The sequence below is a fragment of the Gobius niger genome, assembly GCF_951799975.1.
Source record: "Gobius niger genome assembly, chromosome: 1".
NCBI lineage: Eukaryota > Metazoa > Chordata > Actinopteri > Gobiiformes > Gobiidae > Gobius > Gobius niger.
The window spans coordinates 26,818,252-26,920,964 of record NC_136852.1 but is presented as its reverse complement, the minus strand read 5'-3'; the positions used below and the strand labels follow the sequence as shown (position 1 = coordinate 26,920,964).

Here is a 102,713-nt window from a genome sequence, read left to right as displayed (position 1 = left end):
CAATGACAAGTAAAGCACTTACTTACTTACTTACTTATATTATTTAGATAGGACCTTCTCACAGGCTGAGGTTTAGCTCATCTGGATCTGAGGCCGCTTCTGCTTGGTTACTTTCTTTGCTTTTCTTTTGAGGCTGCCACATGTGCAATCTTTGCATAACCTATATCTTATTTTCCACTTTTTGCACATTAATTGATAAATGAAGGTTTCTTGCCTGAGACAAACACATTTGTCGGTGTGGCCCTTTTGGAACCCCCATGATCCACTTTTCTTGCACTCAGAGTCAGTGTCGACTACATAAAAGCACTTGAAATACTTGAGACCATTACAAAAACAAGAGCCTCCCATTATATTATATAATAATGATTAAAGTCAGGGCCATTAAAATGGAATCCGATTTGAAACAAAAGATATTTTTCTGCTTTTTGTTTGATGTAGAACATTTCTGTGAAAGCTCTATTATCCGGATGTTATCATTGCTGTAAAAGTTTTCATCGGTTCATGGTCGTTTTACAAACCAGTAACAGACATTTTACCTTCATCCGCAAAGTTTTCCCTGGTTTTAAATCTGAATTTATCATCCCCTGTGAGGAGGATCCGGGCTATAGCCATCTGAATACCCCAAAGTCATGACACATGCATGAGTCAGTCAATCATGAAGATGTGATTGGTCAAAGAGTGGCTTGGCTTGTGCATATGTGTCTGTATTTGGGCGCGTGCTTGGCGTGTGCGCTGCTGGGATTAGGAATTGATTAAGAGGAAATTGGACAGTGGGGGGCAGAGGAGGAGACGGGCCAGGGGGAATGGGGGGGGGGGGGGGGGGGGGGGGGGGGGGTGTTCAGGGACTGGACACTGACTGCCACCATGATTACAGAGTATGCCTCCGAAACGGGCCGTCCAGCAGCTTGTTGTAGAGGATTAAAGCCAGGCCAAAGAAATGAATCATATTTGTAAGTCCTGTGTGTGTGCCTCGGTGCTTCAGGGCCCATATGCTGCAGCCTGGGATTACAGAGAGAGAGGGAGAGAGATGGGAGAAGTCTGTCTGTCTGTCCAACAATGAGGAGACACTGATGAGGCTCTAACACTGAGGCGTTTGGTGCTGGACAAACCTGGAGTTCCAAATCATGTGAATTAGACACAACAATGTACTTGAGGAGTTACATAACGTTCCTGAAACAGAGATACTTTCTGTAATAATCCAAAAGGCTGCGTGGGTCCAAGGCCGAGGGAAAACCAAACAGATTAGACCTTTATAGTCCCAGTGCTGCAGACTGAAAGACTGACAGTAGCAGATGATTGAGAATATTTCTGTCCGTTCCTCTCACGGAGAGGGCAGAGGTCACCTCCACGGGGACTGAATGTGGACTGAATAAAGGGTTTATATGAGCTCTTGCCATCGCAACATGCAAAGGCATTCTGATTAATGCAATCTACTTTGCAGCACAGTGGAGGAGCAAACTATATGAGTTTGCTTAAAACAGTCAAAATACTGAGTTGAGTTATTTTCAGCTTGTGATGCATGTTTCGAAAAGTGTTGTACTGCAACATTTCAGCAAATTTGAATTGACTGGGACCACAGGTCAGCCTTAACTTGTGTATGACTAGTGCAGAGCTCTTCCCTCCTTGAGCCACTTTTGGAATTTTTGACCAAAAAGCTTTATCAGAACAGTTCAGAGTGAAAGGGGTGGGCAGGGAGAGACATTCTGCAAATTGGCAGAACCATGTCTTCAGGCAGCTGAGGACAGAACAGTGTTCTGCCAAATGTGCAGCCGCCTCAAATAGGCAACTGGCTGAACACTTCCTTGAACCCCTTTTGATGGATCTAGACTTCTGAACATGCTCCTGCCCAGTTCTTAACCATGAAATGTTGACATTTTCTCTGACATCCTTCCCCGTGATTTATTTTATGTAACAGGATGAGCATCTTTAAATTGTGCACATCTGCAACTGTTTTGATTTTGAAAACATTTTTAATAGAGTGTATGTCTTAGTCTTTTGACAAAAATGTCATTTAGTTTAGGTCAAGATTGAGCTGATTCTTTTAAGCTTATGTCAGGTTTTAGACCTGTTCCTTTGGCCAGGAATTTAATGAATAAAGGTTGTCATGAAATAAAATAAAATGTAATCAAATTAAAAGTTAATGGTGGAGGCATAACAGCTAGAGCTGTTGGCTTATTACTAACATTTCAGATTCTTGAAGTTGTTCTGTTTAAGTCTTTCTATCGTTGGTACTGTATCTGGCTTAGGCATAATAAGTCTTCACTTCAGCCTATACCCTTTCAGTCAGGCAGCATTAAGCACTTAAAATACATACATTATTGTTATACCAAATCACTGAAAATATGTGACTTGTATTTTAATGTTTATAATGGCCAAAGAATAAACTACTACTTTAGTGGTACTAAAATATGAGGCTCTTTCAAACTGTGTCACTGACGTGTGTGTTATTATTATTTTCATTTTTTTTAGGAATTGTGGGACAATGAGGAGATCTATACATTTAGTCTCATTACTTGACTGATTACTTTGACCGATATAATGCTAAAGCTTGATCTGCTGTATTGAATAATGCAATGCATTACTTTATTTTCCAACATTAGCATCACCATGTCTTGTTGCTACAGTAACCGTTAATGTGATTTTAAGACTCCACAAGTCTAGAGCAACTGTTGCAAATCCATCCTTTGCTCAACTAACTGCTGTGATTCTTTTCAATAACCACAAACCATGGTCACACAAAGAAACAATGGTAGTATTTTCTTCTTTTTAATGTCCTTGAACGTACCTAACATAGTTGTAATGGACATACACAGAAAAAACAAAAAATATATACAAAAAGCAAAACAAGACATCACAAAAGCCGTAATGCATGAGATGAAGAGTAATTTTCAGACCATGTTTAAGAAGCAGTGGACTCTGTACACGGCCACTTTCATCAGTGAAACCCCTGAGATCGGACAAGAAGCAGAAAACCAGAAACTTACAGTAGAAACAGACACAAAGTTGGCATGTTTTCTTAGAGATTTTTTTTTTTAAAGAAAAACAGATCAGCATAAACCAGATGTGATTGCATTTTCATGTTGATTATTTACAAAAGAACAACAAAAATATGAGCAACATTCATCTGGAAACAAAGAGAATACTGATAAGAACTTAATGGAAATAACAACATTTTTTACTTTAACAAATTCACAATTTTTAAAGAATTGTTAAAAGTCTAATACAAAAAAATCCAAACATTACATACAACATATTTGTACCGTCACGTGATATTAAAAGGTTGGAGATAGGCACCCAACTGTCTGTGCAAAGGGGGGCGCCATAGAGCCCGGTCCCTTCCCTTTCTCTGGTTCTCACCCATCAAACATCTCACCTAAAACACTGTATACATATTATTGTGTTCCAGTTAGTAACCGAGTGCTGTTAGATGTGGTTGTCTGGTCAATAACCACAAAGCATTGTAGGCCAAATGCAGTGGATATGATTAAACTAATGATGTGTGAGCCGCTCTGCGCGTTATTACAACCAAAAGGCAACAGGTTCTTAGTACTGCAGTCTCCTCTGTGGGAACTATCCAAATGCTGTCTGCAGGGGATATGATACAAGGTTAAAACAAATCCACAAAACTAAGTCAACGGCTACTCAAAAAGATACTGTAAGGATTGATCTTTTGGCTCAAGCTCTTTAGACTGTTCACTGATGAAAAGCAGCTTCATAAAAGGTACCTCACAGTCAATAGAAGACATAAAGATGCCCATATGAGATTAAAAGCACTGTTTTCAAATGAGTCTGAATTAACAACAATAATTCAGTCTTAATCAAACATCTCATTGTTGAATGAGCAAAGAACGATTTGATTTTCAGAATTGATGCAAACATTATAATTTAAGGTTGTGAGCTGATTCCTTTGTCTTCTTTCAGATCACTAATGTGATTTGTCCACGTCATCTCTGACTCCTTTTATTCTCTCTTATGCTTATTTTTTACAAGACCTGGAACTTCCAGGAGTTCTGGTCCTTGTAGTCCAAACAGTCAGTGGCATTGAAGTTGAGTTTCCAGGCAGACTGGTCTTTGTAGTCCAGGCAGTCCACTGCCCCGAAGCCCAGCGAGGCAGCAGTGTACCCCTGTGAGGACAGAGAGGGGGACTGACTCAGCCCGCCCATGGAGGAGGTGATGGGACTGAGCGCCCCTCCAGTGCCCGATAGCTGCGGGTGCATGGGCGACAGGTAGGAGCTGCAGTCCAGACCAGTGAAGTAGGACGAGGAGCCCCCATAGCTCTGACTGTAGGCTGGAGCCTGGCTGTAGGTCATGGGGTAGGCGCTGGCCCGCTGCATGCAGGGTGTGGTGGAGGCCGACAGGGGGTCGGGCAGAGGAGAGATGGAGGCTGGACTCCAGATGGAGACTGTAGCTGCAGCACTGGAGCTGGGTGGGATGGCAGTGCCCGGGGGTGGAGGAGGGGGGCTGTATGCTCCATTAGCCACACTGGCACTGGCCTCAGCGCTGGCATCTCGAGCTGGAGACGACTTCTTCTTTGGAGGCCGAGGTTTGGCCTGTCCTGTGCTCTGCTGCTGCTGCTGGCGGCATTTGGCACGACGATTTTTGAACCAGACCTGAGAGGCAACACAGGACCATATCAATATCTGCATTTGTTTAAAAAGACTGTTTCCATGTGGTTAATACATAAAATGTACATTATATGATTATAGGACTGATTTATCATCAGCCCAATAAACATAAAACGTATTAAATGCAATTATGTTAGCAATGTACCAAGTGGATTGTTGTGTTTTCTTTACTTTTTCATTCAAATCCAGTGCACTGTACAAAATGTTACTGTACATTAAAGTCCAATACAGTAAAGCAGTCTTTCAGTAGCCTCATTGATTTGTCATACCTCATACAAAAGTAATAATAAAATGTATATTCCAGAAAGCTAGTGTGAATGTTACCTGTACTCTGGACTCGGGCAGGTTGATCTTGAGGGCCACCTCCTCCCTCATGAAGATATCTGGATACCGCGTTTTGGCAAACAGAGCCTCCAGGATGTCCAGCTGTGCGCGCGTAAAGGTAGTGCGCTCCCGACGCTGTTTCCGTGGAGTGTCTGGAGAGAAATGGACACAATGTATCGTTATTTATGTTATTGTCGATTAAAGTCGAGTTAGCAAGACATTTTAGAAATAAAGCGTTTATTTCATATGTTTGTCCGAAAACGAGTTCATGAAGCATTAACTTTTCTTTCTTTCTTTCTTTCTTTCTTTCTTTCTTTCTTTCTTTCTTTCTTATTTATTTAAAAAGATTCTTATTCCGCTTAAATTAACTTTGCGCATAATAAAAGTTGACCTTTTATGTCATCATTAAATGTATCTTTGAGGCAAACATTAAACATTTGTCATAACATAATAAAATCAGTGATATATTGTCCAGACATCTTTAGTTTTCCAGATGAAAGTGCACAGAAGGCCACGCTTCTACGGCATCATATTCTGTCCCCGACAAAGGACACTTTGACGGAGTAAACGCTTTTTTGACAGATGGAGGCCCGCGCTCCGCTTTATTCTTCAATAAAGAGCAGTAAATAAACAGTATCTGTTGTAAATGGGTTAAACAGAGAGCAACAGATTGGCTCTGTGGTTAAATCTGTGTGAGAACAGGCTGCATTAGCATTCACACACTTTTCTTTTTGTTTGATGATTTTGTAATCCACAGGGTCAAGTATGGCTAAAAAAATCATTACAGATTATTATTAACATTACTATTTTTAACTAAAAAACCCTTCTGTTGAAATGTTTAAAATCGAAGCGCCTCACTGTTAATGACTATAGGCTATAATTCACATTTACGCACAGGCTTCGCCTCAGATCGAAAAGGACAAGACTCTATCGAGCAAACAAATACAAAAAAGGACAATTTAACTGTTGAATAAACAAGATAATTGAAAAGTTCTGATGTCACTTACTTGGGTATCCAACTGCGGCGGAGTGGAGCAGATCCATGCCCGGGCCGGACAACGTTAACCCGTTCACGGCGTAATGGGGTTGCTTAATGTAAGACATCATGCCTCCTGCCTGCTTTAAACGCTTGTCCCTCACTCACTCTCTCTCCTCTCTGCTCGGGGGCTTGTCTCCGGGGGTGTCTCTCTGGACCTATCTCGCTCCCTCTCTTACGTTTTATGTCACACCCTCTGCGTATTTTTCTGCTACGCTGCGTGTTGTTGTTTTGTTTTGTCCTCTGTCTTCTTGTTTTTGCCCGTGCTGCTGTGTCTTTACACACAGGCCTCAATACTGACAATCTGTTCAAAAACAAAATCACAACTGAATTTCAAAAATGAAAAAAGGACCTGCTTTCGGAAAAAAGAACTCGTAAATTCTGCGACCCGTTAAACGCAGTCGTACGTTCAGGTCGTGCGTAATTGCGTTACGCACAAGCAGAACCGGCTAAAAGTAGCAGAAGCACTTGTCTAACTCAAAGTAAAAGATGCGGAGATGAGTTGTAAAGATGCTCGGGCTCCTGCAGAGGCCGGTCCCTGAGGAGACGGTGAGGATCGGAGCGAACAAGTGAGCAGTGCGCACAGAGTCTGGCTAATTAGAAGTAACTTCTTACTCAAGTGACACCCACCTCCCTCCTCCCTCTCACTCCACCAGCGCCTCTCTCTCTCTCTCTCTCTCTCTCTCTCTCTCTCTCTCTCTCTCTCTCTCTCTCTCTCTCTCTCTCTCTCTCTCTGAGACACACGCCCTCACAAACTTTGTCACTTACTGTTATAGGACGGACATACTGCACAATTAATGAATCATCAGAATATGTGAGAATGAGAATGAACAAATGCGTAAAATGTTTTGCTTTGCGCAGAACATTGTTTTTCTACATATGTCGGCTACATGCTGACAAACACAAACCACAGTGCACTTCAGTGGACTTATATATTATAGCCTTCGGAAGTAGAGTAGTACATAATGTGTGTTGTACCCTGGAGAACAAACGATTTACTCATAGTGTGTTCATCATAGAAGGGACTGCAAGTACTGCATAATAATATCTCCAATGCCGGAGTTTCCATTGAACGTTAGCTCCAAAATAAATAAAAAACGGTGTCTAAAAACAAAAAGCCAAAAAAAAAAAAAAAATGGTGTTTGATTTTGATTGATCTTGACATTGGATTTTTTTTTTTATCAGTAAAACATCTCCATGTAATCTCTAAAGAGAGACAAATTTGAGAAAAAGTAACATTATTGAATAATCTTAACAAAGACATTTTGCTGTGGTCAGAATTGGCCACGGGATAATTGGGCGAGCTACAGAGACCAGAGAGAGAGAGAGATGTGGGCAAAGGGGTACACGCAGTCCGGATTAAAGCCAGCACAAAGACCGCGTTGTTCTGTGTTTAAATCCCCTATGATCCCCAACATGCTCCCTCCGGCCTCCATACTCCTCCTCCTCCTCCTCCTCCTCATAATAATAATAATAATAATAATAATAACAATAATAATAATAATAATAATAATAATAATAATAATAATAATAATAATAATAATAATAATAATAATAATAATAATAATCGTTTTACACAGTTAGCCTTATTTATTGTGTAAAAAAAAAAAAATCTGTTGTTTTTTACGCGCGTTTTGATTTTGCGACGCCTGCAAAAACAATATGCGACGTGCACGTATATGCCTATAGCTACGTATAGACAACCAGTAACAAGTTGCAATGTTGGCTATATTTTTTCCATGTAGATTCGTTGGGACTTTGGTTTCATTACGCGCAACAACGCACAATTCCACATAGGACGACAGCGCTTTATAGGTCCAACATGTTAAAAAACAATCAAGTCTGCAACCTCTTAACCCGCACCTCAACCGGGCACATTTTCTCCAGTTTGGCTTTACTCACATCTAAAATCTTCTTGGGGGAAAAAAAAAGGTCATATAGCAACACATTTAAGCCGAGAAAGAGAATCAAAGCGCAACGAAAGCGCATAAAAAAAACCTGACGACAAAGTGACCAAAACGCAAGACAAAAAGCAACCAAAGAAAAACAGAAAAGTGACAGAAATGTGTAACGTTAAGGCAACAAAAATGCCACAAAAGAGAAACAAAAAAACAATGAGGCAAAGGTTGCGACAAAATGCGAGGAAACAAAAGATTCGTTTCAATGAGCTTTGTAGGTCAGTTTTCAAATGAGGCGTTACACTGGCCTATAGGCTGTGACCTTTTGGATTTGGGTAAAGCTGAACGGGAGAAAATGTGCTCGGTTAAGGCGGGGGGTAAGAGGTTAACAGTACAGATTGAATGCGCATTAGCGTATCTCGATCAGGGGAAAAGGAATTTAAAACAAAACCTGCAAATGGGCTCTGACTACTGATAGGCAAAATGCAGCTATAAGTCCTGCAGAGACGCGTTTCAACCTGAGTGCTTAAGATTTTTTTTTTCTTCATTTGTTGGCCATTTTTTCTATTCAATTATTGTACCTTTCAATATAATTATAAACCCTGCAAACGCTGTTAAAATATCCAGTATGTCCAATGTGGCTTATGTGGAACAGGATCGTGGAAAGGCCTTTTGGGTGGGGTGTCCGGTTCCGGCGCGCTCCGGCCCGGTCCAGCCCATGATCCACCCCCTGCAGCCCGCGCGGTGGACACAGGCCTGTGTGTGCCATCCATCCCTCCATGATCGCGGCGAGACAATTTCACAGTGTCCAAAGCCGATTCTCTGCGCTTGTTAATTGAATCGGATTTCTTATAGTTTAAAATCCAACACACACGTACGCGCACACACAGACCCATGTAGCCCAAACTGTATAAGGGGTTTATCTGGCTGTGTAAAGCCAAAGCAGGAGATATAAAGACACACAGTGCGCTGCAGGGGACACTTTACCGGCGTGTTTGAACGTTTGTAAAACCTCAAACAAAGGTTATTTTCCCCCCACTGAGGTAGATGCGCGCAGGTACCAGAGCTGGATGTTCAGTGGCGAAGGCCCCGCTGTCTTTGGATACCTCTGTCTGCGCTGGACACGCACCAGCAGGTACAGCAGCTGCTTTGCTTTTGTTTGTTTGTCCTTTGGCGCGCAGTATAGTGCGTGAAATGTTTACGCGTGAAATGTTTACCACTTAGGTATATCCAATGTAGCGCTTCTCCTCACATTATCGCCAGACAGAAAATAGAGAGGGGAGGAAAAAAACAACAACCTCAGATGTTTTGGGCACGCGCAAGTGTTCTGTGCGCGCGCAGAGGGCACTTGCTCCCCCTCTTTCTCCTCGTCAGCTTCTTCCATTACGCACTGACCGAGTCCAACTACAGTGCGCTATTGCCTGTCTGTTGCTTTACTATCTCGACAAACTTTACTATCTGTGTTGTTGCAATTTCACATGAAAGATGAAGCTCCTGCTGAAAAGTTCTGCAAGGGGAGGGGGGGGAACAGTGATTGACTTCCTTATTCAGTGATGATTCAGTTAATATCCATTCTCCAAGTTTCTCAGAATATGCACGCAAATGAAACTGTTCTGATTTATCGTCTCAAGTCTGTCCCACTTGGCCCACTTTGATGACTTCTCGGTCACAGTCACAAGTGGAGGTGAAGCATGATCCCACTTGGGAAAGACACTCTTTTTTTTTTGTTATTCAGACCTAGTGCTGCAGCTTTGTAATATATAATTTATTGGACAGGGACCATGTACTGGAGCATTAATCAGTGTATGAAAAGATGCTTTGAACCAGGTCGTAACTCCAATCTGCAGTCCCCGAGACAGACAACACTGTACACAAAGCAGAAAACAATACAGTTCATAACGCTTACAGACAGTGCTATTAAACATGCTCCTCTAAACCCACACCCCGCCCTTCTTATATATAAAGTTTAGTCATTGTTGTTTTATTGTTTGTTTTCTTTATTGGGTATTACTTTATTTTACACTACCTTGATACATTGTACCTAACTTAATTTAGTACAATGCAATGTGATCTGTCTGTATTAACCTGTATCTATGGGCTTGATACACAATGGAATAACTTGCATTAGTGCTTTGTTGGTACATAATGTAATAGGACACGAGACACTCAGGGCTTAGGTTAGGGTTAGAGTTAGAATTATGTCTTATTACATATTATTCCAATGTGTATCTAACCCATAGGTACAGGTTATGACAGATTTTTACAGACCATATTACATTGTACTGAATTGTGTAAGGTACAACGTATCAAAGGTGCTGTAAAATTAAGTGTTACCCTTTATTGTTTCACATCCAGACTGAATCTTTTGAAGTCTTTGCATAGCATTAGTGCAGTTGGAAGTTTGTTCCATTCTGAGATTGTTTAAAAGGAAAACACGGTTTGTCCTAATGCTGTTTTTGGTTTTGGTACATTGACCATTGACTGTTGACCTTGTTGTTCTGACCATCTGATCAGAGGTTCATTGGACAAACCTTTTCAGTGGTGGACGTGCCAATAATCTTCAGTAGTAACTTTAGATTGGCTGACTTCATTATATATTCAAAGTTGAGCAGTTTCCTGTCTCAAATCCAAAGCTTGCTTATATGAAAGTTCTGGATGTAATGGCTCAAAGATAATAACAAAGACTTATATGTTTCATTTTTCTCTTCATAAATTCATTGTCATTCGTATTTCTTTTAATGTGAGATGTGTGGAATAGTCAACAGTGGTGAATGTGTCTGGTACTGGAAGTGAAGTGAATTCCGCCTCAAAATATCCTGCACGGGTCAGGTATTCACCAAGTGCTTTGAGATGTAAACATGTTTGTATTCTTTGCAACTCCGGGAAAATGAAACATCAGCTCCATTATCGTGACGTTTGCCTTGGAGTTGGCTCGGTGTTTTTGTTCCCGTGTGAGTGTTTTGTAGGTTGTTGGCTCGGATGCACCGTGGACGCACTAGGACCCGGGGCCGAAGCAAATTAAGGACAAACCAGCTCGTAAGAGGCTTAGCGCATCTAATCTACCTCACAAATACAAGCTACACACACACACACACACACACACACACACACCACACACAGTATTTCATAAACAGCCCGTTGCAAAACAGGCACGCACACATGCCCCAAAGACGCGCACTGCCTGCCTTTGTTTTGTTTTGTTTTTTCATTTAGTTTCCATTTTATCCAAACTCCATTTATTCCCGGTTGTTGACCTTCCATCTTCCTCATCGGAGTAAAATTACCCACCATCCAATTTCATTTTCAAAACTCTCTTGTTCAATCATGAAAAATCAGAAGGTCATGTCTATTCATATAAAAAAACAAACAAACAAATTGACGGGCCTCACAGCTGAGGATTTGACTCTGGATTTTGGGCACAAAGGGTCATTGTCAGTGTATCTGGAAGTAATCCTTCAACAATCAATATGGGATTGTTGAGAGATGTTGTCGGCCCCAAACCTGGATAAATGGAGAGTTTAGTGTCCGAGTCCGGCGTAAAATAAAGTAATCGTTCATTAGAAAGTATTTGAACACGGTTTAGGCTCATTTACCGTGATCATTTTGTGTGAAAGTTCTAGTCCTTTAACCCCCACCTGAACCGAGCACATTTTCTCTTTTCTGTTTGGCATTACCCAAATCTGAGGAAAAAAAAGCATCAAAATAGTGTTGAAAATGAGGATGAAAATGCAAAACAAAAAACAAACAATAGAGCAACAAAAACATGCCGGAAAAGTGGCAAAAAAGTGACACAAATGAGACAAAAACACGACAAAAGAGCCATGAAAAAGCAACAAAAAGTAACAAAATTGAGACAAACACACGTCCAAAAAAAAGCAGCAAAAATAGACAAGAAAGTGACGAAAACGCTTCAAAACCGCTTCACAAATGTGACAATAAGTTCACTTTTGTCGAGCGTAGCTTTCAAATGAGGCGTTACACTGTTGCTCTCCGGCCGATGAGCTTTTAGATTTGGGTAAAGCTGAACTGGACATCATTTAGTCATGAGAAACGTCTTCATCATTATAAATGTACACTAATGGTCCTAGTATGTCATGGGCGATGTCCATACTACCTCACTATACATTTTAAATAATGAACCACCTGAACCAAGCATATTATCTCCAGTTTGGCTTTACCCAAGTCTAAAAGTAAAAACGAAAAAAAAAATTAAAATGTGACAAAAACACAATAAATAATAAAAAAGCAACATAAAAGTGACAGAATGAGATGACAAACACTGACCTAAAGTCTCCAAGAAACATTTAGATTTGGGCAAAGCTGAACTGTAGAAAAAGCTCATGGTAAAGGTGGGGGGTAAGAGGTTAAAAGTCTGGTCTATAAACTGTCTGATGAAACCGTGCAGCAACTCCATCCATTTTGAACGTGCCACTTATTTTGCCGTTGCTAAGCGCCCCTGACACCGTGTAGTTCGATTCACGGCTGTATTTTTGCATATCTCTGCTACACACCACACTGTGCTCTGTGTGTGTGTGTGTGTGTGTGTGTGACAGTTACACCCATGGGCCCTCCACATACACACCCACGGCCGAGCCAGTTCAGCCGATTTATCATAATATGCTTTATCTGAAAAGTAAGTATCTTACCTCGGGATAAAGGGCGGAAAGAGGGGTTTGTGGCCAGATTGACAGAGGAAGGGTTGATGTGAGAACCGAGCGCCGGCGTTGCAGCGGCCGGATCCTGCCGGCGTTTTGGACCGGCCATTTGGGCTGGATTGGCTGGCATTGATAAGGTAACTTGGCTTTGCGGGACGGATCGAGTCGGGATAGCGAGGGGCCTAAGTAGTGCATGTGTGTATGTGTGCGTGTGTGTCTGAGTGTGAGTGTGTGTGTGTAAATGCAGGATCGACAGGTTAAGGAGACTGAACTGTGTGTTTCTTAATGACTAGAGGAGTTGTACTGGAGGAGACTGGGTGTAAAGTTGCTGAAAGGGGGTGGGCATCGGGCCATGGCAGAGGATCGTGGTCATATAACTGTAACTGTGGAGGTGTGCAGAAGATGAAGAGAGAGAGACAGATGGATGGAGGGGCGAGAGGGAGGGGCTATGGGAGACTGGCGGCCATCCACTTCTCAGGGTCCTGTTAATGCTCTTGTAAACTGCATTTTATTGAATATTCTGTACCGAGACATGTGTGTTTGTATGTTTGTATGTTTGTATGTATGGACACCATTAGATTAGACAGGCCTTGTCTGTGCTTTTCAACTACAATCTGTATATTATCACCTTTATCACTTCATGTTTGGTTGCTTTTTGTAAAATGATATTTACGGTATATTTGGAATTTTATAATTTTCATTATTTATTTAAACTTATTAGCTTGCTTTTTTCCCCCTGTTTACTTTGTCCAGACAACAACTAAGACATATCTGATGTCCCTATAAGGAAAAGTCCATGGACAACTTTATTCAATGTTGTTTTTTTATGGTGCTAAATACCAACCCAACAAAATCCATGGATTTTCTTTCCCCAAAATCAACTTTACAAAGTTAATTTCAATTACAACTCCATGTCTTTCATGATAAGTTCGTCAAAGGAATTTGTATGAGCTAGAAATATATATATATGTGTGGTTGTTTTTTTTTACCAAAGCTTTATTATTTATTCATTTACAATTACAAAGTTATCTCCAATTAAAACTCCACATGTCTTTTCTTCCCCCCCAAAAAATAAAAAAATAAATACATAAATAAAAAAAATAAAAAATAAAAAAATAAAAAATTACCATGAATTCCCTTTTCTACCCCAAAAAAAAACATTTTATAGTTCTTACAGTGTAGCAACATCATCATTATAAACTTGTGATACATTTCCACAGATGTAATTTGGATTTTGTTAAAACAAGCAGGGCTAATGTTGACACTTAAACCATGCAATAAAATACATAAACATTCCAAACTAACTACAACTATAGTGCATGAGTTCCCCCGACTGTGCCGCATTCACCGGTGTATGTGCCTGTCTGCCTGTACTTGTTTGGTGGGGGTCGGGCTGGGCATCTGTCTGTGTATCTTACGTCAGTATTGAGGTCGCTCAGTGTTAACTCCTCATTAAATTGATGTGGGGATTACGCTGCGTGAGACCAGTCCTGACCATGTGTCCCTCGGCCCTCCATCTATATATACGGCTGGTGGGTGGGCGGGCGGGCGGGCGGCGGGGTCGAGTAAATGGGACCGCCGCTGCTATTACATGCCATTACTGAAGCTTGTGTCTAAGTGCGTCAAGTAATGCTGCGGTTCCGAGGATTTGCGTTTCCTGTGGGTCATGTTAAAGGTTAAGGATATATGACTGAGGTGGTTTACGTCGAGTATGTTGTCTTTGTACAGTTCAGGGGCAGGCTACAGGAGCCACATGCGGCTCTTTAAAGCCTCCAGTGCGGCTCTTTTGAGCTTTGAGTGTATTTAAATGGGTGATGATCATGGGTATAGTGTAGAACCTATAGATTTAGGTATCTGAGCCAGAATGAAGGCAGTGACAACATATTATTTACATATTCCAGGAAAGAACCACACAGACCCCCCTACATTTCCTTCAAATTGAGATATGTTCTTTCCTGAGCTTAGATGAGTTGATGCGTACCTGTCTGGTCTTTATGCCTGCCCTCAGTCACGCAAAAAGACCAATGATGTTGTTAGCATTCAGGTAAGAACATATCTCAGTATGGAAAAACAGTGGCCTGTTCCTTTAATTCATTTATTTATCACCACACTATTAAAAATACTGCGGCGGTCTGAAACTTTCTTATGGTTTGAAATGGCCCGAAGAGGCACTTTTGATGCTGAAGGTTGCAAAACCCTGGTTTAGCTACTGGTGTGTCTTGTGGTATAAACATACTGTATTTGATTGTCGATCATACTATTTATCCATCATCCATCTATTCTTTATATTTGCTGTATTGGAGATAGACAAAGTCCTTTTCTCTGACTAAGGTAAGTTAGTTAGCTATATGCGGATTATATCCATGCAGTGGCACAAGTAACGGCCGCGACACAACCATCTTTCACCAAAGAAAAAAAAGAGTGGTGCGCACTGAATGGGTGCTGCTGCCGGATGCTCTCTCATCGAATGCAATTTCTCCATCTGTGAGATCAATAAAGTATCATCTTATCTTATCTTATATTTTATTGTTCCTATACATTTGCCCTCTGCATTTGACCCATCCTTCGATGCCAATGGTGGGTGACTGCATGGCAGCGCCCAGGGACCCATCTGCAGATGTGGAGCCAGGCTGATGTACATGTTTTTAGTGGTAGGGGAAACCTATACGCAGACACAGGGAGAACATGGAAACTCCACCCAGGGTGGACTTGTCCCAGCAGGAATTTACCCCAGGACCTTCTTGCTGTGAAGCACGAGCACTAACCACCGCGTCACTGTGTCGACTAATAGGCAGTACATGTCAAGTGCCTTGCCCAAGGGCACGATGGCTGACAAATGGAACAGTCTAGTGGACAAACTGCTAAACATCTTGAAACGCCTTTTCTCCCACCGTGTCTAATCAATTTAACATCACAAGTGCCTAAGCTGTTTATAGATCAACTCCAATATGTTCTCCACGCTCGGACCGTACACTGACCAACCTAAAACACGCGCAATAGGGTAAACCCTAGCTGAAAATCACTGGTGCAGATGTAATGGCGTAATTAGCTGAATATAGATTTAAGATTACACAGGTTGTGGTCAGGTCAGGAGGTGGCTGGAGTTCGTCTCCTGTGGTTTTGTTGAGACATTGCCCCCCCATTGTGGGACGAGGTGCCCACCGTGCCCCCCTCCCCGCCCGTGTTTGTCCCGTTTGAGGACGAGTTCCATGGAAAAGGGCCGGGGCCGCTGTCGGGACATGTGTGCGTCCTGCTGCTCCCGGGATAATCCTTACAGCGGGGGGCTGCTGTCATCATTTAGACCCCCTCAGCTCCTGTCTGTGGCTTAACCACATCACACCTGTTCAACCACGGGGAAGACACTGTAGATGTGGCGCTCATCACTGCAGAATATCGGATCAATCACAGCGTGTAATAAAAAAAATCAATACACCACAACAGGTCTGATCTGAGTCACTTGACTTCTTTTTTTAGGGAATCATTCTTTTTTTGACCCATAAAAGTATATGGTAAAAGAAAATCAAATCAAATGTATTTATTTTATTTAAATAACACATTTAAAACAACTGTTGTTGACCAAAGTGCTTCACAAAAGGTCTACAGTACAGAAAAATATTATATATATTATATATATATATATAATAATAAGAAACAAAACACAATATACAAAACAGCAAAGCACTAACAGCTTAGATTTGGCCAGGTATGTGCTAGACAGTGTTAAAAGCTTTTGCATAAAAGTGTGTCTTAAGCAACGATTTAAAATGGTCAAGTGTCTGTGCAGCTCTGATGTGGAGAGGCAGTTCATTCCAAGTATATGGTAAAAGAAAGGAAAAAAACAATCAGCCTAATGCAGAAAGTTTTGCATTATATTATGATTTGTTGATATGTGACGGAAAGGAGTTTACCTTTGTCGTCACTTAAAGGTTAAAATAATGTCTTTAACATGATGGATAGTAAACAAATAAATAAACACTATACACTACGATTTCCTTTACATTATACTCTAACACTCACAGCAGAGTAGGGTTGGGACATTAGATCGTTTTTGCTGCGATACAAAATGGAAAATGTACTGTGGATGTAATGTGGAAAATACTTATGTTCAACCTGTATTTTGCTGTGTTAGTATGACGCTATTTTCAGACTTTCATAAATGCCAAATGAAACTTTCGACACTTGACTCATAAGTATCGTATATCAGCCCTTAAGTGTTGATATATGTATCGCATCGTCCCGGCCCTGTTGGAAATATTACCATCACAAATGATTCCATTCTGATTGTATTCAAGTGAAACTCGAGAGCATTGGGATTTTGGACTTGCCTGGGACATGTGGGCTTCTGCCTTGGGACTTGACTGTCTTTAATTTGATACTTGAGGCCGATGGCTTGATACTGACTTGTGCCTCGCAAAGCCAAAGCCTGAGTTGCTCAAATCTCTGCTACATAATCAAATAATCATAATCGCGATACATTCTTGAATAATGCGGGGCTTCTTCTTCCAGCTATTTACACAAAGCCCCAGATAATAACTCGACATAATTCAATTACTTCTCAGCCCCCACAGTCGCCTTGGCCCGAGTTTGTCTTGTGACTGTGTCTTTCGCTCGCGCCTGGTTGCACCGTTTTGAGGCCATTATCTCGGGTCAGCTCGATCAAGCGGGTCGGGGGGGGGGCATGTGAATGAATGGTGGCGTGCGTGTGGCGTGGTTACAGTGGCTTGTGCCTGTGTGTCCCACCACCTCACCCCCGCCCCCCCCCTCTCCTGTCTCTTTCTGGCCTGTCCCATATGGCGCAGGACAGCAGTAGTAATCATGGAAGTGGAGCAACAGGCCTGAGCCGCACTAATCCGCGGCTGCACTCCGACACGTGCCACTCTGATGGACCGGGCCCCCCATAACCCCCACACACAGACCCCCCCCTATACCACCGCTACACTTGGGCAGAGGGACAGGAAGACAAGGGAGGGATTAGGAGTGTCCCAGTAATGATGATGAATATGAATTGTATTGTATCAGATGCAGAGATATGTGTGCATTTCCCAAACGGACCACATACTTTTATTTTATATTTGAATGAAAAACAGGCATAACTTCCACATGGGACCGTGAGCTCAAGTAGTTGATATGTATAGGTTTGCCATGAGCTGGTTTGAGTTAAATTAGTAATGTGGAAAACAACTTTAAAAGTTGCACCTTACTTTCAAAAACATATTCAACTAGAAATGCAATGGCTGCGCCATTGCGATTGACTGCGGAATTGCGGGAAGCGAATGCAGAAATTGCATAAACTGTTCAAATTGCATAAATTGCTTAATTTGCATAATCTAATTTGCATAAACTGGTAAAATGCATAAAATGTCATGTTGCATAAACTGTATAAACTGCATAAAGTGGTAAAATGCATGAATGGGTTAATTTGCATACATTATGTAAATTGCATAAACTCTTTAAAATTCATAAATCCTAAATGGCATAAACTATATATATATATATATATATATATATATACTATATATATATATATATATGCATAAACGGTTTAAAATGCATAAAGTGGTTAATTTGCATAAATTGTTAATATTGCATAAACTTTTATATTCCATAAACTGGTCAAACTGTTGAAATGGCCTCAGTGCTTGATTGGCAGAAGCACAAATGGCTGAAAGTCCTGGAGTCTCCTGATTGGCTGGATTCCCCCATACACACCAATGCAAAAATTTCAAACTCTCGTATAAAAAAACTGGAAAACTGCAGAAGGCCAATTTTTTCTCAAAACCCACAAGTTGCAGAAGCTGAACATGCACAAAGTGCAGAAATTGCAGAAAATGCAGAAAAAAGTGCAGAAAAGCATGGATTTGCGGCAGCCCCATTCAATGGGAAAAATCTCCGACATTTCGGCCGATTGCGGAAAAACCGTAAGTTGCAGAAGTCCCAAAAGTAATAGCACCCTTCTCCTCAACATGCGGAACGTTTTGATGCATAACTTGCATGAATCGCACAAAGGATGAAGGTGCTGAAAGCTCTAGAAAATCGGGAAAAAGATGGAAGAGGAATAATAATAAAGAACATGAAAACCAATAATTGACTGCGGAAGAATTCCGCAGTCAATCAATGATTGAGTAACCCTCTTCAGAAAGTCTTTGTGATCGGCAAGTTACTGCATTTGCTATTGTGGCACCAGGGCCAGCCAAGTCTTCAACTGAATATGTACATTACACAAAACCACAACTTAAATTACTTAACTCTTAACCCCACCTGAACCAAGCACATTTTCCCCAGTTTGGCTTTACCCAAATCTAAAACCTTCTTGAAAAAACTGTGTCAAATTGGCCAAAATCGAGAAGGTTTCGAGGATGTAAGCGTAACAAAAAAAGGTAAAAAGGTGACAACAAAAGCACAACAAAAAAGTGACAAAAAAGTGACAAAAAAGCCACAAAGGAGAAAAGTGATGATAACACAGCAACAACACTAGCCTGGCTATCGCCAGACAAAATATCACACGTTATATTTAGTCTGGGGACCACCAATTCATTTTCTGGTGGGAGAGGTGTGGTTTAGGATTTATTGGGCGCTACGAATGTCTATCATGTGTCTGCACGTTGCCATAGCCAATGGTGTCCGATGACATATGAGGTACCCGCTATAAAACTTTCGAGCTAAACTATTTAGAACACGGTCTAAAGCTTGATCAAAATGATTCAAGTGCACACAGCAGCATGGGTTTTCCCAGGCTACAACAACACAAGGAAATAAATCAGTTTAGATCAGTTTTGTAGGTCTTCCAAATGAGGCGCTACTCTGGCCTATAGGCTACAAACTCCGGCCGAGAAGGTTATAGATTTGAGCAAAGCCGAACTGGAGAAAATGCACTCGGTTAAGGCAGGGGGTGAGAGGTTATAAATGCTCCTCCATGGTTAGACAGATATGAGTCTGTTGCCTCAAGACCTGTGTTCTGTTAAGGTCAACGCCACTTCCCAACCTGGTGGGCATCCTCCGAACTGTGGGTTCAGGATCAATCCTGAAATGTCAGCCATTTTGTGCCAAGGCATGTCCAGCTGATCCACTGAGGAACACGACCCACGCTAAAACTGTTTCACTTCCCGTCAGTGACTCAGAGGGAAGTTCAAACATTTGCAGAGTTTGCTGAGTTTGAGCTAAGTTGTTGTGTAAGGAATAAGTTTGGACCACAAGCAACAGTTTAAACTTTACTCCCACCCGCTTTTATGGTTTGTAAAATGTGAAATAAAGATGCCAAGGCCCACAAAATTAAAATAGAACATGCTATGTACGATAGGATCTGCTTTGTATGAAGGAGTAACTGGTAAAAAAAAAATCCTTTCTATCTTCAGACAAACAAAATAAATGCTTCTTAAAAACTAAGTTATTCTTCACAAATAAGCAAACTAAATATTGTCTTACTGATGTGGCCCACACAGGACTCTGCGCACCCAGCCCAAACCCTTTAAGTGTGACGCAGTGGAGCCAGGGCCACAATGCCTCTCTCTTTGTTAATTGGCCGTTTAATCCCGAGGAATGCGAGTGATTAGGCCTCTCCGGTGGGTCAGGATCTTGCCCAACACCAGCCTCACAATGGAGCGCTGTGACAGAGATCTGCCCCACGCTCACACATGTACAGAGGGAATGAGCCGGTCACAATGCACCGGTACATGTGTTTCTCTGGCCTCACATAGCCCCGACATAAGACCCTCCAACAATAGAGAAGTGAGCCTGGACAAGGTGCACAGTGGGGGGTGAATGCAAATACTTCAGTGTTGGGTATAAGATTAGGTAAGAATGTGCAACTGATGTGCAGCTAATTATGATTATTGCAATCAGTTATGAATATAATACAAATATATATAAATACGACCGCAGTGCAGTGCCTGGTGACCCATCTCCAGATCTTAGTCTTTTAGGCATGTATATGGGTAAGAGTTAAACCAGAGCCCATCCAGACAGAACATATAATCTGCACATCTATTGGCCTTAATAGAAAGTCAGTTCCAGTGATATTTCAGAATCTCGTGAAGAAAACCTGTTGACATGGGAAGTATACGTATATACTGCACAAATGAAGCTGGCTGTACCTGATCTGGGAATTGAACCCATGATCTTCTTCCTATGAGAGCACTTAACTGATAATAATAATAAGTATGCATTTGATTTTTTTATTGCGCTTTAAGTTTCTTTACAATTTAATGTATTATTCATTCACTCTATACGTGGTGATAGTAAGCCACCTATGTAGCCATAGCTTCCCAGGGGTAAACTGATGGAAGTGAGGCTGCCCATGTGCGCCATTGGCCCCTCTGACCACCACCAACCACTCACTCATACACTACAGTCACCCAGGCTTCCTGGTGTTCCCAAACAGTCTCCCATCCAAGTACCAACCAGGTCCTTCCTGCTTAGCTTCCGAGGTCTGACGAGACCAGGCAGAGCAAAGGCGGGATGGCCTTATGTGCACCTAATGAATGAATGATTCAACTATTGAGGGCTATTTCGATTCACCAATGCACCTGCAAGATAGTATTTTCAGTATTGCGTTCCCAAATCCAAATGTTTCAAAGATGGAAATGCATCTTTCCTTGGGGGCAAACATTGATTTGAAAGCTTTGATATAAATGTTGTTCCATGTAGCACGGTAGCACAGTGGTTAGCACTTGCGCTTCACAGCTAGAAGGTCCCAGGTTCAGTTCCCAGCTGGACAGGGCCTTTCTGTGTGGAGTTTGCATGTTCTCCCCGTGTCTGCATAGGTTTTCACCGGGTACTCCGGTTTCCCCTACCACTAAAAACATGAGATCTGTCAGGGGGACTAATGAAAACTAGCCTTTTGGCTAATTGGTTTACATTGTCCTAATGCTGATAGATGTACATTGTCCCGCTTAAAACTAAATAAATTCATGTACATGAATGAGAGTGTGTTTGAGAGGGTGCATGGGGGACGACGGATGGAAATTAGGCCCGGCTACAATCCAGTGTGGCTTGTTTACATGCATGAGACTCATGTATGTTCATTAACATGCACTGTCCCGACCAAATAAACCAATAAATAAATGTGCCCATGGTAATAGTCAGTTATGAAAGCTCTTAATGTTATTTAACAATATTTATACACATATCCAACTATGTTTGAATAGAATGCTTAAGCTTGTTCAGTTTTTTTTTTGATAAATTCTGCAATGCACTGTGACAGTCTTACCACTTAGTAATATAGAAACATGTATGTCTAATTTGTAAGTAGTGAAATATTTATGCCGTAAGTCAAAACTGTACAAAGTGCTCCTCCAGACGCAGGTTCTCAGATACAGATATAGAAATAGGTGGGGTCAGGGTTCACAGCGGTGACTGTGTGTGTGTATGAGGTCTGCGCAGGCTGCATGGCTGCTGCTGACACACTGCTGCTGGTAAATCCAGATTAGCGAGTCTAAAACAGGCCTACCAAATCTGCCGCAGGGCCCCTAAAGCTGGGCCCCTGTCACCCTCAATCACTCACACAGGCCTAATCCCTGCGCCGACCCATACAGGCGCATAGACACGCACGCGTAAACGCGCACATGCCAGCTCTGCGATGGTACCAGGAGTCACCAGGCCCAGGGTCAATGTCCCCGAGAGAGGGGGAGGAGAGGGGCATCTGTGGGCAGCATCGATTCTGTCAGTCTACCCCAGGGCAGCTATGGCTTCAATAGCACTTTGGTTGAAACTTTTTGAGAGGGAACAGGGTGGACCGAAATATTGCTACAATATATCAATTTAAATACAATTGGCTTTATTGTCAAATCTGCCGGACGCAAAGCACAAGCTGAGAATCCAAAGTGTGTCACTCTCAAACCTTTGGTGCACAAAGACAACAGTCAGCGCTATACACAGGGCAATATCAAATACACAAGGGGCCAGCAGAGGGAGGGAAGGGGAGAGTCAAGCTTCCTGGTGGATGAAGCTGTCCTTCAGTCAGTTGGACCTGTCACTGATGGAGACTCTGCAGTCGAAAGGGCCCTGTCCAGATCATTGTTGCTGTGCTAAAGACACAACAGTTTTCCTCTGTCCGTTCAGGATATCTCCTCCGTTTCCGACATGTTGGTGAGATCTGGGGCAGGTCACATCCTCATAACGTCATCCGATATTATATTTTTAAAAAGTATATAGATGTTTTGCTACTTTACTCTCCATAGGTTAATTATTATTATTATTATTATTATTTTTTTTTTTGTCTTTTGTATTTTTCCAGATTGTCCTGAAGATGAATCTACAGCGGTGAAACGACTGCAGAGGAATTCATCCAGCAAGAACTGAAGGAATCATATTTTCTGTATGATTGCAAGATACCGGGCCGTGCCTTAGCAGAGGTCCAGTCCGTAAATGGGACTACGCTGCATCGTAGTAAAGGAAGACTGGCATTAAGTTAAGCAGATATCAGTGGAACTTTAGCGCCTTTAACTTGTGAGTCTAAGTCTTCTCAGTCTGTGATACGGGACCGCATCTTAAATCCAATTGCTTTTGTAAACAAAGCGAGGGTATATCTGCTCTGAACCTGTAAGCAAATCATGAATATGTAAACAGGCCATTATGTCAGCTTAACCTTTAGTAGCTGCTTTTCCTTTGTTATGTTAATATTAATTGTTTTCAATGGAGTATCTTAACTTGTTAGTTTACATATACAGTACTAAGAAGTGAAAAAAAGAAAGAAAAAAACGTCATAGATGTGAGAAAGTAGCGGAATTATACAAAAACCCGAAGACTGGTGTCAATTCCTGTCTGCAGTTGCCTTTGCCCTTGCCCTTGCCTATGTGAATGTGGTGGTGGTCGATGGATTAAGTTATAGACAAAAAAAGAAAAAAAAATCTACATAACATTATTAGAAGTTGCATTTCCGATGACAAAAATAAATGCTATAAAGGTAAGAAAACAGGCAAATCTATTTCTGTAATTTTCAGCTGTAAATTCATATTATGAGTCTAGTAAAATGTGTTTCCTGCTGTTATTGTATCAAAAATGTCCTACCAACAAATAAAATATAGGAAAATACACTGCTGTTATATTATTCTTCAAAATACATTTATCCAAACAAGGTTGTGCACCAGCCCTTATAATTGCCATTGTTATATCTTTTGTTTCCCATTTTCATACTAATGTTTGCATAATAAGTTGAGCAGTGGGTCGGACACGTACACCCAAACACCCACACACGCACCCACACACGCACCCACCCCACGCACAGGTGAACTTGTTTTCCTCGAGTCAAAATAGATTTCCGTGAATAGAATAGTACAACGAGGTGGACAATGTTATAAAATACATAAGTCCTAAAGAGACACACCACTGCCCCCTAGAGGACAAATAATGTAGTGTTTTTGAATGCACTGCTTTACGTGTGCGAGCTGTAGGTAAACGACGCCACCTGCTGGCCAAAAAAAAGGATGTGACTCCCTGCTTTAATTTCTCATTTCTATATGTTTATCATTCCATTCCATAGGCCTATTTGTAGTTATACAGTATTAATTACTACTACATGACTCTACTAAGTGTAAGTTATAACATTTTAGGTTAGACCCCACAGGTGAATGGGGAGAAACACATTTGGTGTGTGGATTACTGACTTATCACTATCAGAAAAGTAAACTGTTTTCTTTCACTCAGTGTTTTCATATGTAATGTATTCGTATAGATTGCAAAATGATTAGTCGTATAAATCTACAGGAAAAAAGTTGAATCAGTGCAAAAGCCAGGGCGTGAGAGCAAACTGACCCCAAACCTTTGAATAGGGAACAAAGAAGCATCTCTCTACAACAGAGCAACATTTCTTTCCCCCACATTTATTTAGTATTTGGAGTATTCTCACATCACACAGCACTTCCAGTGAAACACTTGACCCTTTTAAAGTGGCTATAGCTACTCCCGCTCAGCGATGGCCATCAGATGAGCCTCTATCTCTGCCTCGGTGAGTGTCCTGTTGGAAGGGAAGATTCATTAAAGCACAAGCAAAACCAAAAGTCCTAAACAACGAGCCACCCGCTGTGCATATACCTGAACTTTGGTTTGTCCTTGGTGACCACTCCGATCTCCAGTTCAGTGGCCTTAAAATCCAGAGACAAGATTGACGACAGACAGGAGATGGCCAACTGCAAATGGAGAGGTGAGTCAAGTGTTTGGAAATGAGAATGAATGAATAAGTTACAGTGATTTCTCCAAGCAACGAAATACACATTTTTGAAAGGCGGTGGGAGCGACACTTAACAAAAGACATGGCATCATAAAGAAAGAGCATGAAATTCACTGAGCCAGCATTATATCAGACACTCAAGGGTTGCTTCACAAAGACAATGACCCAAAGGACACATCCAAATAAGAATAATAATCCTGAATAATTAAGGACTTTAAAAATTGGCTTGTGGCTCATTATTATAGATTGAAAGTCATATTTTTCATGGGGTCTCTTGGCCTATTGGGGTGTCCTGACGCTAAACCATATTATCTCATATTTTACGCCGTTATGTGTAGTGTTTTGACTCTACGCAGGCCTCCATCCTAATGTTGTCCACACCTGCACAGTTCGGTCGTGGGTCAGCTCCGGTTTCTTCTTGAGTTTCTTCTCCAGGTAAGTGTTGGCCTCTATCTGCTTCGCTCCGACCGCTGTAGCCCTGAAGCCGCAGTAATAACCTGCCGGGTCACACTTGTACAGTACCGGGCCCTGCTGCGGGTCAATGGCGACCAGTATCATACCTAAGGAACATAACATCAATGTTGACAATAATAAGGACATTTATGGAGTTATATGCCAGCATCATCCCAAACAAATCGAGCAGCCAAATTTGACTTTCTTTTGACGAGCATGTGACCGTCTACAGGTTTTTTCAATGTACCGTCTCTGCTGAGAAACTATGTGAACGTCCATTTACTTGTAGGTTGGGATCCTCACGGTCAGTCCACCATCAGAGGGCCGTTGGCTTGACGCCACTCCCTAAGCAACGACACTCAAAGGGGCAAACAACGGAGTCGAACTGATTGAAACACGTGCAACTGCTGCACCTCGATCCACATTTCAACCAATTCATTCATTCATCAATTCAACTCGTGATGTAGTTTGTCTCTTTGTTGCTGACAGTCGTGGCCATGGATTTCTCAGATGTCTGACCGTGAGGATACGAAGCATTTACTTAATAACATTCACTTACGCAAGTGCTCAACATGCAGCGTTGGCATAATCTATAGGCCAATGGACAATAAAAATAATATATGAAAAGTGACGTTTCGGGCCACAAATCAACCCTTCGTCAGACATAAAGCAGGAGGAGAAAACACCTGTATTTGTAGTGCCCCTAATGAGGTCACATGACTGAAAAATACAATTTACAAAATATTTTTTTCCTCAAAACAAAAGGTACCCTTGTGCAGTTCAAGTTGTACACAACCAATATACAAGCCATGCAAAGCATCAGAAATAGACCGTCATATGGTACAGTTTCTTTAAGATGTTCCAATACCTTTAATACCTTTATCTTTATTAAAAGTTATGGAAACTTCTACTTAACACTACAAATACCGGTGTTTTCTCCTCCTGCTTTTTGTCTGATAAGGGGCTGATTTGTGGCCTGAAACGTCACTTTTGTGGTGCACTTAATAAAACAATTGATTGATTCAAGCTGTGTGGATCTTTTTGCTTTCACAACTTACAGTTCTTTGGATCCTGCACACTTTTAATTTTTTGAAAGCGTGAAGGTCTGCCTAGCCTTCATAAGTAGAATGAACTCATTATATGGCTGTCCTAGTTCAACAGTAGCTCCAATGGAGTACCATTGCACTGTACCGTAAGTTTTATTATGTGGTTGGACTACTTTGGCATGAATGTATTTAAGTAGTTGTGGAGCTGTAAGTGATAAAACAGCTCTTCATTAAAATGTATGGATCGTTTTCCCCCATGGAGACTCCCATTGTGACCATTTGTGGCCGTGCCCAAGAATATCATCAGGTAACGTCTTTCGGCATCACCTGCCTTTACATACTAATCAGAAAAATGAACACCATAATGTTACATCATACATGTTTTACTTATCCCCAGTCTCATACTCACAGCAGCCCAGAGGCCTCATCTCAGCGTTCTGAGTGTAAACCTGGGAGATATCGGCGAGCCTCCGACACAACACGTCGGCGTTAATGTCATATCCAAACTTATATTTCCACTCTCCCGCCTCCACCCGAGCCCTGTGCACCTGGGACCGGCTGTCCCCTGTAACACACACACACACATAAAACAATACACTGTGAAGGTTTTACTTATTTGATTATATTTACACTGGAGATGATGTGTTCGTTTGTTAAGGACATGTGAACAAATGAAGAAGTCATGGAAGCTGCAGTAGTAGTAGTTGTATCAGTATTAGCTTTAGTAGTAAATGCAGTAGTACTCAAGTATGAGCAATAGGATTAGTCTTGTTCATTCTAAAAAGACACCAAGTGCTGGCCGTGACTTACCAATGTGTCCCGTCATCACACAGCCGATCCGCGGAGTGAGTCTGAACATGTTGGTCACAGTGGTCGAATCCAGCAGCTTGTCCTGTACATGAGGCAGAGTCATTTTACACTGAAAAACCAAGCTATTTTCTGCTGATAATGCTTCTGTTCATTCTTTTTTTTTTCACATTTGTCCGTAACATCATTTGGTTTGAGAGTTGTGTCTGGGTTTTCTTACTGGTACTTTCTTCTGTGTGACCACCACTACAGAGTCAGAGCCCCGCACTCCCACTGATGTCAGCCCACTGTGAGCGATGGCTTTGAAGGCATACTCTGCAAAAGAACACACGTTTTTCTATGAACGCAGCGCTACACAATATGTCATGCAGGGCAAAAAGAAAATATCAGGAGGGTGGAGAACATGCGGCGTGTGTGAGCACTGTGAGTGTGTAACGTGATTTAAAATAACTGCATCTGCACAAACTGTCATATTTGTGGACATTTTCTACAAATGTGCGTAAAAGGTCTGACAGTCTATTAAATGTTTCCTAGAATGGCCAAATACTGAGCAATGGAAGCTATCAATGGGCAAGATGAATAGCATCCATTTACCAGTAATTAGCCTTGTGCATTGTCAAAGCTACGTGCGCAACAATACACACAAAACGCTGGTCAAAACGCTTTTCACCTCATTCAAGCTACCACGAAATGGTGAAGCACGAAAGCCATGGATAAGTAGTTGGCTAGTTTGTGACCAACACTCTCTTACCGACTTGGTAGAGGCGGCCCTCCGGTGAGAAAATGGTGATGTGTCGGTCAAAACCTGCGTTCGAACCGCGGGACATGGTGACCTCAGATGAACCTTTACGCACAGCTCTACAGAAAACTTCCAAACGCTACTCGTTAATAAACAAAGACTTCTTTCCTTATCACACAGAATGCTTTTCAACAAGGAACACCATTCCCCTGCAACGATCGCGAACACCCAGCCACTTCCTCGACGAATTCTTTTTTTTTTACTTTCTCTTTCATTATTTGATGCGTAAAGAGCGCTCCCTAGTTGCATTTTTATTGGACGGCTGTATCAAGGAAGTGCTTTCGGGCGTTAAGAACAGGAATGACTGTCAGGGAGGCCATGTGTGTGTGCGCTGGGTGTCAAACGGGGGGTGGGGAGGGATGAGTGTGCGCTCGTGCTGCTGTTAAAGTTAAACTTCGCCGGTACCGCGGCCGCAGAGGAGAAAGACGGCGCACAGCGAGGATGTCCGGGCGCCGCGTGGGCTTCTACCTGAGCGATAAGAAGAGACGGAGGATGAACCTGGATGCGTTTGGCCAGCTCTGTGCGTAAGTTGACGTGACTTTTTGGATGAAGTAGATGATCGTTTTATAAGTTTACAGAACATGTTGAATAGTAGTTAGTTTTAGTAATATATTTGGTCAAAATAAAAGTAGCACAAAACACAACACAAAACATAAAACAAAAATGTTGTAGACTATAATTTATTACTGTTATTATTACTGTTATTATTATTATTATTATTATTATTATTATTATTGTTATTATTATTATTATTATTATTATTATTGTTATTGTTATTATTATTAATGTACATCTTTTCAACAGGGGGCATGGAATACAAGTAGTGGAGGTAAGTGTGCGTGGACATAAAATGAAATAATTATTACATGAAATAAGTTGTTGCTCAAATTTCAACTTCGGCTGCCTCCCTTCGTTGTGTCCTTGGGCAAGACAACTCGCCTCCTTGCCCATGAAAAAATGTGGGGAGTGGTCGGTGGTGATGGGTGTCGATGGCGCAGACTTTAAGGTTTTGTTGCTTGTATTCAAACGCCTTAATGGACTCGTCCCCGTCTGTTTTTGCCCCGGTCAGATCAGGGAATCAGCTGCTCTTAAATGTGCCCAGATTAACCTCTTCTACCTGAACATTTTCTCCAGTTCGGCTTCACCCAAATCTAAAAGCTTCTTGAGTGGAGTTTACAGCCTATAGGCCAGCATAATACCTCACTTGAAAGCTAAGACCTACAAAACTGATTCAAGATTTTTCCTCATTGCGTTTTTCTCGCATTTGCCTCGTTGTTTACATTTCTTTTTCGCTGCTATTTTGACGCTCTGTTCAAGAAGCTTTTACATTTGGGCAATGCCTGGATACCTGGATAATAACTGGAGAAAATGTGCTCGGTGAAGGTGGGGGTGAAGAGGTTAAAGACGCGAGGAGATCAGGCTTTTATCGTGGCTGCTCCCAAATTCTGGAACAGCCTCCCCCAAAAACATTCGAGCCGCTCCAACCGTAGCAACTTTTTAGAACCGCACTGAAAACACATCAGGTTGAGCTGCATTTTGACTCTATTATGTGTTTTTTTACGCTCTATTTTCATATTGTTTATGTTGTGTCTTTTTGCCTTGCATGTGAAGCACGTTGGGCACCGAGCGCTGTTGTGAATGTGCTCTACAAATAAAGTTTATACATTGACATTGGCAGCCAGCTTGACACTCAAATAGTGTTAAATAGTGGTCATTCATTTTAAAACTCTCAGGAAATAGCTCTCCATAAATATGTCAACGGCAGGTGCCTTTGCCCTCCATGTCAGAGCCACCTGCAGCCACCTCCCGCTTGTACGTGGCGAATGTGTGTGTCATCTTGGTGAATAAATCTGATGACTCAAGTGACATCTTGACAAAAGGCATGTTGAAAGAACAGGTTTCAGAGTGACTGTACTTTTTTGTTTATTTTTTTTCCAGATAAACCTGAGCCAGCCGCTGGAGCCTCAGGGGCCTTTTGACATTATCGTCCACAAACTGTCGGACGTGATCGTGGAGGCCGAGCATGACAACCAATCACAGCAGCTCCTCGCCAACTTCCAGGTTAAAAAAAACAACAAGATACCACAATACTAGACACAATATGTAGATGTAGTAATTGTCATTGCAGTAAGGCAGGGAAACTTTAATTATACGGCGCATTCTGTACACAAGGCAACTCAATGCGCCTCACAAAAGAAGATATGCGAAATAACAATCAGGTTAAAGTTAAGGCAAAGCACATACATAAAAACATGGGAAATACACAGTACACGAGGTCACATGTTGGAATTTTTTGTGGGGTAGGGGAGGGGTGCCCCCGCCTATCGACTGGAGGATTTAGAAAAGGTCATGAATGCAGACGCCGAAGGATTGGGGCGTGGCAAGGAAGGGGATGTGTGTGCAGTGATTTGCATGTTCCTTGAAATTAATGTGTTTATAATTGTGGTCACACAGGCTCAGTCCTTATCTGGTTTAGCTCTGTGACTTGGCCTTGAATGGGGAATGTTGATTGTGTAGGAGAGATAACAGGTCCAGCTTCTTTGACCTCCTCCCAGGAGGAAAAGAATAATTCCAGTAGTTCATGAATGTATAATTAATTAGCTTTTACTTGGTCACAGCATTAGTTCAGTTCTCCAGAGCAAGCAGTTCCCTCCACAGTTCATCCCTTTTCCTGCCAAAATATAGTCCACCTTCATCATTATACTAATTATAGTAATTATAGTTTCAGTCTCTCTTCTACTACTCTTTCAGAAGTACACATCAGCCCACCCCGGCACAATGATCCTGGACCCTCTCCCCGCCATGACGCAACTCCTGGACCGCTTTGCCTCCTATCGCATCATGAGCAAACTGCACAACTCTCTTCGAGGTTTGTATTGTTTCTGCCGCTTTGTTAAGACTCTCTGTAAGCAGCGTCGTCAGTTCTTTTGGTGTTGCCTTACAGACTGGCACATCTGCAGCCCTCCGTATCTCGAGGTCCCCAGTGAGTCTGACCTATCGTCAATCCATCGGGCGGTGAAGGAGCACGACCTCAGCTTCCCTCTCCGTCAGTTGTTGTCTCTGTCCATGTCTTAGTCATTTGTGCATTTGCAGTAGTTTATTTATTTTTACCTGTTTCCATGTATAGTTTGCAAAACCAGAGTGGCCCATGGCTCCCTTTCTCATGAAGTAAGTGGTGTCCCTAAAAAGAGTGCACTATTGCACTATTACAGAATTATTTCAAATTTTTACTTCTAAAATATGTCTAGTGTTTAGGTTAAGATAAGAGTTCAGTCTAAATCAGTGGTTTCCAAAGTAGGACACTGAAGTGGGGGTCACAAGATGATTTCGAGACAATATTTTTTTTACAATTCTGACATTGAATTTAATGCATTTGAAAAAAGTTGAAAACAGCATAATTTGGTGAAATTAAGCCAAATATCAAAATACAGTCTCCAAACATGCATCATTTTTCATCTAAGTTTCTTGACTGTAGAGCTATAGGCCAGAGTAATGTCTCATCTGAAAGCTAAGACCTACAAGACTGATCTAAACAAATCTTTTTCCTTGCTTTGTTGCAGTGTTGTCATCACTTTTCTAGAAAAAAAAACTGTTTTGCTCTATTGCTTTTTTATCACTTTTTTGCTGCTCTTTTGAGGCTTTTTTGTTGGTCTTCTGTGGCTTTCTGTTGCTTTTTTGATGTTTGTTGTGTCTTTCATCCTCGTTTTTGTCTCGTTTTGTGTCGCTATTTTGATGTTTTTTTTAAGAGGCGTTTAGATTTGGGTCAAGCCAAAATGTGCTTGCTTCACATGTGGGTTAAGAGGTTAAACCTGACCATAAATGTTTTTCTCTTGGCTGGATGTCGGCAATATTTGCTGACTGTAAATATCCATTCTTTCATATTTCATATAAGTGGTTCTGGATCATCAAAGAACCTCTATTTAAGCAGGAAAGTCCAGCTGAGGTTTTTAAATAGTTCCGCTGTAACATGTATCTGTGTCCAATGAGATGTCCCTGATCTTCGGTGAGAGCTGCCTGGCCGATGTGCGTCCTCCCTGTATCCTGCAGAGCTTTGTGAACCACGGAGCCGTTCTGCACAAAATCTTTGTCGTCGGAGACAAGCACTTCTGTGTGGAGAGACCTTCGCTCAAGAACTTCCCCGCTGGGCCCTGTGGTCTGTATACTCTCATTTTTATTGTTTATTTATTGGAGTGCACTAACCCAAAAGTTTAGGATAAGATTTATGCGAATGGCCGTGCAATTGGTGAGACACATCGGCATTGTCTTCGCTCTAATACTTAAAACTGTCATAACATGGGCGTTTAATACATGCTTAGTTGTTTCATGCTAAGTTTCTAAATGACAACACTAATGTTGAAGCTTGTCAAAGTTGTAAAGTGTAATATGAATCTGTTTTTATCTCCAGACAGAAAGACCATATTCTTTAACAGTCATCAAGTGTCCAAACCAGAGTCCAGCTCCGACCTGAATGCAGTAAGTGCACTCAATAATAGCTGTCCATTGGTATATTCGGTGTATTATCAAATTCAAAAACCTCTTTTCACAACACTGGTAGTATTGCTGCAAAATAAAACCATTAAGTGCCTTTTAAACAGGTAAAAACCTGAACTGAACCAATAATAATAATAATACCTTTAATTTGTAAAGCACTTTACATGGAAATCTCAAAGTGCTACAGCACAAGTAAAAACCGACAATAATAAAAGCACACAAAAGTTGAAGTTAAAAATGTTAGTAAGGGAACAGAAAAGTCTTGAGTCCTCTTATAAAAGTCTCCAGAGACTGTGGGGCCCTCAGGTGTGGTGGTAGGGCGTTCCACAGTTTAGGAGCAGCCGCCTGGAACGCTCTGTCACCAATTGTCCGGAGTTTTGTTCTGGGGACGGAGAGAAGGTTGGTGTCTGTGGACCTGAGTGTTCTGGTTATGGGCGGAGGGAGTTCAGTGAGATAGTCCGGGGCGTGTCCATGGATGCATTGATAGGTGAGCAGGCAGATTTTGTATTTGATGCGTTGACCGATCGGGAGCCAGTGGAGGTCACGGAGGGCTGGGGTGATGTGCTGGTGCTTAGGTGTCCTCGTCAGGATCCTGGCCGCGGCGTTCTGAATATACTGAAGTTTTTGAAGACTTTTTGCCGGGATCCCGACGAGGGCATTGCAGTAGTCCAGCCTGGAGGAGACAAAGGCATGAACTAGTGTTTCAGCGTCAGAGGGGGAGAGATTGGGGCGGAGTTTGGGAATGTTTTTGAGATGGAAAAGGAGATTCTGCAGAGATTTTGTATGTGGCGTTCAAATGACAAAAAAGGGTACAGTGTACGTACAGTGGAGGAAAGGGGAGGGGGATTCCAGAGAATTAAATATCAGAGATAGGGGAGGATTTGAGTTGGTGGGGGGTCCCGATAAGAATGGCTTCAGTTTTGGAGTTGTTTAATTAAATCGTTTGTTTCAGGGACATGGAAAAGACACGCACACTTTAATTCTAATCCCATCTAACTTGTTTGTTGAACATCGTTTGCAGCTGGATGAGAAAGTGCCGTGCCTGCCCACTCCCAACTCCGAGGCCTTGGCCGCCCTGGTGAAGGAGCTCCGGGCCCAGCTGGAGATGGCTCTGTTCGGAGTGGACGTCATCGTGAACATGAACACTCACACCATGACTGTCATCGACCTCAACATATTCCCAGGTCCGGAAAAAACAAACACATAAAACGACATTATTGTCTGTGAAAGATCTTTTTATGAGGAGACCTATCATGCAAAATCAACTTTTTTTTTAACCTGTAATCCCGTTTCTTCTTCTACCGCTGAAGTGCACGATTGACACTTTCCAGTAAATATTGCGTCATAGCTGAAACACAAAACTGTCTTTCCTATTTTTATAATCCATAATCTATCACTGAATACATCTTGAGCAGTTCTGCACATAAAGTGATTTTCTGCACTTGCTGCTGGTAACACTGACAGTTTGTATTCAGTTTGTCATTCCCACTGCTGCAAAATCCACACCATCCCGGCCCTCTGAGTCTCAGTCTTGTTATGTTGTTGTTACAAAGACATTATTTAATTTTAAACAATATTTATAGCAATATGTTAATGCTGAGGTTCTCAAAAGAATGTTGCAAAGCCTCCATGATGCGTATGTTTGCTTTAAAGTACATTTACACGTGTCAGCATTGATATTTCAAGTGTTACTAACATATATACGTATGGTAAACAATACAATTAAAGGCCCTATACCTGGTTTTATTCTATTTACAAACAATGTAAGAAGGAATGTGCCAATTTTTAACTGTTTATTGTTTCAGGGAGCAATACTGTATTATATTTAGAAGCACAGACATATTTTTTTTTTCACTAATATTTGCTTTAACAATATTCAGAAGAAAGAGTTTAATCAAGTACTAGGGGGAAAAAAATGTATTCTTTATTTTGACAACCATGTTTGAAACAAGTAGCTCATTATTACCATTCAGTTGCAGATACAGTTTGCTGTGGCTCTGTCTCTGTCTTATATAATATATTGTGTTCACAGGGTACGAGGGAGTGCCCCAGTTCTTCTCGTCTCTGTTGGACCACATCAGGGTTTTGCTGGACAGTGGAGCCGCCAGCCCTCAGGGGCCCCCCTCCTGTGATCCCTCTAGCGGCAGCAGCGTTTAACAAATAACACACACGAGTATCTGCAATGGGCGTTACAATTAGTATTTTGACAGTGTTGAAAATGTCAAACTGGGCTCGAACAAAGCTAGCTGTATATACGTCTCTCTGATTGGCCAGTGTTTTTGTTTGTGTTGTCAAATGTCCTGTCATTTTCTACTTCTTTAAAGTGATTTGGATTTGTGATTTCTTTGTTTTCCCCTTTCCAAGTTGTGTAAGTTTGTATAATTTCCGATGAATCAGAACCTCACATTTGGGCTGGCATTAATTCTACTGCACGTGTTACGTTACAGTATAACTTTTGAGATCTTGGCTGCGTATTTGAGAGATGAGCACTATTTGATGCACTTTATATAAACCCAACGAGCATTTTCTTAATAAAAATGTCTCATGCTGTTTCTTTGCATTTGTAATTCAATTTTTTCTCCACATGAGGGCGCTGTTGCCTCATCTTTTACTCTGGCAGGAGATTAAGCTTCATAGGAAATAACTCCAATGCTACAACTGTATGTTTTACTTACATAATCGCAACATGACTGACAAAGTGATTATATGGCTGGAGGGAGAACGAGAGACCTAAGAGTGCATTTTCTTTTATAGTTAGACAGTGAAAGAGAAGTGGATGCCAAGGAAGAGGGTGAGATTGACGACTCTTGACAAGACAACCCAATGGGAGGACATAAAAAAGAGAGAAACTCTGTGAATTACAGAGTAGGCTTGATTGCTTTGACCTCTTCACAATACAAGACAGGTCTATTTTCAGGCCTGGACACAGCAGGTTTCTGCAGCAACAAACGTCCACTTTCACCACATGGATGGACCACCACTCCTACATTTGTTTTTATTCGTCGGTTTAGGTTTTTATTATCAATCAATCAAACTTTATTTATAAAGCGCTTTTCATAACGAAAGGTATCGCATATTACAGATTACATGAGTCTTTTTGTTGACTTTAGGTTAACCAGGAGACCCCTGCTGGAGGAGCGAAGGGGCCGTGAAGGTTCAGGTAAAAGCAGTTCTATAAGATAAGAAGGCCCAGACCATTAAGACATTTAAAAACCATTAAAATAACTTTAAAATCAATCCTGAAACACACGGGGAGCCAATGCAGCGATTCTAAAACCGGTGTAATGTGGTCCCGCCACCTGGTCTTCGTCAGGACATGAGCTGCTGAATTTTGTAAAAGTTGTAAACCTGAGATTCTCTTTTTGGGAAGACCAGAGAGCAGGGCATTACTGTAGTCGATAGGACGGGTGATAAAAGCATGCATGAGCGTCTCCGTGTTGGCCCGAGAGAGAATAGGGCGGACTCTGGCTATGTTCTTTAGATGGTAAAAACCTATCTTTGTGATATTTTTAATGTGTGGAATAAACACCAGCTCAGAGACAAAAATCACACCCAGGTTTTTCACCTGTGGATTATAAGACAGTGACTGTAGTTTGCGTGAAAAGCCTCTCTCTCTGGGCCTCAGGACCGATGACTAAAACTTCAGTTTTGTCCTGGTTAAGCTGGAGGAAGTTTTCTGCCATCCAGGATTTGATATCTAAAAGTGCATCCATTGGCCTGGCGTCATCAGGAGACATGGAGATGTATATCTGTGTATCATCAGCATAACTGTGAAAGTTGACTCCATGTCTCCTGATGACATCACCAAGAGGGAGCATATACAGGTTAAAAAGCACTGGGACTAAAATCGAACCCTGGGGCACACCACATGTGATTTTATGGACCTTAGAGGAGCAGGTATCTACACTTACCATAAATGTCCTGTCTGTGAGGTAGGATGTAAATCATATAAGGCATATTTAGATATGCATTTCAGTGCGTGAAAGATTTTATGTTATGTATTTGAAATGTTGCGTGGCAAGTATTATCAGTTTTACACCAGCGAAGTGGTAATTTTATGGACAAAACAAAAAGACAGTTGAAGTACATAGTATACTTTCACCTCTGTAGTGGGGCTTCCTAAGTATTTTTCCTGAACTAAACTACAGCTCAAGTGGGTACGACGTTCTTTTCTTATTACGCTCCCCACAAATGGAAGGAAGTACAAAGACTTCAACTCTTTAGTGCCTCTCTCACATCTAAAACCGTTAGACTTGGAGATGTGTATATAAGCATATTTGAACTTTATGAGCTTTAATTGAAGATGTAAAATCTTCTCATAAATATTGTATTGTTATGCTCAGCCATCAAACAGGGCCCTAATGAAAAGGAGAGTGTTGTACTCACATTGGGCCTTCCCTGTATAAATAAAGGTGAAATAAAAAATAAAATAAAATGTACGCTCAAATGCGGCCTGGCATTAATTAACACATTAACACATAAACGCACTCCAGTAGCACTGCAGATCACGGCACATCACATGACACACGTGTGCACATGTGTTTGCATGAACTGTGAGTAACGACTTTAACATCTTTATCTGTTGAAGGAGAGACGGATCATTGGTTATTAAAAGTCAAGCACTACAGAGCTAACATCTTTCCTGTTCTTTTTGATCTTTTCGTTATTGTTAATTAAGTGATGATAAGAGTGATGTCATCATTGAGAGATGTGAGCTCAAGTTTGAAATTCTTTATTTAAAAGATGATCCTGCAATCATTATCAAAGGTGCAGCTGTCAGTGTTTTCAGTTCTCTTTAGCTGCGCATATGGCAACGAAAACTATTGTGTCCTATTTTTACTGTTTACGTCTTATTTAGTGGTGGGACTAGGTTATAGTGTTTAATTGACAATTAATCACATTCAAACATTTATATAGGGGATTTGTATTTCTTTTTCAGACGTATATATATGCTACATTGTATTTTCCCCCTTTTGAACTTATTTGAGGAGGAGATACAGGGAAAAGGAAACTGAGGCAGAGATGTCCAGACTTCCCGATCCCCGCACACCTCCAGACCCTGAGGCAACACCAGGCTAGCTCAGAGACATAGTTCCTCCTTTTTTCAATCAATTCCTTTAATTAATTAAGGGGAGACACTACAGGCAAAACTCAATTTTTTCAGGTTTTGGGCCAAATTGGTCTCTGAACATACAAGCTTTCACCCGGAAACAGAAAATATGCCTAATCTTCACAGTAACATGTTTAAATATTGCGCTGATTCAATGTTCCCCCATAGACTTATATGGGACGATGCAATTTCAAGGGCCTTTTTCTCAAAACACATTTTTCTGTCATTGTGGCGACACTATGTCCACGTCAGTCGGACCTAAAGACTTCACATTTTCCAGCCTTGGACTGAACAATATTTGGAAGATTTTTTCAGAGGGATTTTTGATTATCTAATCCCTAAGCCCCATTTATTGAGTTTTGAATGTCAAAAAATGAGGCGAAAATTACATTTTTACAAAATGTTCCACTAAAAAAACAGCTTATTTTAAAACTAAACAAGATATCCAAAATCCCCTCTGAGAAAGTCTTGGTAACTCATTCATCAATAAATGAAACCATACATTTGAATGTAGCTCTATCCATTATTCAGATTTCGTCGCCGAAAAGATGGGAAATTTGGTGCATTTTTAGGCATAAAACACCTTGTTCTTATATGAAAAGATAAAATAACAGAAAACTTGCCATGTATTTGTTTCTCACATTTATGCCAGTGATTGACAGCAAAAGCTTCAAATTGATATCTGTAAATATACATTTTTTCCCTATTCACCTGCAGTGTCTCGCCTTAATTAATCCAAATTAAAAAGTCCCAGCCCCACTAAAGTTCCTTTGTTTTGGAACCTGCTTTGATACTTTTTCAACATTTCCTTTTAGATACCACACTGGTGTCATTTAACGGTACCCGGTCTTAATCCTGTCCCTGTGTCTTTAATGAAGTAAAATAATGAACATGCTCGCCCATACTACCATTAAACAGATCTTTTTTCATCTCCTAATTCCCTCTTCTCGCGTCACTTGACTTCACACAGCATACCTTGTTGTTTTTGTCTTACTGAGAGGCGTCGCTGTGAGTCATTTTTTCCTGAATGAGTCTAACAGCGGAGCGGAGCACATGCAAAAGTGGCAGATGGCTCTCGCTTTGAACAACAGTTTGTCCTGCTGCTGCCTTTGTGATGTGGGCTTCCATCAAAGGCACGCTCTTGTGTCATGAATGAGCTTAATGAACTGTGCTAATAGGGATGCATTTTTCAAGACTTATGGTTAAATGAACTTTCGGGACAACTTGTTAGGAGCAATTATGTAGCAGCCGTAGGGGCCTTTCTCCATGTCTGGAATCTTGGTCAAATGTATAAGATTTGTCTGTCCGCTTTACTGATACTATTGTATATTGCATAAATATAAAAGGAGAAGCCGGGGGAATTTTCAGAAGAATTTACTGGATTTTGGAGGTGTTTAACCTCTTAACTCCCGCCTGAACCGAGAGGATCTTTTTCCTCACGTTATCAGATTTTTCATAATTTTTTTTCGTTGGGTATTCAACTCATTTTTGTAACTTTTTTGTCATTTTTTTGTCATTTTTTCTCACTTTTTTTTTTTTGTCAAATTTTGTCACATTTTTGTCCTTTTTTGTCACACTTTTGTCATTTTTCATCATTTTTTTATCACATTTTTGTCATTTTTTTCTCACATTTTTTTTGGTCAAATTTTGTCACATTTTTGTAAATTTTTTTGTCATTTTTTCGTCAATTTTTTAATCAATTTTTTGTCATTTTATGTCACATTTTTGTCCTTTTTTTGTCCTTTTTTTGTCACATTTTTGTAATTTTTTTGTCCTTTTTTGTCACACTTTTGTCATTTTTTGTCAATTTTTTATCACATTTTTGTCATTTTTTTCACATTTTTAGTCATTTTTTTGTCAATTTTTAAATCATTTTTTTGTATTTTTTTTGGTCATTTTTTGTCATTTTTTGTCACATTTTTATCACATTTTTGTATTTTTTTTGTCCATTTTGTGTCAATTTCTTGTGACATTTTTGCCATTTTTTCATCCATTTTTTTGTCAATGTTTTCTCACTTTTTTGTCACATTTCCATCATTGTTTTCGTCTCAGTTTTGTCGCTTTTTCACAGCTTTTTTCCAGAAGCTTTTGGACTGGGGTGAAGCCAAACTGGAGAAAATGTGCTCGGTGGGAGTTAAGGGGTTAAATATCGTCTTAGGTTTGCCAGATCCGAACATCACACACAGGTGCCATGAAGAGTTTACTTTATGCCGTTTATGGTTTCGGTATCAAATATGCAAGGCCATGCTGCACTGTCCAATGTTTACAGTCTGATAAAAGAAGCATTACTTCTAATTATACCTCCAGCTATTAAAGCATCTGTGAGCCATAAATACAAAATGACTACTTGGTAACTTCTAAATAATAAACCTAATCATTCCCCAGGGTGTCACATCTTTCATCTAATTTGCGTTTTTGAACAACACGTCCCCTATTATTAGTTCCTTGTGTTCCCTTCTCTCATTCTGTTCATTAAAATCCCATCAGTTTAATCAGTGACATCAGCTGTTGAGTAACTGTGATTGTTGGACGAGGACACGCACACACACGAGGCACATCTACCGTCTTCACATGGAGGAGGCGGAGGAGGTGCTTGAGAAATCACAAGAGCAGATGTCAGGTGTTGATACAAATGGATTTTTAGAAATTCTATGTAACCAGGTAGAACCTTAGCCCACAGTACTTTTCTTTAAAGGGGGGGTATTATGCATATGTCATTCCCTCATTAAAAACATGCCTGAAGTGTATTTTTGAGTAATCTGTAAAAACTCTGATGGCAGCCATTTTAGGGATAGGTTTGCCTGAGTCCTCCTAGGAACGCCCCCATCTCCTGGAGACGCCTCCGAGCTTTCGTCACCAGCCGAGTAAGCAGAGCCCCCTCCCCACTGATGCCACAGACAGCGTGTGGAGGGGGCGTGTCGGAAAGGGTCAGAGGTTCTTAAAGAAATAGAGGCCTATTTCAAGACATTCACTACAGCCATTTTGAAAGAGCAATTTTATACAAGGCAGTTATTCTAATTTACTGCATTTACAGACCAACAGAAGGTTTGGTCATCATTGTAGTGTGATATAGACTGGTGCTATGTGATTGAAAAAAGCATAATACCCCCTCTTTAGGATCCTAGCCCAGAGTAGCCTAGAGAGAGAGAAAAAAAAACATAGCCTCACAGATGTGGTTTGCCAGAGGATCCCGCCTCACTGACCCAGGCCTGTTCAGATGGCACTGCAGGGTCTTGGCCGAAGTATGTTAAATTGGCCTCACCTGCAAAAAAAAAGTCTTTGTAGTGGGCCTAGAGTGATGCCTCAAGAAACGTAATCCAATCGTCCTTTGACATATTCTTCAGATGTTTCAGAAACACATTTTGGCCTTTGGCGTTTCCTTCGTTGCCCACCTTTCTGTTTCTTCCATTCTAAAAAAATCCGGGAATCCTCCATGTGACTAATCCTTCACCAATAGTTCATTCTCTTTGCAATTACACTCCGGACTTTGGGGCACTGCCATTTCTGTCTTAGTTCTTCAGACGTCACATAATCCTTTAATGGGACACCTGCATCCAATTACTGCTACTACTACTACTACTACTACTACTACTACTACTACTTTTGCAACTTCTGCAATACCTTCTGATACGCTGCTGTACACTTCTACTCAAGTCAACATAAAACAAATATTAATTTTTGCCCATAAAATGACCCAAGTTCATTTTATGGAGCAATGATACACAATGAAATAGACAATGTTGTGCAAACAAGATGATACAAGACTATTTAATGCACAATAGGAGTGGGAGAAGTCGAAATGTGTACTCCTAAACCCTTTTTCCTTATGAATAAATACATATTTTGATGATTCCAGATGAATTGAATCTTCTCAGAGAACATGGAGAGCCAATGGCTCTTGTAGTACAAAGAATCATTCCCCAACTGTCTCCTCTGTTACATAATGCTCCAGCGTCTGATTATCTGACTGATACAAACACTTTATGATTGGCTTTCTCTGGTCTCCCCTTGAGCTTTACCCCTGACTGTAAACAACACTAAAAATACTTCAACAATTAATTCAACGTTTAGAGTTATTTGCATGTGAGTTTCACCACCCACATGGAGGGTATATTGGTGTCACTAAGTTGGGTTATTTTAATGTCATACATATTACTTTGACGCTTTTCAGTCAGTTTTTCCATTCCATATCACGAGTCCACCGATCGCCCGCATTTATGACCTGCTGTTAAAGATAATTGAGAGATATGAAGCCACTGGAAACATATTATTGAGGGATCTGCAGGCCAGTTGCCTTTGCCTTTCTGCCCGGACATGGCGTGGACAAGGAGAGCTGCCGCTTTGTCCGCTTTGCTTCTGCTCCTTTTGGGGTCATCAACCGCCAAAGGTAAGGAAACATAACTTTGTGAACCAGTTTCTGTCTTACTTTTGAACAAAGACCCGTTGTTTGTGTCTGTTTGTGTACTTGAAAGCATCTCGTCTTGCTTTGGGGCGTCTTTTCTCAGCGTAATAACTCAACACAATGAAGTTTCTTTTTCAAAGTCTGTCTCACTCTGACAGATAAAAATGCAAGGCTGCTCTATTGGCAATTGGACTTTATATTTTGACGTTTTTTTTCAAAAGATGCTACGGAAAAGTAAAGTTCTAGAAGTAAAATAGTGAGTAAAATATTTAAGGTATTGAAATAAAAAGGGGTACAATTGTTACTAAAAGTTTATTAAAGTGATAGTCTGTAAGTTTGCTGTAAGTGAGGAGAGATGGCGTGAAATTCCAAAGTAAACAATAAAATTCCTCCCTTTTTAACCAGAAAGCCCTTCTTAGTTTGCAGAATGAGGAGAGCAGGAAGAGAACTTTCCAAAGTAAACGATCAAGCTCCACCCCCTCACCCCTGATTGGACCTGACAGGCTGGTTCAAAGGAAAATCTTGTCTCATTGGTCAACGCTGGAGGATGCTATACTCTGATTAGTCGCCGGGAAGGAGGGACTTTATAAAAAATGATATATATTACAACTTTCTTTACATCAAAATGCAAGACCAGGTGGTCGATTTTGCACATTTTATAACATGTGTAAAACATTTCAACTTACAGACTGTCACTTTAAAGGGGCTAGATGCAAATTAGCCATTTCGTTTTCTGCCACCTCAGGTCTTATGTGTAACTGCACCTTCTATATTAAGCTCGTGCAAGATGGCACTTCGGACCCGAATTAACACCTTTCTGAGTGACAGTGCAGGATTTTAGAGGCAGTTGTGGTGAACAGGTCTGAGCTCATTCTAAACATTAGGACATGGCTGGAACATGTAGGGGAAGGGAAATACATCATTTTAACATATTGTAAAAGTGTGTAGTTCTGATATAGAGGGTGCAGTTACACCTATGACCTGAGGTGGCAGTAGTGAAATGGCCAACTTGCATCTAGCCCCTTTAAGTGAAAGATTATAGAGTTTAGAGAAAATACAGGGCTTATGCAGGTAATATCAGATACATGTAATGCTTTACAATGTCACAAACACAAACAAAGCTTTTTTTTTTTAGCTGCTGAAGCCAAACAGGAAATGAAGGCAGGCTCCAAAAGTCCCTTGCAATCATGGACTTTACACTGAAGCATTGCATTTTTCATGGCATTTTTTAATCTTTAAGTCATTATTGAACACAGGCTTGCCATTCTTACCTCAACCTGTTAGTCATAACATACACTACAGCTTCCTGTTTTTTTAATTTCAGTATTTTTATTTTAGTCATCCTCACTTAGTCCATCGCTTTCCTACAGTCTATGGTTCTATCAAACAGAGGAATTAGGGCAAGATTGAATGCCACTTCTTAAACCTGGGGTACCTGATTTTTCTTGTTTGGGTCACGTTTTTAGTTGTGGCTCAAAATCTATCCTGCACATCCCAATTGTTCAAGCAAATTAATGATATGCCCGTGAACACCGTTGGCGAAGTGAAAAAGTGTGGACCGCCCCCAAATTAAATTGCACTAATTTAGACCCTACTGCTATCTTTCATCACTCAACAAACAATGCAAAGTTGTCTGTTTTTTTGCTGGGTTTACAACATACTCTGAGGTGGCAAAAATAAATTAACTCAACAACGTCAGGTACCCCGGCTTTAAGCAAAATGGATACATATCAAAAGTTATAATAGTGCCTTAACTAGACGACATCTCCCAATAACGCTTCGTCTACTTCTCCAACTACTACCTCTTCAATACATCGAGCTGTATTTTAACACTTCTAAATCCTTGAAGTTGCTCGGGGGCATGTTGTAAGAGATTAAAGATGTGACAGATGCTGCTACAAACAAACTCAGCTCCTCGGGCGTAAAACACAACCCAACTTTTTATTCTCTCGCTCAGATAAGAAAAGAGGAGGAGGCGGAGGAGGAGTAGAGGGCGAGTGATTCAAGTGTTTTTTTCAAAGACACCACTGCAGTAAAAGGGCCTTTTACTTCTGAAACTGCGAATTAGATCCCCAACAAAAAAACTGTTATATCATCCAACATCTGGGCTCCTGTCCTTGTACCCACGCATCAACAAAACCGGCAAATGATGACAAATATGTGACACAGGACTTCACATTACAGCTTTTACACAGTAGCTATCAAACGCTGGTCTCTACAACGCTCCAGGATCAATAGTTTTGTAGGTTTTCTGGTGAGAAGGTCTGTAAGCATTGAATACCTTCTAGACAATCACTCCTGGAACGTTGTAGAGACCACTGTGATGGAAAATTAAGACTCTATGTCTACAAGGTCAAATATAACCTTTGATATTCCACATAAAAAAGTTAAGATAAACAAATCTAATCTATAACTCACATTTCTCTGACCAAAATAAAGTTGCTTCCCCCCCAAAAAAAAGGTTCTAATATTTTGTTAGACTGTCTTGAAGTCTCGTCCTCCCCGAACAACACTTTCACAATGTGAGCCTGGCATTGTCATCATGGAACATGTCTGTACCATCCGGGAATAAGAAATCCATTAACAGAATAACCCGGTCATTCAAGATGTTCATTGCTGAACCTAGATCTGGCCAACAGCAGCAGCCCCATATCAGTACAGATAGTTAAATCCAGAAAGCACCTTTTTTGGTCAGGGAGTGTATTTATGCAAGGTTTCGATCATACAGTGGTTTTGGCATTCGTCGTTTTGGTGCTTAAAGGGGGGGTATTATGCAAAATCGACTTTTTCAAGCTTTACATCATGTTGTTATGTCATTCCCTCATTAAAAACATGCCTGAAGTGTTGCCTTGGCACATTCACGTATTTTTGAGTAATCTGTAAAAACTCTGATGGCAGCCATTTTAGGGATAAGTTTACCTGAGTCCTCCTAGGAACGCCCCCACCTCCTGGAGACGCCTCCGAGCTTTCGTCACCAGCCGAGTAACCAACCACTGCTCCTCAGCAGAACCCCCTCCCCACTGATGCCACAGACAGCGTGTGGAGGGGGCGTGTCGGAAAGGGTCAGAAGTTCTTAAAGAGACAGAGGCCTATTTCAAGACATTCACTACAGCCATTTTGAGAGAGCAATTTTATACAAGGCAGTTATTCTAATTTACTGCATTTACAGACCAACAGAAGGTTTCGTCATCATTGTAGAGTGATATAGACTGGTGCTATGTGATTGAAAAAAGCATAATACCCCCTCTTTAACGATATGACATCACGGCCCTGAACTCTATTCACATACTTGTGCTTAACAACTTTCTATCTGTCTTCCTATCTCTTTCCTTGCGGTCAGTGGAGGAAGAGGACCCCGAGTACTGGAGATCCCAGGCTCGACAGACTCTAAAAACCGCCCTGAGCCACAAACCCAACACCAACGTGGCCAAGAACGTCATCCTGTTCGTGGGCGATGGTATTTCCACATAGTACATACAGTACATTGTGACAGCAGGTGGCAGCTTTGGCATGAATAAAACATCCTCCTTGTCCAACAGGAATGAGCATCACCACAATAACGGCGGCTCGAATACTGAAGGGACAGCTGCAGAACCAGTCAGGGGAGGACTACGTGATGACCATGGACACCTTTCAAGATGTCGGGCTCATCAAGGTACATGCACATTTATGAATATGAAAATCCAATCGCCCGCGGGTGCGTTTAGGATATGAAGCGGAGTCGGGCTACATTCATTTCTCCAGGCAGAGTGAGTCTCAATAGGTGTCTCTTCGGATTGACAATAGTGGTGATGAAAATGAGAAATGACGTGTGGCTTGACAGCCGCCGTATGATGAATAGTAATAGGTTTTACAAAGCACTTTACCATACAGTATTTATTACCTCTTCCATCAAGGCGTGCAGTAGGTGAATCTGAAAGCTGCTGTAAAGGAGTTCAGAAATGATAATGTAAGAAAAGACCTGTGGCACATTGGCTCGCCTCTGTTCAATGGCACATTATATATTTTTATGCAAACAATAAAACTTGATATTTGTGCGCAATTGTCCTTTGTCGCGTCTTGTGTTGAAGGTTTATAGGTCCGTCTGCCTGTGTTTTTGGGAGGTTTGGCAGATGTTTTTTGTCCTTATAAGCCATGAAGGACCCATCTTTTTAAGAGTAAACAAACAGCTGGCTCCTGAGCTAAAAACATTTGAGACCTACACATGTTCGTCTTCTGAAACAATGAAGAAGCACCAAGAGCCCCCCACACCTACAGCACAGTCACAAGAGGAGCTACAGCAAACAAAAAGGGACAAATGAGAAGATGGTGAAAGGCTGTTGTGGAGCGGAGGAAGCTGCGCAGGGGCAAGAGGAAGGAGGAGGTAGAGGAGCTGACCAGTGCAGGACACCACGCTCTGAAACAGTATCAAACCCAGGACGCAATGCTCCATTTCAGAGGATCACTCAAGGCAGTGCTCCGATTTCCACGATCTCCAAAAACGTGCAGGTTGTTGGTGTTGGCCCAAAATGGCGGCGTGTTCAGTCACAGCGGCTCAGTCAAGACTAACCTAACCTTGTTCAATGACAAATAAAGTACTTATTTACTTGCTTACTTAAAAATAGGTCTTGGATGGTCAGCAATGTAATGATTTAGGAGTCCGAGTCTTGTACAAAGATCTCACAGCACGTATAGAAAGATTAGGATTATTCATCTACTGTATGTTCCATGTGTTGCAGACCTACAGCGTGGACTTCCAGATCCCGGACAGCGCCGCCACAGCCACGGCGTATCTGTGCGGAGTCAAGACCAACCTGAACACGCTGGGGGTGAACGCCGCCGCCCGCAACGGAATCTGCAAGAGCCAGAAAGGCAACGAGGTCACGTCCATCCTCAAGTGGGCCAAAGACACAGGTCAGACCCCGCTTCAAATGAACGGAATCCTGGCACGGATTGCTCCAAAAATATTTAATACCACTTTCATTTTCCTCTCCAGGTAAATCCGTTGGCATTGTGACGACGACCAGAGTGCAGCACGCCACCCCCGCCACGGCCTACGCCCACACGGCCAGCAGGAAGTGGTACAGCGACGCCGACATGCCCGCCGCAGCCAAACAGGAAGGGTGCACGGACATCGCCTTCCAGCTCGTCAACAACACTGACATCGATGTAAGGGCGCGTTTCGTGTTTGTGTCTGATCCAGTCGACTGGTCCTACTACCTGTTGATCCTTTTGCTTTTGTATCGTGCAGGTGATCATTGGAGGCGGCAGGAAGTACATGACCCCCAAAGGAACCAAGGACCCGGAGTACCCTCGGGATTTCACCGCCAGGGGCAAGAGGCAAGACGGACTCAACCTCATCGATGAGTGGCAGAAGAAGAAAGTCGGAAAGGTGACAAATGTTTTAGGCGGAATTTCACTCAACAAAATAAGGGTTTCAATTGGAGAGACATAGAAGATGAGATTCCTACATGATTTTCAAGCTCCCGACCCGTACCTACTTTTAAGTTTCTGTGAAAACTGCTGCTTTTACATAAATTGGCAACTTCAATATCTGATCCAAATGTGCTTTTTTCTTAAGTGCTCGGAGTCACTGGTTTGTTGTGAGTGTTTCCCCTGCACCTGCTCTTTCCGCTCCACCACAATTGGCACAAAGGGCTGACCTCAGAAAAGCCTGGTCTGTCAACAACACGTCTCCTCGACTTTTGTGCCTGAACCCACCTGCAGCCAAACGGATGCAAAAGAGGGACAAGATTTTAACACGTGAGGGCAGTGTCTAAATGCTTGTCTGCCATGATACTTTATTGAGCAGTCTAGTATTAGTGAGATGATTTCTAAAAGGGTCAAGAAAGACGGCGATCAAGCTAAAAGCATTCCAAAATGGTACGCTCAAAGGTATGACCAATGTCCCAGTAAATGCCCATGTGAGTCTGTGACACCTGAAAAACTAAATCAAAGATTAGTCAGATTCCAAAATGTTATATACAGTCCCGATCAAAAGTTTAAGACCACTATAGAAAAATGGCAAAAATTCACATTTTAACAAGGCTCCAAGCAGAACTTCAGTGTGCAACAAGAAGAAATAAGAGGGGAACAAAAAATATTGTGCAAATCTTTTATTGAAAACAACAAACTGAACCATTGCACCATTGCTGCTGAGGCAGGACGCTGTAAAACAGTCATTTTGAATTTCTTAATAGATCTTGAGGGTTATGGAACAAAAAGTGAAGTGGAAAACCCAAACAAAAGTTAAAAAAATTGGGTCGAGGACAGTCCTGTGTCTTGACGGTCAGCCTATCAGATCCTCGTTCATGCTGGTGACAGTTTTTTGGGTCTTCCACCCTCAGGATCTTCTGAGAAATGAGTAGAAAGGACGTTATGAAAGTGTGAAAACCGAAGTAGAGTAGAACCAGAACCAGTAGAACCAGTAGAACCAGAAAATAACACCAAAACCACATTTTTGCACAGATTTGGCATTTTAACCACGTGTGGTGCTAAACTTTTGATCAGCTGCAAAACAGACTATTTCAGTTTGATGGTTGTTTACAATTAAAGCTTAACTCAAAACTTCACTCAAAAGTTTTAACTTTTTGAGCCTTACTTTTTAAAGCTTTACAAATGATTTACTCAAAAAAAAAAAAAAAAAAATGTTTCATCTCACTCCCTTTTCTTCTTGTTGCATATTTAAGTTTTACTTCGAACCTTGTTTAGATCCAACCATGCAAAATGTGAATTTTTTGCCATTTTTAAACTGGTCTTTGGATCAGGACTGTATTAGAATGGAAAGAAAAAGCAAAGAAGCTGAAATGTGCAAGTCGGAAGCAGCAACTCCACTGGGCCGCTCCTTTCTTTCTGGTAGTAGTAGCAATAGTAGTAGTAGTAATAGCTGTAGCAGTAGTGGCAGCAGCAGCATAATTTGTAGCAGAAGTGGCAGCAGTAGTAGCAGTAGTAGTAATAGTAGTAATAGTATTAGTAGCAATAGCAGTAGCAGTAGTGGCAGCAGCAGCATCATTTGTAGTATCAGTAGCAGCAGTAGTAGTAGTAATAGTAGTAGTAATAGTATTAGTAGTAAAAGCAGTAGCAGTAGTGGCAGCAGCAGCATCATTTGTAGTAGTTGTAGCAGTTGTAGTAGTAGTAGCCGCAGCTTCATTTGTAGCAGAAGTAGCAGCAGTAGTATATCCCCGTCCTTCCTCCCACTCACCTGGAGTTACTGTGCTTCTAGGTCGCCCGCTATGTGTGGAACAGAACAGACTTTGATGCAGTTGACCCTGAAACCACGGACTATCTCATGGGTGAGGGTTTTTTTTTTTCTTCTTTTGAAAAAAAATGAACGCATTCCAACTGAGCCATTGTCCAACTCTGATTCAAAATGCTGAGTTTGGCCTCGGAGGGATCCGCACATACTTGTTATTAACCTTAACCCAGTTCCCTGTCCGCCTTTGAGTGACAATAGTTTATGAGTCACAGACAATAAAACACTTTTTTTTATCAATCACGAATGGGCAGTAAGATTTTTATTTTTTTCAAGAAATACAGTATTCAAGCTAGCATGATCTGGAGAGATAGTGGCTGTCTTTATTGCATAATGAGAAAAGATTTATGTGAGGTTTTAACTGACCTACTTATAAATATGATATAAAAAAACACCAAAATTCATAATTCAACTGTTGATCAGCGCGTGAGTGAAGCTCGAACAACAATTTGTTGTTAAATGAGTATGTTGTCGTGGCAGGTATGATTTTACCCAACTTATATCATAAACTCAGGCATAGAGAAAGCCCAAAGACCATATTTATGCTTGTACTAAAGAGAATTGGTGAGAGAGAAGAGGGTGCAGATGAGAGAGTTTGGTGAAGGCAGATGAGGGATAAGGGAATATGGCTGAAGGATGGAGGAAGAGGTATAAGGATCCCAAAGAGGTGTTTTGTGGAAACCTTTGCTGGTTTGAGGAGGGAAGTGGATACAGAGGAAAGGGTTGGATGAAGTCAGATGATTCACGGTGTGACGCCAATACAGTCCTGTCGTGGGCTTCCTTCATCGTTTTGAGAAACCTCACTGTAGTTTAAATTTAGTTTTTTTTCGGAGGTGGTGAGGGCTGCTGTCTTAGTGTCTTCTCTTCATCATCTCTGATAATAGCACTGGTATCCTGCTGCCCTCCCACTTCATGGGTAAGTTCAGGCTCTGCGCAGTATGTGCTTCTTAGCTGTTCCTTTCCTCCGTCCCACGCAGCTCTGTTCGAACCTGGAGATCTGCGCTTCGAGGCGGAAAGGGATCCCAAAATGGACCCTTCAATAGTGGAGACGACGGAGAAGGCCATCCGCATCCTGCAGAAGAACAAGAATGGCTTCTTCCTGCTGGTGGAAGGTGAGGACCAACTTTTGTTTTCTATAATGGGGGTTATAACTGAAAGACTTCCAAGTTTTCATCTGTGATACATCTGTAGCTGACAGTCTCTTGCATGACACAATGATGAGATCCGGCTCCAGCCTATTCTTCTGCATGAGATCCCCCATCCCCCGTCCCCACACAGTACTGAGACATTATGGGACATGCAGTTTTAGCCATAAAACACTGTATATAGATCAGAAAAGATCTCCTCAAGATGGTATCCTAAGTGCATGAGTTACCCAGATTCAGCACTGGGAACAACACAAAGCAGGATAATGGTTCTTGTCCTTGTTCCAACTACTTTGTGCCACCCACTGACCCGGCACTGATTTGACTAGTGGCCATTCTGGTACACTTCAGGAAAAGTGTCCCCTATGTCCAGATAGGATTTATTTTCCTCATAGAACGCCAGGCATACACGTTTTCATACTCGACCTTCAAAACCTATCCGTTTTACCATCAAGTCCTGTTTCTCTCTTCAAAATTTGTGTATGCCCCCTAAAAAAACAACAACGATTCGCTTTTCCCAATAACTTATGGGTAGTTGTTGTTTGCAATATGTCCAGTCAGTGACGCTGCATATTGTGTATCCAAGACCACCACATTGTGTAATTGAAAACCTTGGAGACGCAGGGCTAAAAATAGAGGAAAAAAACCTGTGAACAAGGAGTTCAGATCAATCCAATCAGTGAAGCCCTTAAGGCAATTAAAATGTACATTACGGTAATTGCACTAACATCAATACATCTCTGTTAATAATATGTCCATCTTTTGTATTGGTTTGTCCTGGTGTGTTGGTGAGCACGAGCCCTACAGCAGAACACTGTGTGAGAGAAGAGACTGTTCTTGCGGAGAAGTGACATTGATTGCACATACACAGATCACAGTGTGACCGCCTGGCGCCTTCCTTTACTGCACAGGATACAAACTCTCCCTCGATTTAGCTGAGTGCATTTTGAGGTAATAAAATCATGCTCTGTTTAAATGAGTAGAAGTGTTTTGGACATCAATGTAAAAAAAAATATGAATATAAAAAACATCCTGTTACATTAGGATCACTGTATAGAGGCACAGGCATCTGTAAGCTCTGGGTTTTGTCACGCTCTTGTAGCTCTGTGAAAGGTGATTGTGACCTGGTTTGGAATCAAGTACTGGTTTTGCACTGGTTTAGTCTTGTTTCAGAAAACAGTTAGCTCTAAACCTTCACATTAACCGAGCACATTATCTCCAGCTCAGCTTTACTCAAATCTAAGACTTCATCTAAAAAAACTCGAAGTTTCTTCCTCGCTAAGATTGTCACACTTCCATCCTTTTTAGTTGTGTTTTCATCAGGTTTTTGTTGCTTTTTTCAAATGTTTTGGTCCCATTTTTGTGGCTTGACCACAGTTACAATACATTACACACGCAAACATGTCATAAAAGCATTGAAAAGGTGACAAAAACCAGACAATAATGCCACAAAAAGCAGTGAAAACGTAATGTGGCAAGAAAGCATAAAAAAAGCTACAAAAATGTGATAAAAAACGAAAAAAAAAAAAAAAACTTGACAAAATTGCCACAATAAAGGAATAAAAACGTGACAAAACTGTATCAAAAAAGCAACAAAAATGTGGCGAAGATGCAACAAAAGAGTAATGGAAACGGGATTAAAAAAAGCAACAAAAATGACTAAAACGTTCTAACAAAAACAAGGATGAAGCTTACATGAGTTTTGCAAGTCTTTCAAATGAGGCGTCACACTGGCTTTGGGTAAAACAGGAGAAAATGTGCGCGGTTAAGGAGTTAAAAAGTACAATCAAGTGTTTTTGGGTTGGGAGAAGAACTGACTCTTTTAAGAATTACCTTTTTGGTCTACCTTGTCACTGAAATGTGTCGCTCTGCATTTGAACATGCAAACTCCACACTGAAAGGGCCGAGAATCGAACTTGGGACTGTTTTGCTCCATGGCAAAAGCAAATTGCCCCAGATGCCCAAAGCCACTTTACTGTACAATGTCAGGTGTTATCCATTCCGTCTGGGGCTCTGGGGCAGACTGACAACCCCCTCTCAGACCATTATTACTGTACCAATCACTCACACATTCATGCATACAGTTATTTGCCTAGAAGCAGAGTCTAAGGAATGGGGTTTACCGTGGGCCAGACACTTTCCTATAGTTTCTTTGTTTGGATGTTGACATGTTTACCTGTTTTGTCAGCAGCTTTTTCCTCCTCAAATGAATAGATGTCAGGCATAATGCAGACAGCTCACCCGGTGCACTTGTTAACCTCAGCCTACCTCCGCTTTCCTGCAGAGGTGGAGAAGACAGGTGCGATAACGGAAGCGCTGAAAGAAAAAGTTGATGTCTTTGAATTACACCATTGAGTTTTTTTTTTGGTACTTTTTTATCCCTGTTATCAGTGTTGAGACCGGTATGAACAGGAAAGAAACAGCCTGTCCTGACAATAACGCAGGGCTTGGAGAAACTTCTGAAAAGTTGAGTGTAAAAGCTTTGGGGGATGTCATCTATTTGGCATTTGCAATGAACTTTTTTGGAGCTTTTAGCCATGCAATTATGTCACAAACCTACATGGAGCAGGGACGGACTGGCCATATGTCCATTCTGGAAGAGCACAGAAGGGCCACTGGCTCTAGGGCCACCCGTCCCACCTCCACCGAGCTTTACCCAAATCTAAAAGCTAAAAAGAAATAATAGCGAGAAAAAGAGGATGAAAAGTCAACAAAAACATGAGGAAAACACAGCAAAAAATGATAGAAAAAATTATCAAAAAAAGAACAAAGATATGACAAAAATGTGGCGACGTGACGAAGAATTTCCATCACTTTTGTAGGTCTTAGCTTTCAAATGAGGTGTTGCATTGCTGCTCTCCAATCAAGAAGCTTTTATTATAAAAAAAAAAACATGAATCTAAAAGGAATTCCGTGGAGTATGGTGTACCACAAGGTTCAATTTTGGGACCATTATTATTTATTTATATTAATGATTTTGCTTCTGTCTCTACGACCACCTTTCCCGTTCTTTTTGCTGATGATACCGATCAAAAAAATAATAGTAAAAAGCCGAACTGGGGAAAATGCACTCGTTAAAGGGGCTGGAAGCAAGTTCGCCATTTTATACTCACTACTGCCACCTCTGGCCATATATGTAACTGCACCTTCTATATTAAGCTCGTGCATGACGGCAATTCGGGCCGAAGTGATACATTTTTGAGTGACCGTACAGGATTTTAGAGGCAGTTGTGGTGAACAGGTCTGAGCTCATTCTACACATTAGGACATGGCTGGAACATGTAGGTGGAGGAAAATACTTAATTTTAACATTTTTAAACTCCTTATAGTCCCTTTAATGTTATGGCGGGTGGTAAGAGGTTAAAATATGTAATTTGGGCCAGGCTGGTCAGAGTCCTGGGCTGTTTTTCAGTCCCAGTCCGCCCCTGACATGGAGGGTGTTTTGTGTTCACAGCACGTAGGGTTTGATTCCTGAATACTTATAGGGCCTTTTTTTGTGCCAAACACACACGTTTCCCACGTTTCCCGCATTGATCCTCGTGTTTCCTTTGTGATGAGGCGGGAGGATCGACCAGGCGCACCACGACGGCCGCGGCTCCATGGCGCTCCATGAAACGGTCGCCTTTGACAGCGCCATCGCCAAAGCGCTGGAGCTGACCAAAGAGGAGGAGACTCTGACTGTGGTGACCGCTGACCACGCTCAGCCATTCATCTTCAACGGATACCCCTTCCGAGGACAAAGCATTCTGGGTAAGTGGGAATCAATGCAATGATAAATATTCATCTACGATTTCTGACCTGAAGAGGTCCCTCCCACCGGTCCCCCCCCCAAGCTGGACAAAGATGTTGATACATTACCGGCCAAATGAGCCGATAGGTCAACGGGGTCCAGTGTCTATTCAGCCCGGTGACCACATCTCTCTCTATTCCCTGTGGTCCCGGTGTGATGAATGTTCTAGAACAGCCCCTGAGCTCTACATTAGAGGGAGACTGACAGACTAATGGTTTATCTGAGAGACTCTCGACGCACTTTAGACCTTGGGCCCCTGGGATCCTCCTCTGCACATACTGCAGTGCGTATGTTTGACTGTCGAATGCACAAAACAATTACCAGTGGAAGTAAATCGATTCTAGTTGTAGTGGAGCTAAATTGTATAATAGCGAAAAGAAGTAGTTTTGATTTTACAATGGGCATTTGAAGCAGACCAGGATCAGGTTTGTCCTTGAGATGTTTCTACAATTTACCAGGAATCTTCCTGTCGTAAATGAAACGGATTGGACTTGATTTGGAAAGACACACACCTCACGAAGATCCCACAGCTGACAGGGAACGTCAGAGCAGAAACTTCGCCCTGAAGTCAAAGGAACTGTCTGTAGATCTCTAACACAGGGTTGTATCGAGGCACAGATCTGGGGAAGGGGACAGAAAAATAGTTGAGGCACTGAAGGTCCTGAAAAGCACAGTGGCCTCCATTATTTGTAAATGGAAGAAGTTCAGAACCACCAGTGTTGTATACTACGAAGCTGGATTAAAGGGTTAGTGGGTAAGTTTAGCGTTAACCCTGGTTTTGGTGTATTACAAAGCTGGATAACTTCAGGGTGGATCTCCATGGAAACATGCCATTAGTCCATAACCTGCTTTATGGGCTAATGGCAGGTTTAGTTCCCAGTGTAGATAAGAAGACGGCTCTTTGAGAGAGAATCCTCTGCTTTGTCACCCAAAATCGGTGGTGTACAGAGTGAGCACCTTCAGCAGCAGCGACAGAAGTCTTTTATATCAAAGCGCGCATGGATTTTATAAAGTAGTGACATCGTTCTAGCTTTTTCTACACATGTGGCTAATGCAGAGTGATTGTAGATTACTACATGAAAAAGGCTTATCTCGTTGCATTTAAAGCAGTACCAAGTAACTCATGCCCCTAGTGGGAATAATCACCACTGCGATTAATCAACAGTTTGCTCTGAAAAGCATCAAACATGAGGTCTATTTTAGGGCAATACACAACTTTAATAGTTTCCATCATACTTTATTTGTTCAGATCTAAAGTGTTGCCCTGAGGAGAGAGGAGGGGGTCAGAGCCCAGCGAGGAGCACGTTTCTGATCACAGCAGACTTATATCCAATCACCTTTGCATGAGCCTCTGACAGGTGGGCGTTTTCCCATCATGCACGGGGCAATTGAGCCACTGAAGCTCTTGGGGAGATACAGACCTCGTTGTGGTTTCATAAGCTTTCCATGTCCCACGTGCTTGTGACAACAGAGCGAGTCTGGAGAAAGTCTAACGAAAATCTAACCAGCATGCATTCGTAGTATAGCCCAGGACTCTTCCCAGAGGTGGAAGCCCGACCAAAGTGAGCAATCAGGGGAGAAGGGCATTGGTCAGGGGGTTGACCAAGAACCCATGGTCAATCTGACATGAGCTCCAGAATTATTCTGAGGAATACACTGTGGGACCTCAGAGGTGTGTGTTTTTCCAACTCAATTCCAATCCTTTTAATTTAGCACATTGCCATTATGGGGCATTATGTGTTCATTGATTAAAATAAATAAATAAATAGAATCAATTTTGGAATCAGGCTGTAACATAAGAAAATGTTGGAAAAGTGTGCGGTGTGAATACTTTCCGGAGGCACTGCATAGACAACAAAGAAAACAATACTGTTTCATTGTCCCTCAGGTAAATCTCCACTGTGGGCTTCGGACGTCCTGCCCTACACCATGCTGATGTACGGGAACGGACCGGGACATAAGAAAATCAACGGATCTCGCCCCGACCTCCGAGATGTGGACACAAGTAAGAAAACATCCACCGAGGAAACTGAGAGATTCTTTTTCTAAACTCAGAACGAGAAAATCCTTTATAGATAAGATGAGCATTCAGATCGGTCAGGGGGATGGATCAGACAGCAAATATCTGAATGTCTTTTTAAGTTTCTGTTATGTAGAAGGAAGATTGGGCAGATTTGAAAACAAGAGTTCCTTAGTGTGGGTTTACAAAATAAACAGGGCCAATAAGCTGTGACAGATGCATGGATTTACATATGATGACACAGGACGTCAAACATGATGTTGGCTGAATGAAAACTAAAGATAACAAGAGCTCGTCGTCTGATTTAGTTTATTCCATTTCAGAAACCAACAAATACGTGCAATACGCGGCCGTGCCCACCCAGTCGTCCACTCACAGCGGGGAGGACGTGGCCATTTTTGCTCGCGGCCCCATGTCTCACCTGTTCCAGGGCGTCCAGGAGCAGAACTATGTGGCTCATGCCATGGCTTACGCCGCCTGTGTGGGAGAGGACCAGAGCCACTGTGTGTCCACTGTCCTGCCCACACGAGACATCGACGACGACGACAACAACCACGCTCCGGCCACAGGGGGCGCTCTCCTCAGCTGCCTGCTCAGTGTGATGCTAGTGTTTACAATCTTTATGTAAACTGTGGAGTTCCTTGGCCAAGTCCTAGTTAGTCCTGGTTCAAAAGACTTGAGACCAGATTGTGCAATAGTTCAGACTTCAAACCAATTTTAACCTTGATTGGTCCTGGTTTAGTCCATTTTTAGACCTGGTTTAGTCTTACTTCAGTCTTTTTTTTAAGCTCGTGCATGACGGCACTTCGAACCCAAAGTAATAACTTTTTGAGTGACAGTGCAGGATTTTAGAGGCAGTTGTGGTGAACAGGTCTGGGCTCATGCTAGAACATGTAGGGGAGGAATATACTTAAACTCTGTATAGTCCCTATAGATAGAATCTATAATTGTCCTCATGACACTATTGATTAGTTTGCATCCAAATTATGACCTTTTAAGCATTTTTTGTAGTTGACAAACATGTTTTGGCTACATGAAATGATGAGTTGTTTTTCTCAACATTGTTCGAAGCTGGTCATAATGATCACATGTAAAACGGGTCCTAATGACACTAATTAGGGTTTCCATTTTTTCACCTAGAAAGTTGGCTTTGTATGGCAACTTCGACTTGAAACCTGAGCACTGTTTGAATTGCCTTTTGTTTCTCTGAAATGTACCTGAAAAGCCACGCAGCTGAGCATTCCACTAAATAAATGGAACACAGCACAAGAACACTCCTTTTGTCACGAGTATTTTTATTGCTGAAAACTAAGTGGGGGGAAAAAAAGAAGATTTGTCTTTACTCTGAGCGGACTCGCCTCTCCTGAAACCCGTAAAGGTATACACACCAAACCGGACGAATCACGCTACCGCTTCTATTCATTCTTCAGTCAATCGCTCACATTCAGGAGGAGACACTGTTTCTGAGTGATTCTGGCAAAAGAAGAACCTCTGCAATGTTTAGAAGATTAAGTTGTGAATTACAATTGTTTCCCGATCCTTTGCTTGTGCTTTGGTGACAGTGGAATAGTTTTACTTCCTTTCTCTGACACTCTCAGTATGTGTGGGTTTGCAGTGTGCAGTATGGAGTGCGTTCTTTATCGCCTCCACGTCTGTGTTTTCATCAGTTCAGTGATACCATGTGTTCACCTTATTTCGACAAAAGACTATTTTCACATTTGTACTATTTTTAAGGCCACTATATTAGCGAGATTTGAAATATTCATACACTAAACTAAATTTTGCGAAGCGAAAATGATACTTTTCCCCGCTGAATGAACTCTCATTTCCGCGGTGCTAATTGAGGTGTGATGCCATTACTACAGCGGCCCATCAATAATGCACTACATTTAAATACGCCCTATTTTTATCCGAGGTGACTGATCGCACGGCTGATTTGGGGGCTTCTTCCGGGGAAACGAACTTTATTAAACCTGGCTTTGGACTCTCCTGCTGCTCATTTCGACCAGCCCGGGGACATTATTTTGGATTTCACAAAATGAGCTAATCTTTTACACACATCCAGGCGGACTCATTTGAAAGAAAGTGTTATCTGCCTTTTATCCTGGAGGGGGCCGTGATTGGAGGTTTTTTTGTTTTTCCTTTTTTTCCTGTGCAAATGTTGGCTCCTTTTGGAAATGCATTGATCGTATCTGCTAAAACAAATTATAAGGCCTAATTCTCAGTGACACGGGAAGTTGCAAACAATTAGGCCTCGCCGGATCAGAGCCAGGATCTTGCAGAGGGCAAGACACAACATTCTTATTCTGAACGCTCAACATCCGGGACTGGAGCGTTTAAGGGGAGACACTACAGGCAAAACTCAATTTTTTCAGTTTTCAGGTTTTGGGCCAAATTGGTCTCTGAACATATAAGCTTTCACCCGGAAACAGAAAATATGCCTAATCTTCACAATAACATGTTTAAATGTTGCGCTGATTCAATGTTCCCCCATAGACTTATATGGGACAATGCAATTTCAAGGGCCTTTTTCTCAAAACACATTTCTCTGTCATTGTGGCGACACTATGTCCACGTCAGTCAGACCTAAAGACTTGAAATTTTCCAGCCTTGGACTGAACAATATTTGGACAATTTTTTCAGAGGGATTTTTTATTATTTAATCCCTAGCCCCATTTATTGAGTTTTGAATGTCAAAAAATGAGGCAAAAATTACATTTTTACAATTTTTTCCACTAAAAAACAGCTTATTTTAAAACTAAACAAGAAATCCAAAATCCCCTCTGAAAAAAGTCTTGGTAACTCATTCATCAATAAAATGAAACCATAAATTTGAATGTCGCTCTATCCATTATTCAGATTTCGTTGCCGAAAAGATGGGAAATTTTAGGCATAAAACACCTTGTTCTTATATGAAAAGATAAAATGACAGAAAACTTGCAATATATTTTTTTCTCACATTTATGCCAGTGATCTACAGCAAACGTTTCAAATTGATATCTGTAAATATAATTGTTTTCCCTATTCACCTGTGTCTCGCCTTAAAATAGATTTGAACACATTTCCTCAACTCATTTCTTCTGTCAGTCTGTTACCACCATATGCTCTTTAGAATGCTGTGACGTCGCATGAACAGCAGGTGTAGGAGCTTGTTAGATTTGCATGGTCTGTCATACTGTCCATGGTTATTGTGTTTATTAGAAATCCACAATAGCCCTGTCCTTATGATGTTATGAAGTGTGACACAGATGAGCTGGCTTTACTGCGAGCCTTGGCCTGCTTTTATTTCATTAGCTCCCTCGTCTGAAGGTCCACCTTTTCTCCCCTACCTCTGTGTTACTTTGTTGCGCATCCTATTTCAGGGTTATATAGTTCTTTTTCATGGTAAAAAAAAAAAAAATCACAAAGATGGAACAAGGTGACTCACATATTACAGAAACTGAAACGACAGAACTGTAAAATACGAAAGAAAAGAATGACATTTTTAGTTTAGTTTTTAGTACATGAGCATTAATCAGCATATGAAAAGATGCTCTGACTTTAACTTCAATCTGCAGTCCCCGAGACAATTAGAAAACATTGTTCAAAAAGCTTAAAACAATACAGTTCATAATATTTACAAACAGTATTTACATTTTATTTCTTTAAAAAAAAAAGTACATTTCATCATTTCTTTTTTTTTGCTTTAATGCTGACATGTCTGAGTTCCCAGAAAATGTTGTTTCGCACCCAGGCAAAATTGTTCTAAATCTAGTGCAGTTAGAAGTTTGTTCCATTCTGAGATAGTTTTAAAGGAAAATGACAATTGTCCTAATGCTGTTTTTCGTTTTGGTACATTGACCATTGGTTGACTGTTGTTCTGACCATCTGATTAATTGGACAAACCTTTTTTGGGTGGAGGTGCCACATTATTAATAATTTTGAATAGTAACTTGAGATTAGCTGACTTAACTATATATTCAAAATAGAGCATTTTATATTTGGTTAATATTTGACAGCGAAGACGCCGTAGTGATTTCCTATCCAGAATCCTAAGCGCTTAAAGGAATAGTTCACCAGTTTTCCATACTGAGATATGTTCTTACCTGAGCTTAGACGAGTTGATGCGTACCTGTCTGGTCTTTGTGCGTGCCCTCAGCAAAACGACGCAAGATGTGGTTAGCAACTGGCCTCTCCCAATGTATTCCTATAGCTCCAAACGGGGTTAAGTTAGAAGCTACCACGCTCTTCCACGGGCACAAACAGAAACCAGACAGGTACGTATCAACTCGTCTAAACTCAGGTAAGAACATATCTCAGCATGGAAAAACGGTGAACTATTCCTTTAAAGGAATAGTTGTGCATATTTGACCTTGTAGTGTGACCCAGCGGCTGGATGAGTGGTCAGCATGGCACTTTTGCTTTCCGTCACAGTGGTCTCTGGGACGCTCCAGGATCAATTGTTTGGAAGATTTTCACTGCTGACGGACCCTCCCACCAGAATACCAACAAAACAAGTGAACCTGGAGCGTTGTAGAGACCATAGTGATGGAAAGTAAAGGTGTCATGCTGACCACAAGGTCAAATACGCAAAAAATATACTTTTTTTCACCTAAAAAGTTGCATAGTGCAGCTTTTAGAGATTCTAAAGGTTTCATTGTGGATGTGTTGGCTTGTGACCAGCCACACCCCAGAGTAAGTGAGGTAATATCATTGCATTGCAGTAGAGGTTTTTTTTTGCAGTAGCTCTTTGTATTGTCAATGAATTTCTTATAGATTTAAATGTAAACATGATATTTTATTGTATTGTATTTTAATTGTTTTCTTTTCATAAGCGGCTTTATCGAATCACACATTAAACCCCTCTTAAACCCCAACACAACCAAGCGCATTTTCTCCGGTTCAGCTTTACCCAAATCTAAAACTGTTGCTCTTTTTCACTTTTTGTTGTTTTTTCATCCTCGTTCTCGTCGCTATTTTTGATGCTTTTTTTTCCCCCAAGAAGCTTTTAGATTTGGGAAAAGCCAAACTAGAGAAAATGTGCTCGGTTATGGCGGGGGTTAAGAGGTTAAAACAGCAACTATAGGAAAAACTAAGAGAGTGACACTTGAAGATTTTCAGATTTTAGAGACTTTGGGTAATTTTGCAGCATAATCTGGAATAACTGATTGGGCTCCTACTAGTATCATCAGTCACTTTTTCCAGCAGGGTTTTTCCTGTATGGTCCGGATACTGATGATGGGGGGGGGGGGGGGTTGCAGCCTTAAACTTTTGCATCTCCATTTCCATCTTCCTTCCTCCTCCTCGTCCTCCTCCTCCTCCTCCTCCTTTATGTGCACCGTTTCCCTCTTTCATTCACGCCGCGCTCAGCAACAGGCTCCTACTCCCCGCTGCTGCTGTTCAAAACACGTCCTGTCGGGGGCGCTAGAACTCCAGACACTGAACCGCTTCTTGAACGAGACCTCGGCGACGCAGTATGTTGGGGCCGCTCCTTCTCCGCATGTTGCCGCAACTTTGAGGGGGTTATGAAATGGAAGTTGTGGGCGCACTGCAGAAGAAGAAAATGCATATGGATGTTATTACTGTATAATCATTATGAATAACTGGACTTTAGATATTGATTTGTTTTTGCTCTTCTCCCTGCATGAGTGTATAGTCTGTTATGTTGACCTGTTAGGCAAATGCATTTTAATTAGCCTGTACTGCAGCTTTCAGAAATCCCACAGCTTTAACAATGGTTCGGAGCCAGTAATGCTCTGTTTGTGCATTAAAACAAATGGCGAGCAATAAAATTAAGCTTGTGTTTCCATGCCAACGATCAGTTAAATGACCCAAGGAAACAATTGCGACTTAATTATATTCAGAGTGTTCTGAAAGCCTCGTCTTGTGCAAACAGAAAAAAAAAGAAGAAAAACAACAACACACAAGCGCATTAGCAGAGCGCGCACAAATACAGTCTGCAGTTGTTGATTGTGCGGCACCTGATCTGCTTCTGGTGCTGTTCCTAAGCCCGGACAAATGAAGAGGTTGGATACTATTCCCAGTCACTTCAAAGAAAGGTGAGGCAATGAGCTAAAAACACTGCTGCGGCTTCCCAAACTGTGGTGTGTCTTTGTTCAAGTTCATTTGCGTCGGCTCTGAGTTGTCCAGGAATTTTCCATCAGAGTAGAGATTTCCAAATATTGTCAAATTGTAAGTAATTTCAGGCTAATTTCATTTCTGTTTTTAGGCCTCTAATAATTTCATATTGTGCTGTGTTATGGGAGATTTGTGTCAAAAACTTAATTGCCAAATTTGTACCAAATAAGATTTCAAGTAGCCTATACAAAAACCAACATTTAAACCATTTCAAATCACATTTATGTTCAAAACAGCCTTCAACATCATTTAGCTATGTTTGGGTCGACTCTTTCTTTTTGGAAGTGCTTTGAGTGTCTTGAATAGCACTGTACAAATTGAAGATATTTATTTACTTGGTTTTCACACAGGCTCTAGCTAGGTCGCCCGAAAGGGGCTCTCGATCCGTTGGCTCCGAGACCACCTGTTTCAGTTGGACTTTTTCAGCGGCTTCACTCGCTCTCTGGATCAGAGTGTGATGTGACTGCGGCCGAACTACTCTTTGACACCTCTTTTCTGTGTGAAGAAAGAATGAATACGTGCTGCCTGACTCCTCTGGCAAGGCAAAGTTGATCAACTTTAAATCATGAAGGCAGCCTATATGTCTCTATTCTGCCCCTCTGTCCTTTCCTGCTGCAGTAAAACGTTCCTCTTCAAGTGCATTTCTCCTCGCTTCACATACCAGCCTCATAGTAGTAAACCACGTGGGAGAGGAGTGACCGCCGAGGAACATCGTGTGTGTCGGCGCACTGACGGGTTGATGCCCGTTGTCTTGGGCATAAGTTCAGCAAACAGCTGATCGTTGTTTCGTGTGTGACATGGACTGAACTAACTTTGAAGTTCTGTTGGAATTAGGGCGGTCTCGACTCGACCCACAAGGCCCTCCAACCTGTGTGAAGACGCCCTAAGGTCTGCACAAAGCAAGACACTGATGCAACGGAGAGAAGAAAAAACGGTTTTGCAGTGAACACAGACAGTTCTCTGGTCTGACAGACAGAGACACCACACTGCAAAAAGGACCCTACTAAAAACAAGGTAAAAAAAATCTTAAAATAAGACATTTTGTCTTGTTTGAAGGAAAAAATTCTGCCAATGGGGTAAGCATTATTTTCTTGCTAAGAATTCTTGTTTCAAGAATAGTTTTCTCATCATAAAACAAGAAAGAAACACTAAATTTAAGCAAATAAATAGCTAGAATTAAGCAAAATCTCCTCAGAAAATGGAATAATTTAAGGAAAACATTCTTATTTAGTGAAAAATTGTGGTTATTTTACTTAAATGTTACTTGATTTAAGTAAAATGTTCTAAATTACACACATTTTTGAGCAAAATGTTCTTAATAAATAGTAATATTTAAGGAAAATATTGCCCACGCCCGGGGACCCATCTCCATGATGTGGAGCCAGATGGTCAGAATCACCTGGCCGGGGGATTCACCTATTGCGCATGTTTTTAGTGGTAGATATGGGGAGAACATGCAAACTCCACACAGAAAGGCCCTGTCTTGGTGGGAATCGAACCCAGGACCTTCCAGCTGTGAAGCTGAGGCTCTAACCACTGTGCCACCGTGTCGCCCACTTTAAAGAATGGAATGTATTATCTATCTGTGAGAATCAGTTCTTAGATCAACAGTTGTTGTGATCTTATTTTTTCTTAAAATAAGAAAAAATATTCTTTGTCTAAAGCTGAAGAAGATTCAAAAAGTTTGTCTTTCAAGAAAAATTAGCATGTTTTTAGCAAATATATCTGGACAAGAAATGGCTATATTTTATTTCCAAAAACAAGATTTTTTTTCTCAAGAAAACTTTGCTCGGCAAGACATTATTACTTTTTAGGGAAAAAATAAGAACTTATTTCTTAAAGTAAGACATTTTTTACTTGCTTAGAATCCACTTTTTGCAGTGCACTGCAAACTTAGTTGGAAGACACGAGAGCTGCAGCAGAGGTAGAGAAAACATCATCGGAACTGCTTCAGTGTGTGAAGGTAAACTCCTGTCTGTCTCTAACTCTGACCCACATCGTGTCTTATTTAACACAGATACGGTGGAAACATCTATGATGGGAACAAGTCTTTCCAGAACACTCTCCGGCCACAAATATCGTCTGTGTATCACACTGTTTTCCATATATGGTTTATGCCAGGTGCCCTTCCTGATATGATGCACCCCTTAATCCTACATTAAGTTCCCCCCTAATTGGACTGAGCCTGTGACATAAATTCTATAAATACTGAAATAAAGTGTCAAATCTAACAAAAAGCATTTTCCTCGTCCATATAATGATTCTTTTACTACTTGCAGAGAATGTAAATAGACCTGGCACATGTGCAGGGGCTATTTTGACTCACGGTCCATTCATTCTTGGTCTGGTGCTTTATTCAATTGCGGGGGCGGACCTGCTCTCTGTGACCCTGGGCCTGTTTGTCTTTATGAGAACACAGCGATGTCTTTTCTCCGTCTGCGGGCAAATGTTTCGAGATGAGGTGGGCGTGCACACACAGTGGACTACAACAGGACCCTAACAACAGGCTTCAATGGAATCCCGCTTTCATTGGATGCAATTTGTTATTCTTGAAAACGCATACATCTATGTATTTTCAAAAATAAATAGATGTATGCATTACGATGACCAAAGACACTCTTGCATAATACTCCACTATGGAATGAATAAGTCCTTCAAGTCCTTCTTTTTCTTGATGTAATTGGTAATTCCTGAAAATCCACGAAGGGAAAATGTCACACTTTATTTTCAGAGGTGTTACCTGCCCTGTGCTGTGTGGGTGTTGTAAGGTCATAAGCCTGGAGCAAGGTAAGGAAGAGGGACATCTGTCTGAATCTTGTGTGAAAAATCTCGCCTCGGTTACACATGTGTTTTTGGCTATAATTGGAACCACTGGACAGATCCTGTTGCGACCCTATAAGGGCTTTACACCTTTAACACAGTGGACAACAGGTTGTGCCAGACTAAAACAATCATCTATAGATGCAGGCAGTGACTTAAAGTGCAGATGACACATTAGACACAATTTGTGCTAGCAAGAAAAAGGTTACCACTATTATAGTGACATCATTTCCTGTGGAAAACTGGAGCTCCACCAATCATGTGCCCCTCCATCTATAGCGTTCAGACCCTTTTCACATTTTTTGGGATGTTTATTGTTTTTACTTCCTTTTTGGACACTGACAGGAAGTGACATACATAGAGGTAAACATTTTTAACCTCTTAGCCCCTGCCTTAACCGTTTAGACCAGGGGTGGGCAATTAATTTTCATAAGGGGCCACATGAGAAGCCTGAATTGAGTCGGAGGGCTGCACCAACAATACCTCGAACTTGTTCTGCTCAACTCTTATTTAGTTGGACAACTATTTTCTGTAAATATAATAATAGTCCTACTCCATATCAAGCCACGGACATGCATGTGTGTGCATCGTTATTTCAGTTATTCAACTCCTCATCCTCATTAACTTCTGCCGTCACACTGAAAGCACCTCTGCACGGAGCGTGTGGGAAATGAAGTGATGCACTAAAGCAGGGGTCTCCAAGTACATTCCCCTGGGGGCCAAAATATATCAGGAGTGAATTGCCATAAACAAAATCTCCAAAATGAAACGACATTTTGACCGGGAAAATACTATTGAGGAAACTTTTTCAAATAAATGAATAGTAATGAGTCTGACAGGACTGTGGCCTCATTAAAACGGCTTACACTTGTATTGCCTGTCACAAGTTTCTGCTACACTACAGTCATTATTCATTCACTCCACACATTTCCCACAGAGCTACAATGTGTTGTTTATATCCTGATCTCTCATTATATCAGTGCCCTCTACTGGACACGTGTGGAATTCTTTCATTTTATATTTATTTAAGCTGCCCCCTAGTGGCTTGAGCGATCATTCTGGTCATTTCTTTAAAACATACTCTGCATATAGGAATGGGCTGGAGACTTACTTTTCATACATACATCCAGGCCAAATGTGGCCCGCGGGCCGGGATTTGCCCAGGTCTGATATAAGTCATTTTACAAAAGGATCATATGTACTTTAAAGCATAAAGGGATTAATTATGGTATATTTTCAGTGAGATCAGGGACCAACCAATCCGCCTTCCCCTGGTCTTGTAATTCTTCTCAGTTCCTGTATTTCATTTGTTATTTGCGAAAGTCTGCCATGTCATCAAAGGTCCACTTTCATGTTTCTGTCATACATTGACAAACTGCCCCCTGCTGGCGGTTGCTGTTAATGCGCTGTGAATGCGATTCAAACCAGTGACTGATGCAGATTAAAGCATTATGTAGAAGAATAGAAGAACGGGACCTACATACATTCAAATTAATTTTGCTTGTCCCAAAAACTATGCTTTTTTGGTTGTACATCCCATCTGCCTTCATCTGTCCCTCTCGCACCACATTCAAATCTTATTGTCCCACTTTTAACGACTTTTAAAGATGGTCACCTGACTCACAACTCATTTCACAATCAAAACGAGTGATGGTGAGGATCAAAGAAAATCACAACGTTCTCCGGCGGAATCCTCCCTTGCCCGTACACCACCGGTTGCACGTAGCTCCTACAGTAGCAGAAGCGCATCTCTCTCCCCCTCAAAACCCCGCCTCATCTCGCGCTTGTAAGGTGACACCAGCCAATCCGCGCTCTTTCCGCTCCTACCTCGCGAACAGGCAGGATTGTGGGGTTGGGGGGGGAGGCGGAAACGACTCGTGGGTCCGTATAAAAACCCTGCTTTTGGCGTGGGGATTTCATGCAGCTCTTGCGCCCATGTGCTGCGTGCGTGCACCTGCGTTCCCAGGAGCGGAAAGAAAGAGAGACAGACGGACGGGTGCGCGGGCGAGCGAGCGAGCGAGCGAGCGAGCGAGCGCTCCCTGGGAATTAGTTACAGAAGAACGTGTTCTGAATGAAAACGAGACAAACGGAAGAAAACATTGCGGACATGCTGCTGAGGTGATGTGTGGAAAGGCTCTCTCTCTCCCCGCCCTCCGCACGGCGTCACTTCGGTGGTCTGAGTGAGACGAGAAACCAGCTACCCATCTGCGAGGTACCACACGTATTCATTTCTCCTTACAAAAAAAAAAAATAAGAGAGAGAATTTAGGGACTTTACAAATGCAGCCGAAAACATGGGGTGTATCAGCTCCAAAGCGCCAGTTGGTAAGATTTTAAACGCTATTTGCAATTATGCCTGATTTATTCTGTCTTCTTTTCTTTTCTTTTTTTTACGCATTGTATTCCCTCCTCCTCCTCCTTCTTCTCCTTCTCCTCCTTGGCGACCCTGTTTCGCCCAATTTGGCTAAATCCGCACACCATCCCAACGTTTGCGCACCTCAATGGTTTCGCACGTCTCGAGGTTAAACGCCGTGAGACGGAGAGGTGACAGATGAGGTTGGTCGGTTACATGCGCTCTAAACATCGCGATGCTACGAGAGAGTTGCAAGAAGAAGAAGACAGAAAGGGGAGAGAGGGAAGGGGAAGGAAAAAAAAAAAAGGAAAAAAAAGAAAAAGCTTTTTGGTTGAACGGCAGTCGCCACGCAGACTGACAGCGCGCATCTGCACACCCCTCTCTGCACGCTTGGCTCTGCCTTGGCTTGCGCACAGAAAAGGATGCCCTGCTAGAAGACGGCTTGCCTTGAATCATTTTTGAGTTGTTTTTTTTCTTTTTTTCTTTTTTTTTTGCTAACCTGAAGAATATCGGCGGCGGACGCGATGGTTCTGACCGCGCTGACCCAATTTAGCTGCAAGGTAGGACACGGTTTTTACGCATCGCGACGAGACGCGCAATCTCGCAGTGACTTGGACCGTCGCTCGGTGTAAACGCTGCGGTTATTCCACATAGTTTTCATGCGCCAAGAAAGTCTCCTGTTGCCGTCGCGCGCACGCTTGTTTGCACCCCCCCTCTCCGGCTTTTGGCGTCTGGATAAACGTCGCCAAAAAAAAATAAAAAATAAAGGACGGTGTCGTTTCCTCCGTGGCATACGCGGATCTCTGGCACTCCAGGGGCTCCTAAATACATTCCCCCACCTGGATACTACACAGCAGCAGGCACTAATGTCCCCCCGTAGAGGCTACATCAAACATGCCCTACATCCATTCACACACCCGTTTGACATTCGTGTCGTTAAGTAACCCGCCGCTGTGCGTAACAGGCTATACGACTTCTTCTAGGTTCCCCCAGCTCGTGAACGCGACATGACACGAGCACGGGCTTATGCACCTGTTACCTCGACCCATGACTGCAGTGATTTTTTTTTTAGTCTCTTAGCGATTTCATCATCATGCATCCTGTGTTGATGAGCTCTGAGTAAGAAATGAAATGCCTGCGAGGTGTCGTTTGATGCTTTTGTGTGTGGATTGGATTTGGCGTTGGTGCATATGGCGACCCCTTGTCTTCTCGTATCAAGGACGTGCTCTGTACTATTATTATTATTATTATTATTATTATTATTATTATTATTATTATTATTATTATTATTATTATTATTATTATTATTATTAATGTCCACAATTCAGCGGGAGCCACCTGTTCCGTTCATCTGCTGTGTGCAGGGGATATCGGTAGAACTTCGCCGTGCGGTTTTTCCTTGACCTAAATTGCCTTTACGTTGCGCTGTGCCCCTTGATTCCCACGAGGCTGTAATCGGTGGGGAGACAGAAAGAGAAAAGGGGGTGGTGGTAGGGGGGGGGGGGGGGGGGGGGGGGGGGGGGGGAGAAGAGGAAAAACACGGAGCTAAAAAAGACGAGGTCTCTCCGTCTGCAGTTTCCACGACAACGGCGACCGAAGAGACAGCGGGCGATTGTGCGTGCGTCGTGTGCGTCAGTCATATTTGCAATAGGAAAAATAAATACGCATAAAAAAAAAAAAATGAAAGGGGGGGTGGGGGGGCACGTGCTGTAAATTTGAGAGGAGATGTTTACACGTTTCTGGTGATGTCAATGCTCCGCAACAGTGGGTTGTTTTGTAAGTGTTTTTTTTTTTACAACACCCTCAGTCGTTCAAGCGTATGATTATTCTTTACTCTGCTGCCTAGTTATCGGGTCAGAAACCATCTCTGTGTTTGAAACGAATCATGAACTTCATATGAGCTTCATATCAATATCAATATCTCAAGCTTTTTTTCCTAACTTTTGAGATTGTTCTCCGCCAGTGTCAAGGGCGTGCTGAGTAGTCGGGAGAGTCGGGAAGTTTCCTGGTGGGCCACGGTATTTTGGGGCCGGCGGAAGAAGAAAAAAAAAGCTATCAATAATGTACTCTCAGTCTTTCACACTTGTACTATATTACAGGCTCAAAGGCTTTAACAGTGCTGCAGCAGGAGCCTGGGCTGCTGTTTTAGACATAGGCTAGGTGTTATAGGTGTTAAAGTGAAGTTAGTGGAGAGAACGTAGTGTCTGTGTGAGTTAATGAGTGAAAAGGCGGGTGAGGCAAAAAAAAGAAAGAATGTAAAGCAGTAGTGACCAATGTATAACAAGTGCATGAACAATATATTTGTCGTTTGTCAGTGGTTATGTGCCAGGCCCAGATTAAGTGTGTAGAGGCCGATTTGAAAAGAGGTAGAATCAATCCAACAGACTACTGTGCTCTAGGCTGGCGCTCTACGAGGTGAGCTATAAGTCTAGAGTGATTTGGGCTGGTTTAAGTAATAAAACTCCCGCGCCGGAATGATATTCCAGCGCACCCCTCGCTATAGTGTAGAGTCTAGTTTTCTACAATAGTCTATAGCGGTGCAAATGAAGTGATGACAAATTAAGAATGGTGTGTCTGAAACTACAGAACTTATTCAACGAGTTATGTGCGCACACCTCATTGTAGGAGCTTTAATCCCCTCCACTAAAAGTGATGGGTGTAATGTATAATGCATTTGCTTCAGTAGTTCTTAAAGTGCATTAAAGTGCCTTGTCATTAGTGTCTTCTCCACCCCTCATCATGAAATATTCCCGATAATATTTCTTTAAAACCCTCCAAGTAGCACTTCCATCAACATCAGGGCTGAAAATGATCTGTAATAGACCTTAATTCTGTCTATTTAAACCATGTCTAATCCAGAAAAAACAACGAATCTTTCGCCACTTGCTCAGTTTTGCAGGCAGCTCTTACTGTACAACTTCAAGTGCAAGACATTTTCTACTTCACTATTTACCCAAAAAATCCCAATTCAGACGCGCCTTCCTGTTGCATTATTAAGCAGATTTATAATGAAAGCCATGAACGTGTCCGGGTCAGCTGTGTTTTCCTCGAGCCTTTTTTTTTTTTTTGCCACTTCATTCGCCTCCCTCTGCTGACTAAGGGCCCACTGCTGCAGAAACCGTTGGATTAAAGGCTTGTGTAGAGCCGAGCCAAAGGGAAAGCGAGCTTGTGGTGGAGAGTACGGGAGGGAGCGCAGTGCAGAAATCTATTAGCCAGTGCCGCATTAACAACAATACGTCTTCAGTATTCAGGGCCTATGCACAGAGGGGTTGATACAGAGTTGTGGAGCGGTTATTCTTAAAAAGTTTGCGGCAGGATACGTTTAGAAACTTTTGGCTTTTCAAGTTGAAACTCAATCCACAGGTAATGTTATCAACTGTAGTAGCGTTATTGGTTATTTGTTGAAATATATCGGATAACCCAGAGTCTCTTTCTCACGCTGATTAGGATATTTCCTGTAAGTTTTGTAGTTGCTCTCTTGCCCTGGAGAGAGGGAATGCAACCTCTACTCTTTGTTTGTTTGTTTGTTTTCTAAAATCTGGCTATTAAACAGTAGCTACTATTAGCTAGCTATCGAACATGTCTATACTGAGTAATGTTGTCATTACTTTCGCTTGTAATTGTTTGTTGGCTAAAGCAGTCAGGAAGCTGTTTGAGATGGGAGGGCTCTGGGTCCTCACTCACATTAGAGGCGGTTCTTTAGCTTTTATTTGCATTTCCAGTGACAATTCTCACCTCGGACACACTACCCGCTCTTTAATTCTGTTCCGTTGCCTCTGCATTGCCCTCAAAAGTTCTCACACCGAGAATCCGTTCTCATTCAGTCCTACTTGCTCCATCGAGTTTTCCCAAAGCGTTGCCGCAGGGAAAACTGCAGCCATAGACATAACATTATACTATACCTCTAGACCTCACTCTGAATCCATTGCAGCAGTGTCGGCACCGCGCCTCAAGGACCAAAGAGAAGGGCTTTCCTCGCCCACTGGCTGTAGCACAAAGTCTTATTTACACACCGCCTCTCTCCAAAAGATCACTGATCTGTAGCGTTAAATGATGTGAATAAATGTGCCGAAACGGTTGATGTGTTCGATGCCGCCTTCCATTTAAGAAGGTGGGATCGTGGGTAGTCTGCATGATGTTTTTATGTGGAATTCCTTTTGGCGCAGACTAACAGGCTGATGCTCAGTGTTCGTGCTCTTGCATTTATTGAGTCTGAAAGAATCTTTGCGAGAGGCCTAGATATATAGTGCACAACAATTGGGGCTTAAATACCTATTTGGCTACCCGAGCATTGATATCTTTTGCATTTTATGATTGGAAATAAGGTAAAGTAAGGTTACTGAGAAACAGGAGCCATGGTTTGTTAGGATTTTGCCTGGAGCGCCCTCTGCAGGCAGCAGTGGGACAGTCAAAACAAAACTTTCAGTTTCTGAAAAGTAGTTAGCAGCTCCATGAAGCAATGATGAACTGAACCGTCCAATGTTTTATTATGGGCTTTCAAAATGCAGAGGGTTTTGTTGCATTATAGTTGTAAGCAAGTCAGTGCTTTATTTGTCATTGTACAACACAATAGTGTTCAGGTGTTAGTCCTGAGCCGCGCCACCACTGTGGGCTAACCTGACCAGCATGTTTATGGAGGTCTGGGAAATCGTAGCACCCAGAGGAAACCTGGCTGGCTGCCTTCAGTGCTCCTCCACCCCCTCCTTCCTCCTGCGCAGCTCCCTCCGCTCCACAACAGTCTATCACCATCTTCTGGGAAGAGCTTTGCAGTGAATCTGTTTTATTCTCCAGTGAACATCCATTAGCCCGAACAAATAAGGACAGAAGGTATGTGTGGCATTACAATTGAGTCTTGCCCGGATACCTCCTCCTTTGTCTCTCTCCTGTAGCTCCTCTGTGATGCAGATGTGAGGGGCTCTTGGTGCCTCTTCAGTGTTTCAGTAGAAGAAATTTGTAGGTCTCAAAAACAACCCCAAAAAACAGGAAGAACAGATCGGAGCACTTCAGCAGTAAATGGCATTTATCTAAATTGCATGAATAAAGTGAAATGCTACTCCAGGTGTGTTTTTGACTTTGGGGGGGGAATCATGGTTGCATCCGTTGAGGTATGCAACACCTGTGTGTTTTGCGCCTTATTGAAAACATCTACTCCACACTGTCAGGCAGCTCGCCACACTCTTAAAACCCAATTCCCAGAGAAAAGATGAAGCTGTGTGTTTGCCCCTCTAAATGTCATTGCCTGTCTCCTCTTTCCCTCCTTCTCTCTCTCCACACACTCAAACACACTCACTCACGCACAAACCGCAGGGACCCGGTTCCAGTTACTGTCCGTGAAAAGAACAAGTCGCTCGATTAGGCCGCGGCACCCATCTCAAATAGTCCAATATCGAGAGCGATCACTCACCCCCCCGGTGGGTCAAAGCAGAGGCGTTTAGCGCGCCCAGCTCAAGTTGCCCACCAGTAGAATTCAATACGGGCACTTTAATTGGGCGTGATGAGATCGGATGCGCTGGAGGAGGGGAGGGGGGGGGGGGGATGGGGCGGCGGCATTGTATCTGCACATGTAGGCCACGCCACGGGGGTCATCGAAAGTATGGGAAAAGTGTCACGAGCAATACTGCGGCGTACAGGATGTGGTGTCTCTTGAAACATAATAGGTAGGATTCACTTTCTGATAACGTGTGTCGCTTCCTGTGGCCCGAGGATCAGCTATAAACATCACAAAACATGTACAACCAGGGGGGAAAAACAAGGTCCTTTCCTTGCTGGGATAGAGGTTTTACATGCATGACCTATGAAGTCTGAGGCTGTGTTGGTGTCTTTCTAAATTGATGTCAAACTGATGGAACCGTGTCTGTGCCACTCTTTATTTTTTTTATTTTTTTTAGGGCAATTCAAGGTGAATCAAGGTTTCAATCCTCATCCTAGCTCACTGAAGGTGGTTCTTCTCGGTGCACCCTGACTTTCTGTGGCGATATTTGAAGTAAAATGAATAGCTAGCATGTGGGGAGCTGTCCGTGGTGCTGAAATGCTTTGTCGTCTGGTTTAACCTCTTAGCCCCCGCCTTAACCGAGTGCATTTTCTCCAGTTCAGCTTTACCAAAATCGATAAGGTCACACACAGACTATAGGCCAGTGTAACGCCTCATTTGAAAGCCAAGACCTACCACACTCGTCTAAATGGATCTTTTCCTCTGTTCCCCCTTGTTGCTTTTTTTTCACACTCTCGTTGCACTTTCTTCCCTGTTTTCATCTCATTTTTGTTTCCATTTTTTGACACTTTTTTTTTCAAGAAGCTTTTAGATTTGGCTAAAGCCGAACTGGAGAAAAAGTGCTTGGTTAAGGCGGGCGTTAAGAGGTTCTAAAGCCTGTAGGTTTAACACCGGAGCCATGCGGACACACGAAGCGCGATGTCACTGCCCTTCATGTGTCGGCGGGCAGTGACATTTACAGACTGTCTGTTTGTTGTCAGTGACGCGTCCCGATGATGTGTCAGGAAAAGTGCTTTAGGTAACAACTGTTGTTTTGCTGCATCGGGTCGCGGCGATACACGAGAACTTATTTGTTTACTTTGAGTGACTATTCTGATTTTTTTTTTGTCTCCTATTGAGCGACGATGCATAACACATAACACAAGGCTTCAATTATGAGCGCAAGAACGACAAAATGTCCTGGCTCCATGGGGTATGTTTATGTTTATGTGTTTGAAGCCTGCACAACATGCCGCCAAATTATCGCTGTATTGGGTGACGCAATATCCATGTCAAGCAAATGAGGACTTCCACCTGACTGAGGTTTACACACTGCTGCTTAACCTCTTAATCCCCACTTGAACAAGCATATTTTTGCATCATATTGCTAACTACTATATGATGCCACCCAGCAGCACACTCTTCCCACTTCCCACTCGCCCACTCGCTCATCTCCTTTCGTGGAATAAAGATGAGGCTTTGGGCTGCTGCCTGGGCCGCACCTGCATGATGATGTGGCATGGCTTGAACCGGAGCATGGACTTAAACTCTAAATCTTGTTATCTCACCGCAAGAAGCCTCTCGCTGCAATGTAATGTGATCTGATGCACAGCTCCGACACTGACGCCACACTTTTCCACCGTGAACCACCCTCGACAGCGCAAAGGCAATCCGTTCAAGTCATTCTCGCTTAGACTCTGTGTTAAGATTTACAAGGGATGGCTTTTTCAAACTGTCATTGGGAGACTGGAGGATTTTAGTTTCTTCTTTTCATTTTGATTTAGTCGTATTTTAGTCGCCGAAAAACATCTGGACAGTTTCAATCTCATTAACAGTTTAGTTTCAGTCGGCAAAACAATACTTTGACTAAAATTATAAGGAAATATTTAGTCGATTTTGTCATTGCAAGATATATTGACTATGCCAATATCTTTTTGTAATTTTTTTTTTTTTTTTTTGTCAGTTGTTCTGAGCGGAAAGTGCAGTGAGATGTGGCAACATTACATTTTCTAAAGGTCATCCATTGCCACCGGCTGCTGCGGTGATACAGGCATGGGTTGGCATGGGGACATCTTGGGGAGGACGTCTTTAAAACTCATGGTTGGGGAGTTTCTTCTTCACAAAGTAAATGACACCCATGTGGCATAACATTGTGAGCGCATGCCTCATGTCGTCTCAAATGCAACAAAATGTGGTGCTAATTTACACTAGTCTACTTACCAAAGTCTTTAACCTCTTACACCCCGCCCTTAACCGGGCACATTTTCTCCAGTTCAGTTTGACCCAAATCTAAAAGCTTCTCGATTGGAGTTTACAGATTATAGGCCAGAGGAACGGCTCATCTAGAAGGATCTTGTGTCCTGTGTTGATGCCGCAATTTTAGTTGTCTTTTTTTATTGTTTTTGTCAGACACTTTTTCATCACTTTTTTTCATCACTTGCTTGTCATTTTCTCATCACATTTTTCGTCACTTTTTTGTATTTTTTTTTTGTAAATTTTTCGTCACTTTTTGTTATTTTTTGTCATTTTTTTTCATCACATTTTTCATCAAATTTTTATAATTTTTTGTTCATTTTTTGTAATTTTTTGGTCACTTTTTGTTATTTTTTTGTCATTTTTTTCATCACATTTTAGTCACTTTTTTGTCAGATTTTTGTTGTTTTTTGTTTACTTTTTCATCCTCATTGTCTCGCCATTTTGACGGCTTTTTCAAGAAGCTTTTAGATTTAGTTTAAGTCGAACTGGAGAAAATGCGCTCGGTTTAGGTGGGGGTTCAGAGGGTAAATTTCCCCTTACATAAGACGGTGTAAAGCCAACTGAGTTTTGCAGCGGTCTGGAACCCCGTTCATGTGGCTCTGTTCCTCCCGACAGTGGCGGGGGACGGGACACTGCGTGTGGACTGGAGCGCAGCGAGCTCTCGGTCCGATCTGACTCTTTTGGGGAACACACGGACCAGCCTGGCACGCAGACTCATTCTCACTGCGCCTCTGAGGGTTCTGGACTTCAGCAAGGTGCTTATATACTTTTAAGCTACAGACGTTTGGGATTGCAGTATAGAAAATCATAAATATGTGTTGAAGGTTTGCGACGTGGATTGCTGAAAGATCTTGTTTTTTAAAGCTGCCGACGAGAACACTACCCTTTTGTCAGAACCTTAGGAACATGATTTATAGCTTGCATGGGAATTGCATGCAAGCTATAAATCGTCAGACCTTGGAATACTGTGATTTGTGAATTTCATGGTATAAGAACGTAGAGACGTGGTGTTCAGCGAAATACGTGCATGTGTTGACAGTATGTCGCCTCCTCCTGGCGACAGTGGGTAGTGAGGCATGTTAAGATTGATTATTAGCAGCATGGCTATTTGCAACGTGCCAATGAATAGATTCACAGATGGATCATTGGTGTTGAAATGGAAAGGGGGATTTTTAGACGCCTTTTGAAAACACTGAAGCAAGAAGCTTATGAGCACTTACCCCCAAACTCAAGATAATAACTTGGCATTTACATTAAATGACTGACACTCATGTACTATACACATTAAACCCCAAAGGAGTAATACTTATTACAGTAATAGTAATGAAATCGTAATCAGTCACATGCATGACCCCTGCAGCATGCTTCAGTTTCCACAGCAATAGTAACAAAAGAAGTTTACATAATAATAATACTAATAATAATAATGGCTTACAGTTGTATTGCACTTTACAAGCCTGTATTACTAAGTTTCTCAAAGCGCTACACTGTCGTCATTATTCATTCACTCCATACACGGTGGTGATAAGCTACTGTTGTAGCCACAGCTGCCCTGCCATCGGCCCCACCAACCACTCACTCACTCACTACATTCACCCAGGCCTCCTGGTTCCCCAACGGTCTCCCTCCAAGTACTGACCAGGTCCTTCCCTGCTGAGCTTTCAGGATCTGATGGTATTGGGCATAGCCAAGTCAGTATGACCATGTTCAGTTATTCAAACCCAGGCACATACAAATACAACATATATTCTCAGTAAATCAGTCTAGGAAATAGATATTATCTATGAAATGTTCCAGCCTTGGACTGAACAATGTTCTGTAGGAGCTACTAATGTGGAGATATTGTCGCCACAATGTGAGAAAATTGCATTTTGAGAAAATGGCCCTTGAATTGTCCTATAGAAATCTATAGAGAAACATTGAATCAGTGCAATATTTAACCCCTTAACCTTCACCTTACTTTAATTACTGAAGCATGATAACACAAACAAGGAAGCTTAGATGAGTTTTGCAGGTCTTAGTTTGAAATGAGGCGTGACGCTGGCCTATAAGCTGTAAACTCCAGCCGAGAAGCTTTTAAATTTGGCTAAAACTGGAGAAAATGTTCTCAGTGAAGGTGGGGGTTAAGGGGTTAAACATGTTATTGTGGTGATTAGGTCTTTTTTTTTTTCTATCTTTTTATTCAGAGCTTAAAGATGCTTTTGCCTGGACTAAACCATAATGCCAACATTCCTCAGCATTTTGTAATTCATAGAGGCAGTATACAGCAGTATTCAGGACTCTGTCTTATCAAACCGAAAACCAACAGTGATCCTCAGTCCCGTAGTGAGATGAAGAGATGCAGCTCAAATAATTGCCGCATGTCTGGACGTCTAACTGTTGAACAAACTTCAGCTCACGGAAGCTTGGCCGTCTAATCACGACAGCGGTTCACTGTTTGCAAACATTTGATGCTCGGGCCCCAGCAGCCAACAGCAGCGGCGGATCCAGTGTTGTGTCATGTCAGTCCACAGGAACACCTAATCAAAGACGACAGCCTCTATAACTCCAGCCATTTGCCTCGTGGAGCAGAAAATCCATTCCTCACCCTCCTGCTTTAATAATCGCCCAATTAATCAAGTCATCAATGTGCGCTTTAAACACGGCGCCCGTTTGGGGTTTGGATTTGAGTTATAACTGCACACCCCCACCCCCCCAAAAATAGAATGTGGAAAGTAATGACAACATGGCAACAATTCAAGGGAAAAGAACCGTTTTAATCAGTTTTGTAGGTCTTAGCTTTCAAATGAGGCATTACACTGCTCTATAGGTCCCTGAGCTTTTAGATTTGGGTAAAGCTGAACTCGAGAAAATGCACTGGGTTAAGGAGTAAGAGGTTAATTGAGTATGTTTTGAACCACATCAGCCTCACACTTAGGTTAAATTATGCTGTATTCATCTCTGTAGAGAAATGAGTTCTCTGCATTTGACCCATCCTCAGTGTCGCATGGGGCGACCTGTAGGAGCAGTGAGCTGCCAGCATGGGCCGGCGCTCGGGGACCCATCTCAATGATGTGAAGCCAGGCTGGTGGTCAGAAACACCTGGCTGGAGGATTAACCTATTGCACATGTTTTTATAACCTACCACTAACCTACACAGACACAGGGAGAACATGCAAACTCCACACAGAAAGGCCCCGTCCAGGTCGGCATCGAACCCGGGACCTTCGAGCTGCGAGGCACGAGCACTAACTGCTGCGCCACCGTGTCTTTACTTGTTGTTTCTATCCACATGGAAACCGGATTGTTCCTGTTCTTCATTGTAGTAGTATACTATAGTATTCTATTCTAGAGTTTGGTGTATGTTTGTGAGTATTTATTGTGCCTTTCAGATTTCCAATGCTTCAGTGCTTATTTCGTCCATATAGCCTAATATAGCCCCCTTCTCCCAAGACTTCAATCTCTCCATCGATGGCCACACAGTAACCACCTCTCCCCAGATCTGAAATCTTGGTTTCATTTTCGACCCCACACTCACATTCAAGCCCCACATCCGCCAGATCACCAAAACTGCCTTTTTCCACCTCCGTAACATTGCTCGCCTCCGCCCCACCCTCTCCACATCTGCTGCTGAAACACTGATCCATGCATTTATTACATCCAGACTCGACTACTGCAATAGCCTCCTGTACGGTCTCCCCTCCTCTGATTTACAAAAACTGCAATATGTTCAAAACTCTGCTGCCCGCCTCCTCACCCACACCCGCTACAGAGACCACATCACCCCCGTCCTCCAACAGCTTCACTGGCTCCCCGTACAACAGCGCATCCACTACAAAGTTCGGCTCATCACCTACAAAGCCCTCAACAACCTGGCCCCCCCATACCTCACAGACCTCCTACAACGCCTCCGCTCTGCCGACTTAAACCTCCTCAAACCCATCACCAAATCAAAGCACCGAACCCTGGGGGACCGAGCCTTCGCCATCGCCGCCCCTGCCCTCTGGAACTCACTCCCCATCCACATCAGAAACTCAGACTCACTGGCCACCTACAAAAAACTGCTCAAAACACACCTGTTTCAGCTCACCTACAACCAACAATAGCTCTGCCATCTTTGTTTGTCTGTCTCACTTGTAAAGCGTCTTTGTGTTTTCTGAAAAGCGCTATATAAGACCTATGTATTATTATTATTATTATTATCATTTGCTAACAGTATCCTGTCTCCCTGAAAACCTTATTTTGTGTGAAACCAAACTCGTGCAGCTCTGTGAACGTTAGACTGATGGCGGACACATTCTCCTCCGTTTTTCACCCACCCCTGAACGCACCATCTGCGGCTGAGTGTGCGGCGTTGGAGGGAGGGAGCCAGTAAAGATTAGCTGTGCAGTAAAAAAAAAACAAAAAAAAACAGCTTCTCGCCAACCGTGGTGTGAGTGTAGCTATTGTTTAATCATTGTCATGTTTTGAGCGGCGTAAGCGGTTTCATTTTCACTTTGCTGTAGGTATAATAAGCTCAGGGTGTTGGTTCGACCCGTTCTGAGCTCAAATACTTGAAACGATGCGGTATTTGTGATGTACTTTTAGAGCCGTGCAGCGCGATTGCAACTTTGCCCGTCATTGTTGGTGAAAAAAAAACAAAACATGCAACTCTCTGCCTCTCTCTCTCTCTCTCCTCGGATCTGACGCGTAAACTTTTGCCGGGAGCGGGACTTCTGCAGCTCGTTTCCATGGCGATGCGGCTGAAGCCAGACATGAGCTTTGCGTGTTCACTCTTGAATGCTGTATTTTGATATCCCTGTGCAAAAAAAAACACACAAAAAAACGCATTGTCAGAGTCTAGATCATTGGGTGACTATTTGCTGAAGAACATTCCTGCATAACAGCGATTGAAAACGATAATCACTCATCCCCCGCCCCACAGTATACGCCCCGGCCCCTCTGATTATATTTTTGTTCCACGAGCGCCGCGTGGTTTTTTTTGAGTGCGCTAAAAATGGACTTTTAATTTCCACGGTGACGAAGGGGCCTCCTTTGTGCGGCCTGTTTTAGCAGCTGCATGGGATACACACACACACACACACACACACACATGTCAGCCTCATTAACGCGTCTTTTGTGAACGCCGCCCGGCGCTCGGAGCGTGACATCATCGCTGGAGCTGCGCCATGGCGACCGGTTACCATAGAAATGTTCCCAGCGCAAGTGAGAAAAGGAGAAAAGCGGGAAGCAAAGACGGGGCCATGGCGGCGCTGGGAGGGTGGGAAAATTTTTGGCGAGATTAGCACCGGTTGCTTAATGTTGAGGCCACATGTTGCTCGGTCATGCACAAATGACACCGAAGCTCTCACAAGGATGGATTTGGAAAGATAATTGCAGTTTCAATTAGAAGAACTGCTATTACGATTCAGTTCACCATGAATATGCATAAGATGGAAACATAAACATAACAAATACTAAAAGAATGACATGAATTTGGGAAAAACCTTGGGCACAAACCTACTATGGTCACGTTAAACACATAGGCCTTGTGATTACATGGATGTTACATTCACTGCAGAGGACATTGTGGTGCATACAGAAAACACCCAAAGCCTTTTTGCAAATTGCATTTTTCCACCAAGTCATTACATTTCATTTTATCACACATTTCAAATCAGTGCAGATCAGTACAACTAAATGACACATTTGCAACACTCACCGCTCCATTTCGGATCGTCTGTTCCCGATCAGAAATGGATCCATTTAAATCCTGACTCAAAATAATTGCCCATGTTAGTCCTGGATGTTGACCACGCTCTCTTCACTGATGAAAAAAACACATGCTGCCTTTTCCTGCAGTCATGGAGTGAGTCTGTGATCGAACTTATTTTAGTTCTAAGTTTGAAGCGGATTCCGTCTCATTTGTGTCTGCGGCTAATCCTCAGAGCACGCTTGTTAGTCAGTAGTGATGGCCAAAAAACTCGGCGCTCCGGAGCTTGTATGGCTCTTCCTGAAGCAGATTGCTTCGAAACACTGCGTCGGCGCCTCTTTCAGTAACACCTGGTCACGTGACTGTCTCGAAAACTACTTCATTCTGTGAGTTACGTATCGTGTCTTACTGAGCTGCCTTTAGCGGCGAGGCGCTAAACAACGGATGCTTTCTTGTCCATATAGTGATGTAAATCTTTATATGTTATATATTGTCTTATTCTTTACAAAGTCCTGCTTTTACACAGATACAAAAGCAGGCGTGGAGCTGATCAGGCGAGGGAAACGTAAGGAGCGCCATCTACAGCAAATAGCGCCACAATTAGCCCTGACTGAATGAAGTAAAAAGATCGCGCATTGATGTCCTGCCTTTGAGCAGCAGAGTCGCAGGTGACTGAGGCCCCGCCCACTGGAGCTCCGTGAAGCACAGACCCACGTTACAAAGAAAATGACTCTTATTTATCGGCCAATGACTGATTTGATCAGTCAAACCTCAATATCAGGCTGCAAATAATAAAACTGCCACACGTCTGTTTGAAACGTCTCTTCCACATGGTTGTGTTGGTGCTTCAGTCTTGTTTATGAGAAGTCGCGATCATAAAGTTTGTCCACAAGAGGTCAGTGTTCAAACAGAATGAAACAGCTCAGAGACTTCGAAGCCTATGACACTTTTTTTGCTATCCTCAAAGTGTTACAAGGCTTTGCTCGCCCATCACTAATAGTCAGTTGTCCATCGCTGCATTCAGTTAGCCTGGTGAGACCAGAATGATTCCCCTCTATATTTATTTTTTATACAGAGGGGTATCAGTCTGGAACACAAACTGCTTTTAACACTGCGTCAACAGCAGACGCCCGCCCTTAGCTGATTAGCCTGGCTTCACATCTGGAGATGGGTCTTGACGCTGGCTGCTCACTGCTCTCACAGGTGGCCCCAGCGGCATTGAGGATGGTTCAAAATGCAGAGAACAAATTTCCTTACGGGGATTAATACAGTGTTGTGGTGAAAGTCAGTCATAAGTTTGTACACCTCGGACCCTATTTTCTAAGTTAAGTTATACATTTTATGTTTCAGACGTTTGGTATTTTTGGTTCTGGAATCTTTTTGTCTTTCAAACGGTTCAACAGTTCAACACAAACACATTCGAGAGTTTAGATGCATTACACACAGGGTTATTGACAAGACATTTACAAAAACAAAATAAATCTGTGCATATCGGCATCAAATAATTGAAGCTTTCAAACATAACATCGACAAAGGTTTGGCTGATAGCGGATATTCCAATCCTATGGGTGCCTCGCTCGGGCCTTAATGCCAAGAGTATGTTTAGAATAAATAAAAATGTCAGAATTGAATTTCCTCGATGGAGCCGTCGCACTCCTCACCTCCCCCCCTTGTCTTGTCTTGTCTCTGTTCTCTTCCTGACAACACATTTTTTTTTTCCTCCCCCTCGATGCACTGTCTGCTCCTCCATTAGCGGTCCATCACGCAGACCGTTTGCTGAGAATTGGAACGCTATAGGCAACGGCATCATGTCAGTGCGCATCGGACCGTTTCAGATATATATGCTGTTCAACCCGCAGCCCGTGTGGGAGAAATCAATGAGGCTGTTTACAGATACAGACAATTTTCGTTTACGGTTAACCAGAGACTAGCTTGGTGCGTTCGCTTTGAGACAAATTGCGTCTCGGTCTCACCCATCCCAGCCGAGCCGCTTACTGTGCAGCTGTCGGCAACACTGGAGCTCACAGAAAACGGGGTTGCAGTCCGCATGAATATTTAAAACGGGGCCAAATGTTGTCTGGGAGAGTGTCTCGATTTGGAGGCTGTGTGTTATGAGTCGCAGCATTTTGAGGAAAGTTTGGGTCATTGGGATCAGCAAGCACTTATTTCAAAGGGTGGCACTGGGGTTAACTCTCCTCAAATCAAGAAGGTCCTGCGGCAGGGATAGCTACAGAAAAAAACAGTGCCGTGATTGCTCAAGTAGAAAGAAACATACGTGTAATTATATTCCAGCAGGCAGCAGTAGATACAGAATCCTAACTTTGACTCGTTATTTCAGCCCTGTTGTGTAAAGGCCTTTCCAGCTCGATTGCTTTATTTTCGAGGCTTGACGCTGAGCACATGGCTACTTAATATGCGTACACAAAAGGACGTATTTTACCGCGACAGACAACTTTATCTATACCGCGCATTTCGTATACAGGGCAACTCAAAGCGCCTTACAAAAGAAGATGTGCAACATTACAATCAGGTCTGTGTTTCCCACAGGCTAGAAGGAGGAAAAAGGTCATGAATGCAGACGCCGAAGGATCGGGGCGTGGTTAGGGAGGGGGATGTGTGTTCAGTTATTTGCATGATTCTTTAAATGAATGTGTTGATAATATAGTCGCGCAGCCCTTATCTGGTTCAGCTCTGTGACTGCTGCAGCTGTTGCACTTGATTCTGCCAGAGTTCTGACTCTACTCTAAAGACTAAACGGTTATTGTGTTATGTTTTTATCAGGTGCAGCGCCTCCTCTGTGAGTGAATGAGCTGCTGCAGACGTTAGCAGCTGTAGCTTCAGTAGTGTTAACAGGTGTGTTGTGACAATCTTAATATTTGTTTATTATGGGACATTGCCAGTGGGCCAGACCGGATTGCTTGGCGGGGCGGACCTGGTTCCCAGTCCTATGGCTTTGATTTCCAAAAGAGCCGAGGTCTGGCAATATGACGTGTTATGTTCTCCTTATTAACTCAAATCTCTGAGACTCCTAAGACAGTAGACAATTCCATATTTGCTGTTGTTGCCAGCTTGTGCAAATGTCTTTGGAGACGGTGTTAGAAACGCTACATTTTGGTTTCAAAAACACTGCAGTTAAAGATAAGATAAGAAAGCCTTTATTGATCTCACAATTCAGCACTTAGAAACACTTAGGGTGCGCAAAATAGACAGGAAATGTGAGGGAAAAAAACATTCAATAGTAAATAGTAGTATCTTTATATACAATTACTACCAAGGAAATATGATTCCGGCCTCAAATAAAACTATATTTCTTACAGGGCTGGGCAAATAAATGAAATTTAATAGAAATCGCAATCCCTACTTTGGTCAATCTCAGTAATCGTCATGGAACTTTATAATCGACAGCCATGTCCGTGGTAAAAAAAAGGCTCCTACTTATAGAGTTTGGACAACAATAGATCATTTTAAATGAAGCTGGAGGAAAGTATTTGTCATTGTTTGAGCTGAGGTGCAAGAGTGCAAGAATCAGCTACATGTATTTATTTCTATTATGAAAAAGTAAAAAAAAAAAACATTTTTTTTTACCATCTCGTCTCGCCCTAATTTCGAACAACACTAGACAAAGACTTCCTTTCCAAAAGGCCAAGATTTAGTTTGAACCCAAGTAACAGTTTCATGTGTTGTATATTGCCTTTAAGATGTAATGAACACTGTCTTTTCGAGAGTTTACGCTTCTCTGTGTTTGGATACTTTAATGTGTCACTCAGTAATAATTTCCTCATGATCAGATTCATTGTGTGGACCTGCACTTTGTTCAACTGTATAAAAAGCAATTGACATTTTTTTGCCGGGCATTTATTGATAGAGGAGAGCCAGTGTCCTTGGGCTGTACGGGACTTTCCTTTGGTTAGAAACAAAAACCACAATGAAGATTGAAGTTCTCCTGGAGGATGCATGTCATGACTGAACCAGATTATCCCGCTCTGATCTGGGAGCTGGTCCTCGGCGCCTGAGGATTACGACGCATCGGTGCTTTACGATCCCCTGTAAATGCACTGGGCCGTTCAGTAAAGCACTTGTTTATTTGCTTCTCACTGGTGCGTGTTGTTGCTTTGTTGACTTCTACAGTGTGTGGGAATAACCTTGTCGTAGTAGTCGGGTTTTTTTTCTGGGGAAAAGTGTGAGTCAAGTTCGAGCCCAATTGTAAGTTGATGTCTCCATTTATCTGCAACTTGTCCAAGAGCTTTCAGATTTTGAGCCAGGATTACCTTTCGTTTGATGTTTTAGCTGGACGTGCATGTTTTGGGTGTTGATGGGAACCCAGGACCTTCATGTTGTGTTCATGAGGTGACAGAGATGTTCTTGTGGGACATCAGACTTTTTTCTGGTGTAGTTAAAGTTATCAGTTGTTTTTAGGAAGCTTTAAAGTTGAAGTTGTAGTCAATATCAGCATATTGTAGCGTTGGTGTAAACTTGTCCTTTAGAAGTCTTATTATTTTCCTTGATACTACTCAACCTCTCTGGTACACCAGACCCAATAGAAAGGTCTGTTGGCACTCGGAGAGCAAATTTCCATAATGGGACAATGGAGTCTACCTTACTTTACCTATTGTGCCTTGCCTTATCTCGCCTCACCTGGTGACTTTGGCGAAAGAACATAAAGAGCCACACAATCGCTTTATTGTCCCCCACGCCATTCCTGATTCAAACCGTCCCGTCTGCATGCTATTTGTACACCTGACACCACTATCAAAGCGCGCAGTCAGCCGAGCGCGGTGACCCCCGGTTAGGTAACGGCACTCTTGAGCACGGGACCTTAAGCTGCCGACGTGCCGCTTCCCACGTGAGGAGCTGGTAACATTGAGAAAACGCTGTGAACAAAGGCCGGGGTCAACATGTGATACTCCCTCTGTGGAAGCTTCTGTGCAGTGGACCGCCTTGGGTTTTTTGCATCAATGTTCACGTGGTTTGTTGCAATATTTGTTGGCAAATAGATTTGGAACTTATGTTTTAGGGTGACCAGATGTCCCAGTTTACCCGGGAGTGTCCCAGTTTTGAGTCTTTTGTCCCAAGTCCTGATAGATTTCTCCTAAACCATTGATTTGTCCCAGTTTTACTCAATCTTGGTCCCAGTTGTCTCGTTTTTTTTGGCAAAATGGTAAAATAACAGTAAAATAACACACTTCACTTGAACATGAATGTTTTTGGCCCATGTGAATGGCAATTACCAAGTATAATAACATAAGTATAATAATAATTAAAACCCTAAATTCTAGCATCTCTTCAATGCAGATTGGTGTGTGTTATGAAACGTAGTTGTGAAAAGAGAGTCAGGATTTGGAACCCCTGCGGCATGTTCCCAGTTTTCAAATTGTAAAATCTGGTCACCCTACTTATATTAAGAGTAAGATTTTGTTTTAATACAAGCTTTGAACGGGCCCAAAAGCACACAGCTATAGTATTTCATTCAAATTGATTGTAGATTTTGAACCTCAGGTGTGTATTATTTGATGTTACCAATTGTTGCTGGGAGAAAGTTGTCTGTTGCTGAGAGAGGAGAGGCGACAGAGGCTCCCTGAACAAACCATTAGTTCACTAATTAGACCTAAGGCTCATTTAGCAAGCGGCACAAGTGAAGGGAACACAGCACAGGAGGCAGCATCGCACGCAAGCACAAAGTGCAACACTTTTACCTGTGTTTAGAAGCTTCGTCATTGCTCTAATGCAGCGGTTCTTCAACATAACATGACAGGCCGCGACCTAACAGAAGATGTTCATTTCAACCATTTACATTTGTCTGGACATACTTCACTTTGAAATGACATATACTAAACAACTTTCTTTTGATTTAAGTAAGATCACAAGGCAAGCGAAAATGATCAAACCCGTGCAGCTGATAGTCTAGTGGCTGCTGCACTGTTCGTCCTCAGCAGCGTTTTTCTGTTTGTTTGTTTAAATCCTAGCTCCGTCTGGTAAAGATGAAGCGGAGTGGATCTTGTGTCTGTTTCCTTCCTTAGTTCTATTAGTGCACAGTGTCCACGGTAAGAGCTGACAGCAAAACAATTTGCAATAAAAACATCCATAGACTAAACTAGTAGAAATATTCCATTCCACCTGGGAGCTACAAATCACAACCATAAGGTCTTAGCTTTCAAATGAGGCTTTACACTGGCCTGTAGGCTGCAAGCTTTAAAGTCCAGAATCTTTTAGATTTGGGTAAAGCTGGAGAAAACACCTCCCGTCTTAACCCAGTGTTACCGCAAAGCCTTCATCCCCACTGCTGTCAGACTGTACAATAAGACTGTGAAGTAACGCCGACTGTAACAAGTGAATTTCTCCTTTGTGAGATCAATAAAGGTTTATCTTATCTTATCTTATAAGAGGTTAACAAATGCTGGATTATGAATATATTTTCCTACTAAACAAAGAGACAGAGACGGAGTGGAGCAAAGTGGTTCAACAACCCATGAATACTTAAAAGGCGGACATGCTAACCAGGAAGCTAGCGAAGCTAACATTAGCTTCATGCTATGTTAGCTAACGAGTACCGTTTTTCGCTTTTACTACTGAACAATTTGCTGTGAAAAAAACATCCGTATGGCCCGATTTTGGCTTGACTTTAGTGGTGTCTGAAAACGGGTAAAAATTGTGAAAAAATGGTGACTCTCATGAGAGGTTTTCTACCCCCTCGGCTAGGCCACGTGCCCTTGTATGATGCGATGCCGTCTGAATCTATTACACTTTCTTACTCAGCACACAGATATTACATCATCGGACAGGAAGTACTTTAAATAATTATTCAAATTATTATAAAGTCACCGTCAATTTGCTGAATGTCACTCCCCGGTGTTCACCCCTTTTCACCCTGTGCTGTCCTTTCCTTGCCAAAAAAAAAAAAACATAGACAAAAACTGTTCATATACAAGAGGAAACAACATTTTAAAACAAGCTACCGATGAGGGTTTTTAGACAGAGGTTTTGTAAAAGATTTGTTGAGTTGTTTTCAGACAATATGTTGGATTTCCATGTACCTTCTATTATGGTTTGGTTTCATAATAGTATGAACTTCTATGGAAAAGTGTAATAAAAAAAACCTGCCTATTAGGCCTCATCTATGCACTCACACAAGTCGACTTTGTTGTTGTAGCTTGTGACTCATAGAGAGAACACATTGATTAAAAATACATAGTTTCTCTCAGCCTTGAAGTACAAAGATGTGCTGGAAGTCGTTTGAAGGCAGGAGTCCCTGTGCTGTCTGGGTTTCTCCTTGAGATTGAAGTTCTCGTATATACTCTGTGAAGGGCGCTGCCGTATAGCGCTCTCCCCTAACCTGAACTTGTTTCTCCCCGTTTGTTTCAGGTGAATGTTGACGACACCATTGAAATGTTGCCCAAATCGAGACGAGCTCTGACCATACAGGAGATAGCGGCGCTAGCGCGGTCTTCTCTGCACGGTAAGTCTGAAGAGAAAGTTTATCAAGCCACAAAAGAATGACCAAATTCAAATCAGCTCACACTTTTGTGTTACATATACACATCGGTAGTAGTTGGCAAAAAGAGGAATCCCAGGGAGAATTATTACTTACATGAATGTTTAGTTTTCTCTTTATTTTGGTCATTGTGGTCATGACTCAATCTTTTTTGTGACTGTGACTTGATACATAAGGAGCTGTTTCACCAAGACAGTGGCAGTTTCTAGGGTCACCTTCATAAAAATATAGAAACATGCAACAAACTAACTAATGCAACAAACTAACTAATAAATATTAACAACAAAGACGTCTGAACTCTCTCTGTTTTTGCTTGGGCTGTGGACCATTTCGTTTTCTCTGGAGATAATGCTTAAGAGTGGAGACAATACTCAAAACATGAGCAAGACGTTGGTACGACATTTGTAAATACTGTTGTTGGGGCCCCTTGAAGGAACTGCCTCCATCTAAGATTGTGACATCACTAAACAACATACTGTATCTCCCCCTCCCACCCCAACTGTGTGGTCGTCTCTGTGGTGTGTATTTGTGGCGTGTTTTTATTTTTTGTGTCTGTTCTGTGCAGCGTTTATTATGACCATCGGAGGTCAAATTGACACTGAATTGTCTGTCTGAATTTTTGTTGTCGTTGTTGTTTGTATCCACTTACTGTCTTGTCCTGTCGACTTAAAAAGGTAATAAAAGAAAAACTGTTAATAAAAAAATAAAACAAAAAAAAGACTGTGGTAGTTTATAGTATTGTCGAAAAGTAGCAGGTCTTTGATGAGTCACTTGGAAAAGGGCGGAGGGCTGCATTAAAATCACATAGTGTAAATGTGTGTTTCCATCTAAACAATATGCAATTAGTACACATTCATGTCCATAGTAGACTGATATAGAACTTAATACACTCTAAATACGGAGCACACTTTTGGTAGATTGAGGTTAAAAACGAAAATGCTAGCGACATAAATTGTAAACCAAAACATACTGAAAACATGGTGTAGTTACTTATGTAGTGCACAATATAACACCTGAACGACCTGCAGAACTGTAATTACTTAACGAAATGAAAATGTGACGGCTCAAATGTAACATTATCCATGCCTTCCCACCGGTGCACACCTTATGTAACTCTGTATGTTCAAGGGCGTATCCTCGATCTCACGTTCCCCTGTTGTTGCGCAGGTATCTCCCAGGTGGTGAAGGACCATGTGACCAAGCCCACAGCGATGGCGCAGGGCCGCGTGGCCCACCTCATCGAGTGGAAGGGCTGGTGCAAGCCCATGGAGACGCCTGCGCTGGAGTCCGACTTCAACTCCTACTCCGACCTGAGCGAGGGCGAGCAGGAGGCACGCTTCGCCGCCGGTAACAACGACTACTATTACTTTCACAAATGTTCTGGAGCACAGTGGCTCTCAAACATTACTCACTCTCAATTACTTTTTTAACCGGCAAAAGTAGATTGACAGGGCTAAGACTTTACCCTGAAATGGTGGAAGAATCAAGTCTAAACCTTCAAAAAGACTTCTGATAGTTACTAATGCATAAATACAATTGCAACTGTAGGCGATTTTACAGGAAATATTAGCACTCTAATTTACACAAGATCTGACTCCATAAGATCAATTTAAACACAGTTAAACAGTTAAGTTTAAAGTATTAAAGTATCAAAAAGGTCTCGCCAAGCGTGTTCGTTGATCCCAAGGTCCAAGAAGAAACCACCAAAATTCAGTAGCTTTAGTCAAAGAAGATTTATTCCCTATACAATTACAATTCTAAACACAGGTTATCTGAATGCTAAAGTCCCTAACAATATACACACGGTGCTCGAGCGGGGCAGTCCCAGGAAACGGCACCGTCTAACTGCTCTCTTACAAATATATATCAGAAAAAATGTGACGTTCACGAAGAGATAGGAGATGAGTTGAGCTCAGGCCAAGGTCACCAAGCTTTTCTCTCAGTAGTTTTCCACTAGAAGTGTCTTCCTTATGCCTTATTTGGACACTGGTGAGGGCACCTGGACGTCTCCATAAGTTTGAGCAAAAGAATGCAAGAGCAAGAAATGGGGTATTGTTACAGCAATGTGCGTGTGAAAAGATTGGTTTCCAACTGAAACTTAAAGAACATAGATTAAACTCATAAAAACATTCAATAGCATTATAACATATAACATTAGCTAAAAAACATCCATTTCCCACACAACCAAGTCAAATAAATGAAATCAAAAATTGCAGAGGACCCCAAGTATAACCTGAAGAAGATTTGTGTTCTTCAATACTAATTTATGATGCAACGACTTCATTTAAAGGAGACATGCCATTCAAAATCAACTTTTTTGTGTGCTTAAACCATAATATTACGTTTGGTTGTTAGAGACACACCTGGAGTAGTGTTTCACTGCATTCGGGCTGTTTTGCAAAATCCGCATCTAGCTGTTTCCTCTTTTACCGTGTCAGCACTTCGTTCCGTACTTCCTGGATACAATTGCGTCGTTGTTAAAACCCGAAACTGTCCTCCACAGTTTTAAAGGCCATTGTCTAACACTGTATTGGTCCTGAACCGGTCTGCTCTCAGAGTGTGTTGCCTGAGTGAGTGGCATCGACTGTGACACTGCCACCTGCTGGTCTGGAGTGTGCGTCGTAAGACTCTTATGGAACTAAACACATGGTCAACTTTAAAGTCATTGCTTTGGAGCTAGTATTAAAATACAGTGAAATATATTATCTTTCAAATGTAGCGGTGTAAAAAATAATAGCTTCTCGACAAAAACTGATTTGTCTTTGATAGTTATCTGTTCTGTTGCCATTGGGTCAGTGTCATGATCACTCTTCTTTGACCCTGCTCATCACTACACTGTGTTATTGGATTTTTTTTTTCTCCTACAGATCCACTTTGTTTTGCGCTCTCTCTCCACGCTCTCTCTCGCTGCCGACTCTCAAGGTTAATTTGCACAGTAAGATTTTGCTCTCGGGCCACGAGCTGCCACCATGACTGAGCGCTTTTTTTTAATGCCACTCGTGCTCTGTTCTTTTTTTTTTTTTTTGTCTCTCCATTCTTCAGTGATCCATAGCTTCCCAAAAGACCTCTTGCACTCGCTCTATCACACTATCTACTCCGATGAAGTACATTTTATCGTCGTTGCTTTGTGGTTAGAAAAGTTGGCAAGTACCACAGCATTTTCAAGTCTGGAATCGCAGACTTGAACATCCCTGGAGTGATGGACTAAGCAAGGGCTACTACAGCTCGAAAAGTGCTAGTTTGGATAGAGTCCTGTCAGAAAAGGCATTTACAATGTTTGTGGTGTATTTGGGGCTGCATAGATAGAAGAACAAACTTTGCCAAACATAAAGTCTGCAGTCATTTAGGTAGAAATATAATGCATGTCATAGTGGAAGTTTCCAAAGTTGTTCATTGAGTTTGTTCTCAACTCAAACAAGCCAGTTCAGTTGACAACATAATGTCAATGTCAATGTCAATTTTATTTATAAAGCACATTTAAAAACAACCATAGTGCTGTACAAGAACAGTAGCAATATGTACAATAAACACAATAAAACTTAAACACAGGTAAAATATAAAGGCACAAACTGTGTCTGGTCTACATGGAACCGAAGGCCAAAGCAAAAAGATGAGTTTTTAATTTGGTTTTAAACTCCTCTACAGACTGAGCCGAGTGCACATGTAGAGGAAGGCTGTTCCAAAGTTTAGGGGCCGCCACTGAGAAGGCTCGGTCACCTCTGGACACGCGCTTGGATTTAGGAACAGACAAAAGGAGCTGGTCAGCAGACCTCAGAGCTCTGGAAGGACAGTAGAGCTGCAGCAGTTCTGACAGATACTTAGGTGCCAGCGAATTTAGGCATTTAAAAACAATCAGCAGAATTTTAAACTTGATTCGCAAGGGAACTGAAAGGACATAAGAAAGGTTCTGAAGATCCAATGGTGATCTCCTGTAGTTGAGATCTTAACAAAATGTTCTGACATGAGTGAGGTTCTTGTATAGTTTAGCAGTTCATATTTCCGTCCTCTCTGCCCATCCAAAGTGCGCCGTGAGCTGAATGTCGATAATAGTAAACAAGCTATGCAATCACATTTGCAATACAGAGAAAAACAATGCAATGAGATGTGTTTTTCCTCAAGTGGTGCAGCCCCAGCTCGAGCAGCGTTCTTCCATTTTATGCGAAAAAACCTAAAGAGCGAGGCGTGCGCTGAATCGCCAACAGACTCGAGTTCCACTGTACAGGGTCTAAAAGCCGCAGCGCTGGATGAATGAGCGGATCGATGCGTCTCCGCGGGGGCCATAGCATGAATACTAGAGCGCTGACCCGGGGCGGGGGAGACAGGCAGACGCTGTTGAGGAGAGTTGAGAGCGGAATGAAGCAGAATGAGGAGTGAGACCTCTCTAAAGAACAAGGCGAGCGCCGGACTAAAGGATGTCAGGTTTGTCGGGTAATGGAAAACGGTTCGATGTAGCAGTGAAGGATCGGAATACAAAACATGTGGAGGAGATGGAAGATAGATGGATAGATAGGTGGGCGGATAGATTCCCGGTCAGATAGATGGATGGATGCATTATAGCCCTACCTGTGTAGATAGAAAGGGAAAATAACAACTCTTTAACAAACGCTGACATGTTGATGTACTGTATTGTCTACCAAATAAAGATACAGAGAGACCGAAAAGTGGTTTAACGGCCCAAATATGTAAGCAGCGATAATGCTAATGTTGGCTTCATGCTACATGTTTACTGCTAACTTAGAGTGCCGTTTTTTTTTGCTGCTAATGGACCATCTGTTGTGTCCAAATATTCCTGACTTGACTTTATTTGGGTGTGCTGGATGTATTGATAGACAGAAAACGTCTAAAAAGAGGGAAAAATAATGATTACTTTTGTCACGATCCGATATGTATCACGATAGTCAGGGGCCGATCCGATACATATTGTGATGCATTAAGTGATAAGTGATACATTTCCCTTTTTAGATGTGTAAAATGAAACCGTCATGTGTCGAAGTTTATAAATCAAATGCTGTTTGACGTGTATTGAAGTGTTAAGATTGAAAAGTTAGCATAGCATTAACACAAAATGTTACAAAGTGCTGTCACCGGAAAATAAAGTAGAGTATGATTAACAAAAAATGCCTCCAAACACAAGTATTGAAAGCATTGCGATTAGGGCCGGGACTTTTTTCTACTAATTCTGATTCATTGATTACATGAGGTTTAGTGCGATTTAAAAATATTAATCGAAATGAATGACGCTTTACTTAAATGGCACAGACCCTTTTTCAGTTTCCTTTTTCCTGACGTTGCTTAGGGACGAACACCGCTTAAAGGCAAAAACTATTTTACAGCCAAACTAGTATATTCACACAGTTAAGCACCAACATAAACGTATATTAAAAGATAATTCTCCAAAATTAATCAAACTGCTATTTTCTTTGAAGTAGAAATGTGAGGCCCGTGTGATCACTTCCAATACTTCAAATAAGTTAAAATGTAGGAAAATAGAAAGAAGCATCTAAAATAAATACAACCCCTATATGCTTTAAGGTGCACTGTGCAACTTACAATAAAAAGTTATATAAAAAGATATTAAAAGTGTTTGTTTGACTTTTGAGTGACCCAGCGGATGCTTGGGTGGTTAGCATAGCGCCTTTCCTTATCATCCCGATGGCCGGTAGGACACTCCAGGATCGTGGTATCCATGGTTACATATGCGTTCCATTCCGAAAACCAGAAATCCTAAAAAACTCAAAAAAATTAACCCTAAAGCATCATAGAAGCCACTGGGATGGAAAGTGAAGGCGCCAAGCTAACCACTCGTACAGCCGCTGGGTCATGACGAGTTCAAATATGCACTTTTTTATTCCCCACAAAAAAAAGTCGCATAATGCAGCTTTAAATGTGATTAATTGCGATTAATGAATAAAAAATTCCCACCACTAATTGCAATACTTGATAAAGTATCGATACTTGGTTTGCGATCCAGCCCTAATATAATGATTACCATAACAGTGTGTTATGGTAATCATTATATTAGGGCTTTCCCCTTGCTATAGGCCACGCCCCTTGGTATGACACATGGCCGTCTGTATCTGTAGCATACAATATTTTTTTTATTAAAGATATAACTTTTGCTCCTCATTTTGGATTCTATTCCCACGCTGAGGCTAAGACATCACTCCCATACCCTCTATACTAGTTGGTTTGAAGATAGTGCTAGCTGAGAACATTAAGAAATTAAGAATTCAAATGATAAATCCTTTAAGTGAATTGAATACTTGGTCTGTACTAGCTCTAACACATCCATATTACTAAAAACTTAAATATGCTTCACAACAACAACAGAGCCTTATAATTTGACAGGAAAACAACGGGATTTCCAATTATGCAGGTATATAGTCATCTAATTATCCCGTTTGTGCAGCCCCAGCTCAAGGTGATTTGACCCCCACAGTCCCAGCAACAAAAGGACCTGGCCGAGCACCGAATCTTTTCAAACCGCGCCCACCTACGCAAACACAAACACTCCATTCACGCATGTTTATGATTAATTAATACAGTGGCATAGTACAAGAGTGTTACACGGCTCCTCTGACCTTTCCATGCACTCAGGCGGTCTCTGTAAAGCAGCTCCCCGGCGTTTGCCACACGTTAGTATGCATAGATGGTAATATCAGCAGAAGGGGGGTGGCGCGTCACCCATATCGATGTACTACGAGGGATTACGGACACAAACGGTTGGAGGGACGTGTCGGGTGTTGGCAAACATGGGAAAAGCTACTTCGACGGAACTTTTATAAACACAACAGTGGAGGATGCAGTAGAAATGGAAGAGAATTGCAAAAATTGTAAAATAGCCATTATTTTCTTTTTACTGTGGATATGGAAATGCCATGCCTTTTTTACTATGTTGGTCCAAATGTTCATCAATATACACTGTCCCTAATAAACAAATGATGAACAATGTAACAGTACTTTGTGTTTGCTTCCTGAACAAACGACGTGCAGTTATCCTGGAAAACCGCCTGGTGCCCTGGCAACCCAAAGCAGCCACCATATTTGGCGGCGCAGCTTGTTTCTATGACGACCCCGTGCTCTCCATCCCCTCTTTCCTCCGGCTCCCCGCTTGTTTTTATATCACGCGTTTATTTGTTTTTTTCTCGTTTGCCTGTCGCCGTAGGTGTGGCGGAGCAGTTTGCCATCGCGGAGGCTAAGCTGAGGGCCTGGTCGTCTGTGGACGGTGACGAATCCAACGATGACTCATACGACGAGGATTTTCTGCCCTCCAATGAGCCCTCCACGCAGAGCACAGGTGAACGCCATGTGCCTGCAGTGTTTCCAAACAGAACACATGCTTTAAAAAATGATATGTGGCATCAGCGGTAGCCGGGGTGTAGATCACGCGACTATTTCCCATTATGGACACTGACGAGACACGACAGGGAAAACAAAACTAAAAACATGTTCTAGCGGGCATTTTCACCAGGAAACAAACGAATCACCTAGAATTCCAATTCTCTCCTGATCCTTCCCTTTTTAATTCTCTCTAGATTTATGTGGGAATTGGACATTGACGGGAAATGTTCTCAATATGCACTTTTTTGTACATTGTGGCATTATTATATCACTTTAAGCAGCACCAACAAACCAAAATTTCCAGTCCTGTATTCAACAATATTCAGATTTTTATTATTATTATTATTTTTATTTTTTTTTCAGACCGTTTTGAACCCAAAAAAGCAAGGAAAAAGTTGGAAAAAAAGTTGATTTTTGTGTGTGTTTGTTTTCACCTGAAGTGTCTCACCACTGACCACAGTAGCACACTTTATTCTCTTGACAACTACAGACAAGATACAGGGCAGAATCAAGGTCACTTCTCGTATTTCCACATTTATAATGTTTTGAAAACAAAGGGCAGACTTTGGCTTTACTTGACTAATCACAATGCAGAAAGTTTAGTCCAAGTTTCAATCTCCTTTCTTCCCGTAAGAAACACATTGCAAGTTATCCCTGCCCCTTTAAATTATAATGCTTTCAATTTTCTTTCAATTTTCTTTTTTTTTATCTCGGGACAAGAATGTTATGTTTACAAATTGCATCTCAATCACTGATCGATGAGTCTTTGAAATGCCCCTGTAGTGCTGCAGCTACATCCTTTTTGTCTACTCTAACACACTTCCTCCTCCTCTCCTCTGCTCTGTGGGGCTCCCATTGTCCCAGTGCCCTAGTTTCCATCCTCTGTCGACATTTTTTTTTGTTCCTCAGCGCAATTTGATATCCCTCCTGCAAATTTAATATCATTTCCTTTGCAGAAGCAGACAGGGTTTGTGCGGGGGCGGGGCGTGAGCGGGTTATAAATACAGTGTGTCTTCTGCCCTTTGTGTGAGTGTGTGTGTGTACATGTTTACCAAGTCATGTGAGGACTCCAACATGCACAGATAATTAATTAAGGGGATCTGTTTTCCTCAGAGTCTAGGACTGAATGAAAGAATAATTGCAACAACAACAAAAATGCTGCAATTAGCAAATCACAAAAGCCTGTCGTTAAATCAGTTTTTCCCACCGCTGGCTGCAGAGGGCACTTTAGGCTGATCCAAATTCTCAGCAACTCAGTTTCTCATTATTTACTGTCTATTAATGCACGGACATTAATTTGAAATAGTAAAACATACAATATCAATGTCGAGGTACCCGAAAGAACATTTATAAAACACTTTAAAGGTTAGGTTCTTGAAAATGAATGTAAGTCTGTGCAATGTCCCCACATGATCCATGTACCCGAGGAGTGTGTGGCTGTTGGTACACAAGGGCTTTCATCTTGATTACACTGACACAGCTAATATTCAGCCCAGTCCTTTGAGCTGCCTACACACAGTACAGTAGAGGCACAGCTTCTGCTAAATGAGTTGGTAAACTGATCTCATAAAAGCCTCCAAAGCACGTGTTGGCAGCATGTTTCAGTGAAGGCCATATAAAAGTGACAGAATATTGTTTTGTAATTTGATTATGCAGTTGACTGGTTTGTATGAGAAAGTAGTTCATAGATCATTTGCATCTCTTCGTGTTTTACATCCACTCTAATGACAAGCCCAGACAAGATGAGGCTTTTTGCCATCCTAATCCATTTGCTAGCGTTACTAAGTATCCCTTGAATGCTACAGTATATATTGTTATGGATCGGGACTTATAATTCAATCAAATTTGTCACAACATTTACATGCATGCTTTGCTCTTGGAGGTTAATGGTATTTGTTCTGAATGTTTTCTGTGTCTTTCAGACGTGCCATCGTACCCGCCGTACTTGAAGGACCTGATCCACAGTCAGATCTGCCAACACCTGGGCCTGCGCGGGCCCTGCAATGACGGGGCGGGAGGGGAGGGGGGTAGTGGTGAGCCCTCCCCTACAGCGGGCTCTCCGGACACTCTGTGCTCCAGCCTCTGCAGTCTGGACGAGCACCACCCGCTGCTCCGGGACTTGGGGGGTAACCGCGGCAACAGCAGCCAGGGGAACGCTGCCGAGCTGGCCGCAAAGATCTTGTCTGCGCTACAAGGGGGCGAGGAGTTTCTCTCCCGCCTGCAAAGGGCGGGGCACACCTGCGGAGGGGGGCGGGGCCTGAGGGCACGAGGGGGACAGGACTCTCCGTTTTCAGTGTCTTACTCTGAGACATACCTGTCTCCAGGAGAGGACGACGACAGCCCTTGTAAGGACTATGAGAACACAGTGTGCCCCACAGAGACAGAGGGCCCAGCACAGGACTTTTCTCCCGATTATGCCCTGCGTCGGAGGGTCTCTGATGTAGCCTCCTCTGGGGTGGTATCCCTGGATGAGGAAGAAGAGGAAGAAGAGGAGCAGGTGGCAGATCCTAACACCCAATGAACCGCCAGTTTTCAGTCCAACAGAAGCAAAGAGTGTTTGAAAACATTTGTGCATGTTTTTCTTCAAACGTGACCGTAACTCATCCGTCTCTGCCTTACTTGGAACATTTCCACTTCCTGATTGGTAACTGCTTTGTCCACATTGACGTCAGTCATATTTTTCTTCAAAGCGTCCAAACAATCTTTTGTATCAATGTGAAAACTGGAACTGGCTGGGGTGGCCAGCATGTGGTCTTAGTATGGCGATTAGAGTTTTTTGAGCATATTCTCAAACACTCCCAAAGTGAGGCGCCACCTAGAGGCTGGCAGAAAGACTGATTGAAAACTCTGACTTCTCTTTGCATGTGTTTTGCAAGTGCTGGTCAAATGGGCTGACCCAGTCTTAAGCACGATTTGTATCATGTCCCAGTGTGCCCCGGGAGAGGAGCAGGTGACACCGCATCTTGGAGCCTGTCTCTCTCCTGTCCTGACTCCTTTGCAAGAGACAAAGTGCATCCTTTTGGCATGGCTTGCTGTATGCCAAATTATGTAACCTGTCACTTCTAATTATGAGCTAATGCTGGAATGTCTTAAAGTGACAGGACATAGTATGTATTTTAAATATAAAATTCTAAAAGATTTGTCATAAATGAAATACTGGAAAAGGGTATGCTTTTATTGTACTAGTTTTCTATCACTGACATGTTGACATTATTCACAACAGTGGATTCTCTCGCAGCAGCCACAGCAACAAAGACAAACGGAGAATGTTCCTGAAGTGATCCTTTGGTGAAGTTTGACGGCGCGTAATGTGAAAAGAAACTTTTTCCGTGAACGACGCGTTGCATTGGAGATTTTCTATATTTTTGTAAGCGTTGTCTTGCTTTGATCTCTTGCCTCTCTGGCGTGCCAGTGTATGTGGTTTTGCACGAAGCTAATGTGGCTGTAGATTTCTCCTTTTCCTCATTATCACTGTGTGATATTGTCTACTGAGAAAAATGTGAAGTTTTTATTTGAGTTTTTTATTTCAAAAGAGGATACTGTGATACCGTTTGATATTGCCATTTGACATGACGCTGTCCTCAAACTGACTTCAGAAAAGCTTTGCCTTTTTTCACACTTGATGTTTTTATGGATTGATTTGTGGCATGCTCATTAGCAGAGGTGGGGAGTAGCCGGAGTTACATTTTCTCAAGTGACATTTTAAGAAATTCTTCTTTGCAGAGTGTTTTTATCACTTACTGGAAATACATACTTGTCATTGGGCCTTCTCTTTCCACAATGACACTTTATTATTTTCTAAATTTCAAATTGTGCTTTTACTACTAGAACTTTAACTACATATTACTTTATGTTCCATTGAAATTCAATTCTAAAAACACAAATCCAAAGTTGTCTGGTAATATGCTGAGTACTCAAGATATTTTTTTTATTTGAGCTCCTTGCTCCCCCTACTTCCACACTAAAGTAGTTATCATTTTTGAAGTAACAATAAACTAAATGAGCATTAATCATTAGTTTTTGAACCCACCTCTGTTTATGAGACATGAGCTGAGTTTCTTCAGAGGGTCATTCATTCAACTCAGGAAAACCCCATGGACCATCTCTCCACACTGTCAGTGCATCCGTACACATGCGTGCGCCTTGTGTGCAAAAGTTCTTTTCTACCGATAAAGCACAGAGTCCATCCCTCTTCTCCTCATCAGTCAAATCCGTGTACATTTCTTTCAAGGTGCATGTATTAAAGATGTCAGCGAGCTCTCTGCTTGCACTGTACAGTAACCATTCCCTCTGACGCAGCATGTCCCTTTAAAACTCAAGCGGGTGGAGCTCGGTGCTTTCAAAAAGTTGCATTGGTGCTGTCACTCAAACAAAAGCAACAAACTCTCTCTCTTTCTCTCAATGAATGTTCCAAAACTTCCCAAACTAGATCGTCAGGGTCAAATGAAGCCCTCAGACCAAATACTGTTCACTGTCCGGTTTCAACCAAACCATGCGGTAAAATAAGAAAAATAAAAGCTAATTGTGGATACAATACAATGACTCCAAAGGTGTTTTTTCTAGTTCCGCGTCCTCCGTTATCACTCTCATTCAAACTCGGACCCGCCCCCCGGCCGTTTTCATTTTGGCTGACGGTAAAGTTGTCCTTGGTCATCACTGTCCTACTGTAAATGTGTTTCAGAGAAGAGGACTCCGTTGTTGTCCCGACACGGTCACTGTACCCTTTGTCCCGTGCAGAGGCAGTGACGCACCGGTCAGACTGTCTGTGCTCGGATTATGTGTGGCGTTAAGGAGACTCGCAAAGTCCTCTTGAATGGACTTCACAGTGGGTAAATGTAAAGCATTTATCGTTTGTTCTGTAATAAGCACAATAATAGTGATTGACGTATGTTCAGACACTTGAACCAAATCCAACATTAGCTGCTCCTGACTTCTGTCTAATGTAATGTCACTTATTTAGTTTTTTGCTTACCTCCTCTGTTCGTCCTCCCTCCCTCCGAGCCACATTGCATAACTCAAAGGACATCGGAGTGCTGTACCTTTGCCCACAGCCAGTTTCCCCCTCTCACATTCTAAAAGCCGCTCTCTCTCCTCTGCCTGCACTCCGTGTGCGTCCCTTTTAACCACTCTACTCTACGCCGTCGCACCTTCGGACGTCTGGTGTCCAAGAAATGTTGAAACGGCGCGGTGATGAGCCCAAAGTGATTTCCAAAGTGTCGCTTCCCGTTGTCTTTGAGCTGAAGCGACTTGTGCGAGACGGTACGGCGTCGTTGGCGTCTGCGAGTTACGGCGGGGGCTCGTATGTCCTGACGGAAGATGACACAAGTCGTTTGTACGAGCACGGTTCGTTGAGCTGTATGCCATGTTTGCGAAGGCTTCATGCGTGTCGATGAAAATGTCAAATGAAAGGAGTTCAAAGCAGTGTAGATATGCAGCAACTCGGCTACAACGATGACTTGAGAAATTCTGCAAAGATGAACTGTCCTGACCAGCTAAAACTTGATCAAGACTCTGCAATACGTCTAGTGTAGAGCCACTTGCGGCTCTTTAGACCTGCTCTTGAGGCTCTTAGACTGTTGAGGGAAGGTCTAAACTTGGACCTAATAAGGACTGAATCCGATTTATCCCAAGACTCAATCATCAATTCAGTTCTGGACCAGGACCAGGTCTAAAGCGGCACTAAACCAGATCTTAAACGGGACTAAATCTGTGCTAAACAAGGACTTTAGCTAGCAGAACTAGAACCAAACTAGGTCTAAATCAGAAACTGGAATAGGTCTAAAACAAGACTAAACTCGGGTCTAGACCAGAACTAAACCAGATCGAAACCAGGATCAAAAAATGGTCTAAACAAAACTAAATCAGAACAAAACCAGATCTGAAAAAAAAAAGGTCTATCCTTGGACTAACCCAGATCTGAACCAGGTGTAACTCAGGCTACGTCAGGACAAAACGAGAGCTAAACCAGGACTAAAGTCAGGACAAAACATGATCCGAACAGAACAACCAGTAAATCAGAACCAAACCAGGAATAAACCAAGTACAACTCAATTCGGTCTAAAAAAAAAAAAGAACATTGGTTGTTGCCCACTAAGAGCGATGTCCCTGGACCCGACATATGAATTGCGCATCAGCCGTGGCTTTACATAGCCGTATACTTGCTAATAAAGTCCGAGACCTCCCCGTAATTGCGCACATAGGGTCAGAGGTGCTGCCAGACTTCAATTAAACGTGGACAAATGAGAGAGCGAGAGAGTTTCTGTTTTAATTAAACTGTCCCACGGTCCTTGAGGGGCACGCACGCAATGAAACCCAGAAGGCCTGTATAGAGTGCAGAGAGCAAAGCCATACTCTTCATTATGTGCATGATCCATCCGTACCGAGGGAGCTTGGATGATTGTATCGTCCCGTCCTCATCATCCGCCATCCTCTTCGTCCCCTCAACAAAAAAAAAATCTCAAGTCTCGTCCGTCTCTTGTTCCTCTTTTGGCTGAATGTATTTCTTTTTTGGATATCGCGCCATCTTGGATTTGGAAATGAATTTCTCTTCGTTTGCTGCATCTGATCTTATTTGGAGTTAATAAAGATATTGGTATTGTTCTTTAAACGGTCTGATGTGTGTTCTTTTTGATATGAAATGAAATGCCTTTGCCGTTGCCACACAGTCACATAGAATATACAAAAGCGCACGACGATGTGGCAGAAATACTGTATCGGATCGTTTGCACTACACTGGGGGGAAGGTGTCTATTAATACCCGTGCTTTTCATTCATAGTTATGGCCGGTCGTTAGCTTAGGTCTTGGGGCACGCAGTCTATAAAGTCTGCAGTCATAATTACCATGGCGACACCATTATCGGGACGTTACCACTGGGTTAAGGGGGTCTGTGACATGCTGAGGGAGACTGAATCTACAGGACAGCTTGTTTTTGAAGCCATTTGAGAGGGGTAATAGTCCGCTCGGGAGGGACGGTCTCTTGAAATGTCATGACACACATTGGGGTTAGGGTTGTTTATATTTTCAATGTAAAATAACCCTGAGATCTATCCTGTTCCCATCTTGCACTAACCATTTGAGAAGCAGGTGAAGCTTACAATTATATCTTTAGGTAAGAGCCATCTCTCCTGTGTGTGGCTTCTGTTTTTATGAGTGCTTGAATGAACTGTCCACAGGTTTATCTATGGCACTGTAGCAGCAATTG

General features: G+C 42.1%; 5 protein-coding genes across 11 annotated transcripts; 3 read left to right on the top strand and 2 right to left on the bottom strand.

Annotated features, from left to right (window-relative positions):
* Nucleotides 1–3,983: 3,983 nt before the first annotated feature.
* On the bottom strand, nt 3,984–6,056 carry LOC306968004 (homeobox protein otx5-like; the record flags this gene model as incomplete). Its single annotated transcript, XM_079563240.1, has 3 exons — nt 3,984–4,610; nt 4,950–5,101; nt 5,957–6,056. The coding sequence occupies 3 exons, from the start codon at nt 6,054–6,056 to the stop codon at nt 3,984–3,986; spliced, it is 879 nt and encodes a 292-aa protein (XP_079419366.1).
* Nucleotides 6,057–24,353: 18,297 nt separating this feature from the next.
* LOC306966201 (proteasome subunit alpha type-6-like) lies at nt 24,354–28,016 on the bottom strand. The gene is made up of 7 exons (XM_079560874.1): nt 27,759–28,016; nt 27,228–27,322; nt 27,011–27,092; nt 26,610–26,765; nt 25,083–25,261; nt 24,566–24,660; nt 24,354–24,488 (listed from the first exon to the last, which is right to left on the bottom strand). Exons 1-7 carry the CDS (start codon nt 27,832–27,834, stop codon nt 24,431–24,433), a joined length of 741 nt encoding a protein of 246 aa, XP_079417000.1. The 5' UTR covers nt 27,835–28,016; the 3' UTR covers nt 24,354–24,430.
* Nucleotides 28,017–28,181: 165 nt separating this feature from the next.
* Nucleotides 28,182–34,506, top strand: LOC306966186 (inositol-tetrakisphosphate 1-kinase-like). 2 transcript variants are annotated; one of them, XM_079560855.1, is made up of 10 exons: nt 28,182–28,330; nt 28,611–28,635; nt 29,745–29,867; nt 30,558–30,675; nt 30,751–30,852; nt 30,934–30,974; nt 31,794–31,959; nt 32,212–32,279; nt 33,319–33,481; nt 34,330–34,506. In XM_079560855.1, exons 1-10 carry the CDS (start codon nt 28,248–28,250, stop codon nt 34,452–34,454), a joined length of 1,014 nt encoding a protein of 337 aa, XP_079416981.1. In that variant the 5' UTR covers nt 28,182–28,247; the 3' UTR covers nt 34,455–34,506. The 2 variants fall into 2 exon arrangements, with proteins under 2 accessions (XP_079416981.1, XP_079416982.1); XM_079560856.1 differs by lacking the exon at nt 28,611–28,635 and having other exon boundaries at nt 28,216–28,326.
* Nucleotides 34,507–41,711: 7,205 nt separating this feature from the next.
* On the top strand, nt 41,712–56,644 carry alp3 (alkaline phosphatase 3). The gene is made up of 11 exons (XM_079576134.1): nt 41,712–41,794; nt 45,150–45,266; nt 45,349–45,464; nt 46,528–46,702; nt 46,785–46,957; nt 47,040–47,180; nt 49,011–49,080; nt 50,018–50,152; nt 53,744–53,935; nt 55,864–55,980; nt 56,319–56,644. The coding sequence occupies exons 1-11, from the start codon at nt 41,722–41,724 to the stop codon at nt 56,621–56,623; spliced, it is 1,614 nt and encodes a 537-aa protein (XP_079432260.1). The 5' UTR covers nt 41,712–41,721; the 3' UTR covers nt 56,624–56,644.
* A 10,172-nt stretch (nt 56,645–66,816) lies between these two features.
* On the top strand, nt 66,817–99,196 carry fam131ab (family with sequence similarity 131 member Ab). Of its 6 annotated transcripts, none has more exons than XM_079559938.1 (6): nt 66,817–67,144; nt 75,626–75,765; nt 88,041–88,134; nt 89,338–89,517; nt 95,336–95,467; nt 97,434–99,196. In XM_079559938.1, exons 3-6 carry the CDS (start codon nt 88,065–88,067, stop codon nt 98,030–98,032), a joined length of 981 nt encoding a protein of 326 aa, XP_079416064.1. In that variant the 5' UTR covers nt 66,817–67,144; nt 75,626–75,765; nt 88,041–88,064; the 3' UTR covers nt 98,033–99,196. The 6 variants fall into 6 exon arrangements, with proteins under 6 accessions (XP_079416064.1, XP_079416061.1, XP_079416060.1 ...); XM_079559935.1 differs by lacking the exon at nt 75,626–75,765 and adding an exon at nt 67,790–67,844; XM_079559933.1 differs by lacking the exon at nt 66,817–67,144 and adding an exon at nt 67,158–67,256.
* Nucleotides 99,197–102,713: the final 3,517 nt, after the last annotated feature.

Bases quoted from the DNA above. Each gene is read 5' to 3' on its own strand.
- fam131ab (XM_079559933.1), top strand. From the start codon at position 67,226: ATGGGGTGTATCAGCTCCAAAGCGCCAGTTG. The intron at 88,135-89,337 runs GTAAGTCTGAAG...GTTGTTGCGCAG, and splicing joins AGCGCGGTCTTCTCTGCACG to GTATCTCCCAGGTGGTGAAG. The intron at 95,468-97,433 runs GTGAACGCCATG...TGTGTCTTTCAG, and splicing joins GCCCTCCACGCAGAGCACAG to ACGTGCCATCGTACCCGCCG.
- alp3 (XM_079576134.1), top strand. From the start codon at position 41,722: ATGGCGTGGACAAGGAGAGCTGCCGCTTTGTCCGCTTTGCTTCTGCTC. The intron at 46,958-47,039 runs GTAAGGGCGCGT...TGTATCGTGCAG, and splicing joins TCAACAACACTGACATCGAT to GTGATCATTGGAGGCGGCAG. The intron at 53,936-55,863 runs GTAAGTGGGAAT...ATTGTCCCTCAG, and splicing joins CCGAGGACAAAGCATTCTGG to GTAAATCTCCACTGTGGGCT.
- LOC306966186 (XM_079560855.1), top strand. From the start codon at position 28,248: ATGTCCGGGCGCCGCGTGGGCTTCTACCTGAGCGATAAGAAGAGACGG. The intron at 30,975-31,793 runs GTAAGTGGTGTC...GTGTCCAATGAG, and splicing joins ATGGCTCCCTTTCTCATGAA to ATGTCCCTGATCTTCGGTGA. The intron at 33,482-34,329 runs GTCCGGAAAAAA...TTGTGTTCACAG, and splicing joins CGACCTCAACATATTCCCAG to GGTACGAGGGAGTGCCCCAG.
- LOC306966201 (XM_079560874.1), bottom strand. From the start codon at position 27,834: ATGTCCCGCGGTTCGAACGCAGGTTTTGACCGACACATCACCATTTTC. The intron at 27,093-27,227 runs GTAAGAAAACCC...CCTCATGTACAG, and splicing joins TCACACAGAAGAAAGTACCA to GACAAGCTGCTGGATTCGAC. The intron at 26,766-27,010 runs GTAAGTCACGGC...TGTGTGTTACAG, and splicing joins TGTGATGACGGGACACATTG to GGGACAGCCGGTCCCAGGTG.